At 41.1% G+C, this 111861-nt stretch overlaps 1 protein-coding gene across 6 annotated transcripts; it reads right to left on the bottom strand.

The window, feature by feature from the left end:
* Positions 1-6794: 6794 nt before the first annotated feature.
* LOC127378846 (beta-1,3-galactosyltransferase 1-like) lies at positions 6795-108780 on the bottom strand. Of its 6 annotated transcripts, XM_051428132.1 has the most exons (5): positions 108699-108773; positions 98343-98422; positions 61939-61994; positions 34246-34385; positions 6795-10563 (listed from the first exon to the last, which is right to left on the bottom strand). In XM_051428132.1, the coding sequence occupies exon 5, from the start codon at positions 10306-10308 to the stop codon at positions 9322-9324; it is 987 nt and encodes a 328-aa protein (XP_051284092.1). In that variant the 5' UTR covers positions 10309-10563; positions 34246-34385; positions 61939-61994; positions 98343-98422; positions 108699-108773; the 3' UTR covers positions 6795-9321. The 6 variants fall into 6 exon arrangements, with proteins under 6 accessions (XP_051284092.1, XP_051284094.1, XP_051284091.1 ...); XM_051428134.1 differs by lacking the exon at positions 98343-98422 and having other exon boundaries at positions 108699-108780; XM_051428131.1 differs by lacking the exon at positions 34246-34385.
* Between the last annotated feature and the right edge of the window lie 3081 nt (positions 108781-111861).

The following is a 111861-nucleotide window of genomic DNA, read 5'->3' as shown; positions in this document are numbered from 1 at the left end:
CCATTGCAGTGACACTTATTGGTAACCAGTGCCTGTTTCCTGAACAAGCGCAATTCATCAATGGTTTTCTTTGAAGGATGAAGTTACTTCAGGAAAAGAAACCATAAATTGCCTGACTCAGTTGAGACTAACTAGAATATTTGGTGAGACCAATGGCCAAGTACTACAGAAGTGCCTGGCTCTAGCTTTATATTTAAAGGACAGACATAAAAGTGATATCAATCCTCTCATTGATCTCCCGCAATATTATCCTAGTATTTATCATATTTATCAAAATGTCAAAGTATTCATTTACACAACATATTCAAAATAGGCAACAAAACAAGACAAAAAAATGTAAAGGTCAACAACAACATGTTTTTTTTTAAAGGTTTGATGTTATTTTGTTATCTTGACATACAGGAAGAACTCTGTAATATAACAAAAGTGATTTAAAAACAAACCAGAATGCTGTAAGAACATCCTCCTAAAGAAAGAAAATAAAGCTTAAAATCCTGAGATCAAGAGATAGTTTTGTTATCATGAGACAACTTCAGACCTTCCATATAAGTAATCTGTTGAGCTCACGTTGGAGAATTGGCCAACAAAGATAAAAAGCGGATGTGAAATAAAGTAGCTCTCTGTTCTGGGACAAAGTTAAAAATCCTAAGTTTAAACTGTAAAAACATGTTTGGTAGAGAGTTTGATTCTGTTCTTTGAGCACATGCAACAATAACTAATTAACAATTTTCCCAGAAGTCTCTAACAGTGTAGCTTCGGGCTTCGAAGGCTTCATTTCACTAAGCTCTAATTAAGACAACAAGGATTTAGTATCCTCCTATCACATTCACTGGAAGATGAATGCAAAATGGCCAAATTCTGTATCTCTAGAGTTTGGGACGAAATATGAAGAGACTGCAATCACTAGTTTGGTATTTTTAAGGAAGTTATGGAGCTTTTGTATATTCAAGTGTCTTTTTGTTGATCTGCAACCCATTTTATGGCCACAGTGCAATAAGCAGAGGAGCTGTAGTTGTACTCCAGGCTGTAATTAAATAAAGACAATGTGACAGTGTGATACATTATACGAGTGATTACCAACCAGGGGGCGAAGGGGGTACGTGGAAACACTGTGGAGCAGCTCAACATAAACAGATAAAATAGTTAGGAGCTAAAAAAGTAAATGAAAGTAATGAATAGTAATTACCTAAAAGTAAGGGTTAAACAACAAATATCCTGTTAAAAGTAATATTATAAACAGCTAAAACAGCTTAAAGTAGTATAGTTGAAATAGCTAAATGGGCTAAAATACACTGGCTTTAGATCGGGCCTTTCGTGTTTTTCTTTGCAACCACCATAGTTTCTCCGTCACGCTTGTAAAATATACCGCTAAATGCCATTCATTCTTACACACTGGTCCTTTAACATCCACTTTAAAATGAATTGACTTCAAGTTTGGAAGTGGAGGAAGAAAATACAAGAATCACCTTCATATACATCAAAGAGAGACTCTGCATACTACATGGGCGAGATGGAGAAATATGAGTCGCATCCTTTCCCCAGGTTCACTAAACAACAAAATATACTGACATCAAATACACAACAAGCCTTTAACGGGCACCTTGTCCCTTTACCTGCTCTCTGAATCAAATGATCTTGATATTCACAAGCCCATCAGGTATTTATGAGACTCCACTCTCGTGCAAATATGCAAATATCCCTCCTAAGCTTGCAGCTGGTCATAAATATGAGCCTGCTGCTTTCGGAAAAGAAAGCGATGTGAAGCTCCATGCCTCCGTCAGTTCCAAGAGATCGGCTTCCGTCCCAGAGCATTAAGAGTTAATTTATCGCTCACGCAATTCAAATTCAGCCTGGCTGTCACACACATCTCTGTCAGCCTCCTGCCTCACGGCCTGATGTATGCTTCCTATTTAAATCCCATCTATCTGTTATGGATGACAGAAAATAATTCATGCCGCTGAAAGAGACAAGGACAGATATCAATATTAATGCCAGGTATCAATATTAAAGTTTTGTTTTACATATGGTGGTTGTTCAGCAGCAGGGGTTAACTTTCTACTGATGGACACACTTAATGATCACAAACATGTGGGCCACGCAGAGTGTCATTAGTCATGAAACACAAGTGCGTCATTTACGCAGCGATGCAGTGGTGAACAAGTCTGGAGCTTATTCTGCCCCACTGCCATTGATTTGTTTTGCAGGGAAGTAATTTTAAAACAAATTTGAATGTTCAGTCTCAGAGGCAGCCGGCGTCCAAAATCGACTTTTGTTTGATGTATATTTATCAAATGTTTAAAATGTGGCAGACAGGACGAAGATTAATAGCTTCTGTGCTTTTGATCGCTGAACTACATCAAGTTTTGACCTTTGAGTCTCACTGAGGACAAATAAATATCAGTTCCACCGACATGCTTCCTCGACTTGGAAAAAACTAGTGACTGCTGACTGATCAGAGGCATCTACATGCAGGGGCATCATGTGCCCAGGCTTTGTGAGGTGAGATTCAATATGAACAGTTTCTGTGTCAATGAATTTTTTAGAAAAAACATCTAATATTGATCTGGATGGTGGAGGTGCCATAACATATTAGCTTATTCTATCTGAATAAGTCTTGTGTCAGTGAAAAGGAGAGAGCGTTGTTGTGCTTCTGTGTTTGACTGCTTGTTCACTGCTATCTGGATGCTCATATGAACATGAAATATGACCTTCAGAAAAAATCGGTAACCACTTTACATAAGCTCCATTTTGACAGTTACCAGTAAGTAGCTGCTTTGGCTGCGTTCTCAACATGTAGCACCAGTTCAACTTAACAGATGTGGATTTTAAAGTCCTCACAAAGTGTTTTTTATCACATATATCTTGTATTTTCTTAATGCCTTTTTCAGCCAGGCCACTGATTTTGGTGAAACTGCATTATATTTTATAAATAAAATATTTTCTGGTTTTCCCTCTGATGTCAACTCTCTGTGATTTACAGTTTCCTGATGGACAGATATCTTTAACTTCTTGCTTAAGTAGCTAACCGCTAATTAACTGCTGCTAACTGTATCTGCCATTAGCGAGCAACTGAACCGGACCAGGATCAGACACAGCCTCAGACAATATTAATTAATGCTCTGTTCCATTTAGTGTAGCAGTCTTTCCAGTGAGCCAACATGCACAATAGCAGCACCCTGACTCTGTTTGACCTGAATGGAACAGAACCTTAATGAGTATCATTGCTAACCTGTGTTTACCCTACTGTTTTCTATCATAATGGCTGCTGTGAAAAAGGTCTACTGCTCTAGACTGAAATGTAGTCTCTAACTGGAAGAAACCAAGTACCCTGTTCAGAGAGGGGTGGTTTCTGTTTGTCACGAAGAGTTAGACTGCTGAGGAAAAAATATAGAAAATAGATTTTTGTGTCCACATGAAAACAGAAAGCAAACTTTAAGCAAACTTGTCGCCTACATTCACACACTTATACAAAACTGCACACCACCGCCGGTAATCAAGCAACAAAAGAACATCCAGCATCACTTCGGGCCACGTTGAAAGTCAGGCCACTCGCACATAAAGTGGTTATTATCATTTGAGGGAAGCTGCAGCCTTGTGATGCATCCCAGCATCACTCTGATGACACTTTTCCTGGAAGAAGAAGAGGATTGTACTGCGGCTCCCCAGCTGCTCTCAATGAGCCTTTTTCTCTCACCTTGGTGTAACTGCGCCTGCACAGATGGCAGATTGCACACCGCCAATTTATTCCACGGCTATTTTCCTCGTAAACACGCATCCTCTATGCCTGAAAGGACGGGTCATGAGGAGGTCACGCTAACTGAGAGGCTGTGGAGAATGTATTTAGGGAAAAAGAATATGCATGCAAATATGAATATGTACACAAGGATGAATAAAAATGCTGCTTTTTTCACGAGATGTTTGTAAAGCGGATTAAGACTTTTGCCTCCAGCCTTCACACCATCTAACCGAGCTACGATGCCTAACCGAGGTCTTCTCTGTGCCCCAATAGTTTTTTTTATTTTAACTCAAGGCTCCACAGGCCTGCCTTCCAATGCTTTGTTTTGAAATCTGAGTGTTCCCAATTGTCTCGCACTCCGCCTCGCTCGTTATGAGGTTCATTTACCACAAGCCCCAGAATAATCACTCGCTTTTCATTTTCCCCAAGCTTTAGCCTTTTAAATGCTCTACCACTGGGTTGTTTGGCCAATTACAGAGCAGACTCTCTATTACTCAGCATATTGTATCAAATTGCATATGCCATAGGGGGTGATCACAGGAATGCAAAACACAGCAGTGAGGATAAGAAGCTGTGAATAACAATTATTTCACATGTACACGACTGGGCACACTGTACTTGTACATTTAAGGAAGAAAATAAAGTAATTAACTGATAACATAATGCGAATGTTAGTGGGTTTTTTTAACGCACAGTGAACCGGAAGAACAACCCTGAACTCATACACCAGAATAAAAGTGTTTCAATTATATTTTAGTTTGGAAAACTGTTCTAAAAACTGATCAAAAAGCAGTATTTGACGTAAAGGCACCAACCGGGAATAGTTTCATTATAAAGAAATCATAACAGCAACGGTGTGTTTTCTGGCTACAAGCTCCCACAAGATTTTTTTCGAGCGAAACTGTTTGAGGAAAGAACCTCGCCACAAGTGCTTCCCACATTTTTATGTTTATCTTTGCAAGTACAGAACAGAAGACATTTTCATTTCTCCGGTACCAAATCCCACAGGAGTGTTGCTGCTCCCTCGGATGATGATGACGCCTGGAACAAAGAGTTCACAAATCCAACGCGCGCACGCAGACTGGCACACACATTCACACACACATTCACACACACACACACACACACACACACACTCACACACACACACACACACACACACACACGTACACCTGTAGGCATGAGAGGCGAGAGCAACCTAATTACAGTGATTTTGTTTGATGCAGAGTTGTCCATCCTCATGCCTACACACTCAAATGTATCGGTACACTTCAGGTCTTTAAGCTGAAGAAAAACAAATTAACAATCAATATTTAATTTTTGTCTTTTTAAGGGATCAAAAATGGACAGTGGTGGTGTTTTTTCTGTTTTCATCTAGAAGAAAACCAAGAAAGATAAAAAGATTTCAGAGCATTAAAAAACCCCAGTTCCTGGCAGATAGTAACCTTCACTAACAGGTTCACCAGTGATGACGCATGAACACAAAGGAATTATTAGACCTACCAGAAATATCTACGGTGGGCTGAGAATTATAATGATATAACACATTATCTCCTCTTTCATTTTTCCACGTGTGTAGCCTGTGTGTGATGTCTGTTGGTAACAGTATGCTCATGAGCTTGCTCTGTATTGTCTCCTACAAAATAACCCCCATACAGAGGGGGACATTCAAGGTTGGTCACTAAATAATAATGATCTTACAGGTGTTTAACAACTAATGAAGCTGCTTTGATAACCTCTAAGTGTCTCTGTAGATGGCAAATGTCCAATCAAAGCCTCATCAGGGAGAACCAGAGCATTTACCCTCATTGACTTATGATAAAAATACAAATTGGACAAATCTGCGCTGCGGAGTAGAGTGACTGTCTAAACATCCAGTGAAGACAATAAAAGGTTTACACTGTGGGGTTTGCATTTCTAATAATGCATTTGTTCACTTTATGTTTATAAAGTAAAGCAGGCGTCTGTCATTAACTGTACCTCTCATCAAACTGACCATAAAATGGAAAAAAAGTGAGTACATTTTCCTATATAAATACTCTGAATAAAATATTTATTTATACTTTCAATAGCTGAACTGATTGGCTTCTTCTGCTATTTAAAAAAAATAAAAAAAATTATATATATATATATATATATATATATATATATATATTGGGGGCTTTGTGCCTTTATTTTGATAGGGCAGCTCAAGGTAGATAGAAAAGGGGGAAGGGGGGAGAGAGGGAGAGAGGTGAAAGGTCACAGCAAGGACTTGGTACATGGGGGTCCGGCTCTACCACGTGAGCTACTGGCTTCTAACCTATTAGTGAAGTCACCAAAATGCTGCTGGTACGTCCAGGTGCTCCCAGTGCTCCTAATTTTCCCCAGTTTGTCCCAGGTTGTGGCACAAACAAGGCAAAAACAAAACATAGATAAAAAAAACTTGTTGTTTACTGCATTATCCACTTCCGAGATGAAAACAGGAAAACAGTCAGTTTCCATTTTTGATCCCTGCAATGCCGAAATGAATTAATCTGTATTTTAGTTGTTCAGATTAGATGAATGATACACAAACCTATAAGGCACACTGACAATAAAAAGTAGCTTCATGTGCTGTATTTTAACATGAAAATCCACTTGCCTCTGTAATTCCTCTTGTTAAGACATTGCGGTTGAAAACAGCCATTCAGCTGTCAATTACACAGATGCTACATTTGATTTAATCACAGGTTGTTTGCAGGCAGCTCGCCACTTACACACACCAACACCTGCATAGAAAAGGAAGCGGCTGTGTTGTTTCCAGAGCCACACAGGGATTACGGCAGCGCTCAGCATTCGCCCATCAGTGACGTGTAGAGAGCTGGGACCTGCTTCAACCTGGGCGCAGCTGCTGCTGAATGAACAGCGGCCCTGATGATACGCTCTCATATCTACGCCTCATGTTTTCCAACAACCACACTGAAGCATCGCAGAGCGTAATCTAGTTATGCGGGTGTATTCACTTACAGATTATGTGTATTAAATCAAGCAGAATAAAAACTTTTATATTGTTTTCTGTAATAAATACAGTATCAAGTCTTATAAAAGCGCTTTATTTAATCTCAAGTAAATGAAAAGAAGAAAGCACTCAGAAATGTAATATTTGTCCTCGGAACACACCGTTCGTACAGTACATCTGTTCTCCTTCATGTTCAAGTAATAGAAAATATAATAGTCTGCAGCGTGCTCGCAGCACTGCCTGAGACAAATAACTGCACGTTACACATTAACAGAAGTAACATTCACTTAGGGAATGCAAGCAGCCGATATCTTCACGCTGTCCGGATACTTTGTGAAGAAATGTTTTTTCATTGCACAATACAAATATCTGTGGAATCTGTTGTAAGAAAATATGTCTGATTCTGAAAAGAATATAACACGTCCAGTCTTTAAAGGGTCACGTAAAGGTCACTATTTTTCAACCTGAACTTTATTATCTCATGTTTTTGTGTCAAATTGACTAATGGGGACATGTTTTGAAGAGCTACAGCCTGCAGCTGGCTTCATCGTAATCCTTGTGGGCAAGTGCGCGCCAAGAAAATCGATTAAAAGTGCTTGTTAGACTTGTTATTAGTGACAAAATTATGGAAAGCCCGCAGAAAAGTTTACATTTTACTTTATTTACTTTTGCCTGAGCCGGTCTGTGACATTTCCTCTGTGGGGACAGGTACAGAAATGCGGTATTAAATGGGAGCCAAAGATTGGAGTCTTTATTATGGGCTGCAGCTTGTCCACACACACACAGAGTCTGCAGTGGAGACAATGAAGTCAAGTGAACAAAAAACTACTTGAGTTAGCGAAAACTCCATTTGTTACCCTAAGTGAGTGCAATAAAAGCACTTGTAAAAAGCCAATACTTTATCAATACACTGTTCAACAAGCATCAACATGTAAACCTGTAGAGACATGATATCTGCTCTGTCTGCAGTCTCTCTTTTACACAAGCACAGTGCAAGCTCAGCTAGTACCAAATTGTTACAAACAAGCTAAAATAAAAGCTGTTGTCTGTAGTCTGTTTAGCTTAGTTCACCACGTGTGTTACAATGTGGCAATTTCTTGTTTTGATGTGAGCTGCTGGCAAACCAGCCCCTCTCCTCTCTACCAGCGTTACATCAGAGGACAGGATGAATGACTGATACTGATTCTTCAATCAGTATTTTGACGTCAGGAATATTATTTATTTTATTGACATTTTAGATGTGTATCCTGTGAGATACTATTGAGTTTATATAATGACTTTGCTGTTGTAAACATTACTGTTTCTGCTCTAGAAACAACAATTTATTTAAAATATTCTAATTCACTTCTAATTTAAGGACAAGAAGGCTGATATAACTGTATAGCTAATATACACACTTCAATATTTGTTTATTTATCATACTGTCATCGCAATATTGAACAGTGTTATTGCACATGACAGATTTTTCTTATCTTGTGCAGGCCTAGTGGGCATAGGGTCGCAGCTCCTACAAGAACACCACACTCTAACGCTCTCTCTCCTTGTCCGCTCTGCAATTTGTAGTCTTATCCGTATGCTCCGGCTCAAATAAATACAGGCTACGCTTTCTGTTCACCTACACAACAAACTTGGCTGACATTAGTGCGGTCACGTTTCCACTGTAGACATCCTACAACAAGTCACCTCAGAGAGAGACCTCTTCTTCTCTGTGGGCTTCTTTCCATAATGTTGTCATACATATTATAAGATAAATAATCACAATCAGTGGCAAAGACAAGCACTTTTAATGGACGGATTTTGACGGTGTGCTATTGCTGTAGTCTGCAGCCCTCTCACTCAATAATGGACTAAATTCAAAACATGTCCCCATTAGTCACTTTGACAAAAAAAAAACAACAACACAGGAAAATGAGGTCCAGGTTGAAATATATGAAAGCTACCCCTTTAATGCTCTTAATTCTGCTGCTTTCCAAGATGATACACGCGTTTCAGCCGATTTCATTGAGTCATTACGCTGTAAACTCACCATGGTCCTCACGGTGATGACAGCTGCTGCAGTGCCAGACAGTACATCCAACATTAACACCTTGTTCAGAGAGTACAACAACTGAAAATACATGAGGAACATTCATATTTAGAGCTTGTGATTAACCCAAGAGGCGAATGTCTGGGTTCAAAGAAGTGTGTTGGCATTTATGTAATGTGCAGTTGAATAATTGGGGACAGTTTGTGTCTCGTATAAATGAGCGCTTTAACACAAGCCTCCTTGCTTCCTGTCCTATAAAAATCGAAGTGCTGCTGGCGATGACAACAAACCGGCTGAACATTTTGCACATTTTTGGAAAACATATTTCCAACTTTGTGCCTGTTTTGTGAGCCTGAGCTGAGCAGCTCTCATCAACACCTTGAAGTAAGGGAGGATGTAGACAACAAAGGAGTTTGCTTTGGCCTTGGCCTCCTGGTAAAGCAATCAGTGCCTGGACAAAGTCCTGGATGCTTCAACAATACTGTTCCTTGCTCAGTGCTACGTGCTTTACAGTATTTGCCAATTACAGAGAAGCATTCCTCCCTGACTCTCCCGCCGACGCTTATGCTAATAGTCCTGCTAACATTTAAGGTGTTTCTTGCTGGTCATGTCGTTCCAGATGCGGTGCATCTCCTCTGGGGAGATCTGGTGGACAGTGACCACCCGGCGGTAGCGGCAAAGGCTGTAGGCCATCTTCCAGTGGTTGAAACCGCTGTTCTGAAATGGGTGGATGCCCAGTTTACGGAGGCACACACCGACGTACACGTCCTCCAAGTGCAGCAGCCTGGTGTGTAAGGAGGTCTTGTATATGAGCTCCGCCACATCTGCCGAGAAGACGTAGCCGGTGCCGGAGCAGAATGGGGGGTACTTGCTCTCTGGGTACAGATCCCTGGGCATGTACCACTTGCTGCGCATGTCTCTGATTGGCCCACCGTTGATGACGTAGCCGGTGAAGTACCTCCTCCTGGGCTTGGTGGTGGGCTTCAAGAGGTTGTAGATGAGGTTCTCCATGTTGACAAAGATGTCACTGTCCGTCTTGAGGACATATTGAGCCTTAGAGCAAAATGTGGCTACCCAGCGCATCCCCATCAGTGTCTTAAGCGTCAGGTTGTGGTAAGAGTCAATAAAATCCTCCACTACAATGTCATGAAAGATCTGACTCTCCTGCTCCACCATCTGGTTGAGGACATGATCAGTGCTGCGGCCCAACAGGAAGAGCGTGACCACGCGCACTTCTGGAAACGTGCTCTCGTCACCCCATGTCTCTCGGATGGCCTGACGTGCGTCAAATTCCTTGTGAGTGGTGCTGATCAGGATGACAAGGAACGGGGGCTCTGCCTCGCACTTCTTGGCCTCGTTGATGAGGTAGCCGAAGTCGTGCGGGTTGAGCGAGCGCGTGCGGATGTTGCTGAAGGTGGAGTTCTTGTTCCCCTTGGGTGTTTTGCGTATAGGCATAGTCAGCTGTCCCACGTAGGAAGTGGAAGGGCGGGACACACTCAGGTACCACAGAGCGCTGGCCCAGCAAACCACTGTCAGCAAATATAAGCAGGAGACCTTAGAAGGCATCGCTGTTCGTTACCAGTGGCAGCAGCGTTGGAAACATTGAGGCCACGCCTCCATGGGTTGTCTCAGATCTGGCGGCGCAGCTTGAGGCTGCCTCCGCAACACAGCTGACATTAATTTTAGATAATGGACGTTTATATTGTCTAGTGTTAGTGTTGTGACTGAAAAGGAGCACTGCAGAGATTTCTTATCGTGTCCACGGCCTTACTGTGTCCCATCGCAGCTCGCAGGAATGCCTTCAGCTCTCTGTGACAGCATCTAACAAAAGATGAGAAAACAGGCAGTCAGTGGCGACGTAAATCATAACTACATAATGAAACTGCAGCAGTAAGATAAGCTTGTTGACTGGAGGTACAACTTCTAACATATTTCTATTTTAACTTACTTTCATGATAAGGCATTTATAGCAGCAAGGCGAGTGACAAATATAACAATATTCTTTATTCCCTATTCGTTACAGCCCATAACATCAGTCCACTGGCTAGGCAGGCAGCACTGTGCCACAACCAGTTACCCTATCTTTCTATCACTGCCTCTGATAAGAGCTCTGTGGTCTGAAGAAAGTGAATATCCAAGGAAACTCTCTCCATTGATAGGGCCTGCTCTGCCTCAGCTCTGACCACTTTCTGTTTGCAAACGCTGTTTATCTCCCTCTTATCCCCCCTGGACCAGACACAGGCTGGCAAATCAGAACCACTCCGGCAGTCTGAGAGGAGGGGGAGGATGAGGAGGAGGAGGAGGAGGAGGGGTGAGACAGAGAGGGGGGAAGGATCAAGGCAGAGAAGGTGAAAGTGAAACGTTCTCATGGGAAAAGATTAATATCCACTTCCTCTCATTCTCCTGGACTCACTCCCCATTTACTCCTTCCCTCCCCCTCCTTTCCATACCTCAATGTCAAACTGAACTTGGCATGTGGATTTTACATATTTTACTCTGTAATGAGCTACTCCTTCGTTAACTGGACGGGCACTGCTGTGGAACTTTTTAGAATCACTGCTCTAATTGGACACACTGACAGACAATAAGAGGATGAATTTAAGCTCTAAATATGGGGAAAAAACATGCATTTATTATACTCAAATCTTCCTGTATTTAAATGTCTGCATTCAAGGGCATTGATGGATAACAAATACACAGGATTTTGGTTGTCTGAAAGCTAAACTAAATCTAATCCTTCTTTACAAACAGACTTTTATTTGGTATAGACATAATCTCCTTTGATGTAGCAGCAATTCTTATTCTGGGGAAATACTTTATTTTTTTCAAACCATGCATAACTGATGATGAACAAAAAAAAAAGTGTTATAGATCCTATTAGAGATACTGAAATGTGCAAAGATGCTGCTTGCGCTCAGTTTTAAAGATAGAAGGGCTGGAAGATAAAACTGGCTCATTCTTTTTATCATACTCTAGATTTTGTCTTGCGGGGCGCGATGGTTCTTTTCATCAGGACTTTTCTGTGATTCCCCCGTTTCTGCTATCTCTTCCCTCCCCTCTCTCCTTTTCTTTCTGAAGCAGAGTCATCAATCTCATGGTCCAGTAGAATCCATCTAATCATGGCTGCTTTTCCACACCTCCTCCCTCTCAATCACTCTCTCCTTCTCTACTTCAGTGGGTGCTTGATCCATCTTTATATGTCTCACTACCTCCCTCGCTGTCTCTCTTTGCCTCCCTCTCTATCCTTCTGTCTTCTTATTGTTTTTGTCTGTGTGACTCCTCGTTTCAAAGATCCCACACTATCTTGTTATTTCTTCATATCATCCTGAGCTACCTTTACTTTTCTCCTTTTCTCCGTATCATTTTTTTTCTGATGGGGTGTCGGATTAATCTCCTCACAGCTCTAACTTATTGACAGCTTCTATCAAATTCAGTCTCCCTAAAGCCACTCAATCTCCTCTACCTCTCCTCCCTCTCTCTCCGACAGAATCACTTAATCATCATATTTATCCCCTTTTCCTTGACCTCGATCACTCCTCATTCCCTTCTTCCTGTTTGCAGATCAGCTTGTTTTTACCTCTGGCGTTTCCTGAGGAGGGTCTATTGGTTTCATAATCCTCCAAAACAACTGTACGCACATTTTGCAAGAGCCCAGAATAACCGATATCCTCATTTGGCGATGCACCTCACGAAATCCTTAGACCTAACTTCCCCTCAGAGCAAATTGAAAGATGGCTGTATCGTTTCATGCTGTTGTGTCACTTCGAATTACATTAGTGCTCGGTGGAAGTCCTCTCCTGAATATGTTACTCTTCCAACAGAATATCAGGGCATGGGATCATAGTTTTAAATTGTGTGTGGGAAATATTCAGTGATAACAGTGGTAATTTGTGGTTAGCAGAAACTAATTAAGCATGGCCACAACAGACCACACAGTCTAGTGATTTAACAGCCTGGAGAGAGGTTCAAGTACCCGACTGTTGATATGGGATGATAGTAGATAGTATAGATGTGCATACTTGTGTTTGTATGTTAAGTTTGCTTTATGTTGCTTGTAGAGGAGTAAGCAACTATCTGTATCTGTTTATTTCACAGAAATACCTATAGACATTGTCTAGACTGCTTCATTTTCTGTTAAATGCTATTTATTCCTTGTATTATATCTATATAAAATGACATAATGTGGTGAGTGACAGCAGGCAATGCAGCACTTTAATACTTCATATTATGTGTTTATTGTTGTTCTCTGGTGTCACAAAGAGCTCACAGAGAAATACACTGACAACCACGCATAAGCTTTTACCGTAACATTGTGTGGGCGCCGTTAATGTGTGTTACAGTCTGACAATGTATGCTATTATGTTGGCAACTGCAAGAAGAATGTAGAAATTCAGAATTCTATGGAAAACAGACAAAAGTCTGGCTAGCAGCTCTTGCTCATACTGCACAGCATAGGGGGGCGCCAGGGTATCAGGTATGAGGAAGTTAAATTGTGAGCTAAATGGTGAGCTTTTGACTCTTAATTTGCCTTTACCAGTCAGAGGTAAGTCATTTTACCAACACAGAGGCAAAACTCGAGCTGAAGAAAGATAATCACAGCTTTTTCCACATCAGCGACTAAGGCATTAGAAGTATCTAGCAGACAGAACACATTACACGATACTGTTTGCGTAAGCCCATATAACATTAGGTGTTTGACGGGCCATGGCAAACTTAACACACAGAACACCCAAAAAACACTGCAAGTTTTTTTCTAATCTTTTCTATTGTAATACATCATGTTAGTCTACCCAGACTGCAACAGTTTAAAAGTCAAAACACTTCAGCAGCAGTTCAAATATGCTACTTCAAAAACCAGAGAGAGAGAGCATGAAACAGCCGAGGCCCCACAAAACACGACAAAGTGAAATTAACTAATTTTAGACTACTAAAAATTAGGAGAACAGATAAGATGCTTGAATTCTCCAAGGTGTGCTCACATGAGTGACGTAGATGTGTGACAGAGCTAAGCTTCCTCACTGATCTCTGGACAGTCTAATTAGCCTACATTGAATACCAATGTGTGGAAACTTAATGGCAGATCTGCTACTGAACTCAGATCAGTGAAGTGTGTGATGCTGACTGCACTGCGAGGTAGACTAATTTCTTCACTGACAATTTAGCCTCTTTATAGTGCTGCTTAAACTCAGAATCTAGTGACTGAGCAAAAGTTATAAGAAACATTTATCCTCCACAGACTGAAACGCCACCACTGTAAAGAGTAAGTGTGCCATTTGAGCATAGCAGTGTGACTGAGTTCAGACTCTAAGAAGAAGGGGTGTGACAGTTGTGGCAAATGGCATCAGAAGTAACATGTGACATGTACTTGTTTATGTAGTTGCTTGTGATGTTAATGTAATGCAGAAAAGTCTGAGAATATGATTTAAGTACTATTACAACCACTTTGCCAGAAATACTGTAGATCATAATAATAACTTCTCTGCGGATAAAAGGGCAGTAAAACATGTCCATGAAAGAATAATTGCAAAATACGACAGTGCAGTAAAAACAGGCATTAAGGTGTGAAAGCAGAAAAAAAAAAACATTAAAGCGGAATAATTAACAGTTATTATTAACATCCATTCCCAGGGCTTATTGCTAATGATCTGCTAATCTGAACTGGTTGTCATGACAGCACGCTGACAGGCCATGGGGGGAGAGAGAGACAGGGTGAGAGAGACTTATAAGGAGAAATGCAGTCTGCTGCTACGCCAGCATTAAGTGCTAAAGAGTTTTGAATGTAACCCCCCCCCTTGGGAAGTCAATTTAGCAACCTCATACTGAGCTCTGCTGCACTGGTTGCTGCTCCATTACGCCTCACACTGATCCAAGACTCCACATTATGATCACCTTTGTGTGGAGGAGGAGAAAGCTCTTAAAATACTTGCACAATGATCAAACATTTATCCAGTGCTTGAAAGGTAGCCACTGAGAGAGAGTGGAGGCTTTTTATCACTCCACACCTTGGTACTGTCCAGAGTCAGCTGATTGACTGAGAGAAAATCAATTCAACATGCAACACTTTTGGTAAATGTTTCATTGAATTAAGCTAAAATTCCAAACATTTGCTGGTTCCAGCTGCACAGATGTGAGGATTTGCTGCTTTTCTCTGTTTAATAGTGTTGGAAATTAAATATCCTTAGGTTATTACTGTGGATCAGACAAAAAAAGCTATTTGAAGACATCACCTTGGGCCTTGAGGTGTTATTGACAAAATGATGAATCAGTTAAAAGCGTGGTGACTTACTATTGCACTTCCATAAATTTAGAGGATTTGTAACAGACATATTAAAGAAAGAATGGTCAAAATTGATCCGGCAGAGTTCTAGGGTTGGGGTTCAATCTTATTTGAATAAGCATCTTATTGAATCCACTCATTAAATCCTAATCCTTTAACTTTTGCAAGCAGCCAAAGTAAAAAAAAATAATGAAACTCTAATGGATATCAGGGCTTTTTATTGGCTGCGAAGGCAAAAACACTAGATTCACTTTATGTTCATAACACGTAGCTACAATCTGAAAATGAGGAGATCAGCAGAACACATGACATATTGATTAAATGCGCTGAAAGAAAGGGTAGAGGCTACTTAGTTTTACGATTATCTTATACAAGCTACTTCCTCCAAATGCTGGTTTTAAGAAGGTTAAAATAAGAATCTCCTGAAATTGAAACTGACGTGAATATCAGCTAACACGTTCTTTATAGCTGTGGCTCTCAACCAGGGGTTCGGGACCCCTAAGGAGGTTGTGGAGCATAAAATAAAATAACATACTGTGGCGAGCAGCGCCGAATGAGAGATAGGAAGCTGCCCCCAGCGATGTCATCCCTTTAATGACATTCAACACAGGGGACAAGAACTCAAAAACACAGTATACTATAGGCTATATACTCTGTTTTTATACGTGGTAACAGGCCCAGTTATGTCAGTAAAGTGAGAATGTATTCCTATGTATTATTGTGCTTTGGGGCCTGAAGCAGACTCAAGGTGCCCTTATTTAAATAAATCTAAAAACACAAATTAGTTGCTGTTCTGTCTGTGGGCAAAGCATAAGTATTCCTGTGTGAGTTTCGTATCTTTTTATGTGTTACACATAGGGGTGGGGGGTGGGTTGTGAAGAACGACCTCATTATTCTAGGGGGTCGTGACTCTGAAAGGTTGAGAACCACTGTCCACTTTCTGTTAAAGATGTCCAATCTGCAAGCCCAAGGTGAGATAACCCTGACAACATCACCATGACGTCATCAGTGTTATTTTTCAGGGTTAATATTTTTTCATCTATGAATATTTATTAGTTGCAGTCTAAAAAGTTTATCATCATTATTTTATCCAGACAAATCGATTCTGTATTTAGCTTCAGGAGCTGGCGTTTACGGCGGAGCCTGCAGTATCATACATTAAAGAAATCCATTACAGATTTTACTATCATATAGTATTTTTTTGTGGCGGTCACAGGATCTTTGAATGGACATAATTCATCTGCACTGTTGTCTTTTTTTTCAATCACGTGACCTCTTTAAGCTGCAGCAAAAACGCTGGAGGGCTACAGAGATGTGGGAGTTTCGGTCTCGTTTATTGTTGCACCAGATAATTGATTGCAGTCATTAGTGCAGCGTAGAGTGACCTTGCTTGGGGGGGTGGGGTTGGTGGTGACTGTGCGTATGTGAGTCAGTGAGGGAGGGAGTCAGAGGAGGTGGTTTAATACACTGTAATGTCTACAGTCTTGCTTTGCAGGTACATGTGTGTGAGAAATGAGTTTGGATGGCAGACACAGCTGGAGGTAAATAAATCATATTTTGAGCTCAGGGATGACATCTAACCTTCACGCTGCCAGCTTCAATATTACAGATTTTTAATGACTGGCTGAGGAAAACAGGAGAGCAGCCTGCTTCACTTGCGGTTTTCATGACTGCTGATTTAAGCAAAGCTGTCAGATTGTTTTGTGTGGAGAAATTCTTTACATTGCAGCATTATGATGTGGTAATAGTATTTGAAAGCGGTGACACGACCTGTAAATATCAATCAGTAGCAACAAAAAACAATTTAGTGGATGAAACTAAAATGTATTGCTTTTTATGTCTGAGGGAGGAAAAACCAAATGATATTCAAATGATACACTGGCTCCTTTGACTCCAGGGTATGTGACATTGTCTTAGAGTGCCTGCGTATGCATACTGAACAACGGCTTCCCTGGACGGACAGACTCAAACACACGTTGCCCTCAACCTCCGAAACAAAAGAGTCCAATGCCAATGAGAGCTGCGTATGAATGTTGGGACACTTGTTGTATTTAAGAATTTAAACTGCATTTCAGGATTTGAATGGACCTTTTTCTTCGTGGATTCACAGCATACGAGTGAGGAATTGAAACATATCGCAAACACTTGTCTTGCAGACGCTGACGTGCGCTGTCTAAAGCCCATAACTCAGCACCTTATCTCAAGCTCCTGCTGTTGAATATGTGATAAGCGCAACAGGAGGTTTATAATCAGCAACAAAAAAAAAGAAAAAGACAAACTGTCTTCTGTTCAGTGTTTGATCCTCTTTTCCTCCAATCTTCTGCCAAGTCTAAAACCCATTATGTCAGCTTCTAAACATTCAAAAGCGGAATTAATGCGTGAGGAATTTAACAGCAATGGCCAAATTGGTTCGCATCCCACCTAATATGAGAGAAGTACAATTAAAATGTCAGGGCTGGAAGGCTCCCATTGTGGCACTAGCTATGCTTTTGTTTCCTGGATAATAAAAGGACCCAATGATTGTTGTGGAGCAGCACAGCCAGCCGTATAGTCAGTATTACAGGCCACAGGCTGGACACTCTGGGCTTAGTGCAAAGCCTCTGAATGCAAAGCAGCTTAGGAGTGACAGAGGAAATGGGATATCAATAGTGGCCAACAGATTTGGCTGCTGTACAGAAGCCTGATGCTCCATCCCCACTTCAGTGTGCTGGGGCACATCAGTCTGTGGCCAAGCAGTGCTTGCAGAAAATTCTCAGCGTTTGTTTAAACTCGCTCAGAGAACAAATGCTCGCCTCAAAGGACATTACAATGATTGCTGAAAGTTAAAACTTGTTTAAAGTCAGTTTAGTTTGCTGAACTTGAGAAGTTATCAGGCAATACTTAATTTGTGGTGAGCTCTGACTCCCACCCATCCGGTGCTTTGCGCAGGTAAAAACAAGCTGAGAGTTATGTTCAAAAGCTACCATGCTGCTGGATGAGTAAGCAGGAAAAAGACGTGGTTTGGTGCAGAAACACAGCTGCATTTTATAATTACACAGTCAGTGTTTTCTCAAGATGAACACAGGTGCATTGGGTTTGTTCTGCAGTGTCATAGACCTTAATGAGAAACAGCACTGGGCGTTGCTGAGGGGATTCGACGAGCTGGCTCCCCTACGACGGCCAGGCCTGTGCTCTGAATTGTTAAGCTCCCCTCATAAATTGGAAATGACAACTTGATTCATGCAGGTAATACATTTCACTGTCCGACTGGGTGACATTGCTGTTGTACAATACTCAAGCTCGGTGCTGCATTGGGGTAAGTGGGGGCAATGCTCCGGGAACAAACCGGAATTACAGTAATGCCACTGAGGCGTACTAGCACCTAAAATTATACATTATATGATAACAGCTGGCGAGGACAAATGCTCCACTAACGAGGAAGCGATGCAGGGTTAAGGAGCAGCTGAAAGGAAGCAAAGGTAAAAGCAGTGGAGGATTGATAGGGGCGAATAAGGTGGTAATAATCTTTATAGATCTGGCTGTAGGCGTCAGAGTTTTATAGTATTGATGAAATGTATCAGCTGTAGTCACTAGAAAGCCATGGCGCCTGGGGCAAGGCAGTGTTCGCATTTTTTTTTTTTTTTTACATTTTTACACTATCCAGGGCACAGTTTTGCTGAGCACACACTCTCAGCACTTCAGCAGCGGCCTGCCTCACATCCGTACACTCACACCTGAGAGCTGCTCAGTTGCTCAGCACAAGCACCGTTTTTCCACGCCAAGCATCTGCAGTGGAACAATTCAGTGGTTAAGAGCCTTGCTCAAGAGAATAGTGACAAACATCACTGTGGAAATATAAATATTAGGAACCCTTTTTGCTACATCTACCTGCTGTATAGATGCCTCCCCCCCCAACCGGCTTCTTTAAAATCAGTGTGGCTCAAATACAAATCTCTGCAATGAGGCGTTTTTCCAAAGGCTATAAAACAACAGCACTTAAGCCCCTCTTAACAAAAGTGGGCTGGATCCATCTGTGCTCAACAACCACACACACAAATCACACATCAAATTCAGCCTTCATATGAAAATCACTGAGAAAGCGTTTTGATAAATTCCCATCAGAATTTTTACCAAATTAAATCAGTTGGCTTTTTATCATCAAAATTATTGGGTGTGGACCAGGACTTTTATTTTTATCTGTTTCAGTCTTTTCTCAGGTTTACCAAAGGAAGATCTTGGGCACCAGTATGTCAGAGAATTCATCTTTAAATACTTCTTTAAGCGGACCACCCACAGCTCAAGCGTGGGTGTTTAATTGTCACTGCAACTGATAAGGCCTGAAACAGAAGTGCTGGCTGCTTTGATAAGTTATGAAACTTGGCCACAAAATGGTTTGAGAGAAAAATATCAGTGTTTTTAAACTACCATCTCCTCTTGGGGATGCTGTTCACAGCAGGTCATTTTCCGCATGCAATAAAGCATATCCATTGGCCCCACTGGACTTCATCAACACAAATCAACTAGAACCAACATAAAGTAGTATAAGCGGGATAATATAGTGAGACGTTGAATAAGCAGCATCATAAATTAAAAAAGAACATTCTCTAAGTTGCTTTATACGTTTATAAGCTGCTTAAATTGGTAGTTGGCCTTATACCACACAGACACGAGAGCAAGTCTTGCTGAACAAAGAGCTCACTCCCTACAGCTTAGTATAAATTTCACTCTTAAGACTCAAGTCTCGCTTTCTGTACAGACAGCAGGATTTAATTTGTGTAACTAAAGCATATCTATCCGGGATCTTCTTTATCTCAAGCCAGTTTTGTTATTTAAGTTGATAAGTTCATTGTCAATCTTGCAGATTTTCCTTGTAAAACATGTTATATTCAGTCAGATAATCTGTAAATCAAGTGTTTCTTGGAGTCTCAACAGATGCAGAGGAACCTTTGTGTGAGACTGAAAAACAAACTGTGAAGGCAATCAATACAGCAGCAGCCTGCAGCGGAAGTGTAGACACATCATGTAGCAACAGCCTCTCACACCCCTTCTCCTCAGTCCACTGTTTTTGCCTCAGCAAATTCCCACCTTCTCGTCTTCCTGTGCTCACTACCTGTCACTCGATCATTGACCTTAAACCTATGAAAGTGTCTTCGACACTAAAAGCGGCAGCTGCAGTCTCTGATGAGCTTGTAAATTCTCAGCTATTGATCCGCCTCTGGAGGGTCTCTCAGGGTGGCTCTCTGTAATTTTATTTTCCTTTTGTCGCGTCCATCAGCAACACAATGAATCAGGCGTCCATAATGCTGCGTGAGTATCATATCCTGAGGACTTCCATCAAAAGCACCAAACCTTAACCACACATGCACAAAGGCAAAAAAGGTAATATTAAGTGAGTGACAGTGAGTAACAGACGGACTGATAGAAGAGAGAAAGGTATGAAATGATCCGTCTGAAAGCTGGAAACATTTAAACCACCCCTAACATTATCTGAGTGATCACCTTTTTCCCATCATGGCCCCCTGCGCACATAGCAGGAGTTTCTATGGGGACAAAAATGCCGCAGGGTAGCAAACACTTAGTAATGTGAATTGCAAGCGTACTACTTTGCTCATATGAAGTGTTTCTCTCCAAAAACTAGGCAACCACCAATCCAAAAAAAGTGGCACTTCAAGCTCATGATGGATGGAACGAAAATTGAGATAAGTGATGTTCCATTCTCAACACAAATGGGTAATTTCAGCACTTAGTTGATACAATTAGATCACTTTTAAGTATGCTATCCTCTCTACTTTGAGGATAATGAATCATGATTTGGGGCATCATTTCCCAAAATTGAGCTGGAATTATAGAGTAGTGTTTTGCTTCAAGGATTTGTTTAACAAATAAAAAAAAAAGTTTACCCTCCCTTAGTAGCCATTCAGTTTCACTTATTATTACCTGTACTAAAGGTCCAGTGAGTTCATTCGTGTATAATTACCTGAAGAATTGAGTAGTTTTTATCTACAGAAGCTGCGGGTCACCTTCCATGGAGTCCGCCATGTTTCTTGTAGCCACCATAGTTTCTCCTACACAATTCACAGCCTGTTCACAGCACTTACTATCAGCTACAGCAGACCACTAAATGAACTAAATAGCTCCTGTCACTTTTTTAATTTATACTTTCACAAACACAAACTCCACAACATAGACACAAACCTACAGTAAAATATGTATAAATCTAGTGAAATACTATAGGTGCACAAATCTCCCATGACCCTGTGTGATGCTCCCCTGACACCTTAGCACCCTGTTCTCAGCGGATAACGGATAGCGGTGTGGCTCTGCAACATTAAAAAGCCATATGCTCACCAGAGGGTCTGCATCAATTAGTACAGCACACATCTGCACACACATAACATGCTCAACACAAACCTCCCAAGTCGAGCTCTAATTAACTCATGGATTTCTGAACAGACCGACACACACTTAATTCACTAATTTATCTAGAAAAACACCTGGAGAGAGCTGATGGAGACAGAGGACTAGCACTAGTCGAAACATATGTGCAGTGCTGCTGCCCAATGGCGGTATCCCTCCACCGTGCATCACCCTGCCGCAGAGCTCCAGCCTCTATCAGGGGGCGAGGAGTTATCGGAAACACCATCTTAGTGCTAGCAGACGGGCAGAGTGTGGAACAGGCTGAACACATCCCATTATATCACAGGGCGCAGACAACTGCACCTGTCTAGATAACACAGGCGATGCTGGAGGGGAGAAAGCACATGATACAGAGGCAGAGAGACGCGGGCAGGCACACTTGCAGGTTTTTTTTTTATCTTACATGCTCACATGCATGCTCCCCCACTGCCTCTCCAGGTTAAAGAAAGTCTTCATTTTTTAGGTTTATGTGCACACACAGGTGCTCTCACTCACACACACAGACACACACCTGCTTGGTGTCTTTGCTCTGAGCTCCTGTTAGTTGCTCTGTTGAACCTGAGAGCTGAGTGGATGCCAGATGAAGGGTCCTGTGGTAATTACCTTGTCTCCTAGCCACACACACACACACACACACACACACACACACACACACACACACAGTTGCACAAACACCCACACACAGTTGCACAAACACACACTTTAACACACATACACACAGATGTCCGCACCACACACACACATATCCCTGCCACTGCTGATGGCAGCACGGGCTGAGGACATGCAGCTTCAGCACTCCTTCCGGTAAATAACACTCCTCCTACTGAGGGGCACTGGGGACACCACACACGCACGCGCACGCACACGCACACACACACACACACACACACACACACACACACACACACACACACACACACACACAGCCAGGATGCAGTGTCTCCAGAGCTTCACTGTCTTACTGTGCCCAGGTCTAAGTACTGTAAGTGCAATTAATATTATCATCTGTATATGTGAACATTCCCTTTATATAAGTGTGTTTAAGGCATAAACACAGGTTTAGGTAGGGAAGCTGCTCACTGAGGACACTTGATTTTCCCGCAGTGCCAATCAAAACTGAAACCAACCATGTACTCTGAAACAGATTCATTGAAGATCTTTGATCAGCTTTTGCTGTCTGATAAGGCAGAAATGTTTTAGTGGCAGCCTCATTAAAGTTAACAACCTGTAACAGCGGTACATTATTTACTAAATTACTAAGGATTTTCATGTTGAGAAGCTTAAAATTTTGATATTATATTAATAGACCTTTATATTCTTCTGAAATCAATGTGACGCAATTATTTGCAGAGAGAAAACATTCCACTCTGAACTACAAACAACACACGGTCCAATTTTGAGCTATAAAAATCAATTGATTACCGGTAGTCAATCACCGGAAATTTAACCAGCTGCTACTTTTATAATGAATTCCTCACCATTCTTCAAGCAAAGATGCAAAACATTCTCTGGGTCCAGCTTCTCAAATATAAGGATCTTTTGTCCCATATTGATAATAAACTGAATATCTTTGGGTTTAGGAATGTTGGTCTGACAAAACAAGCTGTTTGAAGACATCACGTTGAGCTCTAAGAAACTGCAAAGGCCATTTTTAATTATCTTTCTGACATTTCGAACATTAATCGATTAATCCTATGATCGAAAAAATAATGATCAGATCAATCGATGAAGAAAATAACTGTCAGCTGCAGCCCTAGTTCACTCGCAGTGACATTACAGAGTGATGCTTCTTTTCCCTCACAAATCATCTCTGGATGAGTGTGGACACTGGCTGGCAGAGAGCACATTAACCATAAAACAGCTCAGTTCAGTTTCTGCTAAATACTGTTTATTAAGCTTATTATTGCTTATTATTATCTCCCTTTCTCTGTGTATATGTGATCTGTGTTATGTTGTAATGGACTTACTGTGATTACAGTGATTTTATGGCGGCATATGTGTCTTCTCCACCTCACATCTCTGACATAATTATGTTGTGTTTTAACACTTTTGACAGACTTGTGAAATGTGAGTGTGTGAATCGAACCGTCTTCCAGCATTTGGGAGGCATAAATGGTTGTTGAAAGATGGGTAATTAGATTTTCGTTAGAAATACAGACAAATCCATGGCAACCAGTTTTGATGACTAAACAGTAAATCCAGCTGGTATTAAATGCAGTGTGATAAGTACATTTAAATGGTACGTTTGCATAAATGTGAGGAAAAATTCATAAAATAAATCAAGACATATGGCTGTCAGTGGAGGTAGAGAAATATTAATGGACATATCCTCTCCACACGCACACACACACACACACACACACACACACACACACACACAGACACACACATGCACACACTTCACTATCCTGCAGAAATCACAGCAGGCACTTTAGCCGCTCTGATGTGAGTGTGGGGATGGCGTGATAACCCGCCGTCTGGCTGCCTACAGCTGCCTCGGGCCCTTAGAGGTGATGCTGCTATCTCCAGCCAGCATGGGGTCCGGTCAGAGGCCATGCTGCTCAGTATGCCCTCTGTAAATAAATGATTCCACCTGTCAGACCCGCTAAGCTTCTGCGTCACAGAGGTGAGACATGGGAGAAAGCATGTCTTTGAGTCAATTTTTCTGTTTACGTGTCATACAGTATGTGTGTGTGAGGGATTTTATTTTATTTTTTTACTGTTAAAATGTTGAAGCTGAAGCAGTGGCACAAACATCCTCTCATGTTGAGGCAGGAAAACAAGCTGTGTAAACATCTCTGCGAGTTCCCACTTACAAGAATGAGCGCAGTGATAAAGCTAACGTACCTTGCATTGCACTGTACCCTGCTAAACCGCTGTAATGATAGCTTAGCTGCGTCTCCCCTTAACTATAGTGACACCAAACTCGCCTACTCTCGCCTTAAATAGCCAAAACATTTTATACTTTATTGTTGTAGTAGTCCTCCAGACATAGATATCACACCGGAGGAATGTTTTACATTGACAGCTCAGTTTCTTTTGAGGGTTTTCAATCATGTAGGTCTCGTATTATGGTATTAGGTGTCTAAATATATATTCATGTGCGGATAATATGGTAAATCAAACCCTTCTCCAATTGTAGCCCTGCGAGAAATATAATGTATGGAAACAGTCTATTTACAAGTATATTTTTTAAAGTTTATTGATGGAGAGGAATCTCAGCTCAGCCCCTGGTGGGTACCCTTAGCTAGAGTCTAAACCCTGACAGCAATACACACTCCGGTTTCATTGTTCTGTCAGCCTGTCAGACGCAGTTTGGCTATAAAAACACACACACACCCTACCAGCATAGAAGGGTGCACACAGACACACACAAACAGAGCAGACTGCAATTGAGCAGACTGTGAACTTTTCACCTCTAGCAAACACATCAGTATTGGCTGGAGGAGTATTCAAAGAAGTGGTATTAACCTTAAACTGTGCTTTTGTTTGTGTCGGAGCAGCCCCGAGGAAACACTAAGAGATCAGAGGGATTGAGTGTGTACGCAATGTGTGTGTGTGTGATGAATATGTGGAGTGTGTTTAGGAGTCGAGGAGGGAGGAGGGCATGTAGTAGTGCGTGGGCCAGAAACACAGGGAAGGTATGTATGTTTATTTATGTGAATGTACTACAATATGTATGAGTGCTTGTGTAGCCATGATGCTATAATGTACCCTGTGACCGCGTTACCATGGTGACTGCCTCACAGAGGGAAAAAAAAACAAACCATGGAGTGAATGTAAAGTTCAAATCATATGTACATCTTTAAAGACCGGAAACACTGACACAGTAAATGATATTCATCTCCTCCAGCAGCAGGAAGATGAATATTTTAAAGTCTTCTGCGGAGAACTGGACAAGGTTAACTGGTATGGCTGACTGTACCTCCAGCTGAATGTCTGTGGATCTCACTCACTTTAATGAGTCACCTCCAGGCCAGGCTTTGACAGAGGAGCCATTGTTACACAGAGGAAGAGGGGGAGAAAAAAAAAGATAAAGCAAGAAAGAGAGGGAGGAGAGAGAAGAGGCAAAGTGGAAAAGCAAGAGAGAGAGATGAAGGGAAGATGTGGGACGGAGTAATGGGGCAACCCTAAACCTCATAAGTACAATTTTTACTGTCCCATAGCCCAGAATGACCATAATATATCTGCAGTGGGTTTAATAGGGTTGTTGATCAATACCAGTGACTCAACGATTATATTGCCAAGTGCTGATGCTTCAAGTTTCAAACCTTGTAAATAAAACACCCATTAGATGACTTAACACCCCTTTAAAGTATTTCTCTAATTAGGATTACAGAGACGTGCAGTGAAGAGGTTTAAAGTTCGGCTTTAGGGAGGCGAATCTGGTCGGTTAGAGTCCTCGCAGGAATGCTAAAGGACTGTACCAAAAAATATAAGTAAGTAAGTAAGAAAACCCCGACAAATGATTTAATCGTTTTTTTCAGTGAAGATTGATTGATCATCGTGCAGCCCCAAAATCTTACATTTCATTTTATAAAAAAGCAAGACCCTTTTCCATTATTCATATTTTTGTAGGGCTGTAACCCTCGCCCCCATAATCTCAAAATAAAATATTCATGGCAAACATAATAAAAGGGTAAAAAGAAATCCAGCTGCTCCTTGGGTTTGATAGTCGCTAATGTTAGCAAGCCAGCTGTCTGTAGCTATCACGCTGATGTCAGGACACAGCGGGAGCAGATGAATTACAGTAATGTGCAGACTTTTCCGCGGTTTCTGTGCTGAAACTGACTGTTAAATTGTGCTCTGCTCTGTTGAAGAATCTGGCACTGACAGTCCTGTAATTTCCGAACGTGCATAATGATGACAGCCTTGCAGAAGGTGAAGGGCCTTTTATTTATTATAGTCCTAAAAAGATGTTGTTTTTAATCATGCTTTAGTTTTCCTGCATTTTGAGGGGTCTTGGTGATAGAAGACAGGAGCTGCTGTGGTAGCGTGATAACAGTCATTCACTAATAACTACAATGATCTACGACCCATTGGTCAGGTTTGAATTGATTTTGATGGCAAGCACACAACAGCTATCTTTTTGATGCTGCCTAACAGTTTGATTTTTGTTCAATTTTTAAATAAATCTCACGTAGTAATGAATGAATCCGTGACGAGAACGTTTACACTACACTCCTTTCAGCAAAAATAAAACAAATATAACGCCCCTGACAGAAAAGCGTGTGTGTCTTTACGTTAGTGAAGTGTGTTAGCGATGACAGGAAGTGATCCAGTAGCAGTCTCACTGCTTATGACGGCTGTCAGATGGGAGATCCATCTGTGTGATTAGCCGCTGGACTGGCTGACTTTCCTCTGGGACAGATCGATCTGAGCAGACCGCTGAGATGGCGCCTCCCCCCCCATTCAAAGAGGACTGTGCGTGTGTGTCAGCGTACGTAAGTGTGTCTAGGGATGCCATTGCGATATTCAATTTGTTCTTTTCTATTCATCCTGAATTTCTTCTCCAATACATCAAGAGGGAAACAAAAGATGAGGCAAACCAGTTATAAAAATCACACATTGCTCTTAATTAGATTTGATTATGATGTACTACAACCACAGCGAATGAACAGAAACATGCTTCACTGATGGAGCCTTCACTACATACAAAATGCCTTCAACTTCATCTATCTTTTCATTTGCTACTTCTCCAGTCTGCTTGTTTTTTCTCCCCCTTACGTCCCCTGACACCTTCCTCTCATCTCCCAGCCTGTCCTTGACCAACTACAAAATGGCCTCCATCAAAGCAGGATCATTCAGCTCCTTGTAGAAGTCACTTAGGTTTAGTCATTTAAAAAAAAGAAAAGAAACCCCAGTTGATGGGGCTTCACTGAAGCTACTTCTCACAGCATCTCTGATTAAACCGTCTCTCTCTTTTTGTTGGCTATTCAGCACAGTTAATGTCTAATCATTCGTGATCAATAGGGGGGTGCAGCCTCTGCTGCTGGAAAGATAACTTGCACTGATTTGACCAGAAATCTCAGAATGAGATAATCCACAACTAATTTCTCTATTTCTCTGCTGTGACTCAGACTCATTCCTCATCCCGGCCACCTCTCTGCAGGAACACTGAACCTCTTACAAGAAACACCAACGCCTCTTCCAGCAGGAGACTGTCCCTGCAGCAGCGGCCGTCTTGACCCCAACTCAAGCCGAACAGGGTCAGATCACACTTCTGAATAAGTTGGCTGGTTTTACTCACGAGCCAACATGATACACAGCTTTATGACATCACGTCTGCAACAGTTGTGCTCCTTCATACGCGTGTCTTCAAACCCCAACAAGTGTTTCAGACAGAGCGTCTGGCCTGCAGGAAGTTGTTGAGTTGTATATTTTGTCTTTAAAAAGTATCGTGTTGTCATACACAATGGTGTGTTTCTCTTCTTCCAAGAAGAACTTCTAGTCCATGGTGTGAAATCACCTCTGATCAGCCTCTGACTGATTGCCATCTGGCTTGGTTAATGTAGCCTGAGATTGGATCTGGAGTCAGTATTTTATTTTGAAAGTTGACTGGACTCTCTTTGCCGTTTCTGTGCCTGACTTCCTGCCATCACGATCACGAGCATTGTCTAGGATGGGCACGATCAGCTACAGGGGCCAAGCCTGGTGGATTTTGGCAAACTGATGAGTGTGTCTGACTTTATGCAAAAACTGAACTGTATAGGACTTTTTGTTATTTTTTGTTCCCCATTGGATTTTTTTAATTGTATCTATTTGTAAAAACATATTTTATTTCACTCTAATGGAGGCAAAGCGTTGTTTTTTGTTGTTAGTGCCCACAGGAACTAACCAAACCAATTTTGGTGCACACGTTCAATCTTACAAAGAAAAACCCTTTTAGAGTCCAGAGCCATTTCTTTGAGCTTTCTTTCAAACCATTCTGTTTCCCAGCATCCCCAAGTCCTACATCTGTGTTGCTGGAAAGCAGGAGTTCACAGTGCACAAAGAGAAAGGACAAAGACTTTGTGTCTTGGCCTCACTGCACACAATGACACATCTATTTAAATGAAGCTTCCCTTTCAACCAATTTTTCTGCACGTCATAATAAGTGTTTTAGCCTGAGTAAAACAGTTACCCTGACAACAAACTCTGCACCCACTTGACACTGTGAATAAGAAAAGTTTAGTGTGCGCACTTGGAAAAAAAAGTGTCTATTAAGTCGGAATTGAACGTGCTGTCACCTCTTCACTCATTCTTAAGTATAGCTTTGCTTCTGCTCAGGTCAGGAGGCGGGGGAGGATCGTGTACAGCGGCAGAAACAGCAGCAATACTTCCCTTACTCTCCCCCAAAATCTCCACACGCTTGCAACGTAAACACAGTTGTTCACCGACCCCCCTCTCTCGCAGCAAATTAATTTTTCTGTCTCCGTCCTTGAAAAGAGGATGTCTGAGAGCTGTCGGGATCATAACTTCTTGGTTGCATAACAGCAGCCACACTGAGGCGGCGTGAATGTTGAACTTGGCGGGTCCGGCCTCATTGAGGCACTCTATGTGATTGATTTTTCTGCTCAGTATTTGATGGAATAAGTAGTCCAAAAATACAAAAACGGAAAAAAAGAGCAGAACAAGCATGTGCTTTGTCCTCATGCTAGAAACTGTACTGCAAAATGTAGAAACTGTACAAAAACAGTTCTTTGGAATCAATAAACTCAATAATGTAAAAGCACTGACATGAAATCAACAAGTAAAAAGTAAGACTCCTACTATGTAATGAAAACAGGTCGATTTTTCTTTCTTTTAGGGCTTTGACTGATATTAAATGACCACACTAGTGGTTTTGCACAACGTGTCAAATAAATATTATGTGTTTACAGCTTACACTACTGTCACTTTTCCAATTCATGCAAGTGGAGCTTTTTAAATATAATTTTTCTACCTTCCAGGGGCTTTAAGTCTAGTCCGCTATCAAAATCAACACACACATAAGGAAACACATGTCAAAATAACTGAATTTTAGAGTTCAATTAGTGTTCAGTTTGCAAAGTGATCTGTGAATCCTTCCTGGTGGTGCTTTCAAGTGCTGAAGTTAAAAACACAACTACACAACATCACATAAACTCACCATTCAGCTACGTTAAACTCAGATGTGCACAGATGTGCACTTTTATTGGATTATCATGGCTGTAAGTGAACAGAAAGTAGTGCCACTTTCACAACAAAGTGTCAGACAGCGAACATCATTACACTTTCCACAGAGCGACTGTTACTATTCCAAAAGCTAAAAAATGTCTGCATGCTTTGGGGAATGACTGTTATCGAGGGAAGGTTTAAAAAGGTAGCAGCTATTTGGCTTATAATCTGTTACTAAATCATCTGTTTCATGAAAGTCATAAAATATGTACGATCTAACAATCTTCTACTATCTACTTCTGTCTTTTCTGAGCTCTGCACTCCAGCCATAAAGACACCAGTGGCTAACACTTTATACTGTGGGGCTTCACTTGTTACCATTCAATAAGCCTTCATTGTTGCGCTCATTAAATCACTAATTAAAACACCTATAGTCAATGTTAAGGGTTTACAGATCATCTTTCTATCACTTTAATTAGGCTAATTGCTATTTGCTAGAGTGCTCATTGTGATTTAATTTAATTAAGTGCAGAATTAATTGATGAACTAGCGGTGAGGATCGTAAAGGTAGTGAAAGGTGAATCTGTGCAAGCTTGATGGATTCTTGATGAAAAGGGGAACTGAATGTGATTTTATTTCATTTCTAAATCAGAAAATAATTAGATGAGTCTGAAATTAAAGTATAACATAAGAGGGTTAGTTCTGATAATGTGAAAGGAACAGTTTAAGGAGCAGATAAATACCACTCTCATGACTGTACGCTCAATATGAAGCTACAGCCAGCAGGCAGCTAGCTTAGCTTAGCATAACATAACTTCTGTACAACTGCAACTTCCTTTTTTGTGACTAAAGTGTTTCTGCTCCTCCCGTCCACAGCAGTACATTCATATCTTCTGTGTGAGTACTCCTGTCTGCCTCTCCAAACTGGGGGCGTGCTGACCTCCATAATAATAATAATAATAATAATAATAACAACAATACGGCCCACTTCAAACCCAAACTGTGCCTTTAGGAGAACATAATACTCAATATAAATCATGAAACTGTAAATGTGACTGCACAGTGAAATCTCTTCCAGCTGAAGATGGCTGTAAGCACTTTATCGCATCGCTCTCGTGATTCATGAGTGTTGGAGGAGGAGGCGTACTGTATGTGTGTTGACTGTCAGCTTTTACAGCTGGGAGTTAAGGACCTGCTATCTGTTTAAAGTTGACGTTGCTACAATGCACTTTTGTATCACGCACCTCCCCCCCTTGTTGTTTTAGTGCCTGCGAAGAGTTTATGGGCCGTACATCAGCTGTATCAAGTGATGCATCTGAGAGAGATACTTGGAGTAATCCATCTTCCCACCATCGGGCAGAAAGGTTATGCTTACAATTATGAAACGCTACGACTGCAAGGGAGGGAAGAAGATACAGAAAGACATGAGCTGTTACAACCAGATACTGCACTTATGTTAATTATTCAGAAACATCTAGATTTAGAGAATCGTGTGTTCCCCGTGTATTACAGTATAAACCGGAAAGTCGAATCACAAAGCTCATTATTTTCAATCTGACGAGGAAGTGAGCAACAGAAGCAGACACTCAATATCTCCCAGCTTCTCCCAGCACAATCCAATCACTCCCTGTACAGACAGGATCAGCTTTCACAAGGGAGGGAGCCTACACACACACACACACACACACACACACACACACACACACACACACACACACACACACACACACACACAGATCTTAGACAGTATTTGGATTCCCTAAAATTTCAAAATAACCATAAAGGCAACATTGAATGTGATTAAAAACACAGATGAGGAGCACTGAAGATACACTTACAAACATACAGCATATTGGTTTACTGTAAATGGAGTTTGTATTTCTTACTAGGAGAGCTGGGGATTTATTTGTAGACTGTGTGTGTGTGTGTGCCCAGAATTTATTTAAAGCTCAAGCTTCATTTTTGGTCAGTAAAAACTGTATTGTTTGTGCACAGAGCTATAGCACTTGGGCGGTATTATTAAATGTTATATAATCAAGTATTTAATCATACATAATGATTGATGGTGTGATATTAATGATTCAGACAGAGAAGGATGTTTCTGGACCTTTTGGAGCCCAAAGCCAGACAGGTGGAGGTATTATAAGGAGGTTCTGAGCATGTCTCAGGATCCAATATTTACTTTAATTATATTTTTTTTCTCACTCTACACACTTTTCCTACTCTAGGCCTACATTAAAATTATAAAAGCAATTTCAACATGTTTGACAGCTGAATAGGGCTATATGAAGAAAACTGCATCACATAACTTTTTCTTATAAACAAAGTTTCTGTTTACATTCAGTGGTACTCGTCAAAACAAATCCTTGAGGCCGGACAAATGTACTGAATATATTTGCTTCCTCATAAAAAAATGTAAAGCCAATCATTTGCTTATTTTGCATTGTTTACATACATGTTTGCTAACTAGCACTCTTCTTCTTGCTTGCCTTTGATGGCGCACTGCTGCATTTCTTTGAGCCTTATTGCCATCTGTAGATCAATGGAGTAGTGTAAAGCCATTGGCAGGAATGTGAATGTCAAAAACTCTACAGGGTACCTTTAATGGTTTCTGGTACTATTTTGTAAAGCATCCTATTATTTGGGGATTTTTTAAAATATCCATAGCCAGAGGATGTCAGTGTGGATCAGGTGTGGCAGGAAAGTCTGCACAGGATTTAGACAGACTATCTTCAACCTTAGCATTAATAAAATACTGAACTTTTCAACCAACGGCAGCAGTTTAGAGGTTCGGCTCATCTCAGTTTTGATCACAATATTGTATGCTATTGTGTTTACATGGAGCATACTGTAAGTGGCGTGGTTAATCATATCTGTGTTTATGTGATTTGTACACAGTGGTGTGAGCAAATAAGCTGCAGGGTCACAATATATGCAGCAGCCAGCAGATTCAATTAATGATAGGTGGATGACAGCAAGTGTCAGCCCCCAACAGAGTGTCTGCCTATTGAGTCAGCTTGCAGACTCTCGGCGTCAGAGAGTGTAGAGTGCAGAGTGAACAGCAGGTTTATTTAACACTGTGACAGACTTTTAAAGGCAGATTTGGCTTCTGAAAGTAATTAGAAAAAAAAAGATTCATGCATTTTAAATGATGTTAATTCAGGTATTGGGATTTAATTATTGCATTATAAGTTTGATTATGTTTAGTTTAACTGCAGTATAGTCAGTAATAGTGTCTTTTTATTTTAAATGTAGCTTTGCACTTTTCATGAAAGCCTGTTAACCAATTCTGTTTAAAAACACTTTACTATTTTATCTCTGACCCTCATCAATAATACAATAAAAGCAGAGTTTACATTAGCATGGATTATGTGCTGGAGGTAGGCGTTTTGGACTTACGGCATGGAATAAACAAACAGTAACCAAGGGCTACCGAAACAATGCGATGAAAAGTAGAAATGACCCACACACGAGTACTTCATGGGTCATTGTACCTGTGAGATTTAACCCCCGCAAAGCATTAATCGACAGGTCCGTGTTTCGACCACGTTGGCCTCATTTAGCTCTTCAACAAAGTAAGCAGACGTGCTTAAGTTTCACTTTAAATGAAGAGCGGCTTAAGCTTGCCTGCCGTGTCAGATGGTGCACGCAGGGACAACAGGATGAGATGTAGAGTGTGATTAACACTTTTGATATCCACCACCAGTTCTCAGTTCTGCTGCCTTGCTTTCCCTTTCTCTCCTTCTTGGCTTTCAGATTTAAGATAAGATGAAACATTAATGATCCCCATGTGGAAACTGGGTCGATGGAACAAGACACAGCCACGGAATAGAGAATACAAGAGCAAAAGCAGGTCTTATAAACATATGCCAACAGTATGTTAAACATTGGTACATATTAGCGGGGAGTACTATGGATGAAGAGTGGAAAGAAGTTGTACAACAGGCTCATTTCTGTCTCTGCTGGTCCTATACACTGCAGTCCACACAGACTTTGTCTCTCTTACTCAAAGCAGCTGTCTACAAGTCTACAATGAAATCTGCAGACACACTTGCTAACGTTAGCTTGCCATCCAAGTGAGGCAGGAGAGCGGAGGCACCACGGAGGAGCGGAGCAACGTTAAGTGTACAACCTCGTCTGGCTGCTACACACTCAGCTTCAGCAGGCCCCTTGCAAGATTTATATGCAAGGATATGTAGACCATTGGTGTGGTAACAGCGGACGTCTTGTCCTTTGGTGTAATGTTTACTTTGTTGTACTGTATCATACAGTTGATCCACGTGCTTTTTCAAGTTTAAGTTAAGATTGTTGCTGGTGAAAGTAAAAGGTTGCGGTCCTTTTTTTTATAATGTACATTGTGGCTGCAGTCTCATGTTTAGTTTGATGTCTTGGCTTTTAGTCCATTATTGGCTTATGGCTTGTGTAGTCTGTGTGCTGTCTGTCTGTCTGGGCTGCAGGGACCTTTGCTATTGATTTATATACATCTACAGCTACAGTATTCATAACTGGGAGTGTAGCAGTTAAATTACTAGTTTGATTAACTCCCTCCATACATTACATCATCTGTTGAACATCTTTTCATTTGTTTCCTATTAGTGGTTTATTATTTGTATGTCAGCTTGCTCTCATCCTATCTGCAGCAAGCTGCTGAGCTGCTGCTCAACAGTCAGTCATATTGCTATTGCCTTCATTAAACCTGCACCCTCCTTTACCTGCATCCTCAGCCTCACTGTCTCTTTCTGCACCTCATCTGGTCATCTGGCGGGAATCTGGCCGTGACCGCCAGAATGTATCACATCCTCCTCATCCTACCGTGTTACACAGAATAGAAGCAGAGTAGCATACTGATGGGCTGAAATAAGAATGAGAAGAAAAATAACTACTTTATGAACTGAAACACTCAATTACAGCTCTAGAAATGTTATCCCACGAACTGTTTTAAGTCTTGAAGTATTCATGAGTTGACAGAGCCTTAGTGCCGCAGGCAGGATATTCTATTGACTGCTAACACCTTAATTTTTTATCCAAGTGTCAACACCAGGGGTTGGACTACAGACCCCCCAGATTGATTTTCAAAAAAATTTTAAAAATATAACTCTGTCTGACTGCTGTCATGGACATCATCCCACTGATACTTCAAGCACCTCAACATATTCAATGCTTTTGATGGTGGCAGCATTCAAATCATATATATCAGGTTTTCAGACTGCAGAAGGGGGAGATGTGAAGGAAGGATATTATGAAGTCAAAGTGTGGGATGTGCCAATATTATTCAGGTTTTAGAAGTATTCTTTGCACATGTATACAGCTCGGAATACACGTCTCATTTGTGGTTTTTACCGCAGTTTTCCTGTTCACGGTCAGCCCTGTGCGTATATACCAACTAGCCAACGGTTTGCAAGGCTTGAATAGATACGCATGCACAAAAGAAAAGCCCACATTTCTGGTTGGAAGGAGAAACACACTGACATTTAAACATTATGAAAGACTTAGGATATCAACAGACTTTTCGATATGCACAAATGTTGCAAGGCAACCTTTTCAGGAAGGTAAATGAAGGAATGAAAGAGAAAGCCAGTGTTTGCAACCAGTGAAAAACTCTGAAAAAACTCCTCCTTTAATGAAAAAATCTAAATGAGCCCAGCAGCTCCAGCTGTTTTTTTTAACCATGGGAGCAACGTGACTGTTTGAAAAGGAGGAACATTTTCTGTATTACATACAGCACGTCATTAACAGTTAATCAGAGTCACACAGCTGAATGTAAATGGGACTATTCAATTGCCATGTAAATAGCTTAGTGGGAATACTGTCTTTTCAGGAATAAGGGCAAAAAAACTGAATATTCTGTGACTGTTAATGTAGTGATTGTAGTTTGGTTGATGATTTAGCCGCTCACAAACACAGTCAGGAGTTGCAGCTGCAGCTGTGACGCACAGCTCACGGAGGCAATTAAGGAACTTGAATTAGCAAGTTCTGGACCATTGTCTGTGTGGATTCACCCCAAACAGCCAATCTATAAACTCTGCGTATGAACACTAGCTGTAAGGTAGCTAGCAATGGAAGTACATGGGAGTGTGTGTCTGTCTTTGTGTGGCAGCTCAGCCTCTGACTGATCTCAGAACTCAGCAGGAACTCAAGATTCAGATAATGTGTCAGAAACATTCACACAGACATTCATCAGGCAAGGTTTAAGAAATGTGTGTATGCATATATACGGTTTGAGTATTAAAACATTGTATTGTATTAAACTAACCAATGCTTTGCTGCTGAGACTGCCCTTCCTGTAAATCAGTCGTCTCAGGTGAGTTATTGTATATTGTAAGATTATTTTCTGTCTTGGTCTAAAATAATTCCAGCAGGAGCATAGCGTGCAAGCGCAGTGGCTAATCAATGTGTCAGATCTGACAGCATGCGCTTTGGTAGGAACCAGAGTGGAACTAAAAGAACTTCAGTTCGACAGGATTTGTTTTCTAAATGTTTGGCCTTCAGTGTTTAACACTTTGATTACACTGTGGAAACCTTAAATAGAGCTGAACAATGTTTTTGACCCTTGAACTGTAAGGTTACATGGATTGCCAGATTCTTTGTTTACCTAAAGCAAAAAGAACGCAACATGACCAAGTTGATAAGCATTCAGCATTTACCCAACCTGTAAAAACCGAATTGAATACAGCCATGAATTTTAAGCAAAGCCAAAGAGGTCATCTTTTAAAAGATGTTCAAGGCCTGTGTAAAGCAGCTTGAGCAGAGTGCGAACTGGGCAGAAAACAAACTTGGTAGCGCTCCAGGAGAGTTAGTTAACCAGGGTTAATCCGTTAGTTCAGGAAGAAACGCATGTTACAACAAAACATTACTCATGTTTGACCTTCCGTGGGATGTCAACACAACAGGGCAAGGGCAGAAACCCAAGGTCCTCGCAAACCTACAGCAACAGGGGAAATGCAGCTTTGACACAGAGATGATTTGATCCCACTCAACCACCATTTTCAGCAGTAATAAATCTAACTTTAACAGTTGTACAACTCCTCAGAAAACAGGCACTGACATCCACAAGCTGCTTCATGCACATCATGTGTTATTTCTTTAATTAAATAAGAGCTGGAATGATCACTTGATTATTGGAGTAGTTGATACGATAAATAATCGTAACTATGTTGGTAATTGTCAATTTTTCTTTGTTTGTGTTATTTTTCAGCTTTAAATATTCTTTGGTTCCACCTTTAAATGATTTTTCTTCATCATATACAATACTCAAGTGATTATCTTTGTGTTTTGGACTATGTGCAATTTGAATGCATCACCATAGACTGTCTGAATTCAGAATGGGAACTGTTAAACTGTTTACTCACTCATTTTACGGACAAAACAATTCATCAAGAAAATAATTGCTTGATTAATCTGTAATGACAACCATCGTTGTTGCAGCCCTCATTTAAAATGACTAATGGTGGATGGTTGAAATATCTGAGAGATATACCATATTGTAATGTGTATTTCATGGAGTTGGTGACATTACAGAAATGCCTAAAAATGTCCCCCCACCTGTTAAGATGCATAAATTAGGGAGCGGGGGATTAGACAGTGGAGGATCTGGGGATTTTCGACAGCCCACAGAGGGTTTGCAACATCAGCAATGCATGCAGCGTCCAAAATTACCTTTCTGACTAAAAGCCTATCAGCACTGAAGGCTACTGCGCCACAGACGGATAACGGACTGGAACTGAGTTGAGCTATGTGTCAAGGGGAAGGCAGCAGATATTGCATAAACATCAGAAATATTATGATTGATTTCTATGATGACAAGCATTCTCAGTTTCCCAGTTACACCACTGACAATGCCCGAAGTCACAGCCTGTAGGATTTTACTCAAAAGAGGCGAAAGTAACAGCTATTAAATCAGTCGCTCCTCCCTAACCAAATCATTGCGCTTCAGTAAAACGCAGCACGCATCTGTCTCGTGTGTGTGAGTGTGTGTGTCAAACTCCGACAGACAGCAGAGGACAGAAGCAACGCGGCTGTAAATGACATCGAAATGCAGTAGAGACTCTCAGCATAGTTTTTTATTACAGTGCGGCCTTCCGAGATTCCGAAATTGACCAAATGGAAAATGTACCCGAATCCTGCGCTGGGTGGGAGTTCATTTCGGACCCTGGCTGCATGTGCAATACATACTGAACAATGCATGATGCAGTACTGTTATAGATGTTATAAGACACAAGTTATCTACTAATTTAAATAGTTTATAAATAGTTTGGGCTTGCAAACTATGCTAATGGTTGCTGGTGAATATTATTTAAGCTGTGTATTAATTTTTGCATATTTTTTTCCATAAATAACCTAGATAGTTACCTATATTGTTTAACTATATATTCCAAACCTACACATAACTGTCTAATATCTCAAACCATAACTGTACTACAATACGTCGTCTCTCTGTTTCTCTTCGCAGTAAGAAGCTCCATAAATATCCCTCAGTCCTACTCTGAGGTAGGAGGGTTTTCAGTCCTGGTTTAACTTTGGGCTCGGTTGCTGTGAGGGATTTCCGAGATGCTTGATAAATACCGGCCCTGCAGTGCTGTTTCTTTCCAGGTCTCCCTATACAGTTCATTTAAACTTTAACAAATTGAAGCAGTTGTACTGTCCACACAAGTGCATTTACTCCTTAACAGTGACAAGAACAATGAGGAAGAAAAGTCGCAGGTGAAACAAACCTCTGTGACTCCCTCTCTGGTTCCAGTTGTGGAGAAAGAAAACATGTAAATATAAACAATATGTTTATCTACTGCACATAAAGGAATCTAGAGCGGGTCCTGGGTATTTGTACAAATTTTCCATGTGTGATGAATTGTACATATTCTTATCACCTACAGTAGATAACAAGCTCGGTGTGTGCAGACGTGGATTTGTGCTTTACGGTTCACCTTATCACAAACTCCAGACGGAGGAGGCTGAACACAGTGCAGGACGCCTGCGCTTTGTTGCTCCTTCTTACAATCACTATCATCATCTGGATGCCATTTATGGGTGGGAGTAGTGTGCATTCAAGATAGCATGTCCAGAGATACGAAGTGATTCATTCATTCACTGATTCATTCATAGAAGATATCGCTGTGAATTAACATGGCTTTCAAGCCACATTTCCTCTTCTTGTAGCAACTGAAGCACTTTTTACATTACTATACATTAATGCCATTTTTTCGATGGTGGACCTGTATTGTGTTGGTCTGATCTAAATAAATCTTTTTCATCTGAATTATTAGTACTGTACCTCAAACACAAATTCACGTATGAATTCACACATATAGAGATAAAGAGCACAGCAGGTGTAGATGTTGAATACTTCTGCTCCCAAGAATGAGTGACAATAATGATGCAAAACACATTATCCTGCGGCCGGAGTGGTAATTATGGTTTCTAATGTGGGACCAATTACCCTAACCCATCAAGCTGCACTGCTCCGAATGTGCAATTAGATTTAATTACATGATAGAAGTTTGGCTGATAGCAAGAGGATGAGAAGAAAAATACATGCTTATCTCTCAAAAGTTGTGCTGCCTTTCAGCGTGCCACATATGCTGGATAACATCAGGAATGTATTCCAGCCCATGAAGGGGAAAGCACAGTGTCAGCCCAGCACTTCAAAATTAGCCACATTTGGCGCTTTTTAATGGAGGCAAAATGCATGAGGGGGTGGGGGGAGGGCTTGAGACCAAAATGGATTGATTGGAGACCAATTGGCTGTGAGTGCTGCAGTGTATGTGTAGGCTAGCCAGCCAGACTTGATTCTTTGTCCATCTACTGCATCTACCCACCATGACTCTCAAGCTCCTTCCTCTGATATTGACATTATTAAATAGAAAAGGCCTCAATTCACATTCAATAGCAGTTCAACAGCCTCTGAGAAAAATTTCATATCATTTGTTTCTTACTGCCAAACTTATGTAACATATTAACCCAACATCTTACTTTTTTTTTTTGTTACGTACAAAAGTAAGCAGTGATATACGTTTGTATTAGGGCTGGGCGATAAATCGATTTTATTGATTAATTCGAGTTTGTAGTTAAACATGGTTTATTTTTAGTTAAAACCGGTTTTCTCTTGAACTTCCACAACACCGGCGCTCCCTTTGGGCTCCCGTAGGTCAGAGTGCGCTGACCCCTCTCCACAGATAAACACAACATGGCAGCAAGCCAGGATGAGCTCGTCCCAAAAAAGGCACAGTGTCGTTGTTTGGAACTGGTTTGGTTTTGTGGCGTCCGACAGCGAACAAACCACGACCCACTGCAAAGTTTGTTTGGAAGCTGTTAAAATCTTCACCACCAAACCAATTAAAATCGTAAATTGGGTTTGGTGTGAAAAAATCTGAGATTTTATTTTTAAGCCATATTGCCCAGCCCTAGTTCGTATATGTTCTATGTGGTCCAAAAGCTCAAGGGAGGATATTTTTTTAATATACAAAATTCAGATACTGGAAATCCCAGCTGATCCACAAGAGACACTGCCTGAGGTCGGAGCTCACTTTGGTTTGACTGGCCAGTTAGTGAGAGCTGTCAGCTCTGCTTTGTTGTTGCTACAGCAGCAGTGATGTAGTGGGAAATAAAACAGGTGCGCTATCTCACTACTTCAGTCAATATCACTCTGTGGAGGGTTTTTTTCCATAATAGAAGCTCTTCTTAAGCTTCTTCAACTTTTAACTTTTTATTTTATCTTCTAGACTGACACTACAACAACAACAACAACTGCACAAAATATTCAGTATTTTAACGCATTAACTGTTCACTAAACCTCTCTTTAAATGCTCTTCGTGTGACTTTTGCTGATCATGTCCAATTTCCATTTCCTAGAGAACTCTCCACTGTTTCTTTCCCCTCACCGCTGAAGCAGAATGTTAGTGAGGCTGTCAAAAAGGATGTCTCCCTGGGGCGTTCTCTGCCCTGGAGCTACGGATTCACTAAGACCCCGGTCCCTCAGCGCTCTGCGGCTGTAAGGGCGTCTGTGAGAAGACTAGTACTCCCGCTGTGAAGAGCGGGCCCTACCAGGCGTGGGCTCGAGCCTAGCCGAGCTGACTTCTAAAGTGGGTTTGGTGGGAGGGGCTCAGTGGAGCGATATGCAGCAGAAGTATGTTCAGACTGCTTACCCCTGCGTTAATAGAAATCATGATTAGTCTCACAATATCAGCATCTAGATGTTTTACAATACCTGTTAAAGTATATCTGGGGAAACCGTTCACTCTGAAATCATATTATACAAAACAGTCTGACAGTGTGGCCCTACTGCGCATTGTTCAGCGTTCATGCTGTGAGTCAAATTTAAATGTAAAAGAACAAAGACAAACTGCTGGACACAAACAAAACTATCAGCAGTGCTGCTGAGTTTAGCCAGCTTTGCTTTGTCAATATTTACGTCTTATGGTTTGATCTCGTCTCCTATTGTAAGTGTGTCTTTTCCCTTAATGAGATTTGTTTTGCTGATCCTTTATCTGCCGCACTTGATGATAACCAGGAGCCATGCAAAGTCGAGCAAATCAGGCCCGGATCTGAACTGAGACGCCATAATGAGCACAATTTGCAGGCCCCCGCTGCAGTAGAGCCTAATGCCCTGTCAGTAACCTGCTGTGTAGTAATGACTGTGCACGTCACGTCTCTAATGCAACTTCCTCAAACATACACACAAGCAAAGCTATGGAGAGATGTACACCCATGTGCAGACAAACAACAGTGTTGTTTAAAAAGTCTTTCATTATTTTCTTTTACCCCAAATACACTAATGGCCAATTATTTGTGATATTTTCACAGTAGTAAAGCTAGTGAGTGTTTCAGCTGCAAATACCTGGCAGACTTTGTCCTGTGAACTATGTGGCTTCGTGATGGCTTTGGGTGTGGAATTAATGATTCTTCCCCGGCCAGACGGGGTTCAACCAAAACAGGCCGGGCTTCTCTGCAGCACTGACATTTGTAGTATAATAAAGTATAAAGCTACATTTGTCTTCCCCCTTTAAATAGAAGTTATCTTTCACTCTTAGTTGATAGTGTTTCGGTATCTGTGTCCCCCAGCAATTTATTACACCACTGGAAAAGCTTGGGAAACTGTAGTTAGACCCCCTGACATTAAAACTCTCCACTAAATCCAATACAAATGAAATGTTTTAAGTTGAGTGCAGGTCAGCTTCAGATCCGGTCAGACCCCTTTGACTATTCAGCGTCCATATACACACAGTAGATATGGGATATAATGCAGAGGAAAGTAACAGCAGCGACCCGGAGCAGGAATAGCTAGAAGCTACGATCCATTTAAGTTCAAATGTAAACAAAAGTGGCTCCACAACCAGGAACCTGCTGTTGCTTTAAAGCACACACTAAAGGTAAAACTAAAATCAACTAAGTATAAAGGGGTCATACTTAAAACAGGTCAGAGTTGCCAGATTTGACTCCCACCAAATGGCCCAAACAGCACCTCAAACCCAGCCAGGTATCATCAAAGTGTTTTTGTTTCAGATGTTGGATGGGGTTTATTTTTCATTCGATGCTCTATTCACTGAGGCTGAATATAAGTGTAGAAAAAAATAAAGCATTCACAAGAATATTAGCATTATTATTATAAAGAATATAAATAGTAATATTAATTTCACTGAAAAAACTTAAAATAAAATCATGAAGCTTTGTTGACGTCTGTACCAAACAAACAAGAATAAGATCTGTAGACCAAGACATCTCTTCAGAACTACAGTCTGAACACTATAACGCTGTTTGCGATAATATTTCAATTAATTGTGCAGCCCCAGCTAAAACTTTATATCCAACATAAGTGTTTAATTCTGAGAAAAGATGAAACCGTTTTCACAAGGCTTTTATCGCACAGTTCATTAGCCCAGTTGTCGTCTAATAAACTGGAATGTCATTCAGTCATTACGTGGCAAGTTGGGGTGCAATGAATGACAGAAATCATGGTTCGGATCATATCACAGTTTTAGATCAGCAAAAAAAGGGGGTTAGGGTTAACTTAATTTAAAAATGCACTACTTTGGCTCTGACGAAGCAGACTATCTCTGTGTGTAGTCACCCATCTGTAGACTCAATGGCTCAATGTCCCACCCACAGCACAGTAGCCTATCAACAGACTACTGTGCAACAGACAGGCAAAGAGACTGGAGCTGCTGGAGTTCTACATGAACACACAATCTTTTGACAGAGTTTTAGTTAGGGCTCTTCTCACTGGAAACATGTGATGTCTCATACACCAATCCGGATTCAGCAATATTTAAATAGGACATTAGCTGTACTGAGTGAGAACTGTCTTCTTACATTTATTAAATATGGCTGTTGATTATTTAGTCATGAATATTTATTTATTTATGTTACAAAACTGTAGGTTATTTATTTAGTTTTCAGGGTCTTTAATGCTGTGATGCTGTTAAAGGTTTGTTTACATCAGTAATTTGGTAAAAACAAGAGTGAGACATGAATATACTTTTAAAATCTGGTTAATTCAGACATACACAAAGCATATTTTCCCTTTATAATCAAATACGTGTAACTATTGTTTGTATTGTACTGTTAATTCATGTGGACAGATATCTTTTGTTATTCCATTACAATTACTAGCTGGGCCTTCAAAGATGCCAAATAGATTTGTATGAAATGAGATCAACATGACACAATTTTGTCCTTGTGGTGGATTTCATTAGAGAAACAAGATAATATATATATCAACATATTAATATATATAATAATGATGATAAATTAAAGTGAATACAAATATAAAACTTATTGCAAACCTGACCACAAATTAGATCCCCCCCCCAAACCCGTGCACATTAGTAGACTGGAGGGATGTTTGGAGTGTGTTTGGCTCATTAGCTGTTGAGGTGTTGCACAGGATGTTTGACTGCTCTTTGAACATGTGGCTGCGTCGTGGGTTTGGACTAACCTCGTCATATTGGAGACATCAAAGAGAATATGAGAGAGGCTGAGCAGTACGGCGGCGCCATATTGGGGTGACAGAACCTGCAACACATGCACATCGCCGTGACAATGTGTGTGTGTGTGTGTGTGTGTGTGTGTGTGTGTGTGTGTGTGTGTGTCAGAGAAAGAGAAAGGAATAGAAGGGAAGAAAAAAGAGGATGTGACATGATGAATATTATTTTTTGTTTTCAATTTTCAGCGAGCATTCAGCCGTGTGAATTTGTATTCTAGTGATTTAGACGTTTCTTTGTGTCGAAGGTTTTTGGCTGTTATTTAAATGAGAAACTTTATTGTTGAGCTTTAAAACAAACATGACACGTACCCATAATGATGATTTCCACTTTCATGCAGCAAAAGCACAAAATTAGAGTGAATTGTAGCCGTTCCTCTGCAACTATTTGCTTTTAAACAGCAGGGATGTACTAAGAACATGCACAATGGGCTACAATTACAATACAACGGTAGCAGATTGTCTTCATTCTATATGACAATGGAGCAGTAGTTCCAACTTTGCCAGAGAGACGACAACATTCGCTGATGCACGGGCGATGTATCATTTGCAAAACGGAAATTATATGTTGAACTATGAAGTGGATCACAAAGGAAACGATGGAGAGAAAGGAGAAAAAGGCAGTAAATGACAGAGAAAAAAAAGACAAAAGAGCATGTTTCGTAGACGTAAATATCTCACTGGTGGAACAAGCTATGGAGAAACATCAAGAACAGGATTTCTTCCTGCTGATTTCACAAGGGACTGAGAGCAGAGGGAACTAGAAATACACGAGTGTGTGACCTCAGCCAATAAAAAATGTATTTTGCAAACCTAAAAGTCCCCTGTGACACCCATCGTAGGGTTTTATGATCTCCTGTTGCAGCGCAGGAGCCTGCTTACTCCCCGCATGGATGTCACTGCTGTCTGTTTACCCGCGCATAAAGAAGGAAAACAAAATCGAGCAGAAGAGCGAGCCTCCCGTTGAGACGCGGCGCCAGGGTTACAGTGACGGCTGCACTCTTGAACTCGTCTTCTGATACACTGTCTCACCCGGACCAAAAGGCCATTTGGACGCGTCCTCTTTTGCACTTTGGGCACGTGGGCAGAGCTGCTTTCTGAGTGCATTGTCTGCGCTTGTACACGTGTAAATGAGAGGCAGAGGAATGAGGCTCCTGGTATATTTTTACAGCCAACTTGCAAATACACAGCCTGGGAGTGCAAATAGCACAACAAAGAGGTGGCGCGTAGGTGTGTGCGCGTGGGTGTAGTTGCACTCGCTGTTACGTGTCCAACTGTTCCTAACAAAGCATCAGTGTACGTGACAATGTGGCTCACCAATTAGTGGGCCACTACTGAACAGTCTTCTGTTCTGTTTCAGCTCAGAACAATTTGTACCACTGATGGATTTAACATTGTTCCTTCTAACTTATAAATTAGTTAAATATTTAAAGCTAGTGAGCGTGACCTACAGTGTGTCATTACAGCACTTGAATGACAATGGCGACCCTGCGCTTTGGGTGAAATGGAACGGAAAATGAACAAAGCTCTTGTGGAAAAACGTCTTAATGACTCTTAATTATCTTTGCCATGGTGCCCAGTGATACAGTAGTCATGTAGAACACACTAATCCCTCCTACGCTAACTCCATATATTAAGCGAATGTCTTTATCCACCACTTGACGTAGAGAATTAAATTTCCTCTGCAGGTATGTGTTGAAGACAATAACTCCCACACGCTGATAATCTTATTTAAAAAGGTCCTGTTCGCCCATTGTCTCTACATGGAGCTGTTTTGTCGCTTTGTGTGCCAAAACTATGTCAGTTTATTTTGCATGTGGATATTCACATTTCAGTGGCATGCACATAATTCTCCCCTTCCATAATGTCAAATCTGCAGTTCAACCAATAGGTCTAGCATTTTTAGCACTAACCTGGGTCAGAGATGGATTTTTTGAGCATTACTTTTAGATTTCTCACCAGCAGCTGTCTCCACTGTTAAAAGCTCCTCATGCATCCCCTCCTTTTCTTCTCCCACCCCGAACATCAGTGTCCGTTTTCCATCCTCTGACCTGCCAGCTTTTGAAGTTTCAAAACCAATTTCCTCCAGAAGATAATTCATGCCCGACCGCTCTGTTAAATGTGAAAACAAAGACGGCAATAACAGTTCTAAAGGCCCTGATTTATTTATTTATTTTTTGTCAATCTGTTTCTTACTCTGAGCGTGTAAACAACTTTTCTGTCGAAGCTACAGTTGAAGTTATTTCACATTTCTGTGCTCTTTAAATGTTGCTCATCTAGTCATGCTAAAGCAGTGTCTCCATATAACACATTTACTGTGTTTTCTTTTGAGAAACAACCAGAAACCAAACAGGAGTTTTGATATTTTTTGGTTTCATGAGAAAGCGAAAGTTGACTAGCAGGCAGACAGCAGCCTGCTACACAACACAAGAGCCACAGACTGAGCAACAACCCACAGAGCACACATCTTGTCCTGCACCTTAGCTGAATAAGCTACCAGTTAGCTGAACAGTTAAAAGTTCACTGCTAACGTCAGTTTGCAGGCTCGACAGCGAATTAGCTGCTCAGCTGCAGCACATTAAACAGCATGTAGTCAGACTTGCAAATGTCACTGGAGTGCGGTTCCATGCTGGTATGGTCCCTCATCTTCAGTATCACTGCTAACAAAACACACTCTGCCCATGGTTTGTAAGTTACAGCACAAGTTTACTTTGTCTCTTATTTATGGTTGATCACTGGTTTTTTTTCCCCGTTATTTTATTAAGCTAATTTAGCAAATTTGTTCATTTAAAACAGCTGTATCTGTGCACTGAACAGCTGTAGAGGCAGAATATTTTCACATCTAACTGAATTAAGGGTTTATTTCGTCCAGTTTGATGACAGGGAATGCATTATGTACGTGATCTATGTGAAGACACAGCGGGAGACAGGAGAGGGGTAAAGTGAGAGAGTGAGGTGGAACATTTTAACATATCGCAACCCTAGTAGCAGATTTACAGTAAAGAGTGTGTAACCTGTGAACAGAATAATAATTCTTACAAATTCTCTCATTGGGCTAACTTTTAGCCAATGAAATAATAGTGAAATTACAACATTCCCCCTCAAGGCCTCAGACCCCAGGTTGAGAACCCCTTGCTTACTGGGACAAATGCATACAACAGAGCCATTGTTAATGTTATTATTAACAACTGTGCTTTTCCAACTATGACAAGTCAAAATATCGGCTGTGAAAAAGGCAGATCCTGAACATGCCCACACAGTACGGAGGAGAGGACTAATCAGACAACACGAGTGAAAACACCTGAGTGGATCCACTTTATGAACTAATATGTATGTGGGAGTTTATCATCTAACACAAAGAGGTGAAAGAGAAGTCATGCAATCACGTACACATCAACATCAAAGACGGTGTTTTTTTTGTCTTCCTCTGACAGCTACCACGAAAAAATTAATTACTTTTCACATCCTCATCAGAGCGTCTCTCATGACCCTACACGTAAAGCACTATACGTTAACACGAGCACAAAGTGTGCCCTGCACAGCCAGCGTTAAATTACACGGGCGTAGGAAGGCAGGTCTTTACACTGTATGGCAGATCATTTTCTGTTCTATTCAACCAGGCTTGTTTTACTCCCTCCTCTCATTTCATGCACAATAACCTTCTTAGATGAAGGCCTCAGAGTTGGAGTGATACAACGCATGAACTATTACTGAATATCTTTTAGCATTTCCATATTCAATTTTTAATTACATTTTAAATGGGCTGATATTTAAAGATTCCTTTTAACCACTTACATCAGAAGAATCTAATATGATCACTAGGTTGAATTTATTTTTGTCCAAATATCTTAACTAAAAGCCTTTCGGCAGATTTGTTCATGACGCAGATTTAAACCCATGTTTACACTGCTGTGGGCTGTTGTTCAAAGACGTCTTAGACGATTCTTTGTGTTCCGTTATGGAGGAATAATAATTGAGTGGGTGTTAATTATGCTTAAGTAGTTAATGGATTTTCTTAGCAAGAATTTGATGAGTTTATAGCTTTAAAATAAGCTGATTTCTACTAATTGTACTTTCAAGCCCCATCATGAAAACATTTAGAGCATCAGAGGTTAACTTTTTCTTTTTTTTTATCACCCTCCTGCCCAGACTTGTCTGTGTCTGCTGATTGCTATCACAACACCACACAGGTCCACTGCAAACATTTCACGTTCAGCCAATGCTGGCAGTATCAGCATCCCTCCCAGACGCTGTTGTCCAGATACGTATCACACATGTGCAGCCACAGTTTACCAACTCTTCATTTTCCCTGTCTGCCGTGTAGATTTCATAAGTTTTATGAGATTCCGGCATGGCATTAAGTCACCCTGGAACGAAGCGTGCGCTTGTTTAGAGCCCATTTATTTTATCATGAAATATTGTCATTACAGTCGCTTCATCTAGTTAACAGCAGGATGGAGGAGAGTGAGTGAGGAAATATATACAGAGAAAGAATGATTGTATAGGTTTATCTTCATGTCTGCTGTTTACACAACCCATTCATCAAACAAACAAACAAATCATTCTGATATGTACAGCATCTAACAGCACAATATATTATTATTGGCCTAATATAAATATTAGGGGTGGGTAAAAATATAGATTCTTCAATGCACTGCAATATGTTTTTTCCCAATTCAATATTGATTCATTAAATCCACTGAATCGATTCAAGCCCTGGCCAGTGGGGGCGCGGTGAGCAACACCAATTTGCGTTGTATGGACGGAGGCCGCACTCGACCACACAACAACAACATGGCAACCGAAGCAGGTAGCAACAGTGTTAAACCAGCGTCTTCAACTTTAAAAGCAGATGTTTGGAGTCATTTTGGATTCCAGTGTAAACCCGGAACACAGGAAATAGACAAAAGTAAGGGAGTGTTTACTGCCAGGCAGTACTAAAATGCTGCATTAACACAATAAATTTGCACGACCACTTAAGCCGACACCATGCAGGTGCTCTGCAGCAACCAGCGGCTAAACCTGTGGATTCAAAACAGACGCAACTCGACAGATCCTTCCTTTGCAAACTGCAGCCAAACTCTGCCCACGCACAGAAGACGGAGTCTGTGGCCGTCTTCATATGTAAGGACCTATGACCGTACAGTGTCGTGGAAAACGGGGGTTTTAAGAAGATGGTATACACACTCGAACCACAATACACCATACCAACACGCAAACACATGACGGAAGTCGCCGTCCCGAAGCTTTTAAAATTATCAACAGGTAATCTAATTAATTATTTGTGTAATTCTAATTATTACTGAATCGATATCGAAGCATTTCAATCAATATCAAATCGAATCGATATTGAATCAAATTATGACCTAAAGAATCAAAATCGAATCGAATCGTGAGGTTCTTAACAATACCCAGCTCTAATAAATATGAGCAGCCTTCGTATAAGAGGAGATGTTCAGGGGAATGGAATGAATATATGCACACACAGCCTCACAAGTACAAATATAATATACAGATATAAACAAACACTTCTTTACTGGATGTGTTTTCTGTATTTGCTTGTTATTTATCACTTTTCAGCGTTTGTTTTCTGAATGCTGCACATTAAGCTCTCAGGGCCACTGTACCCAAGGCCACACAGTATGAATATTAGTTTCATCTAGAAAGAAACCAAGATACTTACATTGATGTTCGTCAGCAACACAAAACCCAGAATGACTTCCTTCTCTATGTGATTTTTCAAAATGCCTCCAAAAAGTCTTTTTACACCATTCAGAAAAACACGTTGACTGTTAATCTTCCTCATTTGCAACAGCTAAACAATATTATCAACATGAAGATGGATATTTAGAGGTACAGATGAGATGTGAAATAGACCCATTTTGTTCTATTGAGATGTACAGCGGGCGGTAGATGGAGGTGGCTGAAAGCGCATGCATCGATCACGCAAAGAAAAGTGAGAGGGAGAGACTTGTCTTGACTCTCTGGCAACATCGGCTATTGTTGAACCACATCAGCAACGCGCTTTGAAATTAACTCTGAGGGAGATGGATCAAGAGTGTGTGAGTCAGACGGAAAAATCAAGAAGAGAAGAAAGAGTGGAGAGAGGTAAGGGATCCTTAAAACCTCTCCTGTATGCTTTTGACATGGAGCTCTGTCCTTGAGTTTGCCGCCAGCGGAGGGTCCCATGGTAACCCACCGCCAGCAACAAGGAAGCTAGATCACTGAAGCATCCGCCAGCCACAGGGTAGGAGACATGCATTACAGCGAGCAGCATTAAAAAAGGTAGTCATATCCCTAAAATTGACTGCTAGTGTCCTGCACACACCCACCTACTGCAAACCATGCTGCCAGCACACATCACAACCACCCCCACACACACACACACACACACACACACACACACACACACACACACACACACACACGCTGAAATACACTACCTTTAACAATTCAGAGTCTCTCTGATCTCTCTAATCTCTGGATGTACAATTTCACTCTTTCTCCTGGTGGACTTATATCAAAGCTGAATGCCAGAAAACACAGTAATATAAAGGATGAAGTCTGTAAGGCATCATATAGCATTATATATACGTTTTGACATTGTTTGTTGTTTCACAGTGACAAGAATGTGTCCACCTGCTGCTTTCCAATATAACACAAAACTAATTGTCAGCTAGCTGCACACTACTTTTTATGGAAATATGTTGTCTGTGAGGATGAAAGTGGAAGCAAATGTCAGCTCACACCTGACTGAATTACCAACACTGACAATTTAACACTATGCTGATGAGTGTATTGCTTTTTCATATTGTGTGTGTGTGTGTGTGCACACATAGAATCTGTTAGACTGAAAAGGCTCCTAAAGGAAAATCTGCCAACGTGTACAAGGCCGTTCTCTTTTGTGCGCCCTGTCAGGTGGAAACCATGTATTTCTAAAATGTCAACTTTTCACAGAGGCAGCCTTGTTTCCAGCCCTGAGCACCGTGTACTTTTCACTCAGCCAGTGGGTTTTTAAATAGGATTGAAAAGACCAAAGTTACATAATTTCCTCAAACAAGAACACTGTGTCGTCCTTAAGTTAAGGTTACAACTTAAATCTGCATATTTCGATCCATTACCAAGACAATACGAGGATCTCCTCTCTCTCGGGTTTGCTGCCGTCCATGTCATCGCTTTGCTGTGTTATGCCAGCGTGAATGAGCAAGGCAAGGTGAGAAAAACTCTGCATCACCGTCCTTCCTCCTCCTCTACAGACTGGCTCATCTAACTTCTCTCTGGGCTCGCAGTCCTTCCTGGCAGCTGGTGCTCCAGAGTCCCTTTTGTCATTTCCACTTCAATTACAGCCGCCTTTGCGACAGGAGCCCCCACAGCACTGCGCATTTTCAGGTGTCCCTTGAAAGACGAACCTCTTTGCCCGGCAAGAGCATATACGTTCAGTTTACAGAGTGATCAAACAGTCCTACATGTCTCTCGCTCCCTGTCTGAGTCCTCCCCTATCTTCCTCGACAAGCTGTGAGTAATGAGAGTGGGGTCTGAGCCAAGCCGTTTGGCTGTGTAATCTCTTTCATAATGCCCTTCATTGGAGGGCCAGGGGTCATAAATAAACAACAGAGCGAACGGCGGTGCGGCGTCACAGACGGCTGGGAGACAGCGTCGAAGGCGGGCAGATTGTAAATTGGTCTTGCCCAGAAGCAGGGGTGGGGGGTTACGCCGCTCATGACTGAGAGGGTCACACAGTGCCACGATGTGACTGCTGCAGACACTTATTATGCCGAAGGTGTGATGGGTGGGGAGGGAAAGGAAGAGAGGAGGGAGCACTGAATGGCAGAGCTGTCTAGGGGTTATGTTGACTGCTGGACCTTGTGATGATAGGGAGCTCCCGTAGGGAGATAGGGGACCTAGAAACAGCGTCCCTCTGCAGATGTACTCTTTGTGTGTGTGTGTGTGTGTGTGTGTGTGTGTGTTAGCGCATGACTGGATGTGCACGTGAAGCTGTGTCTGTGTGTGTCCGTGCATGTCCCGGTGTTGGTCCGTCAGCTGCAGGCGTTCCTCCTCCTGTAGCTGTGAGAGGAGCGGCTAGGTGCACATTTGCAAGTCGCCGCAAGGTCAGAGCGGGCCTCGTTGCTCAGTGTCAAAATGGAGGACAGGAAAGAAGGTAGGTGGGTGGGTGGTTGTGTGTGTGTGTGGGGGTGGGAGGAGAGTCATCATTGTCTCTGTGGGGGGGCCCCCGGGGACCTGAGTCCTTGTCGAGTCCTTGAACTCCTCTCTTTTCTGCCTGCTCACTAACACAAAATAAACGCCTGCCTTTCTGAAACACAGTCCTACAGAGACGCACACAGGAAGACGAAGAGGAGGAGGACACAGTGTTCTTATGAATGATATGTTATGTGCTCTTATGCTATAACAGGTTGTGCAGAGGGTAAGTACAGCGGTGACAAGTGCATTTCATCCTCAGATGGATTAAGCACCTATCAATCTATCAAGTGCCAGATATTCTTTTGCAGACAGCCACAATGGCTCGCCTGGTTACCATATCCTTCATAGGTTCAGCCCAGCATTACCTATATTAGGTATATATGTATATCATACCTTTTCACTCCCATGCACCGTTGCATACACAGCCAGGTTGGGTCATATATATTGGCTATTGACTTGATCGTCAGTTGTTTTTGGTGAATATGGGGTTTATTTCAACCAGTTTGATGACAGGGAATACAGTACCAATGTGATTTACAGCAGCTCCAACCAGGACGGATTCTGGGCACGATGAAGACACGCCGGGTAGGCGGATAGAGGAGAGGGGGGGAATCAGAGAGGCAGCTACAGCGTGTAGAGCCAGAATACTTTCACATCGAACTCGGTTAGACAGCAGAGATGATGATTGTTATAACAGTTGAAAGACTAATAAAGAAGGTCTTGGTGAGTTTTTTGGTGATTTTGTTTCTGTTGAGTTAACAATTCAACTAGTATTAGTTTGGTAAAAGAGAAACTTGAATTCAGAAGGTGTATAATTGTATTTTTCTGTTTAATAAGAAAGGTGTTAGGTGTTAGAATATTTCATTTATTGTGTTTATTATAAGCTAAGAGAGCTTGTGGCATGCAGAGAATATATCAGTAACTACCAGTTGTTTGGCTGACGATGGTCGGTTAGAAAATTTTAACATATCGTCCAATACACAGTTACAGTGACAGTTCGACCTGTACAGCAGTTGGCATGCACAGATACTGTATTTACTTTTGGCAATGGAAGTAAAAAGACATCATCAGATATGCAGAATCCTTCAATATTCTTGATGTTCTTGTGTGATATTTATTTTGCAAATGTTCTGGTAATTGACTAATAATTAGCACAAGTTCACATCCACAAAACAGAGCCAAAACTACTATGGGCCTGTGTCGGCTCTCATTTGGTCCTCAGTTGCCAGAAGACAAACAAGTGACACTCACAATCTGCTCAACTTGGCTGGCAACTAATTTCTTACTCTACCTGGTTATTAGCCAAACGTACAGTAATTATTTAACAGGAGCTAAAACAATTAGTTGATTGACAGAAAATGAATCTTCAACTATGTTGTTGATCATTTTCAGTCTCTGGTTTCAGCTTCTTAAATGTGAGGTTTTGCTGCTTTTAATGTTTTTAATGTTTTCTGACATTTTATCGCATAAACAGCCGATTAATAAAGAAAACATAATGACAGGACGATTTAACCACAAATTGGCTAATTACATATAATTTTCCAACAATGGCAAATGATTGAACACTAATTTATGATCAGTGTAAGCTTGATATTTTCGGCTGGTTTGTGTCACGTCGGCTAAAAGCACGTGGCTACCACAGCCCACAGCTGTGTGACAGCATTGCCCCTTTTAACTGAAATTAGCCAGAGAAATACTTTTACATAACATACCACCGACACAAAGTACTTAGTATGCTATGCAGCCCACTTTGAGCCACCAGAGACGGCTACAAAGCCTGCACTCCCACGGATACGAGTGGAGAGTAAGCATGTGTGGCAGAGTGCTTACGTCCAGAGAAATAGTTTTGGGCAGAACTTTGAAAGTTTAGTCTGTCTTTTGCACTTCAGTCGAAGCAGCGAAACAGAAATGTTTCCGAAATGTAAAAGCAGATGTCAACATATTTACCAAGAGGGAGCGGTGAAACTGAAACTCACAGATGAACACGGTGTGGTCGAGGAGACAAACACACACGCACACACACACACACGCTCAATTTACTATATATCCTGCACTTTTCCGTTCTTTGTCATTCTCTTCATCTTTTTCCTCAATTTCCCTGCCTTTCTTTCTCACACTGCCCTATTCTCTTGCTTCTTTTTTTACTTTCTCACTTCCCCTCTTTCTCAAAAAACGGGGGGAAAATTGAAAAATGACCTATTTCATGAAGGCGGACGTGAAAAATGGCCATAGAAGATTCTGCCTTTTGAACCTAGTTCTAATTTTATGCGGCATCAAAACACTATTGTGCCAAAATCCAAGCCCCCACATTGGAGTAAAGGCATTGCAGTGCATAAAAGCCCCCTTATGAAGTGTGCTGTCAGTGTGTGGAGGGAGGGTCTATTCATCTACACAGAGTTTAGCTTTATCAAAGTCATGCATGGTTAAGAGTATGCAATCGCTCACTGAATATACAAAAGACTAAAGGATTTGTGCGAGGAGAAAGCCTAACAGTCCACACACCCTGGCTCATTTCTAACATCAAACACCACTGTTCAAAGAGATAGTGTGTTGTGTGAAAACACCTCCAAGAAACAGAAAGTGCAGAGAGAGTAAAGGAGAGAAGCGGGGGGTAAATGGTCAAAGCAGAAGTGAGCAAAGGAGATTTACCATGCAAGAGGAGCAGAGAATGAAAAATGTATTGGCTGTTCACAGAAGGTAGCTGCGCCTGCATAGCTCCCTTTGGAACAACATTTTCCTTTTCAAGCACTTTCACCTTGATACTTTGTCTTCAGTGGTCAACCTCAAACATCATCCTCCAATCTGCATAAACCACTGGAAGGCCTTTTTATGTTGAACAAGTAGTTGAAAGCAAAGTAAGTGGCCCCTTGAGCTGTCAAGGTTAATTTAAATCCACAATACAGCGATGTTGAACGTAACAAACAACACACTGTTTATTTTCCTACTCTTGGAGCCTTACTAGGTTTGGCAAGTGCTCAAAGAAAGGCCATGGGGTCCTTAAAATGAAAATGGTTTATTACTTCAGGAGATTAGACTATTAAAAGCATTACAAAAGCTACCAAATACATGAGGATTCTTCCACAGGGAACCAACAGCAAATTTCATGGGCATCTGGCCAGTAGTCGTGGATTATCGCTGTGTGTTTGTTGAGGGGACAATTTGCCTTGACAGTGGCGTGAGAGGAAAGGTCATGTGATCAACAAAATCATTATGAATGATCCACGAGGGAGCAACAGAATCAGTAAGCAATTTAATGGCAATTTTGTCAGGTTGTTGTTGAGGTACTGAACCAAAGTGCGGGACAGACTGATGGATCAACATGGTTGGGTTCATAGATGTTCTACATTGCCTCTCTCAAAGCAGAGTTTCTGCAGGGTTCGCCAAGTTCAATTTAAGACTTTTAAAAGACCTTTTTAATACCACACGGAGTGCAATTTAATACCTGTTTCATGGCCAAAAGTATGACAGTATAATAGAAAACCAGCTAAGACAAAGCCCAGAAATATTCATCATTATATCACTTTTTTTCAATCCTACCAGCAGTATATGATAATCATTCCTAATGACATAATCCATTACATGAACACAACCTGGACCCAGATAAGGGGCTAAAATGGACAGATTGATTATCCAATGAAAATGGATTCATTCATTAAAGTTTTTGCTAAAATTGCCCCAAATGGCCCGTTATGAGATGATGAGCTTCCTAGCTACTGCATCTAGCAGTGATGAGTGCTTGCTACAGGTGTGGTGGTGCTGACTTCTATCCACTGTCACAAAAAAAAAAACACTTTTAGTTTATAAGTGCGTAACATCTCCTGATAGCCCGCAATCACATACAAAGACATCTTATCACCTGCAGCAAGCAAGAGAAAATATTGCAGGCTTAGGTAAATTAGATGTTAGGCTTTCTAATACCTGTCAGGAAACTGAATTCACTGCTTTTTAAGACTTATCAAGACCTGCAGATAGCCTGTCAATGGAGAGGTGAAAACCCTGCCATCTCACAAAGTTATCATTTAAATATATATATATAATATATAACGGAGCACACTGACTGACAATCTCCCCTTGAAGGCATTCACTGGGTTGAATTCCATTGTATATGCAAAAAGTGATAGAATTAGTTGTGTAAGGAATGAAAACAGACAGCTTTAGAGATAAGTTCAAATCCTGCCTCCTTTATCACCTCCACACACACACATGGTAAATTGCTGGGTGAAGTAGGTATGCTTATTGGATTGTTGGTTTCAGATAGTTAGTGGAGAGGTAGTGTTTCATACGACCATTCAAAAGGCACTTCAGCTGAAGCATACTAACGCTTTTAGGCCCACGGGTTGAGGGAGAAAACAAACAAACAAACAAAAACCTCTCTTGTATTTGATTCTATTGGTTCGGTGTCTGTTAAACTAGAGCAGAACTGTGACTTTCCAACAAAGCAGAAGTGGTTAAAAGTGCAGACAGCTCATGTTGGTGAATGACTGTTTATGGACTCCACACAAGGATGTGTCAGCCAAAAACTTTAAATTAGCAGCAAAGTGAAATACAACTCAGAGAGGGGGGATTCACTCCAGCGATTTCAAAACAAAAGCAGCTCGCGACCTTCACTTTAAATGAAACCTTCATTTGTCAAGAGATGCTCTGACTGGCAAGGACCAGCAGAGCTCTCTCTTTGCTCAAGTGGATCTTTGTTACCACTAGACAAAACAAAACTGTGCTCGAACACAGGCCTGCTCTATACGGCGCTGCAATGTGCCAGGTTCAAAGGCCGGGGTAAACACTATTTACTGCTTCTCTCACAGATTTTAACCTTGCAAACAGGAAGTGACCATTGATTGCTCGTCCATCGCCACTAAACTGTTCTGGCTTTGTTCTAAAAGGTTAAAGGCTGCAGCGACACAGCCCATGAGATGAGGTAGATACCGCCTCCACACAGCTTGGTTAAGTGCAGACTCATTGATTGATCGCATTGATTATTGTAAGGATCACATTTGATTATCCTGCTCAGAGTGAGATGAGTGGAATTTAACACGGAGGAAAAAGCAGACTGCAGGAAACAGATGCTGTCCATGTTGCCATGTCTGCAACTAACTACTAACAGCCAGAGAGGAAAATGTAAACCTAATCTTAAGAGTCCTTACATGAGTGAATATTTCAGTAATGTTATTTTGATACTCCACAGAGAATTGTTGGAGCTAAAGACAGAGAAATTAAGATAGAAGAGTGCATGTGCATTACAGCCAGAGGCAGAAGTTTTCTTTTTTTGTTCAGAATGTTTTTGACATTCGACTGAAAATACAAGCACAGCTTCCACCTCCACAGAACACAACAAGCTGGATGAATGTGCAGCTTAACCACAGATCGAGAAAGAGAAAAAGCACAATTGTATACAACAAACTGAAAAAAATCAGCATGTATATAAAAACCTCAGCCTCTCAAGTGTTTGTTTATTTGAGAAATACACAATAGCTTCCATATCATTAGTAGTTATATTGTTTTTCTGCTTAGATCAACAAAGGACAAAACTGCATAGAATCAGCCTCTAATGTTTACATGGGTCCTGACCTGTCTGCCTTTATGACATCAGGTTATTGATGGAAATGTATTAATGCAGTGGCCGTACAGTGAGGTTACACTGGATGACAGTTTAGCTGATGCTCTCAGTGCAGTCCTGCTGCAGCAGCCTCCGCCCATCAACAAGTTAAATTAAACCCTTATTTGCATTTACTACTTGACCTTTCAGCCTGCTCGATCCCCGATACCAATCTGACATCAGCAGAGAGGGGGTGCGGCAGGTGAGGTCCTGTGGGGAGGCTGCTGTGTTCACGTGTTGGCCAAGACAATAACCTTCCATCCAACAGAGTACTTATTTGAACCCAGTCTCCCATTATAAATCAACCTGTACAGAAAACCTGTGAGGTGCATCCACAGTCCTCTGGCTTCTGCTTTCAAAGCGGTGAGACGTTATTGTTAGAAATTGGAGCCACTTGCTGCTCGCCAATTGAAACCCCACCACAGTTTCATTTAATCTGACAAGTATAATCTTCTGAGATTGCCCTTTCCCACTGTGATGTTTGGAAAGCTTATAAAAGACTCACTTCATTGATCTGAAGACACTTTAAGAGGCCTTATTGTTGTTCCCATGCCATAATCACAAATAGACCCTTTGCAATAGAATAATGCCAAACAATGCCAGTCAGTGGGGGAGTCAACCGTGCAATAAAGGCTTAATAGTTTTATCATTGCTTTGAAATTGTGCGGTCCATCTGTGTGTGTGTGTGTGTGTGTGTGTGTGTGTGTTGCTGTCTTCCTGTCTGTAAATCTGCCACCAGTTGTGGTACAGTTCCTTTAATCTAACCACAGAACCTGCCATAGTTGAGGCAGTGTAGAATGAAATAAGGATGCTTTATAGGGAAAATACGATAAACTCTTCTATCTTTGGGGATAAATTACTATGTACATTGACAATCAAAGTCATTAAGAAGAGTTCATACAGTCTGAGGGGTTCACACACACACATCCTCTCCCACTCATCAAGCCCTTCACCTCCCACTGCGCGAAAATGGATTTCCCCCTGAGGACAGCATTCAAGGTTTATGTTCCTAATGACCCCCAATAATTCACCCGTGATTAATCAGTAAAATCAACTCATGACTTACAACCCCCACGCCACGACAGAGACTCTAATCTCTGAGGCTTCTTCACAACTGTATTAAGCATTGTGTTCCCTGATGTCTCACAGTGCGGTCAAATAACTCACTGCCATTGGCCAGGCCCAGGCTGATATGTCACTGTGGTTGGCTGCTGTTTACGCTGAACACACAAGCAAAGGGGGGAATCTGTGCGTGACAAACGGCGCCCTGCGTTCGCACTTCGTTCGGGGGTGCGACCGCTCAGCGCAAGGGCAGCCGGTGGAAGATGTATGAGTTGGTGGCGTAATGTATTCATAGTGGAAAAGATGGAGAAATTGGTCTTGAGACATGATGAAGCGCCTGCTGAGGTGTCTTTGATAAATTATGATGAAGCTATGCAAATGGGGACTGCAGCTGGATCTCCAGCAAGAACTGTTCAATTAGCTCGACACTGTGATGGTAGACTAATACTTGTGTGAGCAATGAATCCATCTATTACAACTAACAAAACAAATTCTACACTTTATGCAAGGGACCCTTGTTGTGACACCAATTAACAAGCCTAGCTGCAAGACAAAGACAATGATATTTTTTACCCAGTGAGAAGAAGCCTCATAAAGGAAGTTAAATGATGTTAGCACATTACACTCTTATATCTGGATCTGTGTCAGAGAGTTGCCTCTAAATCTACTGCAGTGTATTAACTATAATTCATCATAGTGTCTTTCTATTTCACAAACCAAATAAGAGAAAAAGAAATCAAATCCTCCGACTTGTCACAAGAATTATCTCAAGGGTTGATTTGAATATTTAAAGAAGGCGAGTTTAATAAATGAAAACACGAGATAAAGTGCTGCAAAATGGACGTTCTTTTAACTGTTTGTACATATTCATACACAATTCAGAGTAACTCCCAGAGTCCTGATTTGGGAAGCAGTTCAAAGAAGGCTGAAATGCCTCTCAGATACTGAGTGTTCATCCCTCAGGCCCATCAACATATGCAGTCCTTTTCACTAAATATTTCACCACGAGGTTATGTATGAATCACCCATACGTTCGTATTTTACATTCTTGTTACACAGTGCAACTTGTGCCAAGCATAAATTTCACCCACAGCTTGTATTGTGTGATTAGATGCAGCTTTGAAGCCCAATTTAGTTTTTTTTTCTTTCCTTGCAGCCAAAGAACAAGCCACTGCAAAAAGATAACTATCATCCACTGAAACCAGATGGGTTTCCATCTTCACTGAAAATCTCTTGTATTACAATTAGGTTACTGTTACTGAATAGAATTTCATCTTGAAGCTTCCCTCATTGACGAGTTTAGAAACTGGAATGTCTGTGTGATTAGTGCTTTGAATATCATAATACAGCTGGAAACACAATGCGTCTGGCTGCAGAGCCGCTGCAATTAAAAATGACATCATGTTAAAATACTCTTCAAGGCTAGAAAATGCTAATTATATGCAGATTAGTAATATGATTCATGTATTAATTTGGCTTGCTGAGTGGTGATTAGGTGAGTGGGAGTAAGCAGCAGTCACTAATGCTCAGCAATGGTTAAAAACAGTATGGTGAGGGGAAGCAAAAGCCGGCAATTTCCTTCATTTACTCAGTGTGAGAGATGACCTTTCCACACAGTCCCTGCCTGTGGCGCTAAGGAAGCGCGCGTATGAAGGGGGATTTGAACTTTAGCTTGCATGCAGCATCTGACATATGTATGCTAACTGTTTGTGTCTCTGCGGGCTATCACAGACACTGGCAGGGGCACTGAGAAGGAAAGACAGAGGGAAGAAAGAGCAGGCAGCATGACGACTCTTCTTAATGTCTTATTTAAAGATACATTATCCTGATTTTGTTTCAATACCCAACAGCATCACGAAAAACTGCATCATATCCTTTGGAGGAGGAGCTATGGTCACTGTTGAGTGGAGTAGGAACAAATCAAATAAATACTGAAAACAATGTTTCACCCAATTTATAAATGAAGATCAGTTTACTGGAACATGATTACGCCCGTTCAGCCTGTGAAAACAGTTGTATAATGTCTGATGTCACAGTGATGTCATAAGGGTTATCTCAGCTTGGGGTAAGGGGTTTGAAAGATGTGGGCAGGGGGACTAAAGATGCAATCAAGTTGCATTATGGGAAATGTAGGAGCAAGCGTTTTTGGAGCTTGTCCCACTCCGAGCCTCTTTAATGAGCCAACAGCTGTAGCACCATGTCACTTCCATATTAATATGCATCTGGACCCAATTACAAATAAGCCTATAAACTGATACAGTTTATAATATAAACATGTAAAAAGATTTTATATACAAAGCCATCACAAACAAACACAAAATGATGAAACCTGCATCAGTATCATTGCACCAGCATACTGAAGCCCACTGATGATGTTCAGATTAGAGGTCAGAATAGAGATTGTAAGGACAACTGAAACAAGCGGTGGAAAACTGACCTATAATCAATGTGGAAAATTTTATTTTGAGCCCTGATCCGAAAGAGACCCAAGGACAGTGAGTCCTAAGAATATTTAGACCCCTTCCAAAGGATGTTTGAGCCAAGCACCAAGACAAGCAGCAGCACAATGCACCATCAATCAATAAGCAGCCATGGTCATAGAGAGCAGCAGTACGTCTCTCTCCTCTGTTTATCTGTTTATTCCCTTTCTGGCCTAAAGAAAATAGCACAGATTTTTCCTAAACTACTTGCAAGTCTGCTCAGGTATCAGAAATATTGACATACTGACCCAAGATCAGCAGCAATATAACAGGACTCTACGTAACCTAATTAGAGTGAATATTATATTTATTTCTTGGCCTGAATTGGGGTCCCAAGTAGTTTAGATTAGCAATAATTAGGTCATGAGCTATATGTTATTCATATGTACAACAGCAACAATCTGTGACTATTGCAGAAAAGCATTAGAAAATAGACAATTTCATCCATATATGGTTGGATTAAGGTTGTAAATGAGAACAAATTTGCTTCAAAAAAAAAAATTACTCCACGGTATGAACATCATTTAGTCGAGTAATCAGGATGAAAGCAATGATGAAGACCTCCATTTTGTCATTTGACAGAACACAGAAAACTCAAATTAGTTTTTTAAAAGCTGTGACAACCCAAGACAAGAACTAGAAAACCCCATCTCCAACAACAACTAGTTAGAGTCAGATGTAAAAGTGTATGTATAATATACTGCATGTGATCAGCGTGTTGCTCAGACAGGAAAGAAACTGACATGAACCTCTGGGATGCACCATATTTTTTCTTCAATAATTTATTTAGCAATTCCCTTTGATGACAAAAGGGAACCCGGAAGACTTAAATGCATGTAGGGGTGATAAACCTGTGCTTCATTAAACAGCAAGATTGAAGCAGTGAACCTCAGAGGCAACGGTAACTTTTAGTCAAGGCTTCTGTTTCGGTTCTTAGTCTCATCTGGCTTTCTTTCCCAGCAGAGAGCTCTGTGAAATACAGGACCACTGTGTCTACCTATTATGAAAGGCCTTTTAAAACCAGATATAGGCTACATCCCTGACTGAGCAGCTATTTGACAAACGGACAGGAAGCTGAGGTCAGTGTAGCATACCGTACCTGACACAGCTGGCTCTCATCCAAGGCAATATGGGCTCCGTCTCTTCATACCGTTTCTGTTAAAAAAAAAGAAAAAAAGACAGAGCCAGGTCAAGAAAACTGATATGAGACTTCAAGAAAGAAAGGATATTGGAAAAGTAAAAAAAAAAAGAAGAAGAGGAGATTAGATGATACGGTAGAGAAGCAGGGAGCATGTGTCATTCCTGCAACCTAAAAAACAAATGTAACAGTCATCTGTTAAAAAAAAAATTCTCTTCAACATAAATATATTCTTTTTTAGTTGAGTTGAAAATTGAACCCACTCTGTTTGAAAATTAAACAATGAATCAGTGTTGAACGTTTTCAAGTGGCAGACACACATATACTTTCTTTCATACAAACCCCATAAAGCCTCAACTCAACTCAAATTGATCTTGACACAGACCATGAGGGAAGTTTTAAGTGTAATCAGCCGATGGCTCATCAGTATTCTGCAGCCGCCGCCGCTATCTCCAAACTATGGCAACAAACAGGCGGAGAAGGTGGGGGGAATCTATTGATGTATGCTCTTTTATGTGAAGTTATCATTCAAGACCCACTTACGCCCAGAAAAGGTCAAATGAAATTCTCTCATATCAAATTGAGTTTTTCACTTGATTAATAAGCTCTCCGTGGCGGATGCTGCGCCTGCACGCAACGCATTTCAAAACATTTCCAGGTTTTCATTTAGCTTGGAGGATGACACTGAACTCCAGATAATACATGTCTAATTAAAACATTTCAAAAGCAAATATTTCAATTACCGGACTTGGCACTATCAACGTGACGTTTCATAATATGTCTATGTACTCTGAGAGCACTGGAAGGAGAGAGACCAAGACTCGTGACACAGCAATCTCCAACAACAAGGAACAGTCCAAACAAAACCGAAGCCCATATTTAAAAATCCCCTGAAGAGGATATCTACTGTGATTTGGAGATGCTCCTTGTACTACTCGCAAGACGTCTTTAAACACGCCAGAAATATGGGAAATACTTGAAGAAGAAAGAAAATGTGGAGCAAGCTGTGGTTACTGAGAAGGCAACCCACTGGGGCTTTTCATCTTCGTCGTGAGCTGGAAAACCAAAGACTGATCTGGTTTGTAATCTTATCTCGAGACGCAGAGTGTGGGTTACTAAAGGCTGTAAGGGTTACACCACTTATAATACATCAAAATTCTACATAATATAATATAAAACAGTGACTTCCTCCATCTTGAGAAGTAGATTGAGATTAAAGACAAGACTTATGAATCATCATCATTTTGCATCAACACTTAGAGCTGTAGTGTTGAACAACTGTCATTTAATTTTTGAAACAGTGCAGTATAAAGCGAATGCATTTCACACTCAGAATTCAGACAGTGATGAAGTAGTTATTACATGACAAATTAATAGGCGTTTTATCATGCATTATATATCACTGAATTTAATATTATCATTATTAATATTAATAAGTTCAGCGTGTTACTGAACCAGAGAGTACAGTTGAGGCAGGACAAAGTCAACTTGAACCTGATGATGGCACTAGCTGAAAAGTCAGGGATTACCAAGGTCATTAGGATTCACCCTCTGGGGAACATGAATGACTCTACAAAATTTGTACCAATCCATCTTGTAGATGTCGAGATATTCCACAGTGAAAAATCTGACCTGTTTGTGGTGCTGGGGGAAAAATCAGGGGATCACCAGAGTCAGTAAGCTTCATCCTCTGGGGACCATGACCAAAATTCATGGTGCAACTAATAATGTTTTTTTAATTGTCTTCCATAACTCAAGGTGTCATCTTCAAATGTCTTGTTTTGTACAACCAACAACCCAAAATATTCAGCTTACAATGAGGAAACAGAGAAAAGCAGGAGCAATTCCTCATGCTGGAAGAAATGCTCTGAATATAATTTTTCTCTAGGTCGACAAATCAATAAATCAGCTAATTGTTTCAACTCTGCGATAGTTGTTTATATGTTTCAGTCTGGAGAAAAGTCAGGCCGATGCTGCCTTCCCTAGAGCCAGGCTGGTAGTGGACCTAAAGATGTGGATGGAAAGAGAAAGGTATAGACCATCATGATGTGACTAACTGCCATCAAGGTTAAAAGAAAGGAAACACCACGTCGGGTCAGGATGGAGCCCTGCCATCTCTCCCTCTAACAGGCAGAGAGCAGTGCGCTCTGGGTAATTGGGAAGAACTTCCTGGCCTCGGACTTGAGTGGCATGTCTCGGCCGTGGCATGAAGTCAGTTACCTGATCGACGCTTAGATACATCGAGCTGTCAGCTCAGCTCCGGAGTAATCACAGCTCTGCATTAACAAGCCACTCACGCACCAAAACGGCTCTCAGGGAGGGAGCGCGATGACAAACCACAACCGAACACACAAACACACACGTATATTACCGTACACACTCGTGAGCCCACACACAAACAGTGAGGCAGCTGATGAGCAACCACCTTGCAAATTGGCTTACTATACGGATGCAGAGAATAACTTATTAGTGCATTACAAACAGGCTTTGGTGGCATTGGCACAATTCTGCCTTGCTATAGAAGCTATTTCAGACATTTCTCTCATGCATTTACCTCATTGTGGAAACATGCCTCTGCTCGCTATTAACATAATTTTTCTGATGCTGGAAAAAATTGTGCCATTTGGAATGCATTACGCCCCCCCCTGTCACTGCGCTAATCAGCATAATATGAATTATTGCTATCATTACAGTAGGTGGCCGAGAAATAACAATAGGTCTTAATTATTCAACAACGAGGAATAATAAAGGGAAAGCAAATGCACCTTTAGTTTCTGCTGCCAACAGTCATTAGAATTTGTATCTCTCTCCCCTTTGGGAAGAGTACCAGACTCCGTTCCTCTGTGGAAATCATTTCTAAGATGGTGATGAGTGATGAGGTTGTTTTCCCCCTCGAATATACTCCTTGTGTTGTTTGTCTGTGAATGCTCAGTGTGGAAATTACCATAAGAGCCCAATAAAATGTGCCTGGCAATAGTTCTTTTGAGTTATAATTTCTTGTGCGTAATTGTTATTGTTTCTGTGCGCCATTAAAGTGATGATTGGGATGGGAATATTGTTCCATTTCAAGTCAGGTTTTGGTCCTGGATTTGAAGTAAATGTTACATCATTAGAATCTTATTTAAATGAATCCTTTATCATAATGAAAGACCTACTTGCTAGTAAAGCTCTAGAGTTTGTGTAGGCATTGCGCTGTGTATTGTTGATTTGTATATGGTTATCCACTACTGATGAACCAACAGAGGAATTTGCGCTCATTTCTCATCATGTCTCATTATGAACTTTAAAGGTGCAGGAAACTTGACCTAGAATCAGATTTCTTTCATATGTGTATAAGAACACAAGCATTTGAAGTTCCATCTAACGAGACAAGAGGCTCTGTGACCATTTACTAATGTAACTTGTTGTCATGCTAACAGTTGCTAATTAGGACAAACACAAAGTACAGCTGCGGCTGATTTGAATGTCATTAGTGTTGCAAGTATCTGATCATAAACCAAAGTATTGGACAAATTGAGGTTCTTGACCTGATGACACTGCCCTCCCTAGAGCCACGCTGATGGGATGGCTTCAAACTAAATTAAAAAACCGAGCCACTGTGTTGTCTCTTGCACTACATTGTTCACCTTTTCATTTTGTTCTAACCCTAACCCAGTTGTGCAAAAATTCCCACAAATATCCTTTTTCTTCATCACACAATTAGCTAGGTGGCATTTTTATGTCCAAATATACATGTTATGCCTGAAACATTAATTAGTGACAATCACACATCAGCAGAACAGGTGTGACCAAACCCTACTGAACTCTTTAAACCCAGCGTCCGAGGAAGAAAGAAACAACATGGGAACAATTAGCAGCAATTAACGACATTTAGAGCTGATGGCAAGACCACAAACATTATTAACACCTATTTATTATTTATTTTCACAGTCCAAGCGGCTGGTTTTGATTACCTTCAAAGACAAAGGAGCAAACTCCGATCTATCCTGTAAGCCAGCTTCAACTGCTCCCTCTAGCTCTTATTTCAAAGAGATTCAAAAATATGTAAGATACATTTTTTGTTAACGCCAAACATTACAGTTACATCTGGGTATCATAATTCCAGGTTGGCAAGGTCAAACTCATTATACTAGACTTTCCTTGAGAGATAAAGGCTTTAGCTGAATCCACAAATCCAACCAGTACTGCAGGGTTCCTCTGACCTTTCAGAATGAGTTGCCAATCAAATTTCAGTCTGTCTTAATGGAGACACGGTGATTACAGCAGGCATGATTCAGAGCTATAAACCGCTGCCCTTCAAAAGAAAATGAAGTAGCAAAACGAGTGAATTGGCTAAGGAGACATGACTTCAACATAATAGAGAGAATACTGTAATGATTTCATTGGGGGTTTTCATGGATCATTGTTTCTCTCGAGTAATGATCTAACGGCTCATCGACACATCTGTCACCATTGGCATTTGTCTCAACGTCCTATTGACACTCCGACACTACTGATTACTGATCAGTGCTGCTAACTGAAGGGGGGGTGTTGTCACAAATCAAAGCGTGTCTTTGTGTGGTCGGAAAGGTTGAAACAGATACCGTCAGATCCTGAGATACCCGCCGGGGAGAATGAGATAATTAACTTTCAGCTTGAAGGCGTCCGAAGACTTCCTGTCAGCTGCTGTTAGCGTTGTTGACAAAGTCTCAGACGACATACAGCGGATATTGAAATAATGACGTTCGATTTTTTTAACTTCGTGTGGCTTAGTTCAAATATTCTGCAGGTGATTCGCGGTCTGTTGACACCTCGAGCTCGAGATCAACCCACATTGCTGCTCAGTGTATTCACTGTATCATGGGATATGAAATTCAAGGTCACATTTCACTCCCCTGCTCACTGGATTCAGCTCAGATTGAAATTCTACCACATATCCAGATCACATGGGTGTTTGTCAAACCATTTATATGAACTACTGCCAGCTTTGCACAAATGTCTGCTTTCTTCCTTTCAGCTACAAAATAGTGTTTTTTAGGTCAAGCAGACATTTTTGCAGACAGAAGGACATCTTTGTAATATTTTGCCTGACCAAAGAGAACATCCAACCACCTGAAAACCCAAAGAAATGACTCCACCTTAGCTGATCACGATGTAGTTGCTGACTGCAATGCCCATGGTTATCAAAAATTCATAGAACCATAGTTACATATGTAACTCTTGTCTGTGTGACGTTGCCTCATAATTTGGGGGCGCGGTATCCCAGAGTACAGAGCACAGAATTACTGGATGTTGGACCAGGATCAATAACTAGAGTAATAAAGTGAGTGTTCATGCAATTTACTAACTCAAAAATTGGATTTGGTGTTAAGTCATTCTTTAAATTAATATGGGTTTCAAGTCTGTGCAATATTTTAAGAGGACCTGACCTATTCATTCAAATTCCTGGTCTGAATATGCTTTCATCAGGTTAAGAGACTGAGCCTGTTACTTCAAGAGTGTCGTGTTATGAATGGTGCATTAAGAAATGCTTGTGACTTTTTAGTTTAATGAAAATGACCCAGATCTAATTGGAAATGGCCTAGATCTTGATTATTCTAATTATGCACCTGGAGCAGACAACACACAGTATACTTGTCTCAGAGCGAGGACTGTCTAGGTGTTTTTAACATAATATAGGCTTAATTGGTTGACCTTTTCAATGCACACGCCGTTATTAAAGCCCTAATTAAGTGTCTCATTACAATCTGAGATCCTGTCAATTAAGTCCTTAAACAAAAAGATTTAGGCCTCTCGGCCATCATCATCGAAGGCAAATGTCAGCTCGTGGCAGTGAGAGGCCGACTTGATATTGCTCTGAGAGATTGTCTTACAGAGAAAGTGGTAGAAGCAACTGGACTGGTGTTAAATCTCAAAGCAATTACATCACTCGAAATCTGATGAAAATGCTATGCAGGTTTTAAAAACTTTTGACTGACAGTGTACATTCTTTCTCAAAGTCTAGTCCAAAGTAGTGTCAATTAGTGACTCGTGTTCAGATGTTAAAATCTGTCCTGTACTGTAGAGCCCGGGGACAGAGAAGGCGAAAATGTAACGTTCGAGGAACATATATATATTCCTGGTTGAATAAAGTTATGGTGTAGAGATTTACACAAGGACAAGCTGAATGAAGACTTTCTTAACATCCATCAACACTATTCATAAAACATCCACTTTATGCTCACATTTACATCTTCTATCCAGTGGACAGTAAAGACAACCCTCTTTAGTCTCTGCCTATTTTTCAAGCTGCTGATGCATAGTAAATTTAGAAAATTACATATCTTGCGTGTAAAACTACAGCGTGTCCTCCTCCTGTCTCTTCCCTTCCTCCTTCTGCCTTCAGCAGAGCAGCTGCACTCAGGAGGGAGAAATAGGTCATATCTCCCTAGATCGCCTCTGTAACCTCTCATTTCATAATGATCATGTTTAATGAGTGAGGCGCTCTCCAGGCATTCTTCAGCACGGAAGAGTGTCGTCTTCGTCGTGCTGCATTGCCTTTCAGCAGGTAAGCGTGGCCCCACCCTCTGCCCATGCAACAGAATGATTAATATGTTCCAGTCTGTGCAGAGAAACACACACACTGATTTGTACCCAGGGCCAATCAGAGTCATTTTGAAGGCTGGGTGCAGCTGTGAGATGCATCTTTTCCTCGGGTTTTGTCAAAACGAGATCAGTGGAGTCTGACATATTACATGTGACACATGAATGAGCAAACAAATTATGTACCCCCCTTCTAACCTGGGCTGATCGGTGTAAATTATGAAAATACTGCATGGTAATAAAGTGGTGAGACGCTCCCACAAGTTTCAGAAAACTCAAAAAACTAGTGCCTTTGTAATTTTTCAGAAATTGAAGAAAGAAGTGATACCTTTGGATGTAAAGAGCTGTTATATATAATAACTGAGGTTAACAGACATGACAGGTATGGCGTTTACATGGTTACTTAAAACCCCCGTTTGGCCACAAAGTGGAAAAGATTGTCCCAAGCGGGGCTGGGCACGAAAAAGATTAGTGTATATTGTCCACACTGACAGAAACACGTGCCAACATGGAGGAGAAATACCACAAAAACACGTTTATCACCTGAAGCATCACCATATAATGTAAACACCAGTAATTAGACCAGTCCCATGGAACGAGCAGCAAAGCACTCGGCTCAACAAACCGTAACACTGTTCCCGACATTATTAGACACATCATATGCTGTTGCAACAAAAGACGAAGTCAAAGAGGATTTTAACTGACGTAAGATCATGTGAATACGAAATTATACAGGATTTATACAGAAAAGATAAAAGATTTTTGTTAATTCATTTATAGATTTTCAGCTCTTGATCATTTTTCAGGTTCAGAATCTACAAATAGTGACTTGTTTTATATTGTGATATATAAGCATGACAACAATTTTCGACATACAGCCCAGCAAAAAACAAACAAGGTCCTTTTCATATTCTGTTTTCATTGTGGTTTACAAAAGACATGTTGAATCTCTTGAAAATGTCATTATTGTACTACTGTATGGAACGCATGAAAAAATAATTCTTGCAATGCTTTTAGCCAAGGGCTGAGTGTGTGTACATGGTACACATGCATTTTACATTACTAATGCGTAAAGCTTCCAGGGAGAGTGCACTGAAAATAAATGATATGGAGAATGTTGTAGCTACGACAAGCTGAGCCCTAAGCCTGTTGAAAGAAATACACAGAGATAGAGCTACAGGTAAAAGGATTACTCTTTCCTCTTTGGTTTTGTTATAGCTCTACAGCCTCAGCCTGCACTTGTCATCGTCATTGAGTTTTCACTGAAGCCCCCCCTTTCCCCACCTCTTTGCCCCTGTCAAAGGAAAGGAGAGACAAGCCCTTGATGAGTGCACCTTTGATCTCTCTGAGGCGCCTCTGCTCCTCCTCCTTTCTTTCTCCCATCATCCTCCCTCTCCTCTCTGTTGGGGAGCTGTCAAGAGTTCTGAAGGCTCGGCCTGTCCGCTCTGCTCCCTTATCCCACCCGACCACGTCTGCGGGCTCTTTCATCCTCACGCCCAGTGCTTCACGAAGGCAGCTCGAGTCCCCGAAGGACCTTGCCGCCACCCAAAATCTAGCCTCAGCTGAATAGCCACCACCTCCCTACCCTCGGCCCCTCCGGTTAATCAGAGTTGGCTTTTTCTTTCAGTCAAAGCGCAGCCATTTGTCAGCACAGAGGGCTCATTCCTCAGCGTTAACGGCTAATTGTTGCAATCACTCCATTGGAGCACCGACAGCAAGGCGTATGAGTGCTAAGAACAGCAAGGTGCCATTCTTGCATTGATCAGGTTCAGACATTAAAAGTGCATTACAAATAGGTCAACACATCATTTCTCTTCTTTTTCTGTTTGTTTATTAAACTGTCAGCGCTAAAATGGCCAATCAATTCAGGCCCAGAGGGAGTTGTTTCAATCACAGTTCGGCCTTTGATTTAATCTTGTTATTACACTATGTACTCTCCCCTCCTTGATTATCATCACTCCACAGATCTCAACCATAGTTCACTTTAGAGGAACAGTTGGACTTTCAGCTGCCGTTGTGGGATTTGCGCGTGCCATCTCTCCAGCCCGCCATTTGTTATCTTCCCATGAAGAGATCCCGCGACTGGCCCCATGCTTCAACAATGCAATGAGCCGAGCCCCGACTTCAATCCCTCGTGCTATTACATATTCAATTAAATTCGTAGTCTCTTCGCTAGTAATAGTGATGAATATGCAGGGCGTTAATTTCTTTGTGTCACAGTCTCAGAAGAAGGAGACGTTGGGGGTTGACAAAGCGTGCAAGTTGATTGGATCCCTTGTTGCTGCAGGGCAAACCGGTGGAGGTTAATGTTGCAAGCAAGGACGAAGGGTTCTGAATGAGACTGGCACAATATGCATCACTGACATGGGTCACAGAGAAATTACATATGAGGAGAAGATGCCTTCTAAGAACAATGCCTCAAAGAGCAGTCTGGGAATGCTGTTAAATGTAGAAAATGCCTAAATGGAGTCAAAAGCACGAGTACATAGGTTTGTGACATTTTTGAAGAAAAACCACTCGTGGCTCTCTTCTTTTCAGTAAGCCTCCTCCATTGGCAGTTTGAAAAGAAACAGAAGAGCTGCCAGGGCACAAAAGGCCTCATTCAAGACCTTTTTTGCATTCTTATAATTAATCTCTCTCCCTTTCTTCTGTGAGGTTTGCTAATCAAACTCTCTTAACTGCACGACCTTGTCAGAAAATGTCACAATTCTCATTAGCCAATTAGACACCAGAGACAAAAACAAAACAATAAATCTCAAGCACTTCAACATACACTCCTTTCTTAAAAACATTTGAAAACATCATTTGTTTTCATGGAGACCATCTGCCAATCAGTATCAGCCTACATACAACATTTGCCTTATAGGTGTGTGTGCTGCCCCGTCAGGTCCGGTAGATTTGTGTCCCCGGTATCTACGGTAAAATAGAAAAACGAGTACCATTGTCACTTTTTCAGAACTTTGGCATCGACTTGGTACAGAAGACGTCAGTTCTCTTGTACCCCTGTCAGCAACTGCTTATTTCAACTTGATAAATGCCGCCTGTTCATGAAGAAGTGCATGCTCATGAGATGTCTTCATGAGCATAATCAACAGCCCAAATTCCTTTATAAGGTCGCCTGTTCCTCTCCATTCGCTGGCAAGTTTCATTCACAAAAATGTCACCGGAGTGAAGAGAAGAAATTCACACCACAGAACTCGAAGTCCTGCTAATGAACATCAGCAGATGAAAACATACCACATGTGTGAGTCTCAGTGGTCACATTAGGGGACCTGAAGATCTGAGAAAATACTACTACGACTGCCAACAATGTGTCAGCGCAGAAATAATGATGAACGGTTTGACATTCAGATGCTAACTTGAAGTACTTTTTTTTCTGGTTCCTGCTTCTCAAATGTGAGAAGTTTAATTTTTTCTTAATCTGTTAGTCAGACAAAAAACATTCAAGACATTTCACCTTGAGATCAAAAATCATTGCAGTTGTGTCACGTAAAATGTATATTTGGTGTTCCACCATTTTTGAAATGATGCTCTGGTTTGTTAACAAGTTTCATTGTCAGCACATAAGCTCCTAACTCAGATGGACAAAGAGAAACGCAGCAATTGTGGACAGAAAGATGCCATCACATCTGTGTAATCCAGTAGTGCGACGTGAGATGACTTCACAGATGTTTAATCTGTTTAAACAGTTGGCCAGACCATGACTCATGCCTATGGTTGCCTTAGGAACCGTCAGAGCAGCGACAACAGCATGCACCCTGCATGAAAGGGATTTGTTCACTCCTACTCCAAAGTTATCACTCCTCTTCCAGCAAAGCCATTAAAAGTACTGAGGAATCGATGGCTACAAATATGTGTAAAAAAACTAAAGTTGTGAGCAACTAACAAACTCCGGCGGGCCTAAATTGCTTTTCCCCAGACTAGTGATAGATAAAGCACTGACCTGATAATAAATGAGAGTTTTCTTTAAATGTTGTAGCATTAGTAAGCTGGTGCTGCACTAAGGGTAAATTGGTATATTCCCTTGGCTTGAATAGATAATTTGTTCGCAGAAGCTGAAAAGTGTCTTACATGATTTTGTATTTGGCAACCCAACAGGCACACAAGAACAATCTGGCAGTCTTTACTGTATATAGGTTGCTGATTACATAAGCCATTAAATCATCCTTTTTAGGCTTTTATGATCCTACTGTATGTGATTACAGCCATGTATTATACTTGTAGGTTCATAGAAAGGTGGTATTTAGCCTTAATTTCGCTTGTACTTGGATTTTTCTGCTTTAAAGGTCTTTTACAAAGGTCGATACACATTTACAGCCATGAAATGCGTATAAATAAAAACATATTAGCCATAAAAGGCCGGCAACGTTTGAGGAAAAATAGATCTTTGAACAAATCATTCTTTAAACAGTCTCAATGGTGGGGGGACAATTGAAACAGCAGGAAACATACTTCTCTTATGAATTGACACTTCAAGACTGACTTTTTCTTTTCCAGACATTTTTTCCCCTTCATTTATGGCTGCTTTGACTGCACCGCAAGCATAACCAGTTTATCTCCCAAATTTACCAGTCCTCTATCTCCTTCTATTTCTCACAGCATTCACTGTGAAAATCGATGATAGTGACAGAGCGTGGGAGGCAGAGGCTGCCAGAAGAGTGTCATCCAGAGTCGCTGATGTCACCTCCACTGTACCCTGCACCGGGAGCGCTGCCAAAACGCGACTTTTTACCGCTGATTCAGCCAGCACTCAGCCTGGCAACCATGGTGATGTGCACCGTGGGATGCCTCTAAGTGTCATTTACTGGCATGGAGGAGTGTTGGTCGTGGCAGGGCACTGCCACATGTTTTTGCCATCACACACACAGCTGTACCTGGCACAGGTCTCAGGGGAGAGACGGTAGGGGGGAAGGAGGAATAGAAGGTAGAGACAGAGACAAAGAGGAGGTATCATCATGGTAGGTTTCAAAGGAGGAATAAGTGCGAGGGCATACCAGGAGCAAAACTCCGGAGAGACACAGAGTAAGAACCCAGAATGCAAGGTGAGAAAGTGAGAGGCAGAGTGGGAAGCAGAAAGAAAGGCAAGCGAGTGAAGTCAGGCTGACTCATTCCCCGAGGCTCATCTGAAAATGCTCTTTCGTCTTCTGTTTTCTGTCTGCCGCGTCCATAATAACAGCACATTGGAAAGACGCGCCATCCTCCACAGGAGAAACAAATAATGTATTCATAAAGAACTGCTCTTCTTAGTTGAGGTACAGTCCTGGACATCCTCAGCCTCTGAAGCTGCCATGAAAAGAACACTGATGGCGGGCTCATGGTGTTGGCTAAGAATTTATAAAGCTGTTGCTACCGGCGCTACTGTACTGCTGCACATCACAATGCCCAACTTTCATGTTACAGGATTAGGAGGGATCAGTTTTCTGGATCAATAGGATTATAGCTGTCGTTAACCCCTCTGAGATGAAAGAATCACAACCTACAGAGAAAACAAGGGGATGTACAAATAAAAACAGTCTGTTGCAGGGTGGAAGGAGGACAGCTCTGCCAGCACTTCACACAACAAAACAAACAGTTATTCCAAGTAGGAATAATCTGTTCTTGGAAGCAAACAAAAACCAAACTGCCCACAGCACAATATTAGCAAAAGCACTCCGGAAAAGAAAGAAAAGAAAGCTCTGATTGTTCGAAGAGCCCAAATAGAAAAATCACTCACTGTAATTGGCTTGCCTTTCTTCCCTTTCCTACCTCCAGAGAGGAAGAGAACGCTTGAATATGTGCACAGAGAGCCATGTCTTCTAGACTTGCGCAATAATTGGCTGCTTTGTAGTGCGCACGTAAGAGTCAATACCTCTCATCAAGTGCACTTTGAGTTGCTTTCAGCCCTTTACGTCCACTGAGGCTGCGGCTGTTTAAAACGTACAGATTGCAGGTAAATTGTTGCACTCCGCAACAGTCTTGTTTTAGTCACTGCTTACACACAAACTCACAGGAGAAGAAAGCAAGGAGGGATGTCGTCAATGAGCTGTTGCAAAGATAAACGCTTTCTTCTTATTGATTCATCCATGGGACCGTGGTTTGGCCATTATTTTCTTCCCATATATTATTATTTAATGCTTCCTGTTCTTAACAGCATCATTTGGTTGTGTGAGTGGTGAATGTAATTCCTGTGTTCAGCGTGTGTAAGCGTTCCTCATACCAGTAGAGAAACACTACTCTTGACCAGGAGTGTTTGCCAGTATTTGAAATTTGTGTGTGTGTGTGTGTGTGTGTGTGTATTTGACTCGCACTGCTCCCACATCAGCCCCTCACTCTCAGCAGCACCAGATGGATGCTAGGGAAATAGCCAGGGAGATGAAATGAAGGGAAATGAAGAACAACAGCTGTCAAATCAGTGAGCGAAGTGAGCGGGAGAAAAAGAAGAAGAATGAGGAGAAGAAGAGGATGATGAAGAAGAAGGGGGGAGGAGGGGAGAAAAAAAAAGAAAAAATCCCTGAGAACTCATACAGTCGCACCTCGCCCAGGTAAAGCTGGATTGACATTCAGTGAACGGCTTATTAGGAAATTTCATGGGAGTCGTGAAGTGATTATCCTGAACCTGTCAGCTGCAAACAGCATGTCAAAATGCCACCCAGGCATTTCCCCCTCCAGGTGGTTGATGCGCTCCTGCAATGAAAACTAAACATGTGTTCATGAGACTGATGGCAGAAGAGGGAGTGGGAGGGGGAGGGGTGCGTGGAGTGCAGATGGAGGCCAAATAATACGCACACAAACACACATCAAACATGAACTCAACTCTCGAACGCAAAATGAGCACACAAGAACACCCACGTGCACTTGAGTGTTAACGGTTGCCTTCTTTCTCCTTACGTCTCTGTCTGTAAACTGATCTGATGCGTTCGGAGCAGCTAATAAGGGGTGTGAATGAATGAGAGAGTGCCATCCTGTCTCCTCCTCAGCACTTTATACTGTCACTCTGAGCTGTTTGATCATCACAAGTCATCTACTACGTCTTTCAATCTTCATTCATAAGGGAAGGCAGAGCTGCTATTAAGTGGCACCTTTCATACAAATTCATTCAAAATGCTTTACATAGATCACAGTGTAACATGTGTCACTGTCACATGGTGGTCATTTGTCCTACTGATTGGTTGCTGAAGGTCAAGAAGACGATATAAATGTCATCAACGCTATACTGTTGTTATATTGTACATTGCTTAACAACCAATCACATCACAGAAACCGACTTATTTCTGCCTAATCGCAACACAATGCAACACATGAGCCCGTCGATAACTGTGTTCAGAGCTTAAAAATGTATTTAAGGGCTGATGAACAACAACATCAAGCGATAAACAGCATGAAACCCCCTCACAAACACACACCGGAGAGCCTCTTGTAGTAGAGCCGCTAGCCGAGCTACAACACAGTTACCCACGCAGTAACTGTCTCAAAGGGACATCAATGTGCTTCTAGCGACTGTCAGAGCTCCACCAGACTCCCTGTCTTTCCAGCAGAGACACAGAGAGTCTGACAGTAGCTGGCTGGTTTAGCTTTGACTACCATCTCTAAACCGCTGCCCGTGGCACACTGAGCTGTGGACAGTCAGCGTCCCCCATGTCCTCTGACCCGCCACGACACACCAAATAACCACGAGGCCACGACTCCTACAGTCGTTGCTCCCTCGCTCCTCTGTTGCATTTTGTAAAGATCCCCTCCAGACATGTATGAAGGAATGTTAACAAATAGACTGCTTGCAACAATAATGTGTGTCTGATGTGTTTTTCCCCCCACAAAAGAAGTATAATTTCCACATTAAAATCTTTAAAAATGCATCTACTCCTTCAACCTCATTAAAGTTCCAGAAGAAAATGCAAATTCTGCTTCTGAAGTTTTCCTGTTGGACACAAGTTGTCTCCGACTTCACAGTAACGTCCATTCTCAGTGGATGAGTACTCTTGGTTAAAAACAGGGCTACAACAGAAAACAAATGGTTGACGTATACTGTTCACACTGCAGAAAAACCTGTGCCAACCATGATGGGAAATTACACAAACACAGTTTATCACCTGAACGATCAGCATCCAATAAAGCACACTGCTGTTTGTGGAGACAGAATAACAACGTATCTGCCTTTCCTTCTGTTATAGAAAGATCACATATGTTGTTGACTTTTATTGGCAAAAGACACAGCGCTGATACACATGGTCATGAATAAGGCGTTTTAAGATTTAAGTTTTAATTTATTACTGTATGATTTATTGATTTAATCCTGTCCACATACTTTGGTTGGTTGGTTTGAATCTTTTTGAGGTTGTTTATCATGGTTTGGGAACAGGCCGCTAACATGATTCCCTGGCTTTGAAGCTTTCAGATGAAGCTAATTAGACACAGGTAGGAATTGCAGTGTGAACATTTTGCTCAACTCCGACTCCCAGACAGAATCGCATCCCAAACAATACGGAGAGCTAATCAAAAAATGGGCAAACGTTTGTTTTAGTTGACGTGTGAATAACCACTGCACAGTTCTAGTTCCTGCAGGCAGCAAAAGTTTTAAAAAGACAAACAACAGTGTTATTCAAAACTAGAAACTCTGAAGACATTATTCCATATTCATAACAGTATTTCAAACGTAGCCTTCACACTCTCTTTTATTCACTTTTGAGCAAAGTGAAGAAGAATTACTCTCAACAAACTTTGAAAATGCATAAAAAATCCAAGTTCTGAGGTAGGTGAAGTGCTCACAACAGGCTGGAGTTGTTGACAATAAATAAAAACACATAAGGAATACGTAGATAGAGGACGTGGGAAGGGAAATAACATGATATTGAGGTGATTAAAATGTAAAAAGTAGATCATTCCTGTTTCCACATGAGTGGAAGATCTTATTTATGCAGCTTTAAAATGTCTAAATGAATATGCATACACTTAGCTATGATCATATATGCCATGGGTTCAAATGTGAACTGAGTATTTAATTATTAAAGTATTCTGTAAGGGGGGTGTTTATTTTTGTAAACTTTCAAGGCTGACCATGATAAGCTTGAAGATACCACTGGGATTATTCTGAGTGCAAAACTTTTAGGATACTAAGTGAAGTCATAAAGATGTTGATCATAGTTTGTGCTGTATGCAACTCTGGTTACAAATTCTATTCAAGATTATTTATCTCATGACGCCAAGATCATCAACAGGCAAATCCAGACAGGCCAGTCAAGGATGGGACATGTGACTTCTTAGCTGTGTGCTATCACGCTGGATTCCAGCATCTATTTTTTCTGGTACTTATACTCCTGTACACCACTCCAGCAAGCTGGGGAGTTAAACCAACTGGACGTTAGCGTCAACAAGATTTCCAGGTGTGTTAAGTCACTCTTTTAGGAGGCATTACTCCAAATGCTGACTACTGCACAGAAGTGGAAGGTGCATAAGATATTAAAAGGCACTGAGTGAACTGAGAGTGTACAGCCATGCAGCAGCTCTGTGAGGCTGTACTGTGGCTAATGTCAGCATGCTAACACGGTCACAATATTTGCAGATTATTTTCTTTATTCCTTGATTAATTGTTTTGTCTCTAAAGTCAAACAATATTGAAAAATGTTCACAGTGACATCTTTAAATTGTTTTATCGGGGCATCAGTCCAAAACCCAAAGATAGTCTCGTCACTAATATTGTACAGATGAATAATGTATAATATTGTATGATGTATGTATGAATAAGAGTTTGTTGTAATATGTTTTATAGAAAAAACACAAAAAAGCAGCAAATCCAAATATTTATGTATTCAATAGTGTATAATTAACTCAATATAGGAATTGTTAGGTTTTTGTTAGCTCAGAATGAGCCGTTTATATCTACAGGCACTGTGGCTAATAAATGTTAAGATTTTACCAGCCGCTCAATAGATCACCACTGTTTTCGTGTGCAAAGCAAGTCTGCCAGATTTTAGCTGGTGGCTGATGCTAATTTTGTGCCCTGGCTCTACCAAATTATGCAGGTTTTTTTTTTTTTTTTTACATAGCCAGGGTACAGAGTGTCGAGGGATTTTTTTCCTGCTTGCATTTGTTGTGACCCTTGACTCCGAAGAGCTGCTTTGTTCACCGAATGTGACTTCTTAAATTACCTTGTTAAGATAACTTTTACAGTTTTCTCTTGTTTTTTGGTCTGCAAATTATCTCTCAACAGAACATGAAACAGACGTATGTTTCCAGCTGTGCTGCTCAGAAACGACCCCCCGAGAGGACTTTTCTCCTCAGCGCAGTTTGAACAGCAGGTTTTTTCGTGGGTCATCACACTGAACGCCGAGCCGAGCTCAACTCAACCACTGACAACGCGAAGTAAGTGACAAGCCGGACTCAGGCAAAAGTGAAAAATAAGGTGTTTCTTCATGGATCAGGTTTCAGGTCTGCTGCGTGTCAGCACTTTGGGTTTCCAATTAAGGAAGAGAATGACAAGACAGCTGACAAGATGGAGACAGCTTACAAGTTGAGTGTTGTTTTACGCTTTCAACACGAGCCTGAAATAGTTTTTTCTTTCTCTGAGCAGATGCATGCTGTTGTACTGTGCATGTTTTTGCATCTAAGCTAACTGAGACATAACACTGGTGTTTGTGTTCAGGCATAAAAATTGCTTTGAAAAGTCAATTTATTTTCTATTTCTGGATTTATGATTTAATTTTTCTATAAAGGCTTTTTTCATGCATGCATACATTACTAATTCTACTTCATTCAATGGTAGCATTATAATTTATGAACCAGAAAATATACCGTTATCCTCAGGAAATCCTCCGGGGTGCTCTCAGTCACCTTTATTATCTTTGCTAATGTATTCTTTCAGGAGCCACCACAGATTTTTCATTTTTGATGAAATCCCTTTTTCTTTTTAGTTTTCCCACCTTTCTGAAGATGGTAGCTCACGTTTACAACACTGATTGGATTCTGGCAGACTGGAAAAACACCTGAAATACAGCGTGTTAATTCTTGAAATAAGTGGTTCAATATGCCAGGAAAGAATAATACCAAGCCAAAGTTGTCAATATGCAAAACAACATCCACTATCCTGCAGAGCGCATTCCACTGGAATTGTATGGTGGATGAATGGAAATGTGAAACAAAATATCAGGAAAAGATATTGTTTCGGTAGTGTCTGTGTGTGTGTGTGTGTGTGTGTGTGCAAGGTGATTTTGTATGCACAGTTGGACGGTGGCTGAGGGGACTGATTAGCAGCAACATCTTGTGCCAAGCTACTTCTTAGCTGTACTGATTTCACCCAGCTATCTGTATTCATTTATGCATGGAGCGACTGTGGAGGATGAGTGGTGTGCAAAACAGAATATTTTTCTTCTTAGGGTCTATTTCTCTCACAGTATTCACCCCTTTCTACTGCTATCTTTTCTCTCTCTCCTGTCTTCATTCTCTTTGCAGTTTCACTTCAATATTGTGAGAAATAACATTTCAAGAATCTCATTTTGTCTTTCTTTTGTAGGATTGTGGACTAAAAGAGTACATTGTTGTTTTTGGATTTTTAATGGTACTATGCAGCCTCCCACTGTTCAGGAACAATGTTCCTGTGAATAATAACTAAATGACTCTGAGAGGGAGCAAAGGATCTCAGAGTGAAAGCAAACTGCTGTGCATTACACATGATCATCGGGCTTTCAGCCCCTTTCTCACTCTATTATGTGCCCCATTTCTGAGCTTGGCTTGGAAAAGGAAAAAGCAAACATGTCTGAGCAAGCCTTCAGAACTGTTCTGTGATTATTTACTATAAATTAAACCTGTTCCTGCGGTCTGTTAAATAAGGGATGATTGTGCCAAGCATAATAACAAACACTTCTTCTTTCTGCATGAATGGAAACAGATTAAAGAATGCAGTTGCTTGATGGTGAGGTCCTCCCAGTGTGCTCACCAGTCAGCCAGAGAAAAGCCAACTTCTAAGTAGACTTGTCTTGTATTTTAAAGTAAAGTTGACCAATTTAGTTCAGAAACTACATACATATAAAATAAAATAAAACCCCTAATAATACTATTGATAGCTCTGTAGCTGCTGAGGCTAATGTTAGCTTAACAGACAGCCTCGAAGGTCTCAACTCACAGCTTGTAATGATAATCTGATGTGCTTATAAATTAAATTTAGAGATTCTCACAACTGTCTGCCACGCTCACTAGCTCAAACTTTTACTTACTTCCTCTTAAGACACTATTGATTATGCTGATTAACTAAAACTACGGCTCTTGCAGGACTCTAACTTAAAGGTGTCCCACCGCCTCAAGGACAGAAACAAATTGATCAGGGATGATGAGAATTTTGGGGGGGAAAGGTAGACCCAGCCTAAAAGAAATGACACTTTTATCACAGAGACACAGCGAAAGGACACAGCGAGAAGAAGAATCGCGACACAGGCATCTGAAAGCAGTGCACCTCCGGAGGCTGTCAGGCAGTTAGAATATAGTTGAAGCGGTGGTTGGATTTGAGTCGATTTAATAATAATATATTGTAGGAAAACAGCAATTTTAGGATGGTTTAAACTGTATTTCAGGATGTTTTGGGTCTGTGGTTAAAAGTCCCCTGTTGGCTCTTGATATTTGAAAATTGCAAATTTCAAATTCTGATATTAAAAAAATAATAATCATTGATGTGCAGCTGCGTCACCTTTTCTTTCGAGCTGTATTTTTTGCCTTTGCTGAAGAGTGTCTACAATTAGAGATGACTAGGTTTAGCAGGACTGCTGACTTCTGGGGGGACTACACAAATGGAAAACCCCATGAAGTCAATCAAGTGGACCTGCTCTACTCTGGGCTGATTGCAGTGGAGCTCTTGTGCTGCTGCCCATATATCCTGCACTAACACAGTAATAATGGCCCTGGCACGAGCCTTAATGCTTGCTCACTGCCACATTTGTTAACATGGAAACATTAGCAGCTGAATCTGTCACTGACTGTGGATTTGAAAAATGAACTCACAAAGGTATGCAAACTCAGCATTACAGTAGAAATGCGGCAGCAGCTCAAGGCACAATGGCAACACCGTCGTGACATTGCAAACTCCCAGATAAATATATTGCAAAGAGATTAATATGATAATTAGCATTTGTAGCGAATATTTAATAAAATACAAGACTTGTTCAAAATACCTGGAGGGCAGAAAGACTCCAGAATATAATATTACTCCTGATATTCAGCATTTATCTGATCAATATTCATCATGCTGTATATACTGGTTACTTTGTTACTCATATTACCACACATTAGTGTCTCAAAAGAAAAGGCAAATGGAAATTCCTCCAGACCATAATGTGATATAAAGGGGAAAAATCCGCACACACCTTAATATCTAACAAGAGTAAATCTCAGAATGGCTTTTAGTCATTGTTGAGAGCTTTATGAAATAAAAGGCTGTAGACAGACGGTGAGCTGGCCTTTTTGCTTTTGGACTAGTTTTAGCTTATGTTTGTCAGCAAATTTGTCACCTTGCTAGTTTTTAATCATAAGCACATCGACAGTACAGCTGTCCATATTTACCACAGTGGTACAGCAACTGAAGGCGCCAAATCGCACAAATACCTAATTTTACATAATGTGGCCATAAGTCTAAACTCATGGCTCCACAGTAGCGGCTAACGCTGCAGTAGTTCACTGTCTTGCCTCAGAGAAGCAGCAGCTTAGAAAAATGGGTCTAGTTCAGAGAGGTAAGCCAAGTGTCCCATTGTTCTCATTAACCAACTAAATAATGATGACAGTAATGACAGTAACTGTAAAAGTGCACTGAATGGACACAGACAGGTGACCAATTAAAAGGAAAACCTGAATAACAACAAATACAGAAGCTTCCATTGAATTTACCAAGCAGAAGTATCAAAAAAGGTTGCAGCTCTCTGGATTATTTTAATATTTGTATGTATTTCTAACTTTTTCATAACTTAACATCTTAACAGGTTTTTTTGTTCAGGTGGTCAGACAAAACAAGACGTGATGATGCCACCACGAGTTCTAGGAACTTGTGAAGGACATTTTTTTAACACAGTTTCTATTATCTGTTTGTTTGTTTGTGCTATTATTATCTATTAATTAAACAATCAACAATTAAAATAGGAGCCTGCGACCAGCAATCACTGTCTTTTGTATTTTTAGAAAATGCCAAAAATACCAATCACAATGTCCCAGAGCTCATGGTGACGTCTTAACATTAGTGATAGACTGATTAATCTGTGGCTGTGCTCACGAGGCCGATAAATGAAATATGTCTGCAGACACATGTGCAAAGAGCCTCGTCAGCATGGCTGCTGTGGAACGATGTTACCGCTCCCTGTTGTGAGTTTTGAGGAAGGTAATGAAAAAGTCAGTTTCGAGCACTGTAAATCCTATGCATCCTGCTGTTAACGTCTGCCTACATTTCCTCTTTCTCCATTGTCTTTTCTAAATGTTTCTCCCATACAAATGACAGGAAATCTTCTAAATCTAAAACCACTCCTGGCTAGCGTTAAATAAATATACTATGTTTATAATGTATAGAATAATGCAGTTGAATGGCCCTAACTAGAGCCAGTGCTTTGTTTGTCTGACTCTGTAGAAGAGACCATGTTCCCTCTGTAGATAAAAACAGTTAATTCTAAGGTAACAAAAACACAACAAATTTGATTTTAGAATAATTAAAAAAAAAAAAAACCTGTGAATATTCTATTTAATTTCTGCCAATAGTTCATCCTAAATGTAACACACTGGAATTTTAAAAATACCACAAACAACATGTTACTGGCTAAGATAACCATGTATGTTAGATTATTATGTGCACAGAATAATGGAATCGTACATGACTTTTTTTTTGTTTTGATATTGGCATTATATATCAATCATCAGCCACTAAAATACCCATACTGATCAAAATGCAACATCCATTTTCAGACGACTGATGGAGAAAGCACAGATTCACATCAAGCATCCAATTTACAAGACAGAGATGTCAACTATTTCCCAAGATGCAAATGAGTCCCTTCCACAGGACTGGAGTTGGACAGGAGCTGACAGGGAGCATCAGTAATGTGTGTGTGTACAGTATGACAGTGGATGTCACCCGTATACGGAGTGTGTGCTGGTTAGTTCTGGTCTATTGGCAGAAAATCTGTAACATGTACTGGAGCTTGTCCTCAGGGTAACAAAAGGCTTGTGTATCATAATGGATCCTAGAATACAAATAATTGTGGTTTATTGATAACTTTCTGTTATTGACAACCATCAAGCAGTATGCCTATACTGCTGTACAAATAACTCCCAGGCTTTGCTACTGTTTTGTTCATCTGGAAAATGTGATGTTTAGAACACAATGGCCAAATGATCCACTGCTGGCTTTGTGCACACCCAGAGGGTGGTATCAAAAGCAACAGCGTTTACAGTCCCTGGCTTTGTATTCATGACTTAATACAGTAAGACGCCGGCTACAATATCTGCATCCAAATGGAGCTACAAACAGCACATGGGCCATTAAAGAGCGAGCTGTAATACCACCCCTCCCTGGAACACCAGCATCTTTTGATTTATTATTGGGCTGAACTCCTCACTGTACGATGTAGCAGCCGTGCTGATGTATCCCTGGAGACGCATTACAATAAAATGAACTGCCATTGTTTTCTTGCAGAACTGTACAAATTGCCTCATCAAAGCCACAACATGGGTCCTCCACCTCTAGCCATTAATCAGTGGGAGAGACGTAGGCGCCACAGAATGCCTTTGCATTTTCCTGAACTGAGAAGCGCATCAGGCTGACAAGTGTTGTTGTTCCCATGTTTTACTTGGGGAGACAGAAAATGAAGACCAACTACTGTTGTCAGGGCCAGATGTTTTAAAGCCCAGACATCTGAATTTACTTACTCTTCACACTATGTTTTATTCAAATGATATAGATTTAGTTTCAGGTCCGAGTGACAGCCAGTGATGCTCTGCCAATGTTAATCCCTGACCCGTGAGTCAAAGACAAAGGCACCGAGCTAAGTGTCTCCTATTAGACACGTCGTTGTTTTAAATGACATTCTGCGATGGAAATCTTGCCATCGCCTTCACCCTAAATATGGAACGGATCCATAAATGAACGACACCACTTTGGGAATAAATTAGACATGCTGCGGGCTGAATTCTAATGACCGTGTTAACCTTTGCTAACAAAGTTCCATTGACATTCACTTTTCAAAGAGGAGCGAGAGAAGAGGGCCTTCAGTAATTTTCACTCCCACCCCAACTGTTCTTTTAATAATTTCCTACCCTTGTGTTCACAGTTTTTCATTTCTAATTGGGATGAGAGTTGTGAGGACAAGACACTTGAATTTCATTAAATTACCAAAGATGGATTTAATTCCACATGCCCATGTGCAGCATGATTGCACTATTTTTTGCCCAGGCATGTGTGAAATCTTGAACTCTAATTGTGTGTGTGGGTGTGGAGGGGGTTGGGTACCTTTGTATTATTGGACCAGACATAGTTCTTCAGTGGACTGATGAGCTATTGGTAACATGTACGCAGCAAAAGATTAGTTAAAATCCATCATTTCCAAGCGTGTGTTTCCACTGCAGCAGAGAGGTTTTGTACAAAGTGTGAGTTATGCAAAAAGCCTGTGACACAACAGGATTTGAGCTCCACTGCTCTTATACAACAGAGAAAAACAAACAGGCTATCCCCCTGAGTCCCGGCCTGCGTGGCCAGTTAACCTGAAAACACAACGTTCAGACGGGCAACAAATGAAACTTTCTGTATGGCTGAGTCCTCACAAACTAATGGAATACACACACACTGCAGCCTTCCTCGTTTAGCCTTACACTGACTGAAATATCATTATATTTGATAACGACTGAACTATTTCTATAGCTGCTGCTGTACTGGACTGTTGTAGGAGCTGATATTCATAACACGTGTCATTTGATCCTCGCAGAAGATGCACATACTATTGGCCGATTGGACGAATACGTCAGTTAACGGCGATTGGCTGAACCCATTGCCTTTTTTAACGGTTTTTGTCATTTTATTTTAGTAATTTAATGCTCTGCCTTCAAAGAACGAGTGAGAGCTGCTGCTGACTCTCATTCAGCAAGTTAACCTAGTAACAGAAAGAGGCTGGTGGCGGTGGAGAGAGCAAAGCAAGAGACCCAGCCAACCCTATGTCTGTAACCGTTAATTATATAACTGTATACGTAATGGGATGATATGCCTTACATTTGCAGGTTTTGTGTAGTTTGGGATTTTCTGACCACCGGCACTGTAGCCAGTGGCTCTGATGCCAGAGATAACTTCAGCTCAAGTCAAGGTGACAGTCATAAATCAGATATTAGGTACAGCCCCAGACCAAAATCTAGCTTCAGCTATTAGTTTCAGATGTTGTTGTTTAGCTTATTTTCTCTTTCAGGATAAGCAGGGCTACTGCTATAATAGCATTCAGGAGTTATGGCATAGACTGAAAGTTTCTCCTGAAAAATGTTGCCACAAAATGCAACGCTGTGAAATATGATAGCTCATTACAGTACAGTCGTCCAGCTAATGAGTGGATCACAACCTCATGATCAAATAGATAAAACATGCAAAAATTGTGCAAAAAGTGCAACAACAAAACTTTTACTTGACTGTTCAGACTCCATTGAAGGTAATGGTCGAAACCTGAAATGTTTGTGGTGGGACACAACCAAACTTTGATGTGCACATGTTGCTTTGAACCACCAGAAAACACGTAAGGAGGGATTTCAAAGAAGCATGACCAGATCTACACATACAGATCTACTGTACTGATATATCAACTGATACACCAAGATACATCACTGCTACTTGCATAGCGTAGGTACAGTATAACCTCTCAGACATGCAACAAAGATGGATCAGTTTTATTTTGGGACAATGCCCACTGTCAGTATATTCTGGCAGAAGAGTAAGTCTTTATTTTTGAATCCTCAAATGCTCCCTTTGATTAAACCAAGTTGGGCACAAACTACGTTTTAAAACTGGCTTCATCCCTTTCCTAAAAATCCCCAAAAGATTCTTTCTGTGAACCTCAGCCTCTAAATCCTGGCTGCCAATCCAGCTACAATCCCTCTCACACTGAGAGCCTTTCACATAAAAGAGCCGCTTCCCACCAATTCACTAAATATAAACTGTGATGTCACGCAGTGTGGGCTGTGAAGAGTTATGTCCAGGGCTTGATTGCTGTCCGTTTCTCATAATTACTGTGTTGCACTTGTTGCCCACAGAGCGCGGCTCGTCTTCCATTGGGGCTGTTGTCGGCTCACCTCTATCAGCCGGCAGTGCTGGGAAATCGGCCAGGGAGAGGGAGAATAATGGTGTTTGCACGTCTGTGTCTCACACCTCAATAAACACGGAGAAATGCAAATGGAGAGGGCATTGCTCTTGTGTGATTATAACAGGCGGTGACCTCCTGCTTCGCGAAACTTGCGGAGAGAGAGAGGTGGTGGAGGAGGAGGGCGTGAAGACTTAAAATGAGGTTTGTATTTACTCTGTTTGAGCTCAGCTTGATGTTTCCCTTAGCAACACAGCTTTGCCAGCCTCATTTTGGAACTCGACTGTCAAATCATCTTTTTTTTTTTTTTAATAAATTTGATCAAAATGTCAAGTTCCTCCAAAAATGTCACTTTAAAATTAACCTCAAATGAAATCCTCATAGACAGCGATTCTGACAGAGGGGTTGGAAATGAACTCGACAACGCTGCTTGATGGAAACCAATATGGTGACAAACATTAGCTGCGGTCGCACTAATCTGGGGCTTTATATTGCTTCTGAGAGTTACAGTGTAAAGAGTATTATAAAGGCATACACTGGAGATTATGCCACTAATCTGTTCCGACAACCACACTGTCATTGATTATTAAAGGCCCAATCTATAATCCAAAGGGATGCCTTAGTGTTGAAAAGATTCTGTAAGCATTCCTTCATTCATTGTCAGTCCTAATACAAAGAATGGCAGCTGGGATGGTTGATAACAAGTTTGTGATGTATACTTGGAATATAGCTCAGTAATTTGTAGCAATAAAAGCAAACACTGTTTCTCAGCTTCTAATCATATCTTTGAATGAAGGCAATATCTACAGTGTTAGTGACATTTTAAAACAAGCTTTGGGGCTTAAGGGGATGTCAGATAGTGAGGACTGTTGCAGTTGAACTTCAGCCTTCACAATCTATATTGATTAGCAGTACCTTAAGGCGCCTGGCAGCCTACCCGGTAGAGTGTGTAACACATATCAAGGCGTGGCGGACCAGGTTTGAATCCCTTTTCTGTCATCCCCTCTCTCTCTCCCCTGCTTTTCCTGTCTACTACTTTCACTAAATGCCAACAAAAATGACATTAGAATACCTGCATTGGGTCAGTAAACCAGAATCAAATGCCATCCCCATGACATTAAAGTTCAGTTCAGTATTAAACCCGTCAAAGATAAAGCTGTCCCGAATGGAAACTAAAAGGCCAGGATGTCGTAAGCAGAGAAATCACTCATTCATAATGAACTGAAGACCAACTTTAATGATATCCAAGGGGGTTTATATAGAAAATTACAATATTTGACTGCATCATAACAGTTCATATACAGTACAATAAATCACTCGGACTAAGAAGCTTCTATACTAGCTTCTTTGCACTGGCTCCCTGTAAAATTCAGAATAGAATTTAAAACCCTCCTCCTCACCTACCAAGCTGTTCATGGTCAGCCACCATCACATCTCAGAGAGCTCATAGTACCCTATTAACCCCCTATAACACCCTGGTTCCTATAGTCTCCAAACGTAGAGTGGGAGCCAGAGCCTTCAGCTATCAAGCTCCTCTTTTGTGGAACCAGTTCCCAGTTTCAGTTCGGGAGGCACACACCCTCCCTGCATTTAACAGTAGGCTTAAGATTTCCTTCTTTGATAAAGCTTATAGCTAGAGCTGGCTCAGGTGAGCACTGAACCATCACTTAGTTATGCTGCTATAGGGCTAGACTTCTGGGAGACTTCCCATGATGCACTGAGTTCCTCTCTTCTCTCTATCTATCTGTACAAATTCATGTCACATTAATGCATGTTACCTTAACTTAACTTTGAATGCTAATATTATTCTTACTATTATTGCTGTTTATCATCATCATCATCATCATCATCATCATCATCATTATGTGTCATATTTCTATTATTATAGCTGTCATTGGCCCTATTATTGTTGCTGTGCATCATTGTCTCACTCTCTGTACCCCCCACACACAGTGAGAATCGTGTAAATAATGTTAGAAGCGCAATCTAGACCCGCTCTATATGAAAATTGTCCTGAGATGATTTGGCGCTATACAAATAAAACTGAATTGAAAAACTGAATTGCAAAGCGAGAACACAATGCTTTTCTGTCTTTTCTGGCTTCAGCAGGTATTTATTCATGCTATAATGACAGAAAAATGAAATGTGAATAGTTTTTAGGACAGATTTCTTTGTTAGGAAGACATGCTTTCTCTGGTTGCAGATGAAGGAGGAGGGGATGCCTGTCGCAATTAATATCACGCTACTTTTCAGCAGCCTATTTTATTATGACATAGGCCTATCATTTGCTGGAACACGATGAACCTCTGGGTGCCAGAGTCTGAAGCCTGGCATCCGTCTTTGCTCCCCTGACACCTGTAACACTGCCGTCTCCGTACGGTCCAATCCATCCTTTTTCATTTTCTCCATTAATCTCCCAGCCTAGTAATTCAGTTTTCATTTGTTCCTCATCTTGCGGGCTGGTGAATGCCAAGCCGACGTAGCAAGACTCATGCCAGATGACTGCTTAGCGCTCCACTTTTCTTTTTTTTTCTCTCCCACAGACAGGAAGCCGGGGGACAGATTAGGCTAACCGCAATTACAGGAGAACAGTGAAGGGGAGGATTCTCTTCGTTTGTTGTGGACCTCGGCTAACCCTGACTAGTATCTGTGCACCTGGCCTGCCTCTCCCGGGCTGCTGTACTTCACTCAATTAGTGAAGATCCTTTATTGCACCTGTGCCTCCCATTCACCAGTCTGTGCGTGCCCTTTCCCTTCCTGAAGATGGCAAACATCCAACAGCATAGCAAAGACAGCCCTTTTATCATTGTCTCGCTTTTTATATCTCTCTCTGCTTCTCTTTCTGTCTATCTTTCTCAGATATTTAGACAGCAAACAGTCATCAAAAATAGATACTTTGAATGATTCTTGCAGCACCAGGGAAAACACAGGATCTCAGCTTGCTACTTTACAGGTGACTGGGTTGAAAGCTGCAAAGACGATGAGGAGAAAACCTACTTCAATCGATTGTGGGTACCAATATTATTTTTATATTTCCATCCTAAAAATAATCCCTGTTGACCACTGCAATCATTTATGAGAAGCAGCCTTTTCTGCATTACAGATGATGCACCACTGACTGCTGAGCTGAGAAAAGAGCTGGTCTATACTGTGTTTCACAAGCTATAACAACACTGTGTGTTGGCCTATCACGTTTAGTTGGCCTTGAGAAACTGACTCCTACTGACTCTTTATCATGAAACACAAGGCACCATGAAATTGAAGAAAACACAAACTACAGATAACACAAGCAGAGTGCGTATATTCACTGCACGCCCTACAGCAGAAAGCCAGAGGGGATTTATGGACAAGGGAGATGACTTGCAGTTACGCTATAGGGTGTTTAAGTCCTTTTGTGTTCATCATAAAAAGAAAATACACACCCCCAGTTTGTTTTGTGCTGAGTTAGTGTTTGTGCAGTCTTTTGTTGGAGGCTTGATATCAGAAGCAGGTATAATAAAGTAAGATAAAAGCCGAGTTCACTAGGGCTGCAGAGCTGCAGATAGACGCACTGTTGTTTACATATTATATTACTTTTGCTCACAAAATTGTTTTCTGCTTAGAAGATAAATAATACTGACTGATCATTGGCTTTTTTACATGTTGCAAATGGGTACATGTATCATGCCACACCCCATTTCACTGACATACTTGTCTTTATTTTATTTAGTTACCTTATTGGTAGATTTAAAAGATGCAAAGATGCCGATAACATATTGTGTGAAATAAAATGTTAACGCTGTCCTGATTTTCTCTGATGATTAACTGTTCCGTTAATATTTAGGTCTGGCTTATTATCAAGCTTTAAAAGACACGTACATTTCAAAATCACAGTGAAGACATATCGTATACACATGGGCTATTATAATGAGCAACAAAACACCACAGTAAAAAGTGTTGCACGGCTCCATAAAACCGCAGGTGACAGTTAACTACTGAGCCACAGAGTGAGGTAAGAAAGCATAAACAAGGCACAATGAACTAAAACAACAATAAAATATTGAGCATATAAGAATATTAAAGTTCAAACAATAAAACAGAAGTCAATAAAATAAAAAGAGAGCGTAAAAAGGATCATAAAAAGACTTTTGCATAAAATTTGATTTGAAGCGAGATTTAAAGGAAAAGACAAACATACCTAAAGGGTTCAGTAGGGAGATCCATAGCTGAGGATCCCAATGCACAAAAGCCTATGAGCTGAAAGTCACACACTGCAAATAGCACTGACATAGACAGTGTACCTTAGACAAATGTACAGCTGGGTATCATCTGCATAACAGAGGAATAGTTGTAGATAAAAAGATTATTGTGCCTAGTATTTACCCCTGAAGAACCACAAGTAAATAAAGAAGACACAGAAGTATGTGAAGATTCAAATCAGTGCGATGAAAGATCAGTCAAGCACTACTGACTTCACTCCAACCACAGATAGCCCCCAGATATGAGCCACTTCTGGCAATGATGTGGCACTGCTGGCCTGAAGTGGCCCACATGTAAAATAGCAAACATGGCCAAAATATCCCAAATCAAATGTGGATGCGGTGCTCTCGGCAATGTGTATTCTGGATGAAACCCTAAAGTTGCCCATGTGGTAAATGGTGAATAATGCCCAAATGTCACAAAACAAATGTGGGCCACCTTTGCCAAAGATGTGACACAGTTGACAAAGGCTAAACTGGGTGTAAACCAAAAGTGGCCCCCCATATGATGCTGCACATGTGGCCCTATTATCTATATCTGGGCAAGTTTTGGAAAAGATATGGCACAGTAAGCACTGGCATATCAGGGTGTGAGCCTAACAGATACAGGAGATGGTGGGTATAAAAAAATACATTTATCTATTTATTTATCTTAATATCTTAAAATGTATGGGCCAGTTTTGGAAAATGTATAGAGCAATCAGTGCTAGCTAATCAAGGTGTTAGCCTAACATGGCCAAGATTTGGCATGGTACATATGGCACAAATATGGCGGAACAATGTTGGGTCACTCTTGGTAAAGACGTAACACAATTAGTACTCGATAATCTGGCTGTGGTTAAAATATTTAAGAAACGGTCTTTGGAGTAGTTGAGCTGGTATGTTGGTATTTTTTTATTTATTTAATAACTGTGTTTAATAACAACACAGATAATTATTTATTATTTAATGTATTAATACCATAACTGACTATATATAATTAGCTAATATTAATGTCATTTTTAATCTGTTTACATGTACTATACATATAAACATATATATATATAGCACATTGACCAGATATAAGGAAAGAATCTGGGCAAGAATATAAGAATTTTCTGGCCCAGTTATGATTTAATTGCTTAATTCTTGGCTGATATGTGGATCTGCAATGGCACGAGGAATGCAGGCTAGTCCAGGGTTAGAATAAAAATGAACTCTGGCCCAGATTAGGCCATTTATTTGGTTTCTTCTTGGCTGACATGCTGCCATGCTGCTATCTGCTTGTGGCTCAAATCTGGTAAACATGACCTGACCATTAAAGCTCCATAATTTCATTTAGCATTCGGGTTGGATGAGGATACAGAATTTAGGCCTGAAAACACATTAACTTTGGCCAGATTCCGGCTAGTTCTGGTTCATTTGGTTCGTTCTTGACTGACATACAGCATTGCTATGGCACGCTTGTGGCCCAGATCTGGCAAACAGGAGCAGGCCACCCAAGTGCCATCATTCCACATGGTATGTGGGCCAGATGAGGATAGGGAATGTGGGCCGGATCTCGGACGGAATAAAAATGAACTGTGGCCCAGATTTGGGCCAGTTCTGATTTATTTGGTTCGTTCTTGGCTGACATATGGCCCTGATTTGGCAAACTAGTGTACCGCCCAAGAGCCATCATTCCATGCACTATAATCCAAATGTAACATGAAGAGTGGAGTCCTAGTCCATTTTTCTGTGCCTAAGGCCAATAAAAGTATAACTCTGTCTGTTCCCAGCATTTCTGCTTAAAATTATAATTTAGAAATGAGTCTGAAGTGTTTATGGGGTCCAGATTGGAAAGAATGTGAAGGCAACATTTGAGACAAGCCTGGTTTGGATCACATCAAGTAAGCAATCAGGCAGCTACACATGTGAGATACAGATTTCATTATACTGGGTGTCATGGGCCTTACATTTAATTTGTCTAATTGTCACTAATTCATTATCATCATAATGGAAGTGCTTGGTAGTCTGTAATTATCAAGCTATTACATTAGTAACATAATGTCCATTCACATTTAAAAGATTTAACCATAGACAAATCTATGTCAGAGTTGTTTTTTTTTCACTATTTAAATGGAAAACATTCCTCTACATTTCAGTCAACAAATGTATGAATCAAGATACTGACAATTATCTTCGACAGGCTAAAAGTACTTTGATTGGTGAATTGGACAAGTTACGTGGTTCAGTAACAGCCCTGAAACCTGCTAGAACCTAACAACAAGTTAGGATCACCAGCAGGTCGAGGCTTCTGGGAGACTGCTCGCTGTTAGCAAATACTGCCTGGCCTGTTATTATAGAGTCCTGGCTGTTCTCATCAGCATTCACTCTGGGGAGCACCTGCTGCTGAGGTGGATGCTCCACGAGTTATTGGATTGCTAATCTCTTCCTGGGAGGCCTTTTCAGCCAGGCGGACAGATGAGGGTGGAAAAGGCAATAAGCCATCTACGGGGAGCAGCTGATGATAAACTTGAGTGAGTCGGCAGCAACAGAAGGAGGGTTGGGGGGGGGTAAGAGGAGGAGGAATGGGAAACGTATGTCCATACAGCTGAGGAGGGGAAAGATGGCTGTCTGGCTTGCTAGGACACGCCTGCCTGCTGATTTCCTTCTTCACAGCCACAGAGTTATTGCTTTTATTTAAGATCACCCCACTTTCTCCCTCAATAGATCATAGCACTCGATAAAGCGATTGGGGTGGGGGGGTTGTTCGGGTCATTGGGGAGGAGGGGGGGGATCTGGATCTGTCATCTACATTGCATCCTTCCTATAGCCAAAGCTGATCTCCAGCACTACTGATTGCTCTCTTAATGGTGATGAATGTGCAGGAAATGGCAGGCCTACTGCCACGGATTCAGTGATGGAAGGGGCAATAACTCTACATCATGGGACCCGTCCACCGTGTGCTGCATGACATTAAACACAGAGCACACTGTCATCATGGAAACACTAAAATAAGTAATAACAGTCTAATTAAACCTTACCTAATAAGATGGAAGGTGGAGAATACACAAAAACCTAGCCAATTTACCTTTGTCTGTGCCACATTTGGTTGTCATAATTTTTTGACAGCCAATTTAGTGCTTGGGAAACCAAAGACCTGCTGAGTCCCTCTCCTCCTCACCCTTTTTTGAGTTTTTTTCCTATGCACTGAAGTGCCAATGCTGTGGCCAAAGCTTGTTAATTGTTTTGCTGCAGTTTCAAACCATAAGAGCAGCATCTTATTTGTCTATTGTTGTAGTGCTACAATCACTAGACATTTATCACACAATCTGACAAATCTGTTGTTATTGAACAACACCGTAACACCCAGGTGAGATAGCTCTTTGGTGGTTGTTTCCAAGCATAGATTCTCACCTTAGCTGATGAACACGGGCACACAGCATAAATGGCAGAATAACAACAAAACAGAAGCCCTTAAAGAAAACAGATGCTAGCGGTATGGCTCTGGAAATGTCTGTAGGAGTGTGTCTGTCTGTCTGTCTGCTACTACTTTGGTTCAATGTGAAATATGTCAATAATCACACCACTGGACAGACTGCCATGACATTTTGTAGACACTCGGGGTTCCTGTGTTGCCTACGTTTTCCGTGTACATGTGCACTTCTCAGAAAAAATAGGCAGAAACAAGGATCTGTTGGTAGTCATATGGACATCATACCAGCACAATTACACAACAGTTTCAATTTCTATATCTGTAGAATATAGTATACACTTCCTTTATCTATATTCTAATGAAATATAAATTAAATATTCATGAAACATGAGCATTGTATTATTGATAATATAATGGCCATTATCAAAGGTAAGCTCAATGTATAAAAACAGGGCTGGCAGCTGCGGCGTGCTGAGCTGTAGAGCTGCTAGAGGCAGGCGGTATGGCCTGGGTGTTAGTCTTGTTTCATCAATACACCTTGCCTAGAATCATGAGAAATACTGCTATTATAATACCATCATGGCCTCTGCCCAGTTTGCAGCCTGCCATGCTGTTTTCCTGTGTTTCTGTGTTATGACGCAGCTGAATGAAAGGAAAGTGATTCAGCTGATAACATGGGGTTTGAATTGGAGGCTCCTTGACTGATGGCTTTATTAATTGACATTTAGAGGGCAGCCATGATCGACACATCTTTATTTAACATGATGGATTCACAGCTAAGCTTTTCATCATCAGTGTTCAACAAAATGACTGGTAAACTGTACATTGCTGCCATACAACTCTTTTATGTGTCCTGTTTAACATGCATGGGGACGGCTGTGTGCTTGTCTTTGAACCTCACAACTATTGAAGCATCTTTTGGCGTCACAGGACATCAAACACGTCTCAAAGGCTGTAGGGAGTCGGGGCTGCAATCCCACAAAGCGCAAAGCAGGACCATCATCCCCTGGTTCATTACACATGGGCTGTTTATATTCAATATGAATTGGACGCCGTCATGGCAGAAGCAAATAGGTGATGGCAGCGGGCCGTCCTGTTTTTTCTCTCTATAATAAGAGGTGAAAGTGTTTTTCTTTATGAGAGTTTTGTATTTGCTCTCCATAACATGATAGAGCAGGGGTGACACAGCAACAATTCCAAGGCTGGGACGCATCAGTGATGACTCGGCTGAATAAAATGACTCGGCAACAAATTTTCCCCACAGCGGATTCTTGCCGGGAAAGGTCACCAGGTGTCCGCCATTTAGCCGGCGCTGTTTTTCCCATAGAGATGGAGGATGACAGTGATTAATGAATAAATTATTATATGAATATCAATATCACCTGCTGAGCTGGTAAACAGGAGTACATCCAATCACTGCGTACCCACATTAAGGAGTTATTTTGTGTTTCTGTTCCACATTATTGCAATATCCTTGTTTTGTTGCTTTTGGGTGCAATTATGATCCGTATAATCATTCCAGCTTTCGCTATTTCTTCGCGATGCTTCAATATGAAATGAGATTAAATCACTGTGATTTAAAGATGAATCACTAACTACATATCAATTAAAGTCATTACAGAAGATGAAAATGCTAAAGTTACATCAGAGGCTTATCAATAATCCCCCAATAAACAGATTCAGGCGCCAATATCACCGTCGCCAACACCAAGCACACTGAAACTACAACTCCACACGTCCATAAAACAGAGCAAATGCATGTCTGTGATGTGGATACACTGCATATTAATGGCCACTCTTGTGTAAGTAAAACCCACAGCGCCTGGAGCTGATTAAATATGAAAAATCATCCAGAGAATGTAATCAACCGCGTCGTGAAAAATGCATGGGATTCACATATTAGAGAGGACACAGTGTGCATCTCGGCAGAACACACATTAGCCTGGCCCTGTTACATTATTTTTTCTGTGAAGGCAACTAGATAAGACAGACATTCCTGAAGTAATCTAAGCAGATAAAAGGTTCTTTAGAGCTGGAGCTTCAGACAAGTCATTTATCATTTCACATCAGAGCATTCATGGTGCAAAGCATGTATGCAGTCAAAACTCAGCAAGTCAGTAGCCCACCTATAGTATTCCCATCTATGCACAACATATTTACAGGCTTTTCTGGAAGAATAAGTGTGCACTGCATGCCTAGAGTACAAAACTAACAAAACAGTGCCCTGAATGCCTGAGAATAAACATGCTCCGAGAAATGATTATACCAAACAAACCTCAAGCGTATTTTGCCTCTATCCCCATGTCTTCTTGGGTGCTCAAAGGGAAGAATATATATATATATATATATTTATTTTTTACCCTTGTGCCACTGTGAGAGACACAGTCAAACAACAAATAAAGCACGTCTGGTGCAATAAATAAAAAAGAAAAACTGAGTGTGCGCACTTGCTCAGATATACTCCCAATATTGTTTCTCATCTGTCAGTGTTGCAACCACATGGGCCTTTGTGGTCTGCGTGATCATAACACATTTCTACTTGGTGTTTTGCTTTTGTCATGTACCACTAGGGATGCAGATTATCTTTCAATTAATTGTTTGGTCTAAACAATGTCAGAATTTGGTGATAATATATTTAATTTGTTATCAAAGAACAACAAATATTCACATTTAAAACAGAAAGTAGAGAGTAAAGATTTTTTTTTCTGATGACCTGGTCCATTATCAGAACTGTTGTTTTGTTGTTTCCCTTTGATGTACCACACACACATTTGCTATCTCTGTGGTTACAATATCCACAGATTTATAAGCTACATATAATTTTATTAGGAGCACCTGTTGGTAGTGCTTGCACTTTTCTTCCAACGCGCTTAAATAAATAAAATAAAACCTGAAAAATGCAAGTAAGAATACGCTGAATAAGTCCTCTCCTATTATCATTCAGGCAGCCTAACCTAGAGTTATTTGACCTTTTAAGGCTTCCTCACAGCTGTTCCCAGGAAAGAAAGAGAAATAAATGAGACAAACCTCTTTGAGAACACAGTGCAAACATTACAGATACACCTCCACCAACTGTATCCTTGAGCATGAATACACATTGGAGTCCGAATATGGAAGGAACGGACTATAATATACTTTACTTCGACCTTGCCGCCTACTGTGAAGATTATACCGTGAACATGTACAATGGAGAGCATTTGCTAAGAGTGCAAACCCCCACCAAGGCTAATCATTTCACCTAAATTGCTCTTGGAAAAAAAGATTTTATTCCTGCTGCAACATTTCACTCACTTTTAAACTGATTTCTTTTCCCTGAAAGCACCTTTAGGATGTCCTATTGATTAATTATTGTCATTGTTATGCTATGCTAAATGAATCACAAATCCCTCCCAAAATTGTTTCTTAGATAGTCTGCCTGTCCTTCTGATACTACAGCCGTCTGCAAAGAGAAATAAACGGGTGACATGTACAATCACGTGCCAACTCCCATATGCCGCGCTTCGCTTGTACAGCAAACTAGCCACGTTTTCCAAATGCCATATCAAAGTATGAGTGCAGAGGTTGTTATGGACGAGGGTACATTTCACACTTTCTTTGGCTGACTCGGATATTAGGCCGTATTTATTTGAGCAGGAGTACACAGCCCAAGAAAGGCGGCGGAAAAGAGGCCGAGGCTGGTGCCACATTAGTCGTGGAAAAGGATATGGCTGGCGGGGACCTGAGCTGCCGAGACCAAACAGCGATTGGTGGTGCTTTTGCTCAAATTACCCTCCGATGCCAACAGAGACTGAATCATCCTGCTGCAATGAATTTCAGCGTGGGAAGTTGTTGCTGGATGCCGTCGCCAACCCCGAGAGGGCCTGTGTGTGTGTGTTGCTAACATTATGCAAGTTTTTTACTACTCACTTGGACAGACAGAGGTGTGCCGGAGACCTTCTTCAGGATCCCGAAGACAAACAGGAAAAGACAACCAAGAGCAGCAGGGCCTAGAGGGCAGATGACCATTGAGTGAGTATTTTTGTCACTTAACACTTTGTTTTGGTCAACCAAGTGTGAGTGTGTGTGTGTGTGTGTGTGTGTGTGTGTGTGTGTGTGTGTGTGTGTGTGTGTGTGTGTGTGTGTGTGTGTGTGTGTGTGTGTGTGGTGATACAGGTGATTCAATGATTCAGGTTCGATGAGCAGATTCTGAACTAGATTCAGATTTAATAAAATGCTATTGAACCCAATCCCTAATGAAATTTAATTAACAAACAAACAGAGGTGAAAATTAGAGCTTAGTAATAGTTCAACTATTTTAATAATCCATTAATCGCTTAAGTCATTCTTTTAAAAAAAAGGTCAAAAACTCTCACATGTGAAGACTTGCTGCTTTTCTTTGACTTATGATGGAACAGAACATAACTGTGATGGCTACTTTTCCTTTTTTTCTGACATGTTATTGACCAAAAATAACTGGCAGATTAATTGATTGATTGCACTCCTACTGAAAAAATAACTGTAGGCATATGTAATAAAGACCCAATTTAATCTTTTACGCCTGCTTTCCACCCCTGCTATCTATTAGGGAGGAATTCATCCTTTCTGCAATCATCGATATTGAGAGCTGAAGGAAAAATCCTTTATGTGAGTTGTTGATGTGATTGACTACACGTCTGTTACATGTTGCTACCAAAGTGAAGCACTGCTTTGTGTTTCAAACAGCACAAAAGCTTTACATGTAGAAAAGCGGAATACAAGCTCTGCAGCCTCTCAGCATATCATCCCACCGTGTGTGTACGGTAACCTGCTGCAGCTTCATATCTCCAACAAGAGTGGATCAAGATCAACCTCACAGCTGTTTGATAGGAAACATCTGTTCAGTCCAGAAGGTCAGCTCAGAAAGTTTATTATCTGGGTCTGTCAGTCTCATTTAAATATATTTCTTCTTCTCACTCCTGAGAGCAGAGGCAGTTAACAAGACCAACTGGGATAAGATAGGGATAAGATTGCTCCACATTAAATCCGCCTGCCCTCAAAATCAATTTGGTAGACATCATTTTGAGAGGCAAATGTCAGATTTACATACAGGCCTCAAAGGATAAAGACACTTAAACATGCATTCACTGTATCAAATATCCCTGAAATAATTGCTGCTGCATCTAGTTAGTCTAAGATTAATGATGCTCTGTATGTTTGTGCACACATAGTAGTGCATTCTCTATAATTAGGCCAAGGAGTCAAACACATGACTATTTAAATGGCTCCACGGAAGCTTGTTGAGAGCAGAGAGTGAAATCTACCAGCATTCAGCCCAATATTTAGAATTATACATACATACAAACATACAGCCTCCAGGATAAACGTACATATCTTCCACTGAGGCGACTGACGGGTGAGCAGCACTTTCTGTATTTAATTAATTTAGCTGAAGAACTAAAAACAGCATGACTTTGACTCCTCATACCCAGAACCCTGCTGCATATAAATATCAGTATGGAACCATGTTGGGCTGCTATAAAGAGGATTAGAGAGAGAAGGAAGGGGGGGAATAAGACAAAATAAAATGATTATGCTTTTTTCTAGCACTACCATCTGCTGTCGAAATGGGACGACGATGGCGGAAGCACAATGCTACTGTCCACCATGTCTTCCAAAAGTCTTTTTTTCTAATTGAGAAAAACAGCTTCCTTACTGGGGGATGAATTTTGAAAACAGATGGTTTTGAATGTGCTTCATAAGCCACAGGGTTGCCAAATATGCCCAACATAATGGACTACATAAACTTTCAATTCAGAACCTCAAAATTAGAGTGACAAGGTATCCATGCGGCAGCAGAGATAAGGCGGAAGCATGCCCTAACACAAACAAAGCCTCCTCATATTATGTCTATAAATTCAGCGCTCTCGGAGGCCAAACAGCCTGTAGAGTTACACGGGTAGACGGCTGATAGGGCCCTCTCCCCTCTATCCCTTACTGTTTGACCACTCCAATGAAAATCCAATCATCTACTTGACCGAAGGGGAGAACATCAGTAGACGCAGCGGCCAGCTTGGCAAACCAGCAGAGTCCCGTCATCAAAACCCAATTAAAAAAACCCAGGGCTAGGAGACTCAGCTCTGCACTCATCCCATGCCAAAAGTGGTGGCGGATGGGGGGGCTCGGCTGGCTTTGCAGCAGAGCCTCGCATGTGGAAATGGGAAGGCAACGGCAGCCAACATGCAACCGCAGCTGGTAGAGTATGAGATAACAGGATGCGGGGGAGCAGCATGAAGCTAGCACAGCCTTGCTCTCCCTGCCTCTAACCGGCTGTGTAATGCGAGTACAAACATTAAAATGAATTGCCATGACCCAGGGGTGGAAGTAATAAATTACAACTGCTCACAGTACTGTGGCTACGTCATTAGAGTGAAGCCTCTCATTTCACTCTTACTTAAGTATGCATCATGTAATCTACTCTACTACTAAAATAATAATTTGCATAATAGTTTGCGACTGTGCAGGCCTACAATTTGAATTAAATCCAAACCTTTAATCTGCATTTTTGCAGCCAATATGCCAGAGACACACGAGGGGGAAGTGCCCCAAAGCGCTGCCCGCTTCCTTTCGGTGCCCATTCTAACCAATTTGGCTGCTCAGATGGAGCGCACTGGGGTGTCTTCTATTTTTTTTATTTTCCACACGCTGCGAGCAAGGAAGCACACTGCAGGCCACAATGAAAACCATGAAAAAAAGGGGTGGGAGAGAGGACTACACTGACCAGAACAGCACAGGTTAAGTGAAGATTCGGAGAAACAGAGAGCAAATGGAGACAGATTAGACCATTGGATAACTTTTTATAGATATGTACACTAATGAGTAGGTTCAGAAACATTTTCTATATTCTTTTAACAAACAAAATTCCTGTTTTATCTGTTCATTTGTCTAGAAAACAAATTGCCTAAGTTTGATCCATTCATACCTTTTAACATTTATCAGACAAATGTAATTTGCTATTGATAATGCAATGGTTACTTTTTGAGGAGAATACTAGTATATTTTTAACACCAGTAGTTTTAGTTGTAGTTGAGGAATATTTCAGTATTCTTTCCACCACTGCTGTGACCCTCAGAGCTTCGCACAAAGGGAATAAAATGTAACACGGCGCTTAACCAAGACTCCCACTACAAAAGTCAGCCTTATTGAACAATGTAATCACCCGGCTGTTTTATCAGACCTGGCTGCAGCAGTAAGTAACTCACCTCAGCAACCTGAAATGCACCAGAGACGAGGACGTGATTTTAGGTGAAGCTCTCACAACTTATTACTTTTTCATTCCTTATCATGTGTGATTTTTGTAAACAAAAGCAGGGAAATGCTATGCTATTACTTTAACTGTGGCATGCATCAAATCTAGTAAATACAACCAGATATAATAACAAACAACCGAGCGATTTGTTGTTTTATTCATGTGGCATATTGTTGAAACGACTGGCGGCTAAAAATCAGTATGATGGCAGTCTGGTGTTGTTGGATTAGAATCTATCATCTGTGCCTATAGAGTCGTATTCAGAACTGGGGGACACGTGTGGCCAAGCTCCAGCCAACAAGATTATCAAATGATCCAATAAACTTTGGACGGCAGTCACAGACATGATCACAACGCGCTAAGCTCGACAGATGAAACACATAGCCGGGCCTGTGTAGCTTTCCAAACCCTTCTCCTCAGAGAGAGAGAGGGAGAGAGAGAGGGAGAGAGAGAGAGCGCCAGTGTGGAGCAACAGCATAGGTCAGAGCACATCAATGTGAAACCAGCGAACACCCTCGGAGAAAGAAAAGGAATCAGAGAGAAATCCTACAGCCACAGCGGCACAAAACTCAAGACCTTATAAAAGATGACAGCCTTGTAAGTTACAGCCTCCTCCTATCAGTAATTACAGTGTAGCCAGACAGTCATGAAATCTAATGCATTGTAAATTATGAGGTGTTACACAGAAACCATTAATTTTGCATGAAAACGGGCAACTGGGCAGAGCCTTCCTCCGCTGGTTTGATCCCCCATGTTGCGATTACATTAAACAATTTGGTCATTCATTATTCAGAAAGAAGGCCAAGTGAATAACAATAAACCCGCCGAGGGACCGATCTTTTTGTTTGCCCCGCCTCGAGAGGTCAGGGGAGATGCTCAAGGATGCAACAGGGGAGTATTCAAAGGATGGTACTGCTCAGTGAGAGACCACAATCACTAACTTATCAGATAGAATTTGTGTTTCAAACCGGTCAGAGAAAAGTTACCTTCAAAGTCTTTATTACAGCAGCACTATAGTTGACATTGCTCAGTAAAAAGTGCTGCTGAACAGTTGCTCACTTATGATAATGAGAAAATGCTGGTACGTCGGGTCTGACAGTGTTTTGATATGTGACTGTCAACCCCCAGTGCTACTGTTAACAGCTCCGTACTAAAGCAGCTTAATCCAACACAAACCACTTCACACCCGCAGGTCTCAGTTCAGAGCTTTTAAAGGTAAACACCCACATTGTTTAAGCAGCACAAACACTCACCACTCTGTTGGTCTCTTGTGAACAACACATTAAAACATCAAGAATTATATTAAAAATCATCTTTGGCTAGGAAATCAGATCTTATTAACTTTACATTTCTACCTACAAACTGTACATTTATATACACTGTAGGGATGGGGCCGATCCGATCCCGTATCGGTATCGGGACCGATACCAGCGTAATTCACGTATTGGAATTTCCCGATCCAACCTGCGCAGATTTCCGATATCCATGAGCCATGTCTGCGTTAACGTTGTCTGCTGAAATGACTCCACAGGTGATTCCTGCCGGCCAGTCTGCTAGCTGGCTGCAAACTGTGGAATGGACTTCCTGAACGGAGGCGCGGCTCAATGAGACACAGAGTTATGAGACACGCCTCCGCTCAGGAAATCCATTCCGCAGTTTGCAGCCAGCTAGCAGGATAGCATTGAGCAGCATTGTGGCTAGCCAACATGTCCGCTGTGTGGAAATACTTTACACTGGAAACACCACAGAGCAACACAGCAAAATGCAATGTCTGCAAAGCCGTAAGTCAGAGACGCGGAAGCGCCCTCGCGTCGTACAACACTATGACCGCAATCCAACACTTAAAAAAAGCAACACACGAAACAGCACGAGGATTTTTTAGGCAAGCTGTCAGGAATCACTTCTGGAGTCATTCCAAAAACAAGGTAAACTCCAGGCAGACAACATGAAAGCTAAAGGGATTACCGAGTGTGTGTGTGTGTGTGTGTGTGTGTGTGTGTGTGTGTGTGTGTGTGTGTGTGTGTGTGTTAGATGTTTACAGTTATTGCACTTTTCTTATATTTCAGATAATTGACATTTTAAAACCTTGATTTATTGATACTACAAGAGCCAGTGTACTTGATTTGTGCTGTTCAGATGCACACTGTTTTATTGATAGTGTGTGTGTAAGATGTTTACACTTATTGCACTTTTCTTATATTTCAAGACTCAAATATTTGACATTTGGGGAATTTAATAAATATTGACATGACAATCAATTTGAAACCCTTACAGTTGCATATTTGTTTTCAGAATGGGATTTTTCCTTTTAAAAGGATTTCCTGTTTTTCTGACTTCCTTTTCTGACCTTATGCTTACCTCAAGTTGCCTTCTGGGACATACATGCATACATACGTACATATCATACTTGCCTGTTGAGGAGTTTATTCATATTATCTCATATAAAATCAACAATAATGATAATAATAATATTAAGGAAAACAGAGCTCTGGTATCGGAATAGTATCGGTATCGGCCGATATCCAAATTCAGGTATCGGGATCGGATCGGAAGTGAAAAAATGTGGATCGGTGCATCACACTGTTTATATACATTTACATACCACTATTGTCAAATATTTATCTAAGCATGCTGTGTATATATAGACATGTACATGCCTACTTCATGTATATTAATCATTCAGTATTTATTCCAGCACTCTGCTGCACCGCACTATTGTATTCTGCTTTACAATTTATAAAAGTTTGTATGTTGTTGTTCATTGTTGCTTTTTATATACATTAATAATTTTACTTGTATAACTTTATGTTCTCTTTATGTAAAATTGCCCAACTGTATGTCTACAGTAACATTGAGAGCAACAGAAACTGGAGTCAGACTCCTTTTATGTCCACATAGTTGGCCAATAAAGCTAATTCTGATTTCACTAACTAAATGCTAACACCAGCACAACTCAAAGATGTCTCATCATTAAATGGATATCCACTTTACCAGCTGCTTCCTCCAAATACTGGAGCTCCTGATTCAGAAGTCAGTCAGATCAAAATATTGATATGAATCAAAACTTTGAGGTGATCAGTTTGTTCATTTAAAGAAGAGTTGATGCTCTTTCACTTCCTAAAGAACAACAAAAACACACAGTGGCTAGTGGCTAGAGCTTTTCACAATAACCACAATAAAACGCAGCGCTTTTGACAACACAACCGCAGGGGACATCACCGGGCCGAGCAGGTTCACAGCCCGGGATAACAACTTCACACAGGGCCGCCTCACTCACTCTGGAAAAACTCCAGACTGGAAACACCAACAGTCTTTTAGTGGAAAACTCTCACTGGTGATCTTGTGACCGCTGGTTATCCCAGTTTACCACAGCTGTGGCGTTTGTGTCCCGCAAATGTTTCAGTTTAAGGAGTGACCCTGTAACTGGCAACCTTCAGTCCAATATTTGAACTAACTGGTAACTTTATTAGGCTGAAAGTTAAAAGTTAACATGGTCACAGACCCAGGAGGCAGGAGGAGGGAGATCCTGTCCACGGTGGTGTTACTGAGGTGATGTAATGAGTCACCACCCAACTGTTTCTCTTTTGTTGTTTTTCCAAGCTGCAGAATTAGCATTAGCTGAGTTAGCTCAAATCCACAGCCACCATCTTAAACTGGCACCTGCTACAGCTTGTTCAAACCCTGTTAATTATGTAAGTTATAATTACAATCATGGCTCACGCAATGGAAAATTACACCTTTTCCCATTAAGGTTTTTTTTTTAATTGTTCATTCCTGAGTATAGTGAACATATTTAAAGTATAATAAAACTGCAAGAGTGCAGCCTACCAGACACACTGAGCAAACAAAGTGCAGACAGTGTTGAAGTATCGTCATGCTACGTGCACACATTGGCTTCCATGTTACTCACATCAGATACCACACAGCCCTCTGTGTATATTTAGCATTTTGCAGCAGCCACCTGGATGCATGAGGGCAAAGAGAAAGGGTCTAGCAGTGTAGTGGAGGAAACACAGCATCAGCACGTACAGTGGTGAGTGTGGTACAGCTGCATGTATTCAAAGGGAAACAATGGATATCCATCCTGTGATGCTCAGTGCAAAGAGGGAGCATTGTCATTTCGTTTCTCTGTACTTTCCGTGATTTCTAAAGTTTCACATTTGCGGCACAATGTGTCTCACCCTGATGATGTCAATCACAGATGGTCATATCACGTATCTCGCTTGCCAAATAGTCCATTCGGAGCGAATCTGTGATAGTGGCTGAGCCCTTACTCAGCAGAGAAATGGGTATCTCTTCCTCTTCTATGACGGATTCATTCCTCTCTGTGTGTGACGTCTGAATGCCGATGCCAGAAGATTTGGAGTGACTGACACTAAGTCCTGATGATGAATAGCGGAAATTAAACCAACGGTGGTGACAGGGACAAAAAAAGCTAAATTAAACGCAAACTAAAGCAGCAGTCACCAAGAGAGACTCAAAACAAAACAGCATATGTTCCCCGAGGGCACCAAAATGCTACTGCACGCGGTAACAAACAGCAACCCACCAACTGACAGATTCTCCCTTTAAACTGTGTTGACAAGGAGAGCGGCGGGAAAAAAAAGTGCATTGAAATTGTGAACGAGTTAATAAGCTGATCTGTAATACACTTTCTCTATTGCGCTCTCCGCGAACGCCATCCATCACTGTCACATACAGTTTATCTCATCTAGGAGGGCGGCGTTGTACCATAAATCGAATTCCAATCGCTTCCAGGACAAAAATATGATGTAATTAAGAGAATCTGGTCTTGCCTGAGAGCTTCCTGCAGATTCATTTCAGCCAAAATAAAAAGGCTTCAATCTCCTATTTTGCGCTACGAGTGAGAACAGCATCAAATTATTTAGTGTGGAGCATTTCAAAAGATCAATTCTGTGTGTCACGTTGGCCCAATAACTCTAACAGACAGCATGCCTTCACATATAAAACCCCCAACATGAGGGTTAAATGAGTTAAAACCGTCTTATTAGATGCACATCCAGGGGCTTGCTTCCTCTCACAGGATATCAATAACATGTAGTTCACAACACAACAGATGTAAACGGCCTATTTATAGATATAAGGGGTTGTGATTCAAAGGTGTTTAACAGTGATTTGCTACTACCACGGTTGTTTAAAAATAAAAGGGGGTTGAAAATCATTGATCTATGGGAATTTACAGGCGTCATAAGGAGGAGATTCTGAGGGGTTCTTTGCAGGGCTGCAGCAGTAACTTATTGGCCCGCAATCATTATCATAATCATCTTTTAAAAGACTAACAGCTGTGGTATGATGAGGAACTTATTAGCTCTGATCTAAACATCCTTAATTCTGGGAAGAGCTCCTAAATCTGAACATTTGTCGGCGCTTTAGTGGCAGAGAATTACCTAAATCAAGATTCAGCCTCATCAAACGGAGGCTTTGCAGTCACGTTAGTCTGCCAGAAGATAAAAAATGGAAATTGGAAGAGGATGTCAAGCAAGCTGAAATCAATTAACATTTTTTTCTTTCTTTCATCAGTTGTTCTATCACCTCCAGTTCAACAAACTAGACCTCCAAACCCATGTTCATCACTGTCATCTGAAGTCATCCGTGTGTGTGAGGGACCCATTTTGATATGCCACTGCCTAATTGAGATTAAACCACTGTATTTCATGTCACAGGAGATGAATGGAGGACTGTGGGACATTTCTGAAATTAAATGGAACATTTTCCCCCTCCACTTTTACAATATCAGTACCTGGTCGCGCGCCAGTGCACAGGCTTAAATGAGAGAATTTGGCAGGGCTGCCAGTATTAACGACCCGGGCAGCGTTGTAAGGTTGAAAGCCACGGTGGTCACAAAAGAGATGGGGCTTGGCTTCTCTGGTATTACTCCACGGCACACACACACACACACAAAAAAAAACCCTACCAGTGTGGGTAAGTATTGATGTAGCCACTTCAAGGGGGAAGAGTAATTCCAAAAAAAAGAGGATCAGTCCTGTAGGAGGGAGATGCGTTTGAGATCTGTGGCATTCATGTTTCAAAGCAACTGTCAAAATAAATCTCCAGACATGGATTTTTTTTGGGGGGGGGAGGCTTAGGCATACTGTTCACAGCCAGCAGAGACACTGGCCGTGAATTGTTGTTATGACCCCTTGACAACAAGGTAAAATCCCATTGAGCAGCTTGCCACAGAGTGTTATATCCCCCTGCTTTCCATTTTTACTGTCCCCTTTCACTTCCTTGGAGGAGCGTAGCAGCATAAGTGATAAAGCACAGCATGGTGACACTCATCCCTTTATGCAATGAAACAAGAGGACTGATGGGGTTTTTACTAGTTCATATTAAGTGACACGGATTAGGAGCCGGATAAATCATTGTGCTTAATATTAGGCTATAAAGTGCACAGCATTATGAAATGCACAAAGCTCTCATCTACTTATCTGGATTTATTCTGTCTGTGCCTGGCTCTCTCTTTTTCCCCCCTCACACACACACACACACACACACAGACATATATAAATGCCAATAAGCCAGACACAATCGAGCCAACTTATCTGAATGATGGCGCGCACTTAAAACGACATATTAAGTCTGGCCGTGATGGCAGGCTGACCTATTAGAGCTGTCTAACCCCACACCGGAGAGGAAGCGGCTCCAAAACACCAGCACTTACATCCGAAAGGACTCAACTAAAACCTTCAAGTTCAAAACGCCACAACAGGACAGTTCAGACACTATATATTAAAACAAAACAGCCAGAGGAAGCTGAGGGGGCAGAATGAACTGAAGGGTCAAAACAGCCCATTTAAGAACCAAAAGCAGCCGCTAACTCAATTTCACTTCCCCAAAAAGAAGCAGCATCCGTCCGGTGGCAGGAGAGAGCCTGGAGCGGACAGTTAGTGCCCGGGAACGCCAGCAGTCGCACCGCGCACCGGAGAAAAGCAAAAAAAAAAAAAAACGCAGTCTTTTCTGCATTTTTAAGCACCTACCCGGTGTTGTTCTCCGTGTTTCCGTCGTTTATAACTTGTCCTGGGTGTCCTGGAGGTGGTGGTGGAGAGAGGGAGGGGGGGGTGGGTGGGCGCGCGCTCCGTCCGCTCCACACCGCGCGGATGCCTCCTCTGCTGCTCGGCGTCTCGCGCTGCACGCTCGTGGACGGGGAGGTGGGGGCGGAGGTAGAGAGGGGCATGTCCAATCAGCGGCCGCCTGACGAGGAGGGATACAGCCAATCGACGGGGCAGGAGAGGAGAGAGGAGAGAGGAGGATGCTGCTTTGTTTAACGGAGATTGACTTTCAGGCGACGGAGCCACCGCTTGTCGCGGCTGAGTGATCTGATGGGTCCGATGGCATCCGGGCGACAATAAACCCGGTCCCGGTTTAACTGCTCCTGTTAAGGGTATCCTCATTTAATAGAAACGACACTACCAAAGGAGAAGGTTCACTTTTTTTTTAAAGTGGAAAGAGACAACTTTTTTTTAATTTAACTCATCATTATGTGTAATGGCGGTGTATAATAATATCATTATGTGTAATGGCTATAGAATAATGACACAGTCCGCCTTTAGATTGGTTCTCTATAAGCGTTCACTGTGCCACTGGTTCTCAGACTATGCAGAGGAAACTCTAAAATAGTTTTTAAAATAAATAAATAAATAAATACATTTAAAAACATATAATAAAGTTTAAATACTTAAAGGATTTAGTGGCATCTAGAGGTGTTGTTGCAGATTGCAGCTTCTTCGCTTCACCCTTACCTGCCAAGCCTGTAGGAGGAACTAGGGTGGCGAAAAACATTTATTTTAAATGTATTTAATTTGATAATCACTTGATCATTAGAGCTAGTTTTTCTAAGAGGTGGAATTGTAACTGATTACATTTATTCAAATACTGTACTTAACTACAATCTTCCTTTCAGAGGCAAATATTGTACTTTGTGTTTATCTACAATTTTCAATCAGAACTATAAATTAAACTACCCGGAAGTTCGTACAACTACAGATGAAACAATTAGTTGATCAATTTTGTCTTTTACAACAGCAAAGTAAATATCTTTAGATGTCACCTTGGGCTTTAGGAAATTATGAGTATGAGCCATTTTCAATCTGTTATAAGCAATGAATTGGTTAATTGGAAACATATTTGTCTGATTAATTGATAATGAAAATAATAATTAGTTTCAGCCCTAAATCACTCCTCCTCTACCTCTCTTCATACCTCCTGTGAAAAGATCCTCTCCTATATGCAACAAATTAGGTGCCTCTCTTCCACAGTTAGTCTGCTTTGTACAAAACGTTCTCCTGTTTCCCCAAAATAACGTTCCCTTGCTTATCTGCAATGTAGGGGACAGTAACACTAAACAGGAAATGTCTTCATTTGAAGTATTTTGGAGTCATTTTATGGCTTTATTAGAGACGCTGACAGGGAACGCGGGGTAGGAGAGATGGGGAATGACATGCAATTAAGGTGGTGGGTTGCACTGCGCTTCATTAGCAAACAGCCAAAAATATCATGGTAAATGGTACTATCAAACTATTGCCTCAGACCGTCTGAAAACGCTCCTATTTCAGCTCAATCACAATAAAATGGCTTCCCACCAGCACTGAACAGAGAATAGTGTGATGCAACTTTGTGAGACTCTGCAGAAGTATTAATATAAAATACACGCAGTCAGCACAGGAGAGGACTTCACCCTCCGCCCATTATGCAGAAAACTGAGGAACTTCTGTAACAAGTAGCAACTTTTGTAGTATTCCTTGTATTAAACCTGTATTACCCACAATGCAACTCAACTGGCTTCAGTTCAGGTTGGAGATCCAGGTGTGGTATGCTAGCAGCTGCTAATGTATAGCCTGGAGCCTCTAGGCAGAGATGAGGAGCGTGCTACAGAGGTCCGAACTCCACACCTCCAGGAACATCTGCAGCCACCAACAACTGTTTTAACATATGGACATTTAATAACTGTTTTCAGGACTAACTTGAAAAAAATATGAACCTGCCCTTTAGGCTTTAGTTGGTCTATCAGACCATAATTAGGCCCTGGGAGGTCCAGAACCTGCTGGTTGGTTTCTGAAAAAAAATTTGCAATTCTATTTAAAATTGTAACACTATTCTGGGTATCGTCAACAGCTGTACTCTCAGTTTTAATATGTGTTGCCTACCCTGTCTGTTTGAATGGGCAGTTGTCTGGGTGTATAATTGGTTGGCAGGCGGGGGGTGGGGGGGGTTAAAACGATTAAAAGTGCACAAAATGGCATCTACTTTGGACTGTCAATGAAAACGTTACAGGAAAAAACAATTGCCTAATTAAAAAGATGCCAAACAGCATTTCATGAAAGGATTCTGAATTATTGAACCAGCAACAGCGAACAATGCTCCCCCAACTTAAAGGAAGTGTCAGCACAATGTAGCATGACCCACACTGAATGTGTAAAGCCATCACTTTTCTGACACTAAAATACAGTTTTTTTGCTGGTGTAATTAACATTGCAGTATATTCTCTTTGCAGCCAATTACCCCACGTGTTCAAGCTGTAAGTGAGAAAGGGGGGAAAAATCTGTCAGAGGTGACAAAAGCCACCTAATGGAAAAATCTGTAACTCCTACAGCAGGCCTGCTCTATCAGTGAAAATCAATACGCCTTTCGCCGAGGAGATCTCAGCCGGACTGTGTTATCTAGGTAAGCCATAGATCAAACTAGCCAGCCACACAAAAGGGGATACAGCTAAGTACCATTACTGCTCCGGTGCCTGTGAGCGTACTGATTAAAAAGTCATATTGTTGAGTTTATGAATCTTTATTTCAACCACAAGATATAACAGAAATGGAAAAAAAAGGGAAAACCTCCTTATTTAGACACAAAAGAAAGCTGGTAGCCATTTAATCAAAGAAAAATATAGTTTGTAATCAAAGCACATTTTGCAAATTTTGAAAATATAGCCCTGTTTCGATCAGTCAGATATGCTTACTGGGTAACATACAAGAACAAAGATCCACTTTCAATTTCTCTGCACACCAGGTGCATTCAATCAGCATCAAACAAAGCTAGATATTGAAGAAAAGAGCTGTAAAAGTATAATTTTAAAAACTCAGTACAAAAACACTAGATTAAATGAGAGCAGTTCATCTCTCCATGGACATAGATGTGAAATTACATGTG

This window comes from Dicentrarchus labrax, unplaced genomic scaffold (assembly GCF_905237075.1).
Source record: "Dicentrarchus labrax unplaced genomic scaffold, dlabrax2021, whole genome shotgun sequence".
NCBI lineage: Eukaryota > Metazoa > Chordata > Actinopteri > Moronidae > Dicentrarchus > Dicentrarchus labrax.
The sequence above is the reverse complement of the archived record's forward strand: the minus strand, read 5'-3'. Positions and strand labels throughout refer to the sequence as shown.

Bases quoted from the DNA above. Each gene is read 5' to 3' on its own strand.
- LOC127378846 (XM_051428134.1), bottom strand. From the start codon at position 10,308: ATGCCTTCTAAGGTCTCCTGCTTATATTTGCTGACAGTGGTTTGCTGG.